At 37.4% G+C, this 144,179-nt stretch overlaps 1 protein-coding gene and 1 long non-coding RNA gene across 5 annotated transcripts; one reads left to right on the top strand and one right to left on the bottom strand.

Moving 5' to 3' along the window:
- Nucleotides 1–25,305: 25,305 nt before the first annotated feature.
- Nucleotides 25,306–51,242, bottom strand: LOC138825231 (uncharacterized). 2 transcript variants are annotated; one of them, XR_011371367.1, is made up of 3 exons: nucleotides 51,110–51,242; nucleotides 27,539–27,711; nucleotides 25,306–26,883 (listed from the first exon to the last, which is right to left on the bottom strand). It is a non-coding gene; the product is annotated as an uncharacterized lncRNA (long non-coding RNA). The 2 variants fall into 2 exon arrangements; XR_011371368.1 differs by lacking the exon at nucleotides 51,110–51,242 and adding an exon at nucleotides 48,061–48,170.
- A 6-nt stretch (nucleotides 51,243–51,248) lies between these two features.
- Nucleotides 51,249–99,599, top strand: Dnajc10 (DnaJ heat shock protein family (Hsp40) member C10). 3 transcript variants are annotated; one of them, XM_070019619.1, is made up of 23 exons: nucleotides 51,249–51,343; nucleotides 52,694–53,040; nucleotides 54,599–54,761; nucleotides 56,457–56,507; nucleotides 60,483–60,565; nucleotides 61,051–61,182; nucleotides 61,659–61,752; nucleotides 63,542–63,619; nucleotides 65,198–65,241; nucleotides 67,443–67,580; nucleotides 69,279–69,368; nucleotides 69,928–70,041; nucleotides 72,071–72,185; nucleotides 81,363–81,490; nucleotides 81,790–81,906; nucleotides 85,358–85,459; nucleotides 86,995–87,150; nucleotides 87,437–87,570; nucleotides 88,726–88,779; nucleotides 89,533–89,680; nucleotides 93,549–93,668; nucleotides 96,177–96,281; nucleotides 99,046–99,599. In XM_070019619.1, the coding sequence occupies exons 2-23, from the start codon at nucleotides 52,837–52,839 to the stop codon at nucleotides 99,055–99,057; spliced, it is 2,382 nt and encodes a 793-aa protein (XP_069875720.1). In that variant the 5' UTR covers nucleotides 51,249–51,343; nucleotides 52,694–52,836; the 3' UTR covers nucleotides 99,058–99,599. The 3 variants fall into 3 exon arrangements, with proteins under 3 accessions (XP_069875720.1, XP_069875712.1, XP_069875729.1); XM_070019611.1 differs by having other exon boundaries at nucleotides 51,249–51,497; XM_070019628.1 differs by lacking the exon at nucleotides 51,249–51,343 and adding an exon at nucleotides 51,934–52,064.
- Nucleotides 99,600–144,179: the final 44,580 nt, after the last annotated feature.

Below are 144,179 nucleotides of genomic sequence, written 5' to 3'. Positions count from 1 at the left end.
TTGGAAAAAATAATATTAAGTGAAGTAAGCCAGGCCCAAAGAAACATAGGTCCCATGGTTTGCAATAACTAGTATATGTCTGAGACAAGCAGAAATGGTCAAATAAGTTGATGCTAGGCAAAATGAACCCCAAGATGAGGACTCAAATGGTTTTTCTTTCTTGCAATTGTTTCTAACATATTTATAAGATGATTTTTTTTGTTGCTTTGTATGTCCCTCCCCCACAGTATAACCCCTGTTTTCACTGTATTTGATGTTGATATAATTTGTGGACGGGAAGAAAAAAAACCAATTGTTTAAATAGGAATATAGGTGGACCCATTGCAACAATGAAATGTACAAGACGTTATGTGGAAAAAGAACTTTACAACTTTGGTGAGGGCGGGGTCAAGATGGGAGAGAGGGATGTTAAGGGAAACAAAGGAGGAGGCAACAATGATAAGAAATGTACTCATTACATTGCCCATGTAATTGTAACTCCTCTGGACAGTATTTTCACACACACACACACACACACACAAACACACAAAAACTTATCAATAATAAATAAATAAATTGCTTTGTTTAAAAAAAAAGAGAGACCCGAAGACCAATGGAACAGACTAGAGGACCCAGAAATAAAGCTGCACATGGACAGTCAGTTGATATTTGACAAAGGAGCCAAAGACATACAGTGGAAGAATCATAACCTCTTCAATACTGGTGCTGGGAAAACTCAGTGGCCACATCAGAAAAATGAAAGTGGACCCTTGCCTATCACCATGCACTAACATCAACTGAAAATGGATTAAAGACCTTAACATCAGAGAAGTTTCTCTGTAAGTCTTTAGCCCACTTATTTACTGGGCAGTTGTTTTGTTGAGGATTTGTTGTTGGGGGACTTAATTTTTTGAGTTCCAGGTATATTTTACATATGAGACTCTTGTCTGTTGTATGGCTAGTGAAGATCTTCTCCCAATCCATGGGCTTTCTATTCATCTTGCTAGCTATGTCCTTTGCCATGCAAAAGCTCTGCAATTCATGCAATCCCATTTGTCCAACCTTTCTTTGATTTATTGTGTTTCTGGATCTCTTTTAAGAAAATTTCGGCCTGTGCCAGGGAGATCTAGGGTTTCTCCTATTCCATCCTGTAATGTTTTCAGGGTGTTTACTTTGACTCCGAGGTCTTTGATCCATTTGGAGTTGATTCTGGTGCAAGATGATAAATAAGTATCTAGCTTTAGTTTTCTACAAGTGATTAACCAATTTTGCCAGCACCATTTACTGAAGAGTCTGTCTTTCTTCCATTCTATTTTTTTTAGCTCCCTTATCGAAGATTAGGTGGCTATAGGTCTGTGGGTTCATTTCTGGATTTTCAATTCTATTCCATTGGTCCTGAAGTAGGTTCTTGTGCCAGTACCAAGCTGCTTTGATTACTATGGCTTTGTAGTAGAGTTTGAAATTTGGTATTGATATTCCTCCAGCACTGTCCTTTCTGTTAAGGATCGTTTTTGCTATTCGGGGTCTTTTATTATTCCATATGAATTTTTGAATTGCTTCTTCTATTTCTTTGAAGAATGAGGTTGGAATATTGATAGGTGTTGCACTGAATTGTAGATAGCCTTGGGAAGTATTGCCATTTTCATGATGTTGATCCTTCCAATCCAGGAGCATGGAAGGTTTTTCCTCTTTCTAAGTTCTGTTTTGATTTCTTTTTTCATGCTTTTAAAGTTTTCATCATAGAGGTCCTTCATTTCTTTGGTTAAGTTAATTCCTAGGTATTTTATTTTTTGTGGGGCTATTACGAATGGAGTTGCTTTCCTGATTTCAGCTGCACTCTTCTCATTGTTGGCATATAGAAAAACCATTGATTTTTGAGGGTTAATTTTATACCCTGCTACTTTGCCAAAGTTTTGAATGAGCTCGAGTAGAGAGAAACTTCTCTGAAGAGGAAAGAAGGATGGCCAATAGAATAGACACATCAATAAATGCTCAACCTACCTAGCCATAAAAGAAATGCAAATCAAAACAACACTGAAATACCACCTCACTCCAGTGAGAATGACTATAATCAGGAACTCTAATAACAACAGATGCTGGAGGGGATGTGGACAGAAGGGAACCCTACTGCTTTGTTGGTGGGAGTGTAAAGTTGTTCAACCACTTTGGAAAGTAATATGGAGGTTCCTCAAAAGACTCCACATAGAGCTCCCCTATTACCCAGCATTCCCACTTTTGGGCATTTACCCTAATGATCACAAACAAGACCATACTAAAGCTACCAGCATTTTTATTGCAGCATTATTTACCATGACTAAGATATGAAACCAACCCAGATGCCTCTTAGTAGATGAATGGATCAAGAAAATGTGGTATATCTACACAATGGAATTCTATGCCTCCATCAGAAAGAATGACATTGCCCCATTTGTTAGGAAATGGCAAGACTTGGAAAAAATATATATTACGTGAAGTAAGCCAGGGCCAAAGAAACATAGGTCCCATGCTTTTCCTTATTTGCAATAACTAGTAAATGTCTGAGACAAACAGAAACGGTCAAATAAGTTATGTTAGGTGAAATGAACCCCAAGATAAGGACTCAAATGTTTTTATCCTTTCTTGCAATTGTTTCTAACATATTTATAAGATGATTTTTTTTGTTGCTTTGTATGGCCTTCCCCCACGGTATAACCCTTGTTTTCACTGTGTTTGATGTTGATATAATTTGTGGAGGGGAAGGGAAAAAACAATTTAAAAATAGGGATACAGGTGGACCCATTGCAACAATGAGATGTACAAGACGTTATGTCAAAAAACAAACTTTATAAGTTTGGGGGGCAGGGGGGCAGGGAGATGGGAGGGCAGGGATGGTAAGGGGAAACAAAGGAGGAGGCAACAATGCTTGATAAGAAATGTACTCATGGGGCTGGGAAGGTGGCTCAGTGGTAGAGTGCTTGCCTTGCATGTATGAGGCCCTGGGTTCGATTCCTCAGCACCACAAAAGCAAAAAAGAAAAAAGCTGGAAGTGGCGCTGTGGCTCAAGGGGTAGAGCATTAGCCTTGAGCTGAAGAGCTGAGGGACAGCGCCCAGGCCCAGAGTTCAGGCCCCCATGACTGGACCCCCCCCCCCAAAAAAAAGAAAGAAAGGAATTTACTCATTACCTTGCTCATATAATTGTAGCCCCTCTGTGTGGTATTTTCACAATATAAAAAACTTATTAATTATTTTTAAAAGAAAAAAAAAAGACCTTAACATCAAACCTGATACTCTGAAACTACTGCAGGACAGAGTAGGAGAAACACTTGTACTTATAGGCACAGGCAGGAACTTCCTGAACAGAGTCCCAGGGTCACAACAAATTGGAGAGAGACTGGACAAATGGGACTACCTTAAAATAAAAAGTTTCTGCACAGACAAAGAAATAGCAACCAAACTAGAAAGACAGCCAATTAATTGGGAAAAATATTTACCAGCAAAATATCAGGCAAGGATTTAATATCCATTATATACAGGAGACTCAAGAAACTAACCCCTCACAAATCTAACAAACCAATCATGAAATGCACAAGGGAACTGAAGAGAGACTTCTCAGAAGAAGAGATAAAAATGTCAAAGAAACACATGAGGAAATGTTCACCATCCCTGGCTGTAAAGGAAATGCAAATAAAAACAACACTGAGATACCACCTTACCCTAGTCAGAATGGCCCACATCCTAAAGTCAGCCAATGACAAATACTGGAGGGGATGCTGGTGGGAATGTATACTAATACAATCACTTTGGAAAAAAGTCTGGAGATACCTTAGAAAGGTAAATATAAACCTCCCCTATGATCCAGCCATACCACTCTGAGCAACAGGAACCAGTATACAAAGACATGCACCTCCATGTTTATTGCATCACTGTTCACAATAGCCAAGATTTGGAAACAATCCAGATGCCCCACTACTGATGAGTGGATCCAAAAATTGTGGTACCTATACATAATGAAATATTATGCAGCCATTTGAAAGGACAAAATAATGGCATTTGCAGGGAAATGGATGGAAGTATAGCAGATTATTTTGAGTGAGTAAACCAAGAACAAAGAGACAAATGGGACATGGTCTCCCTGATATGTGGATGCTAAAGCCAAAATACAAGAAGATATGGCAAACAGGACTCAAGAAACAAAGGACAGCCACCCATTTTGTCATATCATTGCTAAATGACTCCATGTTCTGGACCATATATATGGTAGATATCTACAGAGGAACAGAATAAGTGGGAACAGCTCACACTAAGCAAAAGGAAAGAAACGTAAACATCACCTGATGTGGAAAAAATAACTTGTAATGCAAAGCTCATAGAATTCACAAACTATGTAGACCATGATAATGACAATTTGCCTTGTGAAAATTAAAATGTGTTTGTGACTCTAAGTCTCACTATTCCATAATACTGTGAAATATGTGAAATTTTATGTAATCACCTAATCTCAATTAAAGAAAAAAAGTAAAAGAAGGGATAGGTTAAGAGAGATGGGTGACAATGTTATCAGACACTTTGTACTCATATACTGTTTTGTAGAATGGGAACTTCTTTGTACAACTACTTAAAGATAATTAAAAAAAGAAAGAAAGAATTTAGTCATCAGGTTTTCTGGTAATAACATTATTTCCCAACTAGGTCTACATAGGAAAAAAGCAAATTTTGGCCATGATGATAGGATTCCAGTTCTGGTCACAGATTATTAGTAGCGTAAAAGATAAGCACTCTGATGTTATACACAATGTTTTCAGGTTTCATTTTGTTTTGTTTTCTAAATTGAGCCCACCTCTGGAAATGACTGGATTAGGATTTAGGATTTTAAGCCCGTGCATGGAAGATCAGCCCATCGTGTATGGCAAAGCCACTGGTGTGGTAGCACACCACGAGGTCTCTCTTCTGAGGATGCAGGAGCTATGCCCTCAGCTCTGCTCTCATGGCTCTATTAGGAAGATATACCCATAGACAGGAAACAGGATGGGGAAGAATCCTTGATTAATGGATCAGCAACTTTTCAGGTCAGAATTTATTTCTAATCTCTTTCCAGTAGAACATGATAAAATAGCATATTGTTTCTTTCCAAAATATCTTCTTTATTGACACAAATAAACATGCTTTTTTTATTTTTTCCCATGGATCTTTATGTGCTTTGTTTCTCTAATATGCCAAGGGCCTTGTGGAATTGAACTTGAGTTACTGAGATAGGTGGTTTCTTTTGCATGGTTAAAATTGAATCACTTAGAGAAAGACATGTCGCCTTCTTCTGAGAAGATTAGAAAATGATTTAACTCCAACAGCATCTGATTCCAAAACCTTTTCACTGCTGTGCAACTTTTAGAAGTATCTACAGCAAAGCCTAAAGCATCTTAGATGGGAAGAATTTCAGAATCATTTATTCCAGTTCAATGAAGGACAAAAATATCTGTAATTGGATGACCGTTTGCAATAATGACAATCACAAGACACTGTGTTGGAAATGAACTTTACAACTTTTGGGGAGGTGAGTGGGGGAGGTGGAGGCTGGAAAGGATGGTAGGAGAAAAACAAAGGAGGAGGTAACAATGCTGGACAAGAAATGGACTCATTACCTTATTCATGTAACAGTAACCTCTCTGTACAGCATCTTTACACTAAAATAAAATTTTAAAAGTATCTGTAGATCAAGTAGCCTTCAAAATCTAAATTATATCCAATGGTAGAATTTCTTTGACCATACAACTTAACAAAACGAATATAGGAGAAAAGGACATCTATGGGGAGAGAGCAAATAAAGAAAGAAAGAAGATTGGGTAAATACAGTCATAGTATTCAATGTGCTGATGTGAAAGTGGAACAAGGTAAATTGAGGGGATGGGTAGGGTTGGGACAAATGGAGAGAACAATGAAAATGATGACATTGATCAAGATGCATTGTACTCACAAACTGACATGTTGAATTGAAACCACTTTTTACAACTACTCAAAGATAATAATGTAAAATGTTTAAATTACGCAGTGAACTATTAAATTATGATGACATATTAAATTATTCTGTCATTTACAATAGAATCTGGGCAGAAGAAGAAGAAAAAGAAGGAGGAGGAGGAGAAAGGAGGAGAAGGAAGAGGAGGAGGAGGAAGAAGAAAAACAAGAAAGATGCCCAAATTCATCAACTGAGAAAAGAAGCACAGGAAATGAAAGAAGCATGGGCAAGTTAATTTCATACCCTTTATGAGGGATGCTACTCTAAGAATTGATTTCTGAATTTGCATGAGGAACTGTCTGCAGTAGGAGTTTAAAATAACCCAGACTTCAACCCAGACCTCCTCAACCACAGTGGATCTGTGCATATAGCAAGTACCCTAGATGATCATGGTCAGGAAAGTTTGGGATGTGCTGTTCTAAAAGAAGTATTAAGATGCTGTTGTGTACATGTTGTGACATTCTGAGTCCTGTGGAAAGTAGGTCTCATTCCTAATAAAGTAGTCCAGTTATTAGAGTTAGATTAGCAGCTCTGACTCAAAGGAACAAAACAAAAACATTGGGGCCACAAAGTGGGGCAAGCACTTAAGCAGATGCAGAAATAACAAGTTTGGACAAGGCAGTAAAAGCCTATTACTAATTGCAATTAAGCAGGGGAAAAGCATCCTGATGTCAATAATATGAAGTCTTGAATACAAATCAGGAGAATACAAATCATTTTTTCAGGAACATATCTATACAAATAAAGTGATTTACTCAACTTTTATAAATGGGTTTTTTCAGCACTGACATAAGTAGATCAAATAACAAGTTTTCAGTGCTACATAAACATAAATGATTATCACTACGATGTATACACAGTATGATGTAAGCATTGACAGCAGGAGTCAACAAGGAGTGCCCTAGCATGTGGATGAAAAAACACTGCTAAAGGACAGTGTGACTGAACAAGTTGAAGTTTATCTATCTATCTATCTATCTATCTATCTATCTATCTATCTATCTATCTATCTATCTATCTATTGTAAAAGTGATGCACAGAGGGCTTACAGTCACTTAAGTTGGGCAATCAGCACATTTTTTTGACGTGTCACCTCTTCTGTCCTTTTCTCCCAGTTTTTTCCCTCCTGACCCCCCTTACCCATAAGTTATATGCTCATTTTCAACACCATGTCTAGTATCGCTGCTGTATTTGTTGCTGCTTTTCCTTTGTCCTACCTTATTCTACCATGTCTGTGCTCCCCCTTGTGCTCCCTAAAACAGATAAACTTACATACAAGTCAAAAAGTACAAAAGTCAAGAACAGCAACAAAGGGGAAAAAACACAAAAAGTAAAATAACAAAAAAAAAATGAAACCTCTTATTTCCATTTCTTGGAGTTCATTTCGATAAACATCATTTTATATGATTACAACTGAAGACTTTTAAGGTGTGCATGTGGCAGCAGGTAGCACTGCACCCTCTGCTGGCCTGGAATTAAACTGTGACTACAGACTACTACATTAGACTTGCAGTCACTTGAGGATGTGGGTAGTTGAAGGATTCTTACCACAAGACCCAGAAACCCCACCCCACCCCCGGCCCAAAAAAAGGTACCTACTTTCTGATGATGGAGTATATGACTGATGCTTTGGGAAACATGAGTTATTACAGTGAAAGCAAAGTCAGAGCAGGAAAAGCAGCAACAAGTTTTTTTAAGACTTCAACTCTCCTTAGTCAGGTGTGAGAATCTGAGAAAGTTGAACCTACAAACAAGGATAAAACCTCAGATGAAAAGAGGAAATTGAGGCAGGAAGCTAAAGAGGTTTCTACATGGCAGGGGGGCAATAAACCAAAGTAATGAGACAATATTTATTGCTGTGAAACATGTTCAAGAAAGGCATCTGCTACCAAGAGAAGATCCTAGTTCTTTTTAGTTTTTAAATTTATTTTTACTGTGAAAATACCATACAGAGGGGTTACAATTACATGAGCAAGGTAATGAGTACATTTCTTATCAAGCATTGTTGCCTCTTCCTTTGTTTCCCCTTCCCATCCCCTCCCATCTCCCACTTCCGTACCTCCCTCCCCCATCCCACTCCCCCTCCTCCAGCACCAAAGTTGTAAAGTTCATTTTTTGACATAACATCTTGTACATCTCATTGTTGCAATGGGGCCACCTGTTTCCCTATTTAAGCAATTTGTTTTTTCCCTTCCCCTCCACAAATTATACCAACATCAAATACCGTGAAAACAGGGGTTATACTGTGCGGGAGGGACATACAAAGCAACAAAGAAATATCTTATAAATATGTTAGAAAGAATCACAAGAAAGAAAAACCATTTGAGTCCTTATCTTGGGGTTCATTTCGCCTAAAATCAACTTATCTGACCTTTTCTGCTTGTCTCAGACATACACTAGTTATTGCAAATAAGGGAAACCATGGGACCTATGTTTCTTTGGGCCTGTCTTACTTCACTTAATATTATTTTTTCCAAGTCTTGCCATTTCCTAACAAATGGGGCAATGTCATTCTTTCTGATGGAGGCATAGAATTCCATTGTATAGATATACCACATTTTCTTGATCCATTCATCTACTGAGGGGCATTTGGTTTGGTTCCATATCTTAGCTATGGTAAATAATGCTGCAATAAACAGAGTTGTGCTGGTAGCTTTAGTATCGTCTTGTTTGTGATCATTTGGGTAAATGCCCAAAAGTGGGATTGCTGGGTCATAAGGGAGCTCTATGTGAAGTCTATTGAGGAACCTCCATACTCTTTCCAAAGTGGTTGAACAAGTTTACACTCCCACCAACAATGCAGTAGGGTTCCCTTCTCTCCACATCTCCTCCAGCATCTGTTGTTATTAAAGTTCTTGATTATAGCCATTCTGGGGTGAGGTGGTATCTCAATGTTGTTTTGATTTGCATTTCTTTTATGGCTAGGGAGGTTGAGCATTTCTTCATGTGTGTATTGACCATCCTTCTTTCCTTTTCAGAGAAGTTTCTCTGTAAGTCTTTAGCCCACTTATTTATTGGGCAGTTGTTTCTTTGAGGATTTGTTGTTGGGGGATTTAATTTTTTGAGTTCTAGGTATAATTTACATATGAGACCCTTGTCCATTGCATAGCTAGTGAAGAGAGAAGATCCTAGTTTTATGCAAAGATTTTAAACACTTATAAGGCAGATAAACAAATATATAAAGCAACTAGGTATAAAACAAGAGAGAAATGTGAATACTATATAGAGTTTAAAGTCCAGTAACTGAAATGCCATCAAATTCAGATTTTTATTCTCACAAGCAAAACTGGGCTCTGAACTAAATCAAGGCCCAGGTAAACAGAGTTTCACCTCCCTCCACTTGAGGGAAGATACATGGGCAAATATTGTGATATGTGTGTTAACATTTAATTCTTTTACAGCAGAGCAACAGATGAACCACAGCAACATTGATACTCACTTGACACTATGTTGGATATGAACATTACAACTTGTGGGGGGAGAGAGAGAGGGGTGGATGGAAGATAAAGAGGGATGGGGTAACAATGATTAAAAACAAATGTACTTATTGCCTTACCTATGTAACTGTAACCCCCCAGCTCATCACCTTCTCAATTAAAAAATTTAAAAAACATTTAATTTTTTGAAAGCTTCCAAATATAAGTTCAGCCCTATAAGACATTCATTGAGCACACAATGTGACCCAGGAACGTTTTGGGCCTGCCATGTAGATTTAATATGTATAGACATGAGGAAGAACCTGACTACTTCGAACAAAACTGCCAATCAGATATGCCCTTCCACTCAAAAAAACAAAGCTCTCATTCAAGGCTAATAATGATGGCAGAATTAGTCATAGAAATTAGACATAATAATGAAGTAAAATGATATTAAATAAGGTATGGGAAACAATTACAAATCTACCTATTAGGAATTACACCTTTGCTGGGCACTGGTGGCTCATGCCTCTAATCCTAGCTACTCAGTAGGCTGAGATCTGAGGATCGTGGCTCAAATCCAGCCTGGGCAGAAAAAGCAGTGAAACTCTTATCTCTAATAAACCATCAGAAGTATCGCTGTGGCTCAAGTGGTAGAGTGCTGGCCTTGAGCTGAAGAGTTGAGGGACAGCGTTCAAGCCTAGAGTTCCAGCCCCACAACGACAAAAAAAAAAAAAAAAGAATTACACCTTTTGAAATGTACAAATATTTTCTTGTGAATTTTAACCTGGGCATGAGACTTAAACCATCCCAACTGGAAACATTTAATGTAGAATCAAAAAAAAATCCTAGTGGTCCATATTGATTTTTAGGTCTTCCATAAGAATTCAACCTTCTGCTCTGGAAAAACTAGGAATCCATGGAACATTCCTCAATACAATAAAGACTGTTTATGACAAACCTACAGCCAGCATTATACTTAATGGCAAAAAACTAAGCCATTTCCTCTAAACTCAGGAGCGAGACAAGGATGTCCATTCTTTCCATTTATCTTCAATTTAGTATTAGAATGCCTGGCTACAGCAATAAGACAAGATGCAAACATAAAGGGATCCAAACAGGGAAAGCTGAAGTAAAACTCTCCCTATTTGCAGATGATATGATCTTGTATTTAAACAATCTCACAGACTCCACTCCCAAATTACTTGAGCTGATTCGAAACTTTGGCAAAGTAGCAGGGTATAAAATTAACCCTCAAAAATCAATGGTTTTTCTGTATGCCAACAATGATAAAAGGACAGCTGAAATCAGGAAAGCAACTTCATTCGTAATAGCTCCACAAAAAATAAAATACCTAGGAATTAACTTAACCAAAGAAGTGAAAAACCTCTACAATGAAAACTTAAAAAAAAAAAAAAACCTGAAAAAGAAAATCAAAGCAAAGAAAGAGGAAAATTCTCCCATGCTCCGGGATTAGAAGGATCATCATCATGAAAATGGCAATACTTCCCAAGGCTATCTACAAATTCAATGTGATCCCTATCAATATTCCAACCTCATTCTTCAAGGAAATAGAAGAGCCAATCCAAAAATTCATAAGGAACAATAAAAGATCCCGATAGCAAAAATGATCCTTAATAGGAAGCATAGGGCTGGAGGAATATCAATACCAAATTTCAAACTCTACTACAAAGCCATAAAAATCAAAACAGCTTGATACTGGCACAAGAACAGACCTCAGGACCTATAGCCACCTAACCTTCAATAAGGGAACTAAAAAAAAAAAAAAATAGAATGGAAGAAAGACAGCTTCTTCAGTGAATTGTGCTGGCAAAATTGGTTAAATACCTGTAGAAAACTAAAGCTAGATCCTTATATATCACCTTGCACCAAAATCAACTCCAAATGGATGGAAGACCTTGGACTCAAAGCAGATACCCTGAAAACATTACAGGACAGAATGGGAGAAACCCTAGTGTAGAGAGCTGCGAGAGGCCGCACCTGGAAGATGGTGCCGGTTTCCACCCTCCGCCTTCCCGATGGCGAGTGCTCTCGTGGTAAACAACTCCTGATATGGCTAAGGCAAAGAATCTGGCTTGCTTCCGCGCACCTGAACCTATTGGTGGTTCCCACGTGGCGTATCAGGGTTGGCTACCCAGCGGGTACTTAAGGCTGTGGGGAATTCTCCCCAGGGTTGGGGTCACAAGATTACTAAAAGGTCCTGAATAAACTGCAGAGAGAAGAGTCCGGTGTCGCGTCGTCATTACCGGCCGAGGCGGGTAGCGACATGTGGTGGCCCGTACGGGGACTCAGCCATAACCCCAACGAGGACTCAGAACTCTCTGCGGTCAGGGTGGTGCACCGGTAAGTCCCCAGGTAAAAGGGGAATCCGCCATAAGAGCGGGGAGTAAGTTCCCAGGTAAAAGGGGAATCCGCCACAAGAGCGGGGAGTAAGTTCCCAGGTAAAAGGGGAATCCGCCACAAGAGCGGGGGGGGGGGGGGGGGGGGGATTTTTGCTCTTCCCGGTAGATAAAGAGAGAGTGAGAACCCGGGGCTAGTCAATAGAGTAGCCAAAAGTGAAAGTAAAAGTTTGTTTACCAGCTTTAAATGTTTAAAACATGGGCGCTTCTTTTTTGCACCCAATTTTTTTGGCTCTCAATGAGCTACTGCACTCAAAAAAGTTAAAAATAAAAAAGAGTACTTTAGAGAGATTTTTGAATGAATGTGACACCGTTGCCCCATGGTTCGCTGTCTCTGGAAGCCTCACGGTGGCCTCTTGGGAGAAACTAGGGAGGGACCTAGATTTTGCCTCTGAACAAGGAACGCTTAAGAGCGGAGTGAGACCAATATGGAAACTGATAAGAGGCTGTCTCGAGGACCAGCGTTGCAGTGAGGCGGTAGAGAATGGTCAGGCCGCCTTAGAAATGCTGCAGGAAGAAAGATCAGAAAGGGCAGACAGCGAAAAGGAGGAGAGCAGGGGGGGGTCATGCCCTGATTTTGCCGAACTAGAGACCTCTGAGTCTACAGACTCAGAGGAACTACAATCACTCATAGAACAAATAGAAAAAACAAAGATAAGAAAGAGGAGGAAAGGGAAGGAGAGAGAGGACCCAGATAAAGACGAATGCACGCCCTCCGTGCACCGCCCCACACCTTCGGCCCCTCCGCTCTATGCGGAGGACCCTGGAAGTGGCAGCCCCGGCTGTTCTTTCAGCCCAGGAGTGTGGAAAGCAGTCAGAACCGAGTTACATCTAGCCTGTCCAATATTTCAGGATCCACAGGGACAGCGGTATCATGAACCCTTAGATTTTAAGGTGATAAAATCTTTAGCTGAGTCTGTGCGGACATACGGAATTACGGCCTCCTTTACTGTAGCCCAGGTGGAGGCCCTAAACAGACACTGCATGACACCCGGTGATTGGAGTGGGCTCACACGAGCTTGTTTGAGCCCAGGTCAGTATTTAGATTGGAAGGCCTTTTTGATTGAATTTGCTAGTGAAGAGGCTGCGGCCAATCAGGCTGGGGGAAACCCAGCTTGGGACAGAGATATGCTGCTTGGACAGGGGAGATTCGCCAATCAGCAGATAGGCTACCCGGTCCAAGTTTATGAACAAATCAATAAAATTGGCATAAAGGCATGGAAGGCCTTACCAAATAAAGGCGAGGTGAGTGGCAATCTCACCAAAATCCTGCAGGGCTCTACGGAGCCGTTTTTGGACTTTGTTGCTCTTATGGTCGAGGCTGCTGGCAGAATTTTTGGTGACCCAGATGTAGCCATGCCATTAATTAAACACCTTGTTTACGAGCAGTGCACTAAGGAATGCAGAGCCGCCATAATCCCATATAAGAATAGGGGACTAGAAGCATGGATGAAAGTTTGCAGAGAGCTGGGCGGACCACTAACTAATGCTGGATTAGCTGCTGCTGTGGTGCAATTAACCCAGAAGAATGAGGGCTGGGAAGGTGGCTCAGTGGTAGAGCACATGCCTTGCATGCCAGAGGCCCTGGGTTCGATTCCTCAGCACCACATATTCAAAATGAAAAAAGCCGGAAGTGACGCTGTGACTCAAGTGGTAGAGCGCTGGCCTTGAGCTGAAGAGCTAAGGGACAGCGCCCAGGCCCAGAGTTCAGGCCCAGGAAAAAACCTATTCAAAAAATGCTGCAAATTTGTCTAAACAGTTGTCTAGTTCTTTTAGGTAATTGAACTGGGGAGTTCGACAGCCTGATGGAACAGTTCAGGGTTGCCATCGTCATGGTGAACTCGACCCAAGTGGATGCCGGATTGGCGGAGGGGTTATCTTCATGGATCTCCGCTGCTATGATTCATCTCAAGGAGGGGGCGGGTTTGGGAGCCCTGATAGGCCTCCTGGTGTTAGCCTCCTTGGTATGTCTGTGGTGCATTTGCCAAATTAGAGGTTCTCAGCGTCGCAATGCAGCCATGATTATCCAAGCCTTTACAGTCATTGGAGCAGGTCAGTCCCCCTAAGCGTGGCTTGCCACCCTAAAACAATGAACACAGATTGCAAAGCCAAAGTACTGCAGTCAAGAGGCATGAGTTTTGCCCTCGAGGAGAGCATGTTTGATTGCACACGGGTTCGATTCGCCTTTTCCCGTCCTTGTGAAAAACGAATCAATGGACAGGCTGAGTCATCCCTAGAGAAGGCGCCCTCTGGGAGAAGGCTTGTATGCAGTCCTTGCAATTGCACAACAGGGATCAGACCTCTGTTCTCATCTGTGTTCTTTAAACAAAAAAGGGGGAACTGTAGAGAGCTGCGAGAGGCCGCACCTGGAAGATGGTGCCGGCTTCCGCCCTCCGCCTTCCCGATGGCGGATGGCGAGTGCTCTCGTGGTAAACAACTCCTTATATGGCTAAGGCAAAGAATCTGGCTTGCTTCCGCGCACCTGAACCTATTGGTGGTTCCCACGTGGCGTATCAGGGTTGGCTACCCAGCGGGTACTTAAGGCTGTGGGGAATTCTCCCCGGGGTTGGGGTCACAAGATTATAAAAAAAGGCAGAGAGAAGAGTCCGGTGTCCTGTCTCCTTGCTGGTCGAGGCGGTAGCGACACCCTAGGTCTCCTTGGAACAGGCCGAAATTTTCTTAAAGGAGATCCAGAAACACAACAAATAAAAGAAAGGTTGGACAAATGGGATTGCATGAAATTGCAGAGCTTCTGCATGGGAAAGGACATAGCTCCCAAGATCAATAGAAAGCCCACAGATTGGGAGAAGATCTACACTAGCTATACAACAGGGTCTCATATGTAAAATATACCTGGAACTCAAAAAATTAAATCCCCCAACTGTAGCGACCGTCTACTCGACGAGCGAGAAAGAACGACCACCACACCAGGAGTCTTCTCAGATCACGCTTTATTGGAGAGCCTTTTAATTGTAGGAGAGCTTGGGCGCGAGAGCGCGTGCACCCGAAACATGGCCTTATATAGGGAATAGGAACACGGGTCTTTCTATTGTTGGTCGCCTGCCTTTCACCGTCACCAGGTGTCATGGGATTGGCTGGGGACTCTACCTGGCTCGCGCACGCGCACAGGCCAGGCGTCCCGCCAAGCACCGTCTGGGGTGGTTACCTCAAAGCTGCAAGGGAGTGGGCGGAGTCTCGCCTCGGCTCCCTACAGTTCCCCCTTCTTTGTTTTATGGCAACAGGTAAGAGTAGAGGTTGGGCCTCTGTCTAAAACATTAGGACCTTGCACTGGCCTTCGCCTGAGGGGCGCGCCTTCCCCAGTGATGACCAGGCCCGTCCGATGCCTTTTTTGCAGAGGTGGGATCTTGGGCATCAACCCACTTGCAACCCAGCATGCTCTTCTTGAGGAGATGAGAACCATCTCCTCAAGTGCAGTGCACTTGCCTTGCACCCTGTCCCAAATTGCAAATTGCATACCTGTCCCGGTGCAATGGGATCCCCTGATCCCTCGGGGTGCTAAGGCTATGCAGAATGGTAAGGCTTAACTGCCTCTTAGGGCCGACAGCCAAATCTGGGGTGAGGATCCACTCTCCAAAGCGGCTAATGCTTGCGAGATAACAACCTTGTCCCTTCTGGTTTGGGCTCGAAGGCGACAGACCAACCATAGGCAGACCACGCATCCTCCCAAGCAGCAGGCTAAAAACATTCCGACTCCCACCCGCTCTTTGGAAAAGGACACCGCAGAGGCAGTCCAGTCAGTAAATTGTAACAGCCCACAGCATCATCGGTTTAGCTATCACAGGGATTGCTATTAGCACTGTTGCTAACAGCAGGAAGATCAGCTGCATCTTCAAGAGGGGGTTCTGCTGCCGTCTCCACCGGCCTGGTCAGTCTCGTTGGCACCCAGTGAGGTACTTCTTGACTCTGTGGAAAAACACAAACAGCTCCCCTGGATCTCATTATTACCGGATCCGGTCCATACCATTTATTATTAATAACATCCTTCCACATAACCATGTCTTTAGTATCCATGGAGTCTCTTGTCATATGCCGATCTGCGGCAGACTGATAGTTGTCATTTAGAATTAAAAAATTAAGGGTAAAGAGCGCAAGAGAAAGTCTTTCCCTGGGGGACGCGGACTCAGCAATTCCCCCTTTTTGCTTTTGAAGCATTTCTTTTATGCTTCGATTAGCTCTTTCCACTATACCTTGTCCTTGAGGATTGTAGGGCAATCCGGTGGTGTGGGCAACCTGCATTTGTGCGCAAAAGGCGCAAAAACCATGGGAAGTATAAGCAGGGCCATTATCCGTCTTAAGTCTAAGGGGCTTTCCCCAAGCTGCCCAAGCTTCTAAGCAGTGTATTCTGACATGAGACACCTTTTCTCCTGCCAGAGGTGTGGTATGAATGACACCAGAAAAGGTGTCCACAGACACATGTAAATATTTCAACTTACCAAATTCCGTCAGATGAGTAACATCCATTTGCCATAGGGCGTTTGGTCTCAACCCCCTGGGGTTTACCCCCACATGGGGAGGATGAAGAAAGGTAACACAAGATTTACAGGCTTTAACAATATCTCTTGCCACATGCCTGGAGAAATTATATCTTTTCCTAAGGGTATTAGCAGGTATATGATACAATCTATGAAAGTCTTTTGCCAATTCTACAGGATCAGCAGCAACCAGAGCCATAGCCCGAGTTGCCTGGTCCACCAAATCATTACACTTTGCCATCGGGCCCGGCAACATAGAGTGGGCACGAATATGTCCAATATAAAAAGGATGTTTTCTGTTTAAGATAAGGGATTGAATCTGTAACAAAACATTAGAAATTGTACTGGCCTGCTTAACTGAAGCAGCAACTTCAAGAGAAGCAACGGCATTTACAACATATAATGAATCAGAAAATAAGTTAAAAGGTTGATCAAATCTTTTAAAAACTTCAAGCACAATTAAACATTCAACAGCCTGTGGGACATTCGGCCGAAAATTAAAGACTACTGGCTGTTTGTGTCCTTGAACAAAAAAGGCACCTTGTCCAGATTTTGATCCATCCGTAAAGATGGTTAGAGCATCAACCAAGGGCTCCTTTGAAGTGACAACAGGAAAATACACTAAATTTTTGTTAACTATGGCAAGCAGAGGATGCTTAGGATAATGGTTATCAATTACATTTGGAAATGAGCAAACAAGAATTGCCCACATATCCACTGTGGCTGCTAAAATTTCAACTTGCTCACGGGTGTACGGAATAATTAATTTATCTGGAATTTTTGCAAAGTGCATTAAACAATACTTTATACCCAAAATTGCCTTTTTTTTATTTTTTTTATTTTTATTTTTTTATTTTTATTTTTTTTTCTCAGATCAAAATTGCCTGTTTAGCCACTAATTCAGGAAAATATTGAACAGTTTTTGCTCCCACAGAATCATAGCATTAATAGTTAGCCTTTGAAGCAAGGCAGTGGTATAATTGGCCGTCACCCCATAAGTCCGGACTGCCTCAACTAAATCTTTTAACTGGGAGTAGGAAACCGGCTCAAAATTTCTTTCAGCAGTAATGGGATTCTCAAAGACTGGGAAAGCGGCTGCTAATCACGACCAGGTGCTTTCTTTTATAAAGTGACTCTTCCCTGCTGGCGGGCACGGCGGGGGGGGGGGGGGGGGCGACGGGTGAGGGGCAGCTCCGTTTCCTCTTCCTGGCTGCTGCGGTACTCCCACCCCTAGGGGGCGCCACTCCCCATATCTGTCTGCCTCGTGTTCCACCGCAGCCTCTTCTAAGTCTTCACTATCAGCTGGATCAAGCTGCTCTCCCTCCTCCTCTAACATTTCTTCCTCTGAGTCACTCACAAGATCACTGCGTTCTTGGTCCCGCCCTTCCACATGTAGGGCTGAGAACCGGTTTGCTTTTAAAGAAGGGCATGGGGGTCTCCTTGAGACCCCCTCCTCTCTAAAACCCTTCTCCTTTTGTGAGGGCTGCAGTCCCTCCTGCTTTAATTCTTTAGGATCCTTTTGTCTTTTTTCCCTTTTTCTTTTAGGCCTATTTTCCTCCCCCTTACTGGATGCTGACTCTGATAGACTATCCTGATGTTGCGTTAGTACTTTGCATCCTTCCTGGATTAAATCAAACCCTCCCTCCTCGAGGCAAGTGTGCACCATCAAAAAGACAAGCCACAAGGGAAGAAGCAATGCAAGCAACCAATAAATATCTAAATCTACAGTGAACAGCATACCGGGAGATATTTACCGACGTCCCCTCTCCGCGTGTTGAGTTCTGGCTCCGGTTCGGCCTTTCGCGCGGGTCCCATCCCTGGTTCGTTCCCGGGTTTCGGCACCACTTGTAGCGACCTTCTACTCGACCAGCGAGAAAGAACGACCACCACACCAGGAGTCTTCTCAGATCACGCTTTATTGGAGAGCCTTTTAATTGTAGGAGAGCTTGGGCGCGAGAGCGCGTGCACCCGAAACATGGCCACTTATATAGGGAATAGGAACACGGGTCTTTCTATTGTTGGTCGCCTGCCTTTCACCGTCACCAGGTGTCATGGGATTGGCTGGGGACTCTACCTGGCTCGGGCACGCGCACAGCCCAGGCGTCCCGCCAAGTACCATCTGGGGTGGTTACCTCAAAGCTGCAAGGGAGTGGGCGGAGTCTCGCCTCGGCTCCCTACACCCAACAACAAATCTTCAAAGAAACAACTGCCTGATAAATAAATGAGCTAAAGACTTAAAGAGAAACTTCTCTGAAGAGGAAATAAGAATGGCCAATAGACACATGAAGAAATGTTCAACCTAGCCATAAAAGGAATGCAAATCAAAACAACACTGAGATACTACCTCACTCTAGTGAGAATGGATATAATCAAGAACTCTAACAACAACAGATGCTGGAGGGTATGTGGAGAGAAGGGAACCCTTCTGCATTGTTGGGGAGTGTAAACTTGTTCAACCACTTGGAAAACAGTGTGGAGGTTCCTCAAAAGACTCCACATAGAGCTCCTCTTGAAAAAATTATATTAAGTGATGTAAGCCAGGCCCAAAGAAACATAGGTCCCATGGTTTCCCTTATTTGCAATAACTAGTATATGTCTGGGACAAGTAGAAAAGGTCAAAAGCTATGTACATATGACCATATAAGATCATGTTAAGCGAAATGAACCCTAAGATAGGTACACAAATGGTTTTTTTCTTTCTTGCTATTGTTCCTAACGTATTTATAATGTACCGTATGATTTTTTTTTGTTTCTTTGTATGTTCCTCCCCCAGTGTATAATCCCTCTTTTCACTGTATTTGATGTCGGTGCCCTTCATCTTCTATATACAGGTCTCTAATTTGGGAAGGGGAAGGGAAAAAACAAAATGCTTAAATAGGGACACATGTTAACCCACTGTAACAATGAGAAGCACAGACATTATGTTGAAAAACGAACTTTACAATTTACGTAGGGGGAGTGTAGTTGTGGAGGTGGCAGCGATGGGATGGTAGAGGAAAAACAAAGGAGGAGGCAACAATGCTTGATAGGAAATGTACTCATTACTTTGCTCATGTAATGGTAACCCCTCTGTACAGTATTTTTACAATAAAAAACATATAAAAAAAAGAATTCCAAACTTCTTAAACATATTGGCCATGATATTTGAGTATCTGCATTTGGCCTACAGTGAAGAATTCCCTCTCTCTTAAAACACAATGGGAGTAGAGTGCCCTCTAGAGTCTTATTTGTAATTTTAATGTCAAGTTAGAGGGAAATGCCATTTTGGACATTTCTGACTACTACTGAAATTTACAAGTGTGGTAAACTTAACTATTGTTGCAACAAACATGTGTGTCTCCACAAAATTTAGTATAGATGTTTCCTTGAGAGAAACATCTTATTTACATAATCAGAATTTTTTAAAAGCTTAAGATGTGTTTTCATCCTAGTCTCTTTTTCTGCCCTACAAACTTAACCAAAACAAATATAGTATGAATTTGTGTGAATGTTTTTACATGATGCATTCATTTCAGCTTGTAAATTCCAAAAAGGGGAAACCCTATTTGATAATGTAATACCTGAGGCCCTCTCTCTAACACTTAGTGCATGAAGGTGATAACAAATGCTTTTACAGGGGCTGGGAAGGTGGCTCAGTGATAGAGCACTTGCCTTGCATGCCTGAGGCCCTAGGTTCGATTCCTCAGCACCACATAAGCAAAAAGAAAAAAGCCGGAAGTGGCGCTGTGGCTCAAGTGGTAGAGTGCTTGCCTTGAGCTGAAGAGCTGAGGGACAGCACCCAGGCCCAGAGTTCAGGCCCCACGACTGGACCTAAAAAAAAAAAAAAATGCTTTTACAAATAGGTAAATTAATATAAACCAATTAAAGGCATAGCAAGAAAAGGTGCTACGCTGTAGATAAAACCCATACATCAACACAAGGCTATAATGATAGTCATTAAAAAATCAGGTAAATATAATGATAAATAATATGTAAGACTTAGAACTACAATCTGGAATCAGAAACTAAAATCAAAGCCAAAAGATGAAATAAGTTACTTTTAGCAATTTAACACATAGCTATGTATTCTAGGAATCATCTTAGGTTTTTATGTTCCAGTTTAAAATAAACTTAATTAGAAAACAATAAAAATGTCAAACCGTCAGGCATTGGTGGCTCACTCCTGTAATCCTAGCTACTCGGGAGGCTGAGAGCTAAGGACCACAGTTCAAAACTAGCCTAGGCAGGAAAGTCTATGAGACTCTTATCTCCAATTAACCACCAGAAAACTGTAAGTAGCACTATGGCTGAAAGTGGTAGAGCACTAGTCTTCAGCAAAAGAGCTTAGAGACAGTGCCCTGGACCTGAGTTCAAGCCCTGACAAAAAAAAAAAAAAACTGACAAAAAAAATCAAACTATGCAGTACGTATCAGAAAAAGCTAGGGATCCAACTTCCTGATCTCAAAAGTAGGGATAATAGTCATAGATGAACTTATAAAAGTATGTTGAGTGTGAAAAATTTGAAGTTTGTAATACTACAAACATTTAAGACAGTATTTCTCTTTCCTGTGCAAAATTGAAAGGGTTGTTAAGCTGGCTAAGTTTGGTCATTCTTGAATAAAAGCTCTAGGCATTCCTCTGGAATTCCTATTGACTACTTTTAAAGCTTCTTGGCCAAAATTTTCTCCTTATATCTAATCCTCAAACAAAAATGTTTAATTAGTCTTTAGAAATCTTCCTTGTGATTCAACTTTCCCCCAAACTTCTACTTAAGGTAACTCCTTCCTATGTCCTCAATACCTCTGAAGTCTGAAAATACTTAAATGTAATCTCTCAAAATCTACCTCCTAAAATCTATATGCCATAGCATCATAAGGGCTCTGCAGCTAAAAGTTACAACATAGATTTGAAGCAAGATACTAGTACAAAGTGAATCCAAACACACATGGGATTGCTCCTTCCTTGTTAGCCAAAGCTTCCATGTAGGTATGGCTGGGAGGCTGTGAAGTTGATATAGTGCATCTCTGATATGTACCACTCAGATCTAATTACTCCATCGCTGAGTATCCACATAGTGGCCTCTTCCAATGCTTGCTTCACAAGTTAGAAACATAACCTACATATGTGCAACTGCTACCTACACCATATTCCATACTTCACATTTACCACCTTGACCACCACCTCTCTCTCTTTTTTCTTCTCTCTACCAGGTTGTTCAGTCCCTCAGCTGATCCAAGTTGCTTAGGCAAGCAACCTGAATCTGCACTCATAGCTCCTTCATTGTTGTATGGACTGTGTATCCTTAAACATGACAACACAGGGGCAACTCTTGATTCCACTATCTACTAACAATTGTGGATCTTCAAGACCATCAGGTTCTTCATGGCCTGTTTGAGTTTAATAACTATTTTCTTAAAATAACCACAACTTCAGTTTCAGTGAACAGTTAACTATATTGCTAAGTAAAAGTATTCCCTCAATATGGCAACAATAAGACAAGGGAACTCTACAGGTGGACTTCAGGGAGTGATGGTGAGAAGGACCAATCCCGTGTCATGTCCTAGTTCCTGTATCTTAGTTCCTCTATGCTAGGTATGGCAGACGTCTCATTATGTATCCATAATGTTTCCAGAGTGTATGGCACATGGAAGATCCAGAGGACATAAGCCACATACTCACTTGTGCACGCTTTATGAAATGGGTTGTTCAATCTGAAACCACGCATGTGGCATTGCTTTCAAGAATCATGTATTCTGTGGGTGTTTAAATGTTAGTGTTACAGAAGCACTGTCACCATGGAAGAAAACATACCTAAAGAAGGTATCAGTTCAAGTAAGAAGAATCACTGTTGCCTTCAGCATATAGGTAGGGGTTGATATAATCAGCTGTCACCAAGTGACTGACTGGTTTTCTTGAAGCTCATCATTTACCTCTACTTTTGATAGGCCTCTCATGCAGTTACAACAGTGTCTAGATCAACCATGGTATGCGTGACTTCATGTTGTTGAGCTCTTATATTGTCTCCATCTCCATTACCATGACTAGTCTGTTTATTGGCCTGTGTAAATATTGAGTAGCTTTTTGTTACTTGTGTGCTAATATTGGGGCTTAAACTCAGGACCTAGGCACTATCCTTGAGCTTGTTGCTCAAGGCTGGTACTCTACCACTTGAGCCACAACTCACCTGCCTGCTTTTTGGTGGTTAATAAGAGTCTTATGATTTTTCTGTCTGGGCTGTCTTCAAATCTTCACTCTTACATCTCAATCCCCTGAGTAGATAAGATTACAGACATGAGCTGCACTTGGCTCTGAGTAGTTTGAGACATTTGGCTGGCACACTCTACTACTTGAGACACAACAATAGCTCTGCTTATTACGGTTATTTTGGAGATGGAGTCCAGTGTAATTTTCTGCCTGATTTGGCCTGGAACTGAGATCCTGCAGATCTCAGCCTCCTGAGAACTAAGATGATCAGATGTGAGCCACTGGCACCCAGAGTATGCTATCAATATTTCTCTAAATCTTCTTCAAAAGGACTTAAAGCCATATACCATACTTTACATTGGATAAACTCTCTTCAAGAGGTTTTGCATAAATTATATCAGCTGGTACTTAAAATAGGGGGCCAGAAATTCTATCATGAGCCCTAGTTACAGTGAAATTTTATAAGAGGAAGTGTTAAAGGGAATCCTGATCTAAATATTAAGTGAACTTGCAAACTAGGAGAGATTATAGGGATCTGTGCTACTAAAGAATGCAGAGTTATATCCAACACATTGCCTGGAATTCACCCATGTCATATGTATTTTGGTAGACTACCATCACTGTGAACTTAATCAAGTGGTGAGCCCAACAGTAGGTACGCCAGGCAATTGATCTCTTCTAGAATCAATCATTGTAGTTTATGTACTTGGTATCAGTTTAGCGAATGCACTCTTTTCAATCCCCATTAGTCAAGAGTTTCAAAACAAATTAACTTTTACATTAGAATGGCGAAGGTGTGCATTTACCATCACCCAAGGGCATGATTAACACTCTTGCTCTCTACCAAAATACAGCAGGCAGGAAACTCAATTATCTTAGAATTGCACAAGTTATTACCCTGGTCCATGACAGTGATGTTCTTGTGCTAACTGGATCTGATGTACAGATCTTAAAAGGTGTGAGAAAAACCTTACACAGTTTCAGGGGACTGCTTTGTTGTGAAGGTTTGTAGGGATTTATTATCTTCACTATACCAGGATATTGACTTTGCAGTCACTACAAGTAAAATTAAACACAGTGTTGCGGAGTGGGGGGTGTCTTGATTTTTAAGATAGCATACTTTAACAAACCTTCTTTGATCCATTTAGGTTTTGAGAAGGACACACCAAGAGGGGACTGTACAGTAGGTCCAGAATATTGTATGTCTTTCTGTATCTTTGCATATCCAGTTATGCAAGAGGTGGGTGGGGACTTCACATGGAGTATCTGGGATCTCCAGCAGCAAAGCTGTAACACAGGTTTAGAAGTAAGATTCTGTGAAAACCCAGAAATGAACCTACAGACCTATAGCCATCTAATTTTCGATAAGGAAGCTAAAACAATAGAATGGAAGAAAGACAGCCTCTTCAGTAAATGGTGCTGGCAAAATTGGTTAACTACATGTAGAAAACTAAAGCTAGATCCTTATATATCACCCTGCACCAGAATCAACTCCAAATGGATCAAAGACCTTGAAGTCAAAGCAGACACTCTGAAAACATTACAGGATGGAATAGGAGAAACCCTAGGTCTCCTTGGCTCAGGTCGAAATTTTCTGAATAGAGACCCGGAAGCACAACAAATCAAAGAAAGGTTGGACAAATGGGATTGCATAAGATTGCAGAGCTTCTGCAGGGCAAATGACATAGCTGGCAAGATCAATAGAAAGCCCACCGATTGGGAGAAGATCTTTACTAGCCATACAACGGACAAGGGTCTCATATCTAAAATATACTTGGAACTCAAAAAATTAAACCACCCAACAACAAATCCTCAAAGAAACAACTGCCCAATAAATAAGTGGGCGAAAGACTTAAAGAGAAGCTTCTCTGAAGAAGAAAGAAGGATGGCCAATAGACACATGAAGAAATGTTCAACATCCCTAGCCATAAAAGAAATGCAAATCAAAACAACATTGAGATATCACCTCACTCCAGTTAGAACAGCAAAAATCAAGAACTCTAACAACAACAGATGCTGGAGGGGATGTGGACAGAAAGGAACCTTACTTCATTGTTGGTGGGAATGTAAACTTGTTCAACCACTTTGGAAAGCAGTATGGAGGTTCCTCAAAAGACTTCACATAGATCTCCCCTATGACCCAGCAATCCCACTTTTGGGCATTTACCCAAATGTTTACAAACAAGACCACACTAAAGCTACCAGCACAACTATGTTTATTGCAGCATTATTTACCATAGCTAAGATATGGAACCAACCCAGATGCCCCTCAGTAGATGAATGGATCAAGAAAATGTGGTATATATACACAATGGAATTCTATGCCTCCATCAGAAAGAATGACATTTCCCCATTTGTTAGGAAATGGAAAGGTTTGGAAAAAATTATATTAAGTGAAGTAAGCCAGGCCCAAAGAAGCATAGGTCCCATGGTTTCCCTTATTTGCAATATATAGTATAGGTATGAGTCAAGCGGAAAAGGTCAGATAATGTGATGTTAGGAAAATGAACCCTTAAATATGTATTTTAATGTTTTCATTTCTTTCATGCATGTGTTTCTAACGCATTTATAAGATTATTTCTTTGTTGCTTTGTATGTCCCTCCCCCACAGTGTAACCCCCGCTTTCACTATATTTGATGTCAGTATAACATGTGGAGGAGATGGGGACAAACAAGTCGTTTAAGGATTCAGGTGGACCTGTTGCAACAATGAGAAGTACAAAATGTCATGTCAAAACCAGCTTTACAATGTCGGTGTGGGGGGGGGTTTAATTGGGTGGGGGGAGGGGGATAAAATTGGGTGGGGGGAGGGGGGAGGCGGGGAAGGGAAGTGAAGGGTAAACAAAGGAGGAGGCTGCAATGCTTGGTAAGAAATGTATGCATTATCCTGCCCATGTAATTGTAGCCCCTCTATACAGTATGTTCTCAAATAAAATAAAATACAATTAAAAAAAAAAAAGAAGTAAGATTCTGTTTTCCACTGGAAAGATATAACAGCATTCACAGTGTACTGCTGAAAACTAGTGAAGACTCAACACCTGCCTATCTGTGGCTCACTACACTCTGGGAGTCTATTTTAGGTTGTAAAGTTTTGATGAACCCAGTGGTGATTGTCAGTAAGATGATCCATTTATCAGTTTAAGAGGCAAAACTAAATTCTGTCAACAGATTTGTGTCACCTGCCTTTGATGCTCTAACGTTTCTATTCTTTTTTTTTTTTTTTTTTTGCTTTTTCTGAGTAGTTTGTTATGTTTCTATTCTAAGGGATCTATGAGATCCTTTCACAGATTGCTTCATTTCATTTGTGGAGCCAAATGTGGATTGCTATCACACAACAGAAAGGAGAAAGAGTCTCAGTGAGAAGAGATGCGTACAGCAGATGTGATCATTCATTTTTTATGAGGAATGGGGATGAGGTAAGGATATGTCTCCCAGAAGAGTGGTGAATTGCTTAGCTTGGTCAGAGGACTGGAATGGGCAACATTAGATAATTACTCAATCAGAATGTCTGAAGAAGAGCCTGGCATCTAGAAAAGTATGTGACTCTATGTATATTATGTTATTGTCTACTATAATGCATTTAACACAGAGGAACTAAATAACTAGGTGAACAGAATGACTACCTAACAGATGACAATACAACAGTATAACAAAGAGAGAGAGACAGAGACAGAGACAAAGACAGAGAAAAGAGTGAGGGAGGGAGGAAGGGATGGAGGGAGGGAAGCAGAGAGGGGAGAGAAGGAAGGAAGTTAGGAAGAAAGGGAGAAAGGAGAGAGAAGGAAGAGAGGGAGGTAGAGAGGGAGGGAGGGAGAAAGAAGGAAGGAAAAAAGGAAGGAAGGAAGGAAGGAAGGAAGGAAGAGAGGGAGGGAGTGAGGGAGGGAGGGATGGAGGGAGGGAGGGAGAGAGAAAAAACTGAGAGAATCTATGGCATATAAAATACTCATGAAGAATCCTGTCAGGGTCCTTTACTCAAGTGAACCCATCCTTCCCTTCAATAAGGGGGCTCTGGTTCTATGAACTCGGTTTTCCATTACTTTTGTCCCATTTGTCATCAATCTTCAGTACACAGCTTAGTTTTCCCATGAATTGATGTTAACAAGCAATAGGCTTGCTGGCATCTCTCTAGCAGCATGGCGCATGAGCCCTTACTTCACATCCCAGTGAGTCAGTGCCTGCTCCTTGCCAATTTGGCCTTGTTGCCCTTTAGTTGTGTCCAATTTGGCCTAAGATAGGCTGGAATCGTATCATTCCCATGTTCTCTAGGTAATTGCAAGTAGCAATCTTCAGCTGTCAACTGCAGCCTCCAGAGAATAGCTGCCACAGGACTTCTCAAGACAATCATGTCTGCGTCAAACGTGCATTCCTATTGCTTCTGTGAATCAAGGGTCATCAGGGTTTTCCTAGGAAGCAGAGGCAAGGGTGAGTTTTCCAGTTTCAACAGACTTATCTCCCAGAGCTCCTGACTCCATTCCTTGATACTCTGCCAAAACATTCTGGCTTCCACCAAGCCTTAAGGGGCCCAGGCCAGTGTAATATTGGTATAAGCTCTAAGTGTCCATGCTACAACATGAAATCCTGAATCGTGGAGCTATGAGCCCAGGTCAGTAACTTTCTACTTACCAGCCTATCTTCTGTACCAAGCCTTAGGCTAATCCCCTCAAAATCTTCATCTACACATGTCCCTCTCCTCAGCCCTTATGGGCACATCCTATCCAGATTTTGCAATTCTCTGAAAACCCCCAGATTCTAACACCTCAAGCTGTGCTTAAACTCGATGCTTATTTCTAACCTATGGCAATGACAGAATGAAGAGGTACATTGCAAAGGCAACATACATCAGGAGCAAGGCATTCTCCATATTGAAGATTTTCATTCATTTCCTGGAAAAGAGAGGTTTCTCTCTTCTAGTCACTAAGCAGTGGTTACTTCTGCTAATACAAGGCAACGATAGATTCAAAATTCTCTGTCCCATCCATCCAGTATCCTCATTCCTAATCTAGGGTTTCCACACCCAGGTTCCTGACTTTAATTAGGACTGAACAAGTAAGTACTCACTCTTCCTTTGCTCTTTGATCACCCTCACAACTAAGTTCCAGTTCCAGTCTCTGGCTGAAGGAGATAAGCATTTCCTTCAGTACTCCTGGAATGTCTTCTGGTTTGCATAGTGTCCTGAGTTGATGGTTGGCTGATCTGAGCCTGTGGCTCTTCTTTCTTCAAAGTTTCAGTAACTATTAACAAAGGCCAAGCAATTATACAGTCACTATTTCTCTACATTATTCAATTACTAGATAGAGCTACCCAGTATTTCACGTTCTACCTGGTGCATGTCCAGTCCACTACAGGGAAGGAAGGAAGGTTCTCAATACCTGACTTACCTCTGTACATCACCTTTACAATAAAAAACAAAACAAAACAAAATTACATGACCTGAATTTTTTAAAAGTTAGGTATAATAAAACTCGCAACTACATTTAGAATGTGAAATAGTTGCTTGAGCCAAGTGATGTGCAATACATGCATGATATTGTCCAATATTACTAAATATTTCAACCCAGACCTCATATTTAACATTAATACTAATATCTAATGAACACTAACAACAAAAAATGATTAAGGGCTAAAAATGCAGAAGAAATATTTTCAGCCAGGCAGAGTGACTTACACCTGTAAGTCTAGCTACTCAGGAGACTGAAACTTAGAACATCTAGGCTCAAAGCCAACCGTGGCAGAAAAATCCATGAGACTCCATCCTCAAAATAATCAGCAAAAAGCTGGTCTGAAGGTATGGTTCAAGTGGTAGAGCATTAGCAGAAAAAGCATGAGGCCTTGAGTTCACATCTCAGTACTAGGAAATAAAAGTAAAGAAAAGTTCTGCCAGATTATTTGTTTTTATTCCATTTTACTCTCCTACTCCATTCCATCTTTATCCATGTACCAATGTTCTTAACTCTATATCCTCTATATCATAAAAACTTCCCTGATATTATCATATAGTTTCATAGGAATATGTTATTTCTTCATATATATATGTATATATAAGTATATATATATCTTCATATATATATATATATATATATATATATATATATATATATATATATATATAGGTCAGTTGTAGGGCTTAAACTCTGAGCATGGACACTGTCTCTGAACTCTTCAGCTCATGACAAGTGCTCTACCACTTGAGCAACAGTGCCACTTCCAGTTTTCTAGTGGTTAATTGGAGATAAGAGTCTCTCGGACTTTCCTGCCTGGGCTAGCTATGAACATGGTCCTCAAATCTCAGCCTCCTTAGTAGCTAGAATTATAGGCATGAGCCACTGGCACCTGGCTTTCGAAATATTTTTATTGTAACAGTAAATACTAGTGATGAAAACAATTGGTAGAAAATGTAATTTTTTTCTTCATAAGGATCCTGAAATCAATTGTATGGACAGCCTTAGATGGCTAAGCCATTTCTAACTTTAACTGTCCCTTCTGAAGGGATATTAGTAATACAGTGGTCCATTGGCTTCCTTATCAAATAGAAATCATCTAATATGGTTGACTTCTGGCATCTGTAAAATGGGGACAATATCTACCCTACAAGGTTGTTGTGAGAGCAATAATGAGAACTTGCCTACATTTCACAGGGCCTAAGAAACCAGTAACATCTCAGGGATGAAAAAGTTTTCCTCCTGCCTTTTCTCTTCGTTTTGGAGGACTGCCATGATACCTGGATGACTTTAAATAACAGAAAATCTCTCATTTGTTGGAGGCTCAAAGTCCAAAGACAAGGTGTCAGTAAAGTTGGTTCCTTATGAGATTTTTCAGGAGAACCTATCTAAATGCTTCACTCTTAAATTTTAGAGGCTACTGGTAATTTTGGCACCCTTTGCTTTGCACTGAATCACTGGAATCTTTGTCTCTGCCACTACATGACCCTCTATCTGTATCTATTTGCATGTGGTCTTCTAATAAGGTCAATGGTCATTAGATGGAGATTCCCTCCCCCAAGCCATATAACCTCATCTTGACTTGATTGTATTTGTGAAGGTGCCACTTCCTAGTTAGGCTCCATTCACAAGCATCGGAGATATAAAATTCATCATATGTTTCCGAAGGATACAACTCAACTCACAATATCCCCTGATTCTGTAGTGACTTGTGTCTTCCATACCATAGTGTGAGACCAGCCCAAGTAACTACACTGAAGAAATGTTGCTCTACTAGCAAACTTAACAATAATGGGGTAGAAGCAGCTCAGTACGTGATGACGGTTTACCTTTTATGCTGAGTACAGCAAATATGTACAAATAGTGGTACTTTTTTGTCATTCAACCTTGTGTAAGTTCAAGGATGACCATCTTTTAGAAATGGAAAACCCAAAAACTTTCTTCCATGTGCATATTAATCTGTTTTACTCTTATTTTCCACCATGCTTAAATTATATTATATTTCTAAGCCCTAGAAAAATTTCTTTGTTATTTTGGGAAGTCACTAAGCCTCACCAAACTCTCAGTATAAGACATAAAAATTGTGCCAGAGACCAGGACATAAGATGAAGATTAAAAAAATCTCTTATAACACATTCTTTTGGGTCTATTCATGCCAATCTATATCAACTATTCAGATTATTTTATTTTAAGTTGTCCTGTATCTACCAATTTCCATCATCTTTTATCATAAAAGCTCAATACTTAGCAAAAGCTGCTGGCAGGACAGATTATCCTTATAAATCTGCCAACCTCATGAATATTTCTATTCTGGAGTATAGTTTCTTTTTTGTGTGAGAAGCTTTGCCTGAAGACAATTGAAATGTGATTAAGGAAAAGCATGAAAGTGAATGATGTGGTGGCTTAAATAAATCTGTCAGCTGACATGGTTTCTATTTCTTCCTTCTTGTAACTAAGAAGATATGCAGGCTCATATAAACATAAGGAGAACATGAAGCAGACAAGAAACATATGCCAAATTATAAGGGATAGAGCATAATAGAAAAATAACTACCAATTCAAAAAGAGCTGCACATAAATCTACAGAAAAAGATAGATGCATCTTTTGGAACCACTTCAGAGTAATACAAAGTAAGACCAGATGCCTCCAATTCTATAAAATGTTATCTGTATTATTTTATGCAAAATTATGTATATTTACAAACACTTTGTACTCATATAATAGCGAAGCACCTGTATAAAAGAGCTCTAGATTTGAAGTTCTATGCAGATTAACAAGTTCACCCAATTCTACTTGTATAATTTGTGCAGTCACCAACCTAGGAGCCCTTATGTTGCCTAAATAATGTTGCTAAGCATAATTACATATTGGCCTGATATGACACCTTGTGAACAGCAAAAGGCTATTAACATGGGGAGGTTACCAATAAATACCTCACTGTGGGTGTTTGTGTGTAAACATGTGGCTTTCAATATAGTTAAAATGTAGCAGCTTACAAACAGCAAACTCTGGGGGAGAATGATGGAAGAGGGAGTATAATCAAAAAGCACTGGACACCTACCAGGTGCCCCTAGCTTGCACCTGTAATCCTAGCTACATCGGAAGCTGAAATCAGAGGATCACCGTTTGAAGCCAGCCCAAGCAGGAAAGTGTGTGATGCTCTTATCTCCAATTAACCACCAAAAAGCCAGAAGTGCATCATTCCTATGGTAGACAAAGGCTCAATAGTTATGCACAGATGATCATATAAAAAATATGAAATGAACACCAAGAAAAAGAAACAAGAGACATTTTTTTTGTTGCCAGTGTTGCTATCTCTGTTTTCTTTTCCTTTTGCCTTGCTTTTTAGTTTGCTTGGGAGGGGAAAGAAGGGCACTTAAAGAGTGGGACAAAGATGAATAAATACAACAGGGATAATCACTAGGTACTATGTGGAAAATGAACTATATATCTCGTGGGTTGGGATGAGAGGGAAAAACCAGGAGAGAGTGAGGGAAGGGGAGACATGGTTCAAAAAGAAATGTAGTTATTACTTATTACCCGATTCATGTAACTGTAACCCCTCTGTCTACAAAAACACTAAAAAATAAATAAATAAAAATAAGTAAACAAATAATAGTTATCAACAAAAAGCCAGAGGTGGACCTGTGGCTCAGGTACTAACCTTGAGTACTAGAGTACTAGCCTTGAGCACAAAAGCCCAGAAACAGGGCCTAGGCACTAAGTTCAAGCCACAAAACCAACACACACACACACACACACACACACACACACACACACACACACACACACACACACACACACACACACACACACACAGAGTAGCACTGGAAATATAAATGGAAATGTTAACTTGAAACCCCCTTGTAGAACTACATGAATTTAAAGTTTTAAATAAAACAGTAAAACTCAAAAACTATTGGACTGTTGGATTAAAGCCCATAAACTACCAAATTTCTGACTTGTAAAGATGTTCTCTCAATTACCTAGGAAATGAAGTTAGAGCCAAACACTCAATTTAAGGCATATAGGATTTTTGAAAAAGAGAAAGGCTCATTAATATCTTCATAAAATGTAGCTATGAAACAAGAAAGAAATGTTCCTGTGAGAGTAGGGAAATAGCATTACACCTATACAAAATCATTAAGATAGCCAGAGTCCTAAAAAGTCCTGAGCTGACCATCATCCTTTATAATCTTCTTACCTTGTACTTTGGTAGAACCAGTGAATATGAGATTTTTATCCTAATGATTTTTTCATCAAATAGTAAGAAAAGGATTTTTTTCAGATATAATTAAGGTCCCAAATCAATTAAACAAAAAGAAGGCATCTGTTTGGCCTGGCCTATTTGGGTGACCCTTGCAAGCAAGAATGTTCTCTGATAGGCTTAGTCAAGAGAAGAAAATAGCCATGTTGTGAAATGTCTGCCTATAGATGATAGATAGTGGTAATCAGAACAGCTAACAAAAACACTAAGTCCTCGGCCCCAGAGCTCGGGGAATTGAATTCTGCCATCCACTCACAGAGTTTATAAAATGCCTCATATCTGCTGAGAGCCACAAGATAGTTGGCACTCTGTGAACTTGAGCAGAGAATATAATCTGTGCCCAGATTCCTGACCCATGAAAACTCTGAAAGATAAAACAGGGATTTGTTGTTGTTGCAGTTGTATTGTTCTGTTTAGAGACAAGATTTCAGTATGTAGAATGGGCTGGCCTTAAACCTGTTATCTTCCTGCCTCAGCTTCCCAAGGTGTATACTGCCATGTAGGATTGCTTTAAGCTGCTCATATGTATAATTAGTTATATTGCAAAAGAAAACCAACACAGCAGCATGACTGCAGAACTCAACTTCCTCTCTCAATGCCTAGTATCAGTTTGTAATGGGAGGCATAAAAACCTCTTCTGGAGAACATGTCTAACTACTGTTAGTGTTTATGATAGTGAAATGACATTAACAGATGCTTAAAAATAGCAATTTTATCATAAATCAATTCTCAGTCTCAGAGCAATTCCTTCACGACTATAATAGAAATAAAAAAACTGAAATATCCAAGTTGACATCACCTCTGGATAATTTAAACTGCTACTCCAGATTGCAAAACTCTAATCACTTTGCATTTAGGTATATACCTGGGAGGTTTTATGCCTGACAGAAATGCTTTCGCATGGGCTGGGAAGGTGGTTCAGTGGTAGAGTGCTTGCCTTGCATGCATGAGGCCCTGGGTTTGATTCCTCAGCACCACATAAGCAGAAAAAGCTGGAAGTGGCACTGTGGCTCAATTGGTAGAGCGCTAGCCTTGAGCTGAAGAGCTGAGGCCCAGAGTTCAGGCCCCACGACCAGCAAAAAAAAAAAAAAAAAAGAAATGCTCTCGCCTGATATATGTCCATGTACTAGAAAGAATATTTATTAATCAATCACCTGCTCTGAACAAGGTATTTGGCAGAGTTGAGAGCAAACACCGTTTTTCCATCATTGATTACAAGCAAAGATCAAGGCTCATAATGATTGGTAGAAAGATTGCAATTAAGATTGCAAGTATCTCATTTCATTATTTAATGTGGTACAAGAAGTCCTCAACATGAAGAAAAATAAGAAGCAATATAAAGATGGAAGCCAGGTGCTGGTGACTCACACCAGTAATCCTAGATACTCAGGAGTCTGAGACCTAAGGATTATGTTCAAAGCAAGCCCATACAGGAAAGTCTGTAAGACTCTTATCTCCAATTAACCAACAAAATGCCAAAAGTAGAGATGTGGCTCAAGTGATAGAGTGCCAGCCTTGAACAATAACAACAAAAAAAAAAAACACTGAGAGAACACCCTAGCCCTGAGTTCAAGCCCTAATCCTAGCACCAGAAAAAAGGAAAAAGAAATACAAATATGGAAATGTTAATGTTAGAAATGAAGACTGAAAAACTGACCTTATTTACAGATAATACAACTGTCTATTATAAAATCCTATAATAAACAAATGAATATGATTAAGTGGATATAATGTGCCAAATCTATTCTTATATGCTAACAATGTATAATTAGAACATATATTTTAAAAGATTTTTAAAACAGCAATAAAAATATAAGGCACCTAAAATAAATTTAACAAAGAATGTATGAAATGCTATAAGAAAAATACACAAAGAAGACTAAATAGTCTGTCCGATTAATTTATAAAACATGTAATTCCAGCCAAATGCAATTCTATGATTTTGACACATGGACTAAAATTGGTGTGAAAATTCAGAAGGTCATAAACTGCTAAAAACCATTTTTAAATTTTTATTTTAAAAAAAGTATGAAAAATACAATAGGGGGAGGGGAAGCTATGGAGACTTAACCAAGATTTAGCTACAGACATGTTTGCTCACACAGGCCTGTAATTCCAGTACTTCGCTGAGGTGAGAGAAAGATAAGTTTGAAATCAGCCTAGGCTACACAGCAAAATTGCTTCAAAAACGAAGAAGGGAAAAGATTGATTACATAACTTTAGATGATGTGATATGACCTCAGTCACCATAAATGACTTCATCTTTGGCAGCTAAATACCACTTTGTCTGCACTCTTCCATGATCCTGTCGTCCCTGTTCAAATCATAAATCCTAGGAAAGGAGAGCCATTACAGTGATTTTTCAGGGGGCAGACATGGGGGGATAGCCAAGTAGTAGAGCATTTGTCTAGCATGTGTGAGACACTAGGTTCAATCTCCAATACTAAAGAAAGAAAATGTTAAAAAAAAAAAAAAAACACATAAAAGCAGTAATGGGTGTAGCCCTCATTAAAGTATTTATCATTGGAGTGATTTGTAAAAGAGAGTCCCCTACCTCTTCTCAGAAGATTCAGTTAAGAGCAGAGAGATACAGGATCAACAGAACAAATTTGCTTTATCATTCCTGTCCCATTCCTGAACTTCATATCCCTCCTTTTACTTCCATAGCCAACAGATTTTGTTCAGATTTTAAGTATTTTAGGCATTGTAAGCAAAGACTAGAACTGGAGGAGATTCCATGACAAGGACTATTCAAAATGTTATAGCAGGAAAAGAAAGAATAATATCTGTGCTCAACTTCCCAAACTACATTTTGTGATTCAAGATGAAGGTTTGATAAATTCTCAAATATGCTCTATATGAAGGGCAAAGGCTCAGTGTCTGAAAGTAGATATATCTTTTACATATATGAACTGATTCAGTCCTAACCATGTTCTCTGAGGTAGGCATTCTCACTTCTGCTTTTCCCCAAAATGTGGGATCAGCTAAGATACTTGAACCTTCCATCCTTTCCCCAGTAGCTTCCCAGTTAGTAAGTTACAACGAACTTTTTGTCTTACAATTACGCCATCTCCAGGTGTTTCCTTTAGTCTCAGCAATATACTCCTTACTTCCAATTGTTTAGCAGAGTTAAGTGTGGACAACACAATTATACATTGGTGCTATGAAGTTATGTTTAATTTTAAATAAAAGAACTGCATAACAAATTTCTCATCTTGATTCTAGGAACTGATTTTACCCTCTTAATGTTTATCTGTTTTGAGCTTAAGTGAATCCTTATATGTTGTAAATATTATAGATGGATTAATCATTTGAAAAACTGTCAAACAGACCCTTCTGGTCAACAAGACATCTGAAATAGCCTCTCATTCTTTCCCCCATGAAAGCTAGACCTGTCCCTTAAGTCTGCAAAAAGTCTGCATTAAAATGCCAACATACAAGAAGACAGAACTCATGAGAGTAGAAGCACTGAGAAAAGAACTTGGGCCTTGGGGTCTGACACAACCATGTTTAAACGCAGCTTCAGACACTTGCACTTAGCTATGTGATTGTAGACAGTTGCTTAACATATCTGAGCCTTGGGTTCTGTCCTACCAATGTAATTCCAGTTGTCATAATATTCTTTCAAAGACTATTTGTGGTAATTTGGAGGAGTACAGGATCTGAGAACTGTTCCCTTCCTCATGTTTCCTTAAGGACAATTCTTTTTTCCCCTAGAGGAAGAATAGTGACAAATGAGCAATGGGATGGACAGAGAGGTAGCTGTCCAGGCCACGTTCACTAGAAAGGCAAGATGGTACACTACTAGGCAAAAAGGAGATTTATTTCTCTCTCTTGCCCTCTTTGGTCCTTCTGTTCCCTTATATAGTAGGCACTTAGGTTTTTAATTTTTATACAATAGGCTGACTAAGAGAGGGGCAGTTTTATACATCTGTCAGCAGGTAGATAAATCAGAAACATGAGGATCGAAGTTTAGGCTTGGAGCTGGGGATAGTGGCTCATGTCTGTAATCCTAGCTACTCAGGAGGCTAAGATCTGAGGATCATGGTTCAAAACCAGCCCAAGCAGAAAAGTCCATGAGACTCTTTTCTTCAATTAACCACAAAAAGCCAGAAGTGGAGTAGTAGTTCAAGTTCAAGTGGTAGAACACTAGCCTTAAACAAAAATCGAAGGGACAGCACTCACCCCAGTTGACTCTGATCTTGCTTCTTCCTTTACTAGATTGAAGAGGCAGTCAGCATAACTCAGGTAACAAACCTCATTATACAGCTCCAATGCTTAAAAATGTAAAATAATGATCACTGTGCCTGGAGCCAAATGCCAGCTGATCTCCTCCACTTTGAGGACTCCATCAAGCTGAAATCTCTTCTGTTTTCTGTTCAACTTCCCTCAGGTATCAGAAGAGCAACATTGAATAGTAGCATTTTCCCCTAATAGTTGTGATGCTTGGATGATTAATACCTATTCAAAATGAATCAAAGAACTCAATGTAAGGCCTGAAACCTTAAAACTACTACAGAAAGGAAAAGCATTATAGCTTATTGATATAGGCAGGAACTTTCTGAGTAGAGTTCCAAGGGCTCAGCAAATTGAAGAAAGAATTGGTGAATGAGAATGCATCAAGCTAAAAAGTTTCTTCACAGCAAAGAACACAGTTACAAATAGAAAGATCATTACCAGTTACATTTCTAACAAGAACCTAATGAAGATACAAGGAGCTCAAGAAATTAAAACCTCAAAGAATCAATAAATCAATTAACAAATAGGCAAAGGAGCTAAACAGAAACTTCTCAAAATAAGAAATATGGTTTTAAATAAAACAAAACAAAAATGTTTCAATATTTTTACAGATTGTAAGAACTAAATGGTGCATAGAAACATGCTAATACCAGTTATTCAATGTGGTGAATGTAAATGTATTTCCTTCTTTATTTTTTTCTATTATCTATTCCTATCATGGGATTTCTTCAAAGATTTTCTTTGAAGAAAATATTAGCATACAGTTAGCATATAATTTTCCTATCACTAAGACAGAGGAATAAAACTGACTGGTCATGACTTTATTCTCCCTTGAAGGCTGTCCTTGATATTCATTTCCAGTTGATTTCATCTCTAAATATACTCATGTGTGAACATGAGAACACAGTGTATTTCATTCTGAGACATCTCTAGTTCCCAAGGAATACAGACACTTGATAATACTTGGCAAACAACAGGAATCTCAGGCAATAACATATTTATTATTCTTCAGTATTCATGATTGCATGCCTTTCCCTGGCACAGTCCTTTATTACTAATAATAAATAATTTACTGATCCATCCCTTTGATTCAAATCTCTTCTGATTATAACTTCAGGGAGAAAGGTATAAGTAGCATATTCATGTCCCAGCCCTCCCGTAAAAGTCCATAAAGCAATTGTGCTCATCAAGACAAGCAAGACCTATAAAGAAAGTACCACACTAATAGCTTGATCATCCACAGTTAGGTGGAAGTCCATTCCAGTCCTTTACCCAGCAAAGAAATGGGTCTGATCATGTGATTGCTTCAGGATCACAAAGTGTCACATTTTGATAAGTGGAACAAATTACAAAAGTAAGTTTTTCTTTTTATTTGGTTTCTAAAAAAAATGATTCTATCAATTCACTGAAGGTTTAATAGAGTACTGAAAATTTTGATACAAATAATATACATCACAATAAAAATCAAGTATGTTAATGCATTATTTTCTACTGTAAGATATTTGTCATGTGAATTGAGTTAACCAGTTTTCAAATAAAAAAAAAAAATCAAGAGTCTAGGAGATTACTTTAAGTATGTAGAATTTTAGATGACAACTGCAAACATAAGAAATATTTTCCCAACCTAAAATAGCATAATGAAGTAACATTCTCTGCTGCAAGAATATTTTTGTACAAACAACAAGTTTCTTTTTCTTTTCTGCTATTCGATAAATGCTTCTTACATTCCATGCTGTTTGGGGGGTAGTCTTTCATAATTTTCAAAGGAATACTGTAACATAAAACTATAGTTATTTTACAGATAAAGTCCTAAGTTAAGATGGTATACTTGGAATTCAAACCCAGATCTGCCCCATTTTTCTATAATCCCTGCTCTTATCCTTAAGAGTCAACCTGCTGCCTACAAAATCATATTCTCCAGATTTCCCCTATCTATGAATAACTGTCTCATAAAGCAAACCACTTTCTCATTGTGTCACTCTTCTTAGATTAACATAATTAATTCTATAGTAAGCTGCATTTCCCCAAAATAAAAACTAGTGGTTTACTCACTGTTTGACTGAGTTGTAAAAACACCCAAGAGAAAATGCTCACCATCCTGGGCCATAACAGAAATGCAATGAAAACCATTTTGAGACTTCCATTTATCCTGGTTAGATTGGCCAACAAGAATATGAACAACAACATATGCTGGTGGGGATGTGGGTAAAAAGAAATGGTAGGAAGCAGAACTGGGGCTCAAAATTGTAGAACATTAGCCTTGAGTAAAAGAGCTTGGGTAGAGTGCCCAGGCCCAGAGTTCAAGTCCCATGACCAACAAAACAAAACAAAAGGAATGTTATTGCACTATTGGTGGGAATGTAAACTAGTAATACTCTGGATGACAATTTGGAGATTCTTCAAAAACCTAAACATAGAACTTTCCTGTAACCAGCCATACCTCTCTAGGGCATTTACCCAGAACATTAAAAGTCAGAATACAGTAAAAGACACTTGGGCCTCAATGTTCATTGTTGTACTAGTCACAATAGCCAAGTTACAGAAATAGCCCATATGCCCTACAATAGATAACTGATTTCCCTCCCAAAAAAATGTGGAATATACACACAATGGAATTTTTCATCCATTAGAAAGATTAACATTATGTTATTTGCAGGGAAATGGATGGACCTTGAACAAATCATGTTAAGTGAGGTAAGCCTAGCTCAGAGAGACAAATGGCACCTTTTCTTTCATATATGGAAGCTAAATCTAAATCAAAATTCGACATGATAACTTATACAGGACTGTAGACATTCACACACAATCAAACTAAAGGAAGATATTCTTAGGAAAAGAACCCAACCATGTAATGCCTCTGAACATTTAAAATACTATTTATTGAAACAAATTCCAGAAAATGGAAACAGGGATTTTGTTGTTGGTGGTGGTGGTGATGGTGGTGGTGGTAGTGATAGTGTTTGATTTTGCTGGAGGGAATTGGAGGGAGGGAGGATGAACATATGCAGTCATGGTATTCAATACACACCACGTGGAAAATGAACTACGCAACATTTGAGCTGGGATGGGAGGGGAAAGCTGGAGGAAGTAAAAGAAGGGGTGACATTGTCCAAAAAGAATTTCACCCACAGGGTTGGGAATGTGGTAGTGGTAGAGTGTTTGCCAGCATGCATGTAACCCTGGGTTCAATTCCTCAGTACCACATAAACAGAAAAAGCCAGAAGTGGTGCTGTGGCTCAAGTGGTGGAGTGCTAGCCTTGAACAAAGGGAGCTCAAGGACAGTGCCAGGCTCTGAGTTCAAGCCCCAGGACTGGCTAATAAATAAATAAATAAGAATAAAAGAATTGCACTCACTATCTGATTTATGAAATAGTAACCCCTCTGTACAATACCTTATAATAACAATAAAGTTATATTTTTTAAAGTACCTCATGTCCCCAAACTAAAACATATAGCAAATTACTTTTGAGAAATTTTCACATCAAAAAATCCAACCTAAAAATTAAGAAAAGTGAGGGAAGGGGTAGAGTGGGAGGAATAGTTGACAATGTTAAAAGGGGTAACATTGATCTTGAGGCACTGTATTCACAAACACCTCTGTTGAATGGCAAGTCCTCTGTACAACTACTTAAAGAAATAAAAACATATTTTTACAGAATTAATCCATGAAGCTGTATACCTTGGTTTGTTTTTAGTAAAGAAGATTTAGTGGTCTTCTGTTTAAATTTTATTATTTCATCCTAAATGTTAAGGTCTGTCTTTTATACCTGTGTCCAAATATCTAGAGTACTGGGTTTTTCCTAGACAAATCCCCCTTGTGATTCTGAGTAGTCTTCCAAGTCACGATAGAGTAGGTGTGATCTTCAGAGTTTATGACCAAACAACAGAGCTTTTATTCCAGCAAAATTAATTGACACAGACAAAGCTACAGAAAATTATCTGTTTCTGAATTTTCTGTTAACAATCATCTAAAGAAGACAAATAAATAAATAAAATCTAAATTTTGGTAGGTTCTAAATTCCTCTTAATGAAACCAGCATAGAATTAAAAACTTGTTATGATTTTTAAAAATCAGCATACATAATGAACAATTCATTTGTATACATAGCTATTTGACCCACATAAAAAGCATTGTGTTGTTTTCAGTGACAAGACAAAGATAAATGACAGGTTCCATACCAGTGAGGGAAAGAGTAATGTGTGTGTAACACAATGTGGTATGTGCTGGGGACATAACTCAGTGGTAGATCTTTGTCTATTATATGTGAAGCATAGGTAGGTTCAATGACCAATACAGAAAAAAATAGATGATATGTGATGTACATAAAATATGGTAATGAGTGAATATCAGGGGTCAGAGAAAACAAGGGCACTGTCTTATTTTTCATAATTATAAAAGCAATCAGAAAAATACTTCTGTGTAAGGTGGTATATAAACAATTACTATTAAATCAAAACAATATTTTGTGTGTGTGTGTAAGCGTGCTAGACCTGGGGCTTGCTCTCAGGGATTGGGGTCTGTCTCTGATCTTTACTTGCTCAATGCTAGAGCTCTACCACTTGAGCCTCACTCCACTTCTGTCTTGTTACTGGTTAATTTGGAGATACCCATCTCATGGACTTTCCTGCCCCAGCTGGCTCTGAACCACGATCCTCAGATCTTTCTTAGCCTCCTGAGTAGTTATAGAGGTATGAGCTAATGCTCCAGCTCAAATGGATGCTTTTAAAGCTAGTTTTCTAGTTTCTTAGAATTCTTTTAACTTACTATCATATGTTATCTTAATAAGTTTTGCTCTGAGTCAATGTAAACTCTTTATTAGGAAAATGGCTGATATTGTTCTCCCACCCCCTTGATGTAATTGAGTTAAAATTAAGTCCTTCCCTACTATAAATAAAGTTAATAAATTGGTGACAGTTTAAATATATTACTTTGAATTTGTGAAGATTATTCACTATCTTCCCTGTGATATTTCAGATAGATAAAGCATACAGAGAATACATTCTGAAAGAATAAATATTAATTTTAAGGCAAATAGAGATGAAAGGTAATGATGTGAATTTGTTCATGCACTTAAACTGATTAGTAAAGTGGAACTGAACCATCCAAATTAGTCTAGATAGTCTAAAAGCCAGACAGAATTTCTTTTATCTAGGGAGGAGAAAAAATTACATCAAGATGTACATTTTATGTTACATAAAATGGAATTATTCTTAATAACACATCATTACCTACTGACAATGTTTAAAGTTCCTGTTAGACTAATTTCAGTTTACATTGTAGAAGAAATAGGCCTATCTTTCTCATTACTTTTCTCACCTCTTGAATAAGTAGTGATTATGTTTGAAAAAAAGATCCCTGATGATAATATATGGCATATACTTCAGGGTGTGTAGAAGTGATTAGAAATCCTGATTCTGATCTGTGAGTTGAATAACAGTGAGAGAAAAGAGGAAATATCCCAAAACAGCTAAACAGAACCCAGCTCTGGATGGGTCAAATTTATGTTCCCATTCTTTAAAAAATGAATTTCTGTGCAAATCAAAACAACATTGAGATACCACCTTACCCCAGTTAGGATGGCAAAAATGAAGAACTCTAACAACAACAGATGCTGGAGGGGATGTGGACAGAAGGGAACCTTACTTCATTGTTGGTGGGAGTGTAAACTTGTTCAGCCACTTTGGAAAGCAGTATGGAGGTTCCTCAAAAGACTTCACATAGAGCTCCCCTATGACCCAGCAATCCCACTTTTGGGCATTTATCCAAATGTTTACAAACAAGACCACACTAAAGCTATCAGCACAACTATGTTTATTGCAGCATTATTTACCATAGCTAAGATATGGAACCAACCCAGATGCCCCTCAGTGGATGACTGAATCAAGAAAATGTGGTATATATACACAATGGAATTCTATGCCTCCATCAGAAAGAATGACATTTCCCCATTTGTTAGGAAATGGAAAGGCTTGGAAAAAATTTATATTAAGTGAAGTAAGCCAAGCCCAAAGAAACATAGGTCCCATGGTTTCCCTTATTTGCAATATCTAGTATATGTATGAGTCAAGCAGAAAAGGTCAGATAATGTGATGTTAGGAAAATGAACCCTTAGATATGTATTTAAATGTTTTTTTCTTTCATGCATTTGTTTCTAACGCATTTATAAGATTATTTCTTTGTTGCTTTGTATGTCCCTCCCCCACAGTATAACCCCTGCTTTCACTATATTTGATGTTGATATAATTTGTGGAGGAGATGGGGAAAAACAAGTCGTTTAAGGATACAGGTGGACCCGTGGCAACAATGAGAAGTACAAGTTGTCATATCGAAAACGAACTTTACAACTTTGGTGGGGGTGGGGGGGAGGAAGGATGGGTGGGGGGGCAGCTGGGAAGGGATGTGAAGGGTAAACAAAGGAGGAGGCTGCAATGCTTGATAAGAAATGTACTCATTATCTTGCCCATGTAATTGTAACCCCTCTGTACAGTATGTTCACAAAAAATAAAAATTAAAAAAAATGAATTTCTGAAGTGTATGTTATAATCTAGCCCTCTTAACACAAAATCTAAAGAATAAAATTTGCTACAAAAGAAACTCAAAGACATCTCCTATTCACATAGCCCAGAAACAAACCAAACCATTCTAGGAATCTCAAAACCATAGACTAGCTGTCTTGAGCAAATTCACTTCTCTCATCCTCCACTACCTCTACATTAACAATAGGTCAATTACCCATTTGAGAAGCTCAGGATTAAAAATAAAAGACAGGAAGCATAAAACAGATATCAAACTTAGATATAGTGATTGATAGTGATAGATCTAGTACTTATAAAATTCAGTTCTTGAAAGTTTATTGCTTATCTTCTTATTTTCTGAGAATTTTTCTCATCACCAAATTAATAACTTATTCAGGATTCAAACTCAGAATTCAAGTAATTCATCTGGCAGTGATTTTAAGGCCCAGGGAGAGAAGATGGAAGGAGTCATAGGATCCATGAATTGAAAATGGAATGAAGCAATTAGAATTATAAGGATGCTCACCATAATTCTTGCTGAGTAGACTTACTAGTTTCTTGGTAACCTTTGTACATGTGTACTTTGTACTTGTGTCGCCTCATATTTACTATATAAGAAATTTAAACAAGGAAACTAAAATGTTAACTCACTAAAAAGTAAAACCTCATTACATATTAGCCTATATTTTAATGAAAAAGTTTCTTCAGCCAGGCATTGGTGGCTCAGACCTATAATCCTAGCTTCTTAGGAGCTAAGTTAGATCTGAAGAGTGAGATTCAAAACCAGCCTGGGTAAGAAAGAGAGTGAAACTCTTCTTTCCAATTTACCACCAAAAAGCTGGAAGTAAAGCTGTGGCTCAGGAGGCAGAGCACTAGCCTTGGGCAAAAACGCTCAGAGATAGTACCTGGGCCCTAAAGGCAAGCCCCAGAACCAAAAGAAAATAAAGTTCTCCAAAATTAAGAAGTATGGTAATATTGGTAATAACTTTTTACATTTCTTTAAATCTTGTTACATCATGTGTGGCTCTATAGACAAAGATAAGATCTTCATATGTGTTTCTGTATGCAGTCTACACAACAGGTAGTCTCTGGAAAACTTCCTTAGACACTTGTTAAAGAACAAGGGTGGGCTGGGGATACAGCTCAGTGGTGGAGCTTAGCATGTTTACAGCTCTGAGTTAAATCATTGGCAAGAGAAAAATAGATAAAGGAAAAAATCTGATTCTTTAAAGACATGAATAAAAATGAGCATCTCATTATTATCTCAAAAATAGTTTTGTCCTTCCAAGTCTTGGAAAGAGACTGGAAATCCTCAAGAGCATTAGGCCATACTTTATGAGACACTGGTCATGTATACACTCTTTTGTTTCAATGATTATTTCAAGTCTTCAAAGAAAATGACATTTTTAATTCTTAGATTTTTCTTGGAGGCAATGGCAAACTACAACCCATAGGGGGAAGTTTGCATTTGCAAATATAAAATTGATAGAGAAATCCTCTGGAAGTCTTAGCGCTAAACTTTAATACACAAGATGGGAAAATCTTCAAGTGATTAGAGGTCCAACTATTGCATATGATCATTTTTTCAACAACATTTCTATGTGATATGAAGCCTTTCTCACTAGGAAGTCCTTTTTTCTCAATAGATTTCTGGCAGCTCTTGTTGCTTAATTAAAGTGGGAAGCACCTTTTGCTGGCTCAGAGGCATTTTTAAAAAGTGAACAAAAGCAATTACAGTAGCACCATAAAGAGAGGAACATAGTGACAATGTATTGTCTACCATCAATGTGAAAGCAATCGGTACTTTTAATGTTCAGTAATTTAAAAAAATTATTCACTAACATTGCTAATTAATAAAGAGAACATATTGAGGGTGGCATTTTTATGAGAAATACTTTTACAAGGAATATATTAATTCTTTGAAGTAGGAATTCATCTTTATAATGGTTATCTTTAAAGGAAAAATGCATTAGAGTAGAATTAAACAGTGATATTTAACTTCAGAATATTATTGATTATGTTATTATGTTGTAAAACTTTTTTATGAATGGATTAATTGCTTTAAAGAGCCCCCTGATAGTGAAAAGAAACAAACAGATTTTGTGGCCACTTAATGCCAACAGAAACAATGTGAGAAGCTGACTGCTAGGTAAGACAAATACAACAGATGCCATTATCAGGTCAGCCTTGTATCTAGACAGGAGCTGTGGTTCAGTGTTTGCAGGCTGAAAGAGTTTTCAATGTGTACTCCCTACCTGAAATCCTGTTCCCTCCATCAGTAACAGAAACTGCTTATCTTCTTTATCAAGCAGCTTCATTAACATTGAGTAGGACTCCCAACATAATAGTCTACCTTGAAATAGGAAGCTTTTTGTGTAATCTTACCTTTGATCATATTAATTACAGCAATAGCACATTCTGTTCTGTTTGACATTTTAAAATGTTGAAGAGAAAAAAAACTTCTCCTGAAAAATGAATTTTTTTTAAAAAATGCCTTTAGGGATAAAATAGATTCATTAAGAAGTATGTTAAACTCAAAAGTGGTTATATGATATATGAATAAATGATGCTATTCCAAGGTAGCTAAAGTAAACTCTGCTGATTAAATAGAAGACAATCATAGATGCAACAAATATGTTTTGGCTTGGTTTTAATATCCTACTTGCATGCTTTTTGTTTCTATTTTTGTGTTTTGGATACACAACAATGAAAGGCACAGGGCTGCTAAGGCAATCAGAAGTTGCAAAAGACAAACACTGGTTGTTTCTCATCTAAACTCTGTTGAAGCCAAGAAACAAATTAGCAATATGAGGAATACCTTGGCCATCAGACTATTCAGATTTCACACAGATAGAAACAAAGGAACAAGACAGAATAACTGATGATTTAAATATATCCCAATGTTTACAGTAATGGCAATCAATAGAAAATTGAGGTTTCTCTTTATATCAGAAGGGAGAAAACCAAAGGTAAATCAGACAATGAAAATAACTGCTGGAAGCATAGCAATTACTATGGCAGGAACTATTCTAAAGCATTTCATTTCTACAATACTCCAGTGTCTTTTGTTATAACATTCTTAGAGGGAGGTGCTGGTGTTTTCTTTATGACATCCAAAGAAGCATCCATGGGCCAAAAAAAGAATTACAAGAAAAATGAGAACAGATATTTCTTGAATAAAGACAAAACCATCGAGTATCAGAATGTATAGGACACTGCTAAAACATGGAAATTTGTAACTTTTGTTTTGTTTTGTTATTTTATGCCCATCCTGGGGTTTGAACTCAGGGCCTGGATGTGGTCCTTGAACATCTTTTGCTGAAGGCTAGCTCTCTACCACTTGAACTATAGCTCCACTTGACTTTGAGGGGAGGGTAGTTTATTGAAAATAAGAGTTCTATTGGGGGGAGTGTAGTCGTGGAGATGGGAGGGCAGGATTGGTAAGGGAAAAACAAAGGAGGAGGCAACAATGCTTGATAAGAAATATACTCATTACCTTACTCATATAATTGAAACCCTTCTGTACCATACTTTCACAATAAAAAACTTATTTAAAAATTTAAAAATAGTAAAATTTCTATAAAAAGAACTCCAAATGGATCAAAGACCTCGGAGTCAAAGCAGACACTCTGAAAACGTTACAGGATGGAATAGGAGAAACCCTAGGTTTCCTTGGCACAGGCCGAAATTTTCTTAATAGAGACCCAGAAACACAACAAATCAAAGAAAGGTTGGACAAATGGGATTGCATGAAATTTCAGAGCTTCTGCATGGCAAAGGACATAGCTCGCAAGATCAATAGAAAGCCCACAGATTGGGAGAAGATCTTCACTAGCCATACAACAGACAAAGGTCTCATATCTAAAATATACCTGAAACTTAAAAAATTAAATCCCCCAAAAACAAATCTTCAAAGAAACAACTGCCCAATAAATAAATGGGTGAAAGACTTAAAGAGAAACTTCTCTGAAGAGGAAAGAAGGATGGCCAATAGACACATGAAGAAATGCTCAACCTCTCTAGCCATAAAAGAAATACAAATCAAAACAGCATTGAGATACCACCTCACCCCAGTTAGAATGGCTATAATCAAGAACTCTAATAACAACAGATGCTGGAGGGGATGTGGACAGAAGGGAACCTTACTACATTGTTGGTGGGAGTGTAAACTTGTTCAACCACTTTGGAAAGCAGTATGGAGGTTCCTTAAAAGACTCCACATAGAGCTCCCTTATGACCCAGCAATCCCACTTTTGGACATTTACCCAAATGATCACAAACAAGACCATACTAAAGCTATCAGCACAACTATGTTTATTGCAGCATTATTTACCATAGCTAAGATATGGAACCAACCCAGATGCCCCTCAGTATATGAATGGATCAAGAAAATGTGGTATATATACACAATGGAATTCTATGCCTCCATCAGAAAGAATGACATTGCCCCATTTGTTAGGAAATGGAGAGACTTGGAAAAAAATATATTAAGTGAAGTAAGCCAGGCCCAAAGAAACATAGGTCCCATTGTTTCTCTTATTTACAATAACCAGTATATGTCTGAGTCAACCAGAACAGATCAGATAAGTTGATGTTAGGGGAATGAATCCCAAGATAAGTATTCAAATGTTTTTTTCCCTTCATGCAATTGTTTCTAACATATTTACAAGATGATTTTTATGTTGCTTTGTATGTCCCTCCCCCCACAACATAACCCATGCTTTCACTGTATTTGAAGTATAATTTGTGGAGGGGAAGGTTAAAAACAAATCGTTTAACTAGGGATACAGGTGGACCCATTGGAACAATGAGATGTACAAGTCGTTATGTCGAAAAACGAACTTTACAACTTTGGTGGTGGGAGGGAGGATCGCATTGTGGGGGGAGTATGAGAAGGGATGGGAAGGAGAAACAAAGAGGAGGCAACAATGCTTTATAAGAAATGTACTCATTATCTTGCCCATGTAATTGTAACTCCTCTGTATGGTATTCTCACAATAATAAATAAATAAATAAATACATACATAAATACATAAATAAATAAATAAATAAAATAGTAAGTTTTAAAAAAGCCTTTAGGGAAGAAAGTTTTTTAAAAAAATTTTATGGACTTTCCTACCTAGGCTGGTTTGGAACAATGATCCTCTGCTCTCTGTCTCCTAAATTGCTGGGATTACAGGCATGAGCCACCAATGCCTGTTGGAAAGTTATAGTTTTATATGTATGTGCTAGAGAAAAAAAGAAAGAAATACATCAAATCAATAACAAATTTTTATTTTAAGAAGTAAAAAAATAAACCATTTCTACCCAAGATAGGCAGAGTCCTGTCCTGTACTTGATCTGCTCTGCACACGTCCATGCTCCCAATTTCTTGAGTTGCTAAAAGATGGCTAAGTACAGATCCCTACAGAGATGCAGTTAAAGCAAGTGCAGCAAGAGGTAGGAAGTGCAGATGGTCTACTGATGGATGTCTACCTACAGACTGGCTTAATTTTGCTTCTTCAGAAATTATTCTAGCACATTATTGTCCACACGTTCTACTGATAGCAGAGTTCTTGTCTAGCAAATGCAAGGCACTGAGTTCAGCCTTTAGATTCCAGGCATCAAGGAACAGGAAACATGCCTTACATTCCCTTAACATTTGGATTACAGTATCTTTGGGAAAGTTACTAATGAATCTTCCTGGGCCTTTAGTTTTCTCTGGCTCTAAATTTCCAAATACTTTGAGGATTTTTTAGGGGCATCCATACTTTTCTCTAGTTCTTCTCTGAGTACTTCCCCCTAAAATCAAGTCCCTGTATAGGGTTTACATTATCATTTGATATTTACTTTCTGTGAATGTGTTCTTCACTCATCTCCACCAGGCCAGACAACAACTTTAGGAACAAAGGGCCATTCTTTCCTCTTTGTATTTAATAAATATTGATTTTCCATTCCAACCTAGTGAGTTTATTGTGTAGATGCCAAGTATGTTCTAGCCAGGCATTGAAGAAAGAGATAAAACTGGATTCTTGAGCTCAAAGAACTCAGTATAATAGACCACAAGGAAATGTAATTATAAGATGTTGTGATGAATGCAATAATAAAGAATAGAGTGATCAATTATGCTTAGTAGGCTTACAGAAAGTATTTTCAAAGGAAACTGATTTTGAAAGGTAAGTGGTTCCCCAGATATAACTAAAAAATGAAATGATCCCTTTATTACACTATATCTCATGTAAATATGATAAAGCTGAGAACTTTTGGTTTATTGTACTAAGGCTGGCCCTGATTTAGTCCCCCTGAGAGGACATCCTTAAGAGTAGATACTTCTTTCTCTTCCTTATTGTGAAAAATTTATTATGAAATTATCTATACCTCCTACTTTTTTCTTGTATTTAAAGAATTAGCAACTGTATATACTCTAGATATGCCATACTTTTGCTGTATGCATGCAAAATGTACATTATTATAATTAAATTAATTTACATGTCTATCACCACTCATAACTACTGTCATAGGAGAGGTAAGAACAAAAGGTATGTTTTCATCAAATTTCAAAGAGAAAAAACAGTGATGACAGCCATCATGCTGCACATTAAAATCCCAGAATATACTGATCTTATAAATGAAAGTCTATTTTCTTCTATTCCTTATACCCAAGTATTTCCTGAATCCCCTTTACCCATGCTCCTGGAAATCACTGTTGTACTCTTTACTTCTATTATTTCAATATTTTAAGATTAAACAGGTGAGATCATACAGTGTTGGGCCTTTTGTTGTCTGGATTATTTTACTAAGAATAAGGTCCTCCAGATTTATCTATATTGTTTCAAATAGCAGTTTCCTTCTTTTCTATAGTAATATAATGTTCCCATACATATATATGTATATGATAATATACATATATATACTGCATTTTCTTTTTGGATTCCTAAATGAGCTCTTATGAATAAATATTCCTTTATTTCTCTTCACCTGAACTAATGCCACTGAAGCCACTGTCTACCAGCTGGGTCGTTTCAGTTTTCTCTTATATCTACTCTTGATCTTTTCCAATATATTCTTAAAATGTAGTTAAAATGGAGATTTAATAATAGTCATGGCCCTTCCTTTTATACCAAAAAAAAAATCATTAGATGGACTTGTGCAGTGTCAGAGAATGACCAATATGAAGACAGTCAATATAAGGGGCAAAGAGTAAGTTGCTCCGCACAACTTGCAGTGAGGCAAGAAGGTATGAGAGGTCAGCTTGGCACAGACTGGAGCCTGAATGGAAAGAACAGTTCAGCAGAAGGTGTGGGAAACTAAAAGCAACTACATAGGGGATAGGCTAGCTTCAGCAATGAGAAACTGGTAACATGAGAAGAAAATTGGTAACATGAAGATATGAAGGATAATAGGATTTTTTTCATCAGAGAAAAGAGCTAAAGACGTGGAAAGGAAGAAAACAAGACAATAAATGTTGGTGTCTGTTGCATTGCACTGCAATTCGAAATATTGGTATAAACTCAGTCTTATATATGTATATATGGGTATGACTTTGGGCTATGTACGTTATGTATGCTATATGAACATGTTCCCACCTTTGTCTACAGAGAAGCAACAGCATAGATCACACACACTACATTTTGCCACCAAAATAGCATTCTTAAAAAGAAGCTGTGACAATCCCAGCACTCCGGGATGGGGGCTGGAAGATGGTAAATCTGAGGTCAGCCTGGGACACACAGGGAGAAGGGGGGAGGGGCGGAAAGGGGGAGAAGGAGAAAGAGGGGAAGAGAGGGAAAGAGGAGTACGGGGAGAAGAACGGCCGGGGCACGGGGAGAGGAGGAGGAAGGAGGAGGAAGAAAAGGGTTTTTTTCTTTTTCTGATACCGGGACTGAAGCAGGAAAAGTCCTTGAGGCACTTGGCATTGTGCAGAGTAAGTCTAACATGGTCACAATAAGTCTGGAAGAAGAGGGTTCCAGAACCCCAAGCTCCCCTTCCACGCGTGTGGACCACCAGAGGGTCTCAGCGTCCCGAAGGCTTCTAAGCGAGGCCCCCCGGGCGTCCAGCCAGGATTTCCCCGTCACCCAGGCAACGGGGCCAGGAAGGGGCGGGGCTTCTCCCTCCAGGCTTCCGCCCTCCCGCGGAGCCGGCTACTTTTATGGCCGAAACCGCACGGGCTGCGGGGGCGCCTTCCTCACCTACAGATTGGAGCCGGACCTGGAGCCGGATCTAGATCCGGAGCTGGAGCCTACACACAAAGCCACGTCCTCCTAACCACGCCGGGGACCCCACCCCGCTCCAGCGGGGCGCGCGTCCCAGGCCGCAGCCTCCACGCCTTTCCCACAATGCCCCGCGCCAGGCCCCGCCCCGCCCGGCTCTTCGGGGAGACCGGCGCGAGCGGTACCGGAGCCGGCCGCGGTCCTCACTGCCGGGTACGGCCGTCCTCCCCGACCCGAGCTCGGCCGCCCGGCGGCTGCAGACAGCGGCTGACGGCCTTCCTTCCGCGCACACAGGCTTGGCTTGGCAGGGCAGGGTCCGCCGCCGGGGACTGAGGATGGGGAAGTAGCCGCAGGACCCCGCACTGAGGTGGGCTGGGCGGGGGCTGGGGCGGCCTGGGCCCTCCGGGCGGGGCGGGAACCCCGGGCCACACCGGGCCTGGGCCCCCTCGGCCGGGCTGCGCCCCGAGCCGAGCCCCCCTTCCCTCCTCACTCACCTTCGGTCCTGGGACCCCGCCTTGGACGCGGCATCCTCCACACCCTCCCATCCCCAAGACACAGCTCTGCCCACCGGGCTCGGCTGCTTGAGCCTGAGTTTTTCAGGCTCTCGTCTCCGTCCGTCCAAGCTGGCACTTGGGACTCACACTTAACCGTCCCATGTCGTCCCCCCACCCGCCAGCCTGAGAACCACCACTTTATCTCGTGGTGGCGATTGAGATTTGTTCCTTTTTCTTTCCATCCATTCTTCCTTTCCTTCCCTCCTTCCCCCGCTCCCTCTTTCTCTCCCCCCCTCCTCTCCTCTCTCCTCCTGCCTCTCTCCTTTCTCTTCCCACTCCCTTTGCCCCCTCCCTCTCTCGGTGGTTCTCAACCTCAACGTGGATATTCTTCATCAGGGTATTTTAAAGGTCTATTTTTGTGGGATGAGGACCATTCACAGGTAAAGAGAAAATACTAATTACAAATTATTTGGGTTTATGAAACAAAACCGAAGATGATAGGAAAGTTAACTTTTCTTCCAAATATTATAGGACCATTAGAGAATTGAAATATACCATCTGTGAAATTACTACCCTTCAGAGATGAGCCTGTCTGTTTCCCTTGTCCTTTTCTGTTGTCATATTTTTATTTATACCAAATGTACACTTTAGCCGCAAACTTACACTAATTTGCGATTGTTCTTTTTTGATTTATAAAGTAATCTACTAAAATTCAGTGCAAATACCTTAGAAATCTTGGTGTGGTTGCCTAACAATCCATGTAAGCCATCTATTGTATCATATAATTGCAGACAATTTAAAGGTGACAGGAAAAATACAAACTCCTTGAAAGAACATGTTTCCTGCAGATGCTATCTAATCTTTTAAAAAGCGAACAACAATATGTGGTAAAGAAGTTTCTAAAAAGCAAGAAAAAATATAGTTTACTTGTGTTCTGATAAGTTATGTATGTTTGCAAGCTGGCTACCACTTCCACACCACCTTTTCTTGAGTGATTTCACAAATCTGTCTTTGTAATAGCTGTTCAACTTGCAATGTATTTTAACTGCCTGGTTTGCTCTCTATTTAGACATTTCTGGAAATCATTTTGGGATGCTTGATTCGCCCTTGAAGTTATGCGGACAGAAGTGCTCAATTTTTCAAATTATATCAGCTGGACCCAACAGTGTATATTAAAGTTCACTTAAATTGGAACTTGTAAAAGAAAAGAGAATGGGAGTCTGGTTAAATAAAGATGACTACACCAGAAACTTAAAAGGGATCAGTTTCTGCCTTCTAATAGTGTATATGGCTGTTTTAGTAGGTACTAATCAGGATTTTTACAGTTTACTTGGAGTATCCAAAACTGCAAGCAGTAGAGAAATAAGACAAGCTTTTAAGAAATTAGCATTGAAGTTACATCCTGATAAAAACCCGGTGGGTGAAATTTTGTTTGTGAAACATCCAATGACTGTCTTTTAGTATGTTTTAATGTGTATTTTAAATTATTTTATGTATGTTCAAAATGCTTAAGAACAGTTACTTGTAAAATTATAATTCAGGGACCAGAGAAATATATCAATGGTAGAAATCTTGCCTAGAATATTCAAGGACCTGGCTTCCATCTCTAACACAACAACAACAAAAATACTTTAAATTCAATTTGTATGCTAAAACTAGATTCAGCAGAATGATCTAGTCTGTAATAGTGCATAAATTTGGTCAGAGCCTCTTAACTTGTAAACTAATTTCCAGCAGACGTGTTAAAGATTAATCCTCATGTCATATTGTCTATTAAGTAAATGAAGCATTATTCATAGTAAAGAAGGTTAAGATCAGTGTTTTAAAGCATTGTCAGAAAATAGTTTGCTTTAGAACTCATAAGGTGTATTTTAGTAGCATGCTTTAAGTTTTACTATTTTTCTATGCACATGTCACAGACCAGTTAGCAAATTTTACAAATCAAAACATGAGAATAGTTAAAAAATTAAAAGCAAATGATAACAATTACTTAATAGAATTGAGAGCAGCTTGAGTATACCTTCAGTTATAAATAATTCATTTGTATCTAATTGTAATCTTTAAAATTTAAATTAATTTTATAATTTATTAAAATGACATTTAAACTCTAGTCATTAGTGAGGACAAGGACATGTGATTTTATTTCTAGTCAGGATTTCTAGGTTTGATAATGTCTTAGTTGATTATCTTTCCCAGAGATCTATTTTTTTAATGTGTTCAAAGTTTTGTTTTAAAATTTGAGAACACAACTTACAACTTTCCATATAAAAGCTGGGAGACCATCTTAATTTAAATGAAAGCATCCTTCAGAAAATTTCTGCAAAACAAAAGAAAAAATATTTCCAGTTCAGTTTTAAACAGCTTCCTTAGTATTATTCCTTATCTGATCAATTGGAGCACATATTTTATTTGTAAGTTTTTTTGTTCCAGCACTCTTAGCATTTTTGTTCAAGGCTTGTGCTCTGCCATTTTAGCCACACCTCCACTTCTGTTTTGGTGGCTAGAAGTATTTTTGCTGGTTAGTTGGAGGTAAGAGTTTCATGGGCTTTTCTGCCTGGACTAACTTCAAACCATATTCACAGATCTTAGCCTTCTAAGTAGCTGGGAATATCAGTACTATTCTTTTTAAATTAAGGGTTTAGAGGTATCGATTATGCAATTTTCTCAGCTACATTGCTTAAAGCAGAATTTATTAGTCCATATATATACATGATTAACATTTTTGGTCTATTTTATGTCATAATGAGAAAGTGTATTATTTGAATAGTTTTTATTTCCATTACTTCCTCTTTGAAGGTGACAGCTCCTTAGATAATACTTCCTTATCCCATCCTGTGATAACTCACATTGTCCCACCCTTTTATGTTGGTGTCTAGTTTCTTTGAAATCTCTGGGTTAATTATATCTATTTATTCTAAAGAAAAACAGATGGTATATCTGAAATAAAATCTACTATGTCTGATATTTTTAACAGAATAACCCAAATGCACATGGTGATTTTTTAAAAATAAATAGAGCATATGAAGTACTTAAAGATGAAGATCTACGGAAAAAGTATGACAAATATGGAGAGAAAGGACTCGAAGATAATCAGGGAGGCCAGTATGAAAGCTGGAACTATTATCGTTATGATTTTGGTAAGTTGTGATGATACTACTTAAGAGATTCGATTTTTTTAAATCTGAATTGAAAGTTCATTTTATCTCACTACTCATTTTTGGTATTTTATTTGTCAGTTTGATTAGCTCCTTTTAATTCATTCTAATGGGATTCAAAAGGAAAGTCAGCATATAGAAATTATCTATACAAATAGGAAAATACATTCATCACATAGTATCTAATGCTTATAAGGATTCCTGTGTATTTAATAAGGAATATGTATGTTTTCATTAGAAAATATTAAACATTGAGACCTTTATAAATTTTTAAGCCACATAATTTATGACAAAGACTAAACAACAACAGTGGTTTCTTCAGTAGAAATGCCTCCCTTGTCATGTAGAGCCTTACTGATGATTTAAGGTGTTGAGAGGAATAGAAAAGAAGGCCAGGAGCAAAAAAAGTAAGTTACTGGAACCAAGGGAGAGGAAAAGTAAATAAAGGTATCAAAGCAGCAGGGTGTGTTCAGGTAACCAAAGTTTCTGATTATCATTACTTGACCTCAAATGCAGTCCATGAATGAAAGAATGCTTTTATATGAATCTAACTATTTTCACTTACTTCTGAAGAGTTTGCTTCTTGAAACTGATTTTCTTTGCAAAATAGTGATTTCAAATACATTCCCACATCTTACTAGCTTGTATCAGGTATCGGCAAACAATTTCAGTGGCTAAATCTGACTTACCACTTATTTTTCTCATTTGTTATATATTACTGATGACTTATTGAAGGCAAAAATTGAGCATTTATGACAAAAATACACTTTGTACAAATTCCAAGGTATTTTTTTGTGGCTTCTACAGAAAATATTGGCTGTCCCTTGGTCTGTATTCATTATAAATATTATTTGGATATTTTCTTTATTATTGAGAAATTTTCTTACACTGATTTTAAATTATGGTAGATACTTTTTTTTTTGTCAGTCATGGGTCTTGAACTCAGGGTGTAGGTGCTGTCCCTGAGCCTCTCTATGCTCAAGGCTAGAGCTGTGCCAAAGCACCACTTCCAGTTTTTGAGTTGTTAGAGATAAGAGTCTCATGGGGACTTTTCTGCCCCGGACTGGCTTCGAACTGTGATCCCTCAGATCTCAGCCTTCTGAGTAGCTAAGATTACAGGCATGAGCCACCAGCGCCCAGCTAAAATTTGTATTTATGACTAAATGTTTGTCTCTGCCTCCGCAAATTTTGTAGTTTTAAGGTGTTTTAGCAAAAGAAAATATGTTAAAATGCTAATACTAATTAAGCCCCCTATAATCTGAAAATTAAATCAGTTCCATAGTCTAACAGTAATGTACTACTCAGTTTCCAAGTGTTGGTACTTTACCATGTCATCATCAGAAGTTAAGTGAAGAGTTACAAAAGGGCTATTATTTTTTAAATTTTTTTCTCTTTATAACTTTTTAAATAAAAATGAAAAATTATTTTAAAACAAAACATATTTTCTGTAATCATTAGAAACCTACCCCTCCTACGCAGACTTCTATTATAGGTCATGTCAAGAAACTAGTGTCTTTGAATTGTTCTTTAAATATGTCACGAATGGTTTTATTTACTTTATATTTTACTTTTAGTTTGTTGTATATTGGAAATGAGATGTAGTATAATCTGATTATAATCATTATGTGGTCATTTGTTTTTGTGTGGGAATTTATTCCTATATACTTTTTAAATTAGGTATTTATGATGATGATCCTGAAATCATAACACTGGAAAGAAGAGAATTTGGTAAGTTTGTGGGTATATGATTTTCTAAAACAAATAGAGGTCTTCCTTTACCTAAAAAAAAAGCTCTTAGGTCTGTAGGTATTCACATGTTAGAAGTTATTTAGATTTTTGAAAGTTAATGCAGTATAGAACTGTATTTTAAGCAGTGTTTCTAGAAGAATGTGGAATGGCTAAGCATTATAATAAAAACACTAGTATTTCTGCAGCAAAATGCATAGGTATATATACCAAATGAATAAAAACAGTTCTGAGGTATGATTCAAGTCAAAGTTCCAGTCCTAGGCAAAAAAAAGAAGCAAAGGTACTGGGCTCTGAGTTCAAGTTCCAGTGTAGGCAAACACACACATAAATATATAGCTTCATAAAATTCAGATCAAGTTTTGGTGTCAAATCAACTTGCTGCAAAGTTGCAAAAAGACTTCTAGTTTCAGAACTTCTTTATTCCAATGCTTTTGACAAATATATAGTTTTAATTGTATATAATTTTTGAGAAATGCATATAAGAATACAGTTTTGGGGCTGGGAAGGTGGCTCAATGGTAGAGCGCTTACCTTGCATGCTCGAGGCCCTGAGTTTGATTCCTCAGCACCACATCAGCAAAAAGAAAAAAGCCGGAAGTGGCGCTGTGGCTCAAGTGGTAGAGCACTAGCCTTGAGCTGAAGAGCTGAGGGACAGCGCCCAGGCCCAGAGTTCAGGCCCCACAACCGGACCCAAAAAAAAAAAAAAAAAAAAAGAATACAGTTCTGCCTGGAGCTGTTAGCTCATGTCTAAAAATGGTAGTTTGAAGCCAGCCAAGGCAGGAAAGCTCTTACCTCCAATTAATTAAAAAAGCCAAAGGCAGAGGTATGGCACCTGGGGTAGAGGGCTAGCCCTTAGAAACAAAAGCTCAGGGACAGCAACCAGGCTTGGAATTCAAAGCCCTAGTACTAGCACCAAAATTTTTTTATAAGAATTCAGTTCAGTTCTACTGTATTATCTCTCTCTCTTTCTCTCTTACATTTTAGAAAATTTTAATATTGGTTAAAGCCTTCCATTATAAAAATTTAATACTTCCTTTTTTACTTCAAAGCAGTAGATTTGTACCTTACATAAGATTCAAATATTATTTTGCTGTATTATAATCACATTTATTTAACAAACTAAAGTAACATTAAAGTTGCAAAACATGTAACATTTTTTGTTTTCATCATAAAACATGTATTACAGTCACTTGACTGTATAGTTTATTTCTTCTAAACAGAAGTTGCCTTTTCTAATTATTTTCATTTGTGAGCTTGTTCATAAAGAGTACTTATTCCATATATTATTGCTAATAATAAATTATGAATGAATAGAAAATATACATTCATTCTCTACAAAGGAAATGATAACATTTGATTCATTGGGATTATGGGCATATAAAACCAGTTCCGAGGTTGTGCCTTGGACTTTTAAGAAGACTGGTCACATATAAATTCATTTTTATTTTCAGAATCCTTCCTTAGATGTTTATGTCCTTTTAGTGCAATAAGTCACTCAAAATCTCTACTCAGCTATTTGCTTGTCAGCTATCTCTCCTCAAAAGTGCAAACATTGGCTCTTTAATTTCTACCTTTTCCCCCACAATGCTTTACTGGTAACTTCTATGGTGTTTTTCCAACAAAGATTCATATTGTCTACTTTTCCAGTTGTTGATAGTGAGAGAAATAACCCAAACTGCATAATTCAGTTTTATAAGTAAAGGAACCTCAGAATATTCAACTTTAGTGCCAAAAGAAAAATGTAGTTAATATACTTCACTTTCAAAGCTTTAAAAATGTTCTGATCCTTTGCATCAGACGTGAGCATATTATCTTTTTATGTTAATATAGTATTGTGTCAGGCATTATAATCAAGTTCTATATACTATTTGCAAAAGCAGAGAACATCTCACATATATACTCATTATTCTGAACAATACTACATAAGACAAACTTTTTTTGAAGAGAAGTCTTTCTAAAAACAGGAATTCAGAGTACTTCTGCTTTTTCTCACCACTTTTTTTGCTAGAAGAAATTATTTGTATAGAATTAATAGACAGTTATAATTGTATATAGTAAAGGCAAAAGCACATTTTAAAGTATTCTCATCTATTCTTGGTCACCGAATAATTGTAAAAGCATTGTATTATGCTATTGTACTATTGTGAAACATCTATAGCCAGGCACAGTGTCCCAAACCTATATTCCTAGCTATTTGAGAGATGGAAATCAAGGGATCATGGTTCGAGGCCAGCCTGGACATAAAAGTTCACCAGAGTCCATATCACTCCAAGGGTAGGTGCAGTGGCATGTACCTGTCATCCTCAGTAACATAACACAGGAAAGCAAGGACAGCGCCCCCTAAAAAAAGGGACAACGCCCCCCCCAAAAAAAACAACAAAAAAAAAACACAGGAAAGCATATTAAGAGGATCATAGCCCAGACATTCACCTAGACACCACCTTAAAAAATAACCAATGTAAAAAAGAAGCTGTACATGAAGCTCAGGTGGTCAAGCTCCTGCTTAGCAAACCTATGGTCCTGAATTCAATCCCCAGCAGACCTCCGCTCCCCCCCCCCCAACCACCTTTTAGCCCAACATTGTGGCTGTCAGCTCACACACACACACACACAAACACCTTTTAGCCCAACATTGTGGCTGTCAGCACTTAGGAGGCTGAAGCTAAAGGATTGTGAATTTGAGCCCAATCTGCTTAGCATAACAAATGCTGTCCCTAAGTTAAATAAATAAAATTAAAATACTTGTAACCTTACTCAACAATAAGAACTGAGCAGTTACATTAGAAGAGCTCTGTTAGAAGTGCCAAGATTAGCAGCTTTGTTAGAAATAGCAAGTTTATACATTTTCATAATAATCTCATTTTTATTTAAGACTTATGAACAAAAAATACTTTGTATGCTTTTTTATAGGTAAAAATTCATTACTTGTTCATAAGATAACCTCTTTTCTAATGAAATTTTCATTCTTTTAAGATGTTTACCTAAACTATTACCACTTGGTGGTCTAATCTAAATGGCCCTTATTTTGTACATTGAGTAGTCTATTTGTCAGACTTCAAATACCTGCTAAAGAACAATTGATAAAATTGATAAATTATGTATTTTGATTTTGCCAGATTGTTTTCTTTATATATGTTTTGGCATTGAACATTAGGCAGCCATTCATCCCTGCATGTTTCCAATTAACCTGAACAGTTGCACACATTTAGCGTAGTATATATGTCTTCATGATTATTATAATGTATGAAATTTTTGTTTTTAAATTATAGTAATTGATTGTTATATAATTATATAAAAACTTAACCAAAAGCAAATTGCCTGCACCTTGTTATCAAGAATATCAGAGCTCATCCTTACTTAAAATTTTAAAGTTAATCAGATTTGTTTAACTGTATCAAGCCATTTTACAGATTAAAAATACAATATGCTAGTCAGACATATGTTGTTTTCATATGTGCTATTTTAGCAAATGTATCAGTGTACTAAAATGATAAAATCTTTGGTATTTGTTAAGCAACATGATTTTCCAAGTAAGTGTCTTATTTAGGACATCCCTCATATTCTTTTTTTAGATCGTTGTGGATTTGAAGTAGCTATGACAATTGACCAGGCTTACCCTATGTGTCCACAGCCCAAAAAGCATCATTCCTAGTTACTCATACTCTTCCTTGTTCCTCCCAGCCACACAAGTCTTACATGAATATTAGTTTTAGCTCTTTGTGCTCCTTACCATATTTATCTTGTAGTTCAAGGCTACTTCTTACTCAAGTATGGGTTTAAGAGAGTTTTTTTAAAAATTAATGTTGGCTTGATATTTGAAATGCTTTAATTTTAAAAGAAAACAATTTGACAGTGATAAAGATTTTTACAACTATCTATTTTTATTCTGATTTCTCCAAAGAGTTATTTAACTAAAATGTGCACTGTTTAGTAAATCTGATTTTTATAATTTTAGATGCTGCTGTTAATTCTGGAGAACTGTGGTTTGTAAACTTTTACTCCCCAGGATGTTCACATTGCCATGATTTAGCTCCCACTGTACGTATTTTTTTTAACATCCTGGTTATTAAAGTTTTGTTTCTAACTGAGCTGAACTGTTATATGTTCCTTTTTTCCTTTAAAAAAAATGTTGGCTGGGCTGGGAAGGTGGCTCAGTGGTAGAGTGCTTGCCTCGCATGCATGAGGCCTGGTGTTTGATTCCTCAGCATCACATAAGCAGAAAAAAAACAGAAGTGGTGCTGTGGCTCTAGTGGTAGAGTGCTATCCTTGAGCTGAAGAGCTGAGGGACAGCGCCCAGGCCCAGAGTTCATGCCCCATGACAAGAAAAAAAAAAGTTGGCATTGTTTTAAAATTCTATCAAGTAATTATTCAGTGTTTTCACATATATATGTTTTCATTTGGTAAAATTTTCTCCTTCCAGCATCTTTACAATAAAATTTAAAAAAATATATTAACTTAAAGTGTTTTCAAGGGAAGTAAAATGACCTCATCAGAGAAGTACTTGTTATCTTTTTCTCTTATAGTGGAGAGAATTTGCTAAAGAAGTGGATGGATTACTTCGAATTGGAGCTGTTAACTGTGGAGATGATAGAATGCTTTGCCGAATGAAAGGAGTCAACAGTTATCCCAGCCTCTTCATTTTTAGGTCTGGAATGGTAAGAGATAAGTTAACATTTTGCACATTTGTGGAACTTTATGCAAACAAGTGAAATACTAGAGAAAACACAAATGTATGAATTTTTAGGATGTATTGAGTTTTAAATTTAATTTTAGGTAATAAAATCTAGTAATCATTTTGGATTATTTATGAATACTTTTAGATTATATATTATTCAGAATGCATATTTAGCTTTGTATTTTATATAAATTTTGTATATGTTAACTCAGTGAATATAAAGCTCTACTAGCCTTTTTTTCCCCAATTTCCAATGAAGAAAATATAGCTAAAATATTAAATAACAATATCTTCCATAGCATCTGTACTTTTCTGATTCTGTTTGGAAATTTAACATACTGTTGAGAGGCAGCTTTCTATATTTTTCAGGATAATGTAAAAACAACATATTTAGTATTGTTTAATGAGCTTTTAAATGAAAAATAAAAAGTGCTTTTTCTTAAAAAAAATCAATAGGCCGCAGAGAAATACCATGGAGACAGATCAAAGGAAAGTTTAATAAGCTTTGCAATGAAGCATGTTAGAAGCACAGTGACAGAACTATCAACAGGTAATTTTATTTTCTTAATTTGCTTTGACCTTCAGGAGTACTTTGGATCAGTATTTTGAATTTTACAATGGCAGCATTAAGAATTGGATCATAATATTGAAATTTGAATGTATGTTTTTCCTGCTACATTTTAGAAGAGAATTGTATCATAACCGATTTCTTCTGTATTTGTATAGAGCCTAAAGCAATTAAGATGGTACAAATGGATATGAAATTGGACTAGGTAAAAATGTACCTAATGTTCGGGCCTTTTATTTATTTTTTTCATAACAAATACATGCTAAAGTTCAAACACATTTCTAAACTTAGACTTTTAACTCATTCAGAGATTTTAGGCTGACTGTTTATTATCAACAATCTCTGAAGTATTTAATATTCCTGGCTAAAGGAATGCTTATTTCATTCATTGAGCACTGTTTATGTATGAGAACTGTGTTAACTACTAGAACTGCAGGAGCAATAAGGTATTCAGTCAGTCCTTGCTATCACCAATTCAGTATATCAGTGAGGAAGATACCAGCAACCCATTAAAATGCAATGTAGTAGCTATTACCGTAAAGGTAAGCTTAGAGAAGCATAAAGGATAAGAAAGTATAATCCTACCCAAGTAAGGAAAAGGGAAAGTTAGACAATACTTCTAGAAAAGGTCATACGCAATATCCCTTTCTAAAAGGAAGCCTTAGGGAGCACTATATATTTTAGAATTGCTTAACATGTCATGAAGAGATGACTTAATGGGGTTGTATAGGGAGAACTAAGATTAGACAAATAGGTAGACAAAAGTCAGATCACATGGAGCCATACCTTGCCAGTTTTAAATTTTCTTCATAATGAAATAGTAAATTTAGATTTTATGTGATAAAACAGAAAGCCAGTGAAGGAATTTAATGTGTTCAAGCAATTTATTTAGAAAGGTAACTTATAACATACATGGTAGATTTGATCACAAACAAGACCATACTAAAGATACAAGCACAAGTATGTTTATTGCAGCATTATTTACCATAGCTAAGATATGGAACCAACCCAGATGCCCCTCAGTAGATGAATGGATCAAGAAAATGTGGTATAGCTACACAATGGAATTCTTTGCCTCCATCAGAAGGAATGACATGGCTCCATTTGTTAGGAAATGGAAGACTTGGAAAAATTATATTAAGTGAAGTAAGCCAGGCCCAAAGAAACATAGGTCCCATGGTTTCCCTTATTTGCAATGACTAGTGTATGTCTGAGAAAAGCAGAAAAGGTCAGATAAGATGATGTTAGGTGAAATGAACCCCAAGATAAGGACACAAGTGTTTTTTTTTTCTTGTTATTGTTTCTAACATATTTATAAGGTACCACGTGATTTTTTTGTTGCTTTGTATGTCCCTCCCCAAGGTATAACCCCTGTTTTCACTGTATTTGATGTTGGTATAATTTGTGGAGAGGAAGGGAAAAAACAAATTGTTTAAATAGTGATACAGGTTGACCCATTACAACAATGAGATGTACAAGATGCTATGTCAAACTTTACAATTTAGGTGGGGGTGGGGAGGTGGGGAGGGGGGAACAAGGAGGGGTGTTGTGGAGATGGGAGGGTAGGTGAAAAACAAAGGAGGCAAAAAATGTTTGATAAGAAATGTACTCATTACCTTGCTCATGTAATTGTAAGCCCTCTGTAAAGTATTTTCACAATAAAAAAACTTATTAGAAAAGAAAAGGGTAAGATTAAAAAGAAAAAATAGTATTTGGAAAACTGCTTCCTATCATTGAATAATGATAATCATTCGGTTTCCTTTGTTTTAAGGAAATTTTGTTAACTCCATACAAACTGCTTTTGCTGCTGGTATTGGCTGGCTGATCACTTTTTGTTCCAAAGGAGGAGGTAAAGTTAACATTCTTTTAGAATAAAAGAACATAACATTTTAATTTTAGGTTCCAATTTTAAATGTACTATTATTATTAGAGGTTTTCAGTAAATCATTAATTGAAACTACTATTTATACTCAGATTTACATTTTTTATGAGTTATTATATACCCTACTGTCATTTTATACTTTGGAGGTTATCAAAATTACTACTTTATAAATGTCATTTATTAATCATATGTTATATTTGGTTTATAAGTATTTGAGCTTCATTGTACTCATGATAATTTGTGCCTGAGTTAGCCACAGACATATGTGGCAACTTGCAGAAGTAATTAGTTAACAAATAGAGTCTTCCCCAAACAATACTTTTTGAATAGGCTTACACATATTAAAAATTAGCCTTCTAAAATTGTTTATGTGAAAATGAAAATTCTTGCTTCTAGGATCTTTCATAAACTAAGTTGAAAATTCAGTATTAAACTGTAAAATGAAAACTGTATTTAATCACATGAATTAAAATTTAGCCCAATATGAAAAATTACCCTAATTTCTTAATACTTTCTCCTGTAATCCCACAAATTTGACTTCTTCTCTGCACTACTTTATTAAGACTGTGTTATCACTAGTTGTTAACTAGTCACTCATCTCTTCTTATAAAACCTTTGTTAATCTTTTGAGTAAAATCAGCCTTAACTGAATTCTTTCACCAAGGAGTTTTGTCTTATTCTGCCCTAATAACCAGATTTCAATCCACCCACACATGAGCAAAACTTTCTTTCATTCCATTGTGGGTTTTTTGGTTGGTTGGTTGGATTTTTTTTTAATTATTTTTGTTCAGTTGTGAGGCTTGAACTCAAGGCCTGAGCTCCACTTCCGGTATATTTCTGGTGATTAATTGGAGATCAGAGTTCCATGCACTTTCCTGCCCAGGCTGTCTTTGAACCATGATCCTCAGATCTCAGCCTAATGAATAGCAAGTATTACAGATGTGAGTCACTGGCAACCCATCAAGATTTCTTTTCTTGTTTTTTTTGGGGGGTGGGGAGTCCGGTCGTGGGGCCTGAACTCTGGGCCTGGGCGCTGTCTCTCAGCTCTTCAGCTCAGGGTCCGGTCGTGGGGCCTGAACTCTGGGCCTGGGCGCTGTCCCTCAGCTCTTCAGCTCATGGCTAGCGCTCTACCACTTGAGCCACAGCACCACTTCTGGCTTTTTTCTTTTTGCTTATGTGGTGTTGAAGAATCGAACCCAGGGCCTCAGGCATGCAAGGCAAACGCTCTACCACTGAGCCACCTTCCCAGCCCAAGATTTCTTTTCTTATAGCTAGAAATCATCCTACTGTGTGGCTTCTTTTCTATATAGCTAGAAATCTTGTGAAATTAAGGGACGACAATAAAAAACAAAAAGAGAAAGAGAGAGAATATGAAAATATAAATGAGACATTAGCCTCTGTATCTATCTACTAAAGGTTTCCATATTTACCAGTATATAACTCAGTTAATTGCCTTAAAATCCACATGGTAATTTGGGGGCAAGGCATGAGAATATAAGCTTAACAAATCTAAAATAGCCTCATAAAATTCTCTTTATCCCTCAGATTGTTTGACTTCACAAACACGACTCAGGCTTAGTGGCATGTTGGTAAGCAACTATCATTTTTACAAAACTGTAGCACCATTTAAAGAAGCACATTTAGAAAATGGCTCCAGATTTTTTTAATGGTGCCTTAAACATTTAATTTACTCTGTCTTCTTATTTTCTGATACACATGTTTATAGTTATAAGTTTATTTCTAAATACCTTTGTTCAGTAAGTTCTGACATAATTCTTTCATTGTCTTTAATAAGTGTTCTACTGTTTATTATGAATTTGCTAGTATTTTTGACATTTCTAAACTTTATTTTTGTTCTGTTTCTGTATTTCTTATTTACTTTGTTCATATCATATTATAGTTAGTGAATATGGTCTGTGTGATGTTGATTCTTTAGTGTTATTGAAATTTCCCTTGTGTGATCCAAGTTTGTCATAAATTGGGAAAGTACTACATGAGCCTCAAAACTAGTAAGTTTCTGTGTAAAGTATAATTTTATCTCTATTAAGTTAGTAGTCTAAATCATTTATTTTTATTCTATTGATCTATAATTTCTAAGTCATATAAAAATCTCCAACTGCAATAGTTGCTTTTATTCCTATTATTTATTTGCATATATAATCACATATCACTTAAGAGGAAATCCATTTTTTATTAGCATCATAGAATATATAAAGACAAAATGGGTAGATATGATCTGCTCTACATCTACCTTACATGGCATAGTAATACTCCTAGGGTACAGTGTTTTCCTATGCTGACAATTATAGACAGTTATCTGTGTACTAATCAGAGGAAAAAAATGTAGTGAATATAAATATAAAATAAAAATGTACACCTATATAGAGCATTTGCTGTGAATAGAACTTATAGAACTAGAAGTCACTCTTGGTGTGTCAAAATGATAAATGAATTTCAAATATTACTGAACACTACTGTAGACTTACAAATACAAGTAGGCTATACCAAGTTTATAAAAACAAAAGTTCTTTCTTCATTGATAAATTGACCTTAGTTTACTACAACTTGTAAATATGATTGTTAAAAACTAAATCACCGTCTTTTCTATTTGACATTTGTTTTCTGTTTCATTGATTTATACATTTTATTTCCTTCCTTCTGTTTTCTTTAGAGTTTAATTTGCTCTTTTAAAATTGTTGACGTGGATGTTTAGGTCATTAATAGTTCCTTTTGAAGATAAGAATTTAGACTACCAGTTATTGATTACAATATAGCACATATTTTGATAGGTAGAATTTAAATTATCAATTTGGAATTTCTCTAATGATTCTTTTTTATTTTCTTTTTTTAATTAAATTATTTTATTTATTACTGTATTACCAAACATAGAGGGTAACTAACATAACTAACATAAGTTAATGGCACAGGGGTTTTGTTGTAATAATTCCATAGATTACTGCAATTCACTTTGAACAAGTTTACCCCTAAAGTGAATTTTTCTAAAGATTTTGTTGTTTTGTTTTCTTTTATTAAATACTAACAATTATATCTTAATTTTATCATTAAGAGAGTTTCCGTTTTGATAGTTTCAGGTTTTTAAGATTATTGAGCCTTGCCTTATGGCCCACCATGGTATATTTTTTATAAATGTTAGTGTATATTTTTAAATTTCTATAGTTCATAGTTCTTTAAAAACCAATGGGGCTAAGTGGGTTAACGGTTCTGTTCAAATCTAGATCTTAATGTTATTGTCTGCCTTTCATCAGTAACTTAGAGAAGTATCTTTTTCCCACTCTTATTGTGAATGTTTCTGTTCCTACCTTTAGTTCTGTCAACTTTTTCTCTATATATTTTGAGCCTTTGTCACTATATGGAGACTAGTTTAAAATTATCTTCTCAAGTCTTCCTTAATATGAATTATGACAACTCCAACTTTTCTTCAGTTAATGTTGGCGTGATACAACTTTTTCTTCATTCTTTTTTCTTTTTTTAAGCAGGTACTAATTTTAAGTGTACATTGTAGACACACATAAAATATCTTAAAAACTAAATGATACATATTGAAAGTACAGTCATAGTAATAAATCATACACAAGTTGATTTTTTTAACCTAAGATTGTATAGTTTCAGTAGACTGATAGAAAAATGTTTTTAAATAGATGTGTATTATTGAGAGAATACTACATTTCAAATAATTATTGAGTATGTTTAAGGAGTTTGGGTTTTCAGCTGTGTTCAGCTGAATCTGTTTGACTTTTCCATTTACAACATGTTTTTGTTTCTATTTTAGGATGGTCTTGTTAATGTAGGATGGATGGACTGTGTAACCCAGGATAACCTTTGTAAAAGTTTAGATATTACAGCAAGTACTACTGCATATTTTCCTCCTGGAGCCACTTTAAATAACAAAGAAAAAAATAGTGTTTTGGTATGAATAACTTTAAGGAAATTTCTTTACATTACAAATATGTACATGCTCATACTTTCAAAAGTAATAATTTGTATACAGTAGGAAAGGAATCCATTTATATCATTTGGTTACAAAACATTTCATTACTTATCACAAGTATATAATCTTAGATGTTTTTATATCATGAGTTTTCATTGGTTTCCAATGAATTGGTTATTTTCCAATATTAAAAAGATAATAAGGGGCTGGGAAGATGACTCATTGGTAGAGTGTTTGCCTTGCATGCATGAGGCCCTGGGTTCAATTCCTCAGCACCACATAAGCAAAAAAACCTGAAGTAGCACTCTGGCTCAAGTGGTAGAGTACTAGCCTTGAGCTGAAGAGCTGAGGGACAGCACCCAGGTGCAAAGTTCAGGTCCCTGATCAACCAAAAAAATCATAAAGATATTAAGTAGATTAGTAAGTACAGTAATAGGGTCTCAAGCATGTAAAATTTTTCAGCACTCTATAAATTTCTGATATAAACTCAGTTTGGAAATATAATAAGATTCTCTTCTAGATCTATATTTAAAATAAACAACTGAGATTAAAGGTAATTGGCAACATGCTGAGATGAATAATAATATGCTTGGACAGACCCTTTGGGAATCTCAAAAGAATGTCAGGGACTGGGGGAAAAACTCTTTGTTTCCTGTGCTTTAATTTTTTAGCTGTAATGCATGCTCATTTAAGAAATTCAGTGTACAGTATGGTAATATAGAAAAAAAAATTTCCTAAATCCATTATTAAATAGTTATTAAATACTTTTTCGGAGACTAGTATATATGACTTTCAGTTTTAACTTCATATTACGTAGGTAGACACAGCTCACACCTATGTCCTCTACTCCAGAAGTATTATATATACCCAAATACATACACACACACTACTTTCTGTTCAACCTCTCTGGGATAGTAGTGTCTCAAATCTAAATGTCTATTAACTGTATTGCTAATGTTCCCACATAACTGCTTTGCCCAGTTTTAGTATCTCACTTGATCACAGTACTATCTTGTACTACCTTCTATTTCTCTCTGATTTGCTTATTAAATTTTAAGTTGTTCACTGATATATGCCAAATGCCTACAAGGATTCTGGTGTGGATGTATGTGTGTGTGTCTTACCAACTGTGAATATACTCTACATATACATATATTTGTACTACATATACACACCTGTACACATTAAATAGATGGATATATGCAGGATCTTATAGTAGATTCTATTTTATGATCTTTTCAACAAATAAATTTGTCTATTTTTTTCTACCCAAGGGTGTATATATGATTGTTTTAGTAATTACCTCACTGAGTAAATATAATGTCATTTCTGGGTGCTGTGTCTGAAGTCTACAATCCTAGCTACGTAGGAAGCAGAAGTGAACCTAGTGTATTTTCATAATGACTTAGAGGTCACTATGAATTAAGAGAATTACAACAACAACAAAATCCAGTTAAGAGAATAGTCTGCTTAATTGATTTTATATAATTATTTCTTTAAAAATCCAGTTACATAATATTTGAACTAATTGTAAAATGTTACTTTTAAAACAGAAAAGCATGTGTAATAGTTTTAAAAAATTCTGCAATTGTTTTCTTAAAAGTTCCTCTTTAGAAACACAAGAAATGGTAAGAAATTAATATTTCCACAAAAAATTATAATATTCTTTTATTCTAGTTTCTTAATTCATTGGATGCTAAGGAAATATATATGGAAATAATACACAATCTTCCAGATTTTGAGCAACTCTCAGCAAACACACTAGAGGTAATGTTTTTATAATAGTAATAAGTCTAACATTTTAAACTGAACATTTGTTTTATTCATTGCTAGAGAAATTGAATTGCTAGAGAGAATTCAATGGATTATATAGTAATAAAGTCTATGTTAAATTGCTGTTACTGAAATTCTGGTTAAATTTCAAATGATTCTGTGGTTTTGGAAAACCCAGAGTTTTATTTTACTGAAGGATCTTACTTTCCTTATGGATCCTAGACCATTCTAAGCTTGTGTCCCTACTAAATCCTTTGTTAAACTTGAAAAGATTACCTTTTCAAACTATCCCAAATTTATACCTATATATTATTAAAATACTTTTTTTCCTAGCAGTTATCTAACAATTTGTAGTTCTGTGGCATGCTCATCTATAATTGATTTATATGCCATTTCTCCTAATAAACAACAAGATAAGTGTAAAGATAAGTTCAATTTTTAGATAATATTTTGTAATAAAGAATAGGGTAGCTAAAACCAACTCAAGTAAAAGAAAAAAGATTAGAACTCTTATAATTTGCTGACTTTCACATTGTTCTTTCTTTATTGCAAGAATCGTTTAGCACATCATCGCTGGCTCTTATTTTTTGATTTTGGAAAAAGTGAAAATTCAAATGATCCCGAGTTGAAAAAACTGAAAACACTACTGAAAAATGATCACATTCAAGTAAGAAAAAAACATTTCATTTATTATATTTTAATTAACCTAACAGGGTTTATTGACATCCTAAGTTAAATGTACTTTTGGTTTGGGGTTTGTGATTTCTTCTTTTGTCTTTCCTTTTTTGTATTAAAAGTTGACATCTTCTAGGCACTGGTGGCTCATGCTTGTAATCCTAGTTTCTCAGGAGGCTGAAGTCTAGCAATTAAGGTTCAAAACCAGCCTGGTCAGAGAAGACTTAGCAACTCTTATCTCCAACTAACCACAAAAAATAAAAGCCAGAAATGGAGCTGTCTGGTTCCAGTGTTAAAGCGCCACAGCCATGAGCAAAAAAGCTAAAGAATGTAACAGTGCTTTTGAATTCAGGCCCCAGTACCAGCATACACTCATACACATACAAAAACTTACCATATCTGAAAGTGGCAAGTTTTTTTTTCTTTAGCACTAAGAAACTTAAACAATTTTTCTGGAATATAAACTCTAATTGGGCGCCTGTGGCTCACACCTGTAATCCTAACTACTCAGGAGGCTGAGATCTGAGGATTGCAATTCAAAGCCAGCCCATGCAGGAAAAGCCTTGAAACTCTTAGTCTCCAATGAACCACCAGAAAACCAGAAGTGACACTGTGGCTCAAGTGATAGAGGGCTAGCCTTGAGCTGAAGAGATCAGGGACAGCACCCAGGCCCAGAGTTCAAGTCTCATGTCCAACCAAAAAATATCTAGAAGATTATCCTCCTCTCCTAAAGTAGTAGTTTTGTTTAACCCAGTATATCCAAAAGGTCATTTCAATATGGTTTCATGTTTCTAACTTGATATATAATGTTTGTAAATACAAGATACAATAGTTCCATGCGCACACACACATATATATATAATATATATGTGTATGTATATATGAATTAGAGCAATTAGCATTTCTGCTATCTCAAGTATTTACCATTTCTCTGTGTTGAAACCCCTGCCTCTTCGGCTACTATTCATTTTGAAATATATCAATTGCTATAGACCATAGTTAGACACATAGTATATTGCTGAACTAAATAATATATTACTGTACTATATAATACAGTTGCCCGCTGCTCCTTTCTCCTTGGAGTGTCTAGTGACCACTCTCCCACCCTCTTCTGTGAAACCAACTATTTTAGCTTCCACAAATGAGTGGAAACATTCACTCTTTGTCTTTCTGTGCCTGTTTTATTTTACTTAAATCTGATGTCTTCTGGTTCTTTCCATGTTACTACAAGTGAAAGGATTTTATTCTTTTTGTAACTGAATTGTGTTTGTATACTACATCTAATTTACCATTCATTTGTTAATGAATACTAGATTACGTTCCCTACTTTTAGCTATATTTTAGTGAATAGTGTTGCAATAAACTTGGGAGTTGCAAATGTCCTTGTGATACAATGACTTGGTTCCTTTGGATATATACCTAGGACGTAGGGTAGTTTGCTTTTTATCTTTTTTTTTTTCAGTGTCTGTGTATTTTGTATATTTTCCATTTTTCTTAACTATTTTTTATTTGTTTGTGGTCTGAAAATATATGATTTTACTTTTTTAATTTTTTGAGTTATTTTGCAGCTTACATATTATATAGATAGAATTATGTCCTTTTGCTAAACTGATCTTTTCATTAATATAATGATCTTTCTTTTTATTTGTTTACTTGTTTTATTTTTCTTAGCTGTAATTGTGGTTTGAACTTAAGACCTCGCTTTAGTTTTTGACTTGGTCTGTTTTATGCAATATGTTGTTGGTTTTCTTCCATCTGTTTGTTTCCTTCTGTTTCTTTCTGCTTATATGGAATAACTTTTTCAAATTCTTAAATTTTAGTTTATATGTGTCTTGAACAATGAAATTTTTGATAAGCAATATTTAATTGGAACATATTTTTGAAAAAGAAATACACACATGTTTCTTGTAGAATTTTATCCATTTATATTAATAACTTTCAAATTATCATTCATTGGGGATTATAAATACTTAAAAAATTAGTACAATTTATATTTTTATTATATTTAATCTGCTTTCTAGGTTGGAAGGTTTGACTGTTCCTCTACACCAGACATCTGCAGTAATCTCTATGTTTTTCAGCCATGTCTAGCAGTATTTAAAGGACAAGGAACCAAAGAATATGAAATTCATCATGGTGAGCATAGGAAAAATTATAAATTTCATCTTTCAAATATTAATTTTCTAATTATACTTTTCTGTGCTTTCTGTGAACATGTTTATTATAAATAACTTTTGCTCTCATTTTGGATTATATATAATCATTTAATTCTGTTTGTGCCCTTTAAATCCCTTAACAATATTGATCACTTTCAGCCATATCTGATGGGAAGTGTCAATAAAATGAGGGGTTTGCATGCTGGTACAGTAAGGAGCATATGAAGCCTCCATTCTTAGGTGCTACATAGCATCACAATAGGTAGATTTCTAGACATTGTTTTGAGCTTTTCTTCTATTAGACTTCAAGCTTCTCCATTAACTGCTTTGTTAACTTTTGCATTTATAATTATGACTACATTTCAGTTTATTTGAAGCTTTGGTTTTATTGAAGATTGGTTTTACATTCATGTAGAATCTCATTTCTGAGAGTTGGTAGACATTGGAGTCAGAACGCATTGAATTAAAAATCTACCTTGCGATTTATGAACAAGAAAAAGCGCTTGTCCTAAAAGAGAACAAATGTTACAAAGGAGATTCACATATTTCTAATTATATTGCAGTTAAGTGAATCAGATACTAATGAAATGCATGTTAGGCAAGAGGATTAGCTATCAAGTTTAAAATCCGAGCTCTGCTCTCAGGAATTTCAGAATACAATTTAGTAGGAACAGAAGGGAAATCTATTCAAAATCATGAAATAATAGTGGCCATTATGCATAAAATAATCAAATATATTTCTTCATAGCATAAGCCAGCGGGTAACAATTGAATTGAGTAAAAAATGCTGTTTTCCAAGTAAATACAAAGGTACAAGAAGCGAATCCCTTGGGCTGGGAAGGTGGCTCAGTGGTAGAGCGCTTGCCTTACATGCATGAGGCCCTGGGTTCGATTCCTCAGCACCACATAAGCAAAAAGAAAAAAGCCGGAAGTGGCGCTGTGGCTCAAATGGTAGAGTGCTAGCCTTGAGCTGAAGAGCTGAGGGACAGCGCCCAGGCCCAGAGTTCAGGCCCATGACTGGACCCACAAAAACAAAAAACAAAAACAAAAACAAGAAGCGAATCCCTGTAGGTTGAAGGGACTGTGTGAACAAAAGCTTTGCAAATAACAGTAACTGCTGTTGACTCAGCACTTTCTTCACGTACTACATTTTGCTTAGGGTCTCGCCTGGATGATCCCTTTTCATATTCATAACAACCATTGGTGAAAAGTAAGATTCATTTCCTTTTTTTTTTTTTTGGGGGGGGGGGTCCAGTCATGGGGCCTGAACTCTGGGCCTGGGCACTGTCCCTCAGCTCTTCAGCTCAAGGCTAGTGCTCTACCACTTGAGCCACAGCGCCACTTCCGGCTTTTTTCTTTTTGCTTATGTGGTGCTGAGGAATCGAACCCAGGGCCTCATGCATGCAAGGCAAGCACTCTACCACTGAACCACCTTCCCAGCCCTGAAAAATAAGATTCAGAAATAGCCTCACAACACATAATGAAAGGTAGATTTTTTTTTAATCTAAATTTGTGACTCCAAAACCTAAGTTTAGCTTAACTAGTCAGACCCTGAAATTACTCGAAATGACTACATTTTAGTAATAGAGTTTTATTAGTTTTTTTAACCTGTGAAGTATATCCACACTTGCGTCTTTGTGTTGTTCATTTTGCTAGTTTCATCACCATTTTATTGTAATACATCTCTTATAGATCCACTCATTCCTCTTGGTTCCTTGTTTCATTTACAGTTAGTATCCACAATACTTTTTTCATGTCACCTTTCTGACTTTGACTCTCTTGATTTCTTTTAGAATAAAATTTAAATGAACTTCAGAATAACTAGAAGTTTAGTATTGGGAAAAGAGTTAAGTCATAAAAGCAACAAGAGTCCATATTATATATCTAATCTGCAGGTAAAGGAATTAGGACTATCCTGAGGGAAAGCAGAAAGGTGACATGAGTGGGCTTACATTTTAGTAAAGTGACTAGCAGCCTAGAGAACATGAGAGAACATTTGGAGTGAATGAGATTAAGCAGAAAGAGGTCTATGTAACCACATATGTAAGAACATGACTGTCTTACAGCAATGATAATGAAGAAAATGATGAATTAGATAGATAATTTAATTCCAAAGTACAATCTCAATTTAACTTGGTGATTGTTGGGGACAGGGGGATTGAGAGTCAAAGATAATACCCATGTTTCTGACTTAGTTCTGTCTTGTTTAATTGCTTTTGAATGATTCAGCCATTCAATGAGGAAGAGAATACTCGGTGAGGAATTGATGTCCAGTTCACAGTTGAGTTTAGGTTTGAGTGCCAAAAAATTAATTTGTACTACACACTGTAGGCTTAAAATTGTTGATAGTAATTAATACAGTACTTACAATTAAGGATGAGCTTGTCTAAGAGGAAACAGAAAAAAATAATGAATTAGAAATCAGAGTGACCTGTAAGGGATGGTTAGAGATAGTGAAATTTTTTTTTTAATTTTTTTTTATTGTAAAGATACTATACAGAGGGTTACAGTTACATGAGTGAGGTAATGAGTACACTTCCACTTCCTCTTGAACATTGTTACCCCCTCCATTGTTTTCCCCCTACCATCCCCTCCCTCCCTCCCTTCCCCAAGGTTCTTTTTTTTTTTTTTTTTTTTTGATTGTGATTAAGTGATTACTTAATTTCCGGAAATTCACAGTATTGTGGAATAATGATGCTCATTTAAAGTCACAAGTTCATTCTAACTTTCCTGGAGCAAATTGTCTATCACAGTCTGTAATATATAACGGTGCTCATATGTTATATACCATATATGTGATCAGCAGCATGGGGATATTTAGTAGTGGTTCAACCAGATGAATGGGAGTTCTTTGTTTCTTAAGTCCTGTTAGTTTTGTCATATCACCTAACATTTTGGATTCATCATCCACTTATCAGGGAGACCATGTACTGTTTGTCTCTTCGTTCTTGGCTTACCTCGCTCAACATGATTCCTTCTAGCTCCATCCATTTCCCTGCAAATGCCATTATTTTGTCATTTCTAATGGCTGCATAATATTCCATTGTGTATAGATACCACAATTTTTGGATCCATTCATCTGTGGTGGGGCATCTAGGTTGTTTCCATATCCTAGCTATTGCGAACAGTGCTGCAATAAACATGGAGGTGCACGTGTCCTTGTATATTGGTTCCTGTTGTTCAGGGTAGATGCCTAGAAGTGGTATGACTAGGTCGTAAGGGAGGTCAATCTTTAGCTTTCTAAGGACCCTCCAGACTGCTTTCCAAAGTGGTTGTATGAGTGTACATTCCCACCAGCAGTGTAATAGCGTTCCTCGTTCTCCACATCCCCTCCAGCATTTGTCTTTGGCTGATTTGTGGATGTGGGACATTCTGACTGGGGTAAGGTGGTATCTCAGGGTTGTCTTTATTTGCATTTCCTTCACCACCAGGGATGATGAACATTTCCTCATGTGTTTCTTTGCCATTTTTATTTCTTCATTTGAGAAGTCCCTCTTTAGTTCCCTTGCCCATTTAGTAATTGGTTATTTGGGTTTGGGAGGGATTAGTTTCTTGAGTTCCCTGTATATACAGGATGTTAACCCCTTGTCTGATATATTGCTGGTAAATATTTTTTCCCAATTAGTTGGTTGTCTTTCTAGCTTGGTTGCGATAGCTTTATCTGTGCAGAAGCTTTTTATTTTAAGGTAGTCCCATTTGTCAAGTCTCTCTCCAATTTGTTGTGACCCTGGGACTCTGTTCAGGAAGTTCCTTCCTGTGCCTATGTTCAAGTGTCTCTCCTACTCTGTCCTGCAGTAGTTTCAGAGATTCAGGTTTAATGTTAAGGTCTTTAATCCATTTTGAGTTGATGTTGGTGCATGGTGATAGGCTGGGGTCCACTTTTAGTTTTCTGCATGTGGCTGCCCAGTTTTCCCAGCACCAGCGGTTGAAGAGGCTGTGTTTCTTCCATTGTATGTCTTTGGCTCCTTTGTCGAATATCAGCTGGCTGTAGGCCTGTGGATTTATTTCTGGATCTTCTATTCTGTTCCATTGGTCTTCGGGTCTGTTTTTGTGCCTGTACCATGCTGTCTTTGTTATTATAGCTCTGTAGTAGAGTTTGAAGTTCGGCATGGATAGCCCTCCCATATTGTCTTTATCCCCTAGAATTGTTTTGGCTATTCTAAGTCTTTTGTTGTTCCATATGAATTTTTGGACTGTTTTCTGTATTTCAGTGATGTACGTCATTGGGATTTTAATAGGAATTGCGTTGAATTTGTATATTAGTTTTGGAAGTATTACCATCTTTACTATATTAAGTCGGCCTATCCAGGAGCATGGGAGGTCTTTCCATTTCCTAGTGTCTTCTGCAATTTCTTTCTTTAACTTTTTATAGTTCTCATTAAATAGTTCTTTTACATCTTTGGTTAGGTTAATTCCTAAATATTTTATGTTTCGGGAGGTTATTGTGAATGGGGTTGCTCCCTTTATTTCCCTCTCTTCCTGTACATTATCAGTGTATAGGAAGGCAACTGATTTTTGTGGGTTTATTTTGTATCCTGCTATTTTTCCGAAGTGATGTATGATTTCTAAGAGTTTGGGGATGGAGTTTTTGGGATCGTGGAGGTATAGTATCATGTCGTCTGCAAAAAGGGATAGTTTAACTTCTTCTTTCCCTATGCGGATCCCTTTAATGTCTTTTTCTTGCCTTATTGCCCTGGCTAAGGGTTCTAGGACTATATTGAAGAGGACTGGAGACAGTGGGCATCCTTGCCTTGTTCCTGATTTTAGGAGAATTGGTTGTAGCTTTTCCCCATTGAGTATAATATTGGCTATTGGTCTGTCATAAATGGCTTTTATTGTTTTTAGAAATGTTCCTTCTATTCCTATTTTCTCCAGAGCTTTTAGCATGAATGAATGTTGAATTTTGTCAAAGGCCTTTTCTGCATCTGTAGCAATAATCATGTGATTCTTGACCTTGGCTCTGTTGATATGTTGGATTACATTTATTGACTTACGTATGTTAAACCATCCCTGTGTCTCTGGGATGAAGCCTACCTGGTCATAGTGAATTATTTTTTTTATGTGTTTCTGGATTCTGTTAGCTAGAATCTTGTTAAGGATCTTTGCGTCTGTGTTCATCAAGGAGATTGGCCTGTAATTCTCCTTTTTGGTTGGGTCTTTGCCTGGTTTGGGGATGAGTGTGATATTGGCTTCGTAGAATGAGTTTGGGATAGCTCCTTCCTTCTCTGTTTCTCTGAAGAGCTTGAGGAGTATGGGTATTAGTTCTTGTTTAAAGAATTCTGCTGCGAATCCATCTGGTCCTGGGCTTTTTTTTGTTGGAAGACTTTTGATAGCTTCCTGTATCTCATTATAGGATATTGGCTTATTTAATTGGTTAACTTCTTCTTTGCTCAGTTTGGGCAACTTGTATTTCTCTAAAAATGCATCCATTTCTGCCCGATTTTCTTCCTTTAGAGAGTATAGCTTTTGAAAGTAGTCTGTTAGAATTGTTTGGATATCTTGGGTACGTGTAGTGATGTTTCCCGTGGCATCCCTAATCCTATTAATATGGGTTTCCTCTCTTCTTTTTTTAATTAATCTAGCCAATGGGCCATCAATTTTGTTTATTTTTTCAAAGAACCAGCTTTTTGTTTGGTTTATTTTGGTTATGGTTTTCTGATTTTCTAATTGATTAATCTCTGCTTTTAATTTGGTTATCTGGCTTCCTCTAGTAGCTTTAGGTCCCATTTTTTCCTGTTTTTCTAGCTGTTTTAATTGCAACATGAGATTATTTACTTGGTCTGTCTCCATTCTCTTGATGTGGGCACTGAGGGCAATAAATTTGCCCCTCAGGACTGCTTTTGCTGTGTCCCACAAGTTTCTTTGTGAGGTGTTTTCATTTTCATTGAGTTGTAGGAAATGCTTTATTTCTTCTCTGATCTCTTCTGTTATCCAGGCATTGTTAAGGAGTGTGCTGTTCAATTTCCATGTATTGGAGAAATTTCTGCGGTATGCTTTGTTATTGAGAGCTAGCTTGATTCCACTGTGGTCAGATAGGATACAGGGGATTATGTCGATCCCTTTGTATTTGCTTAAGTTCCTTGCATGAACTATGATATGGTCTATTTTGGAGAAAGTTCCGTGAGCTGCTGAGAAGAATGTGTACTGTGTTGTTTTAGGGTGAAATACTCGGTAGATGTCAGTTAATTCCGCTTGGAGTATGGCCTCTCTTAATTCGGTAGCTTCTTTGCCAATCCTCTGGTTGGTAGACCTGTCCTTTGGTGAGAGTGGTGTGTTAAAGTCTCCTAGTATTATCGTATTGGGATCTATTTTATTCTGTAAGTTTGAGAGCATTTGTTTGACATATCTGGGTGCATCAATATTTGGGGCATAAAAGTTGATGATGGTTATATCCTCCTCTTGGATTGTTCCCTTTATTAATATGTAGTGTCCGTCCTTGTCTTTCTGTACTGATTTTAATGAAAAGTTTATTTTGTCAGATATCAGGATAGCTACACCTGCTTTCTTACTGGGGGCGTTTGATTGGTAGATCCTTTTCCACCCCTTCACTCTGAGTTTGTTTGTATGTTTGGCTGAGAGGTGGGTCTCCTGAAGGCAACAGATGGATGGGTCTTGTTTTCTGATCCAGTCCTCAGTTCGTTTTCTTTTAATTGGCGAATTCAGCCCATTTATATTAAGAGAAAGTATAGAGAGATGCATTGTTGTCCCTGCCATTCCGTTTTCCTAAGTTTTTCTTTTTTCCTTTCCTCCTGTGCTTGCTCAGTTAGACTTTGAGTAACGCCTGTTTGGGGCAGGCCCCAGTTCCTGGCTGCTTTCTTCAGGTTGTGTCCCCCCTCTTAGAATTCTTTGTAATGCTGGCTTAATGTTTATGTATTCATTTAGTTTTTCTTTGCTATTAAAAGTTTTCAGTTCTCCATCAAATGTGAATGCTAGCTTTGCCGGGTAGATCAGTCTGGGTTGGCAGTTATTGGCTCTCAGGGCTCGTATGGTGCTTTCCCAGGCTTTTCTTGCATTCATTGTTTGTGTGGAGAGATCTGCAGTAATTCTTATTTTTTTCCCATTGTAGTATAGCTCCTTCTTCATTTTTGCTGCATGCAGGATTGTTTCCTTATTATTCAGATCTATCATTTTTACTATAATGTGTCTAGAAGTGTTTCTCCTGGGGTCTTGCTTGTTGGGTGTTCGATAAGCTTTTGTGATGTAGTTAAGATGGTCGTTTTTGAGGTGGGGAAAATTTTCATTGATTATATTGTTAAATAGGTGTTGCATTCCCTTGCTCTGGAATTCCTCACCTTCGTCCACTCCAATTATGCGAAGGTTAAATTTTTTAGCATTATCTGCTTGCTCTTGAATATCCCTTTGGTTTAATTTGAGTGATTTTTCCATATCTGTCACTTTTTGGTCCAGTTGGTGTATTCTGTCTTCTGTATCTGACACTCGACCTTCCATTTCATTCACTCTGTTGACAGTGGCTTCTATTGTGGTTTGCATGGAGGAAATGGATCCCTTTATGGATTCAATGTTGGTTCTCAGAGTACTGATCTCACCTCTCAATGAGGTATGCATTACCTCTAATTTGGCATTTATCTCACTTCTTACTGAGGTTTGTGCAGCTTCTATTTTTGCATGCATCTCTTGTTTGATACCCTGTATCTCTTTGGATAGTTCATCCTTGTGCTCTTTCAATTTCTGATCAATTTCTCGCTTTATTTCTTGAGTCATTGCCTCCAGCAATCCTTGGAAGTAGCCTTTGTCTTCCATTCCTGCTTTGCTCCCACTGGGGCTCTCCCCTGTGTGGCTGCTGGCTTTTGAGGTGAGCTTGCTGTCCTGGGTGGTAGTAAACCTTGTGATTTTGAGATAGTGAAATTTTTTAAGCTGTTCAGGAAACTACAGCTAGGCAAGTACCAGTAGTCATGCCTGTGATCCTAGCTTCCCAGGAGGCTGAGATCTGAGGATGACAATTTGAAGCCAGACCAGGCAGGAAAGTCACTGAGACTCTTACTTCCAATTAACTACTAAAAAGCTAGAAGTGGAGGTACAGCTCAAGTGGTAGAATCCTAACCTTAAGGAAAAGAAAAGCTCAGAGACAGCACTCAGGCCCAGAATTTAAGCTCCAAGATCAGCAAAAAAGGAAAAATAAAATAGAGAATGGAGAATTCTATAGCATTTATCACCCCATATTTAAACAGTTGTGGAAATATCTGTCTTCTGTTGCATTTTGAGTTCCTTAAGGAGAGTAAAAGTATCTTAACATTTCAAGTGGAGTTGACATATAACAAATTCTTAACTTAGTTTGGACAGCAGAGTGAATAAGTAAAGGGGTGCTAGGGAAAATAAACTCTGTTCTAACTGAGGAAAATCTGACTTGCCAAGCTAAGGAGTATATTCTTTAGGCAGTGGTAAATCATTAGAGGAATTTAAGCAAGGGGAAGACAATATGATGTTTTTTTTCTTTTAGGTTGACTATGGGAGTAGTGTAGATTACTGAGGAGGGCTGCAGGCAGAAATACCAGTGTGACTATTGCAGTTAGCTATATTGAATTCAAGTAGTAGCAGTGAAGTGGGAGATAGGGTAAAACATAGAATGGATAGAATTATGATACCAGCACAGAGAAAAAGCAAGGATCTCTCTGCAAGATATTCTTTAGTCATGTGCCTAATTGCCATGATCAAGACCAGAATGTGAGAAAAGGAGCAAATTTGGGGAGAAATTTTTCAATTTGGCTATATTATGTAAGTTAGGTCATAGTAATAACACAAAGAATTAAAAATACTATAAAGAAGTAATTATTTTTATCTCTGGCATTTCAGAGAGTTCTTTATATTTTAACTAGGTCAAGTGTGCATAGAAAGGATAGTGGGGGAGAGGGATGTTAGGGTAAAAACAAAGGAGGAGGCAAGAACGCTTGATAAGAAATGTACTCATTACCTTGCTCATGTAACTATAACCCCTCTGTACAGTATTTTCACAATAAAAAACTTAATAAAAGGGTACTTCCCATAGAGTAAAGCCATGCATAATATACAGAATTCTAATAATAAACATCACCAAATTGACCTGTTCATAAGATTTCCAGTTAATATTTTGAGAATAAAACTTTGTAATGTTTCTATGGTTATAAAAGAATACAGATTAATTTTTATCTTAATTTCAAAGGAAAGAAGATTCTATATGATATACTTGCTTTTGCCAAAGAAAGTGTGAATTCTCATGTTACTACACTTGGACCTCAGAATTTTCCTGCTAGTGACAAAGAGCCATGGCTTGTTGATTTTTTTGCCCCTGTAAGTTACTTTTACATGTCACGTATGATTATTGCCATATTTTGTCTTGTTCTGACTATAAGACATTTTCTGGATGAATAGAACCTTAGGTACTAGAACTGTTCAGTTTGGCCACTGTTGGCATATGGTACTTCTAAATGAGTACTATTGTAATTACCCTTCTAAGACTTAAGTACATAAACAGAAAATAGTCCACTATGTTTAGTTTATCTTAATAGGTATATTGCTTATTGCAACCATGATGGTATTTTGTTTGTTTCATTTGGCTTAGCACTTGTGAATACTTTTCTCTTGCCCAGTGGTGTCCACCATGTCGAGCTTTGCTACCAGAGTTACGAAAAGCATCAACACTTCTTTATGGTCAGCTTAAATTTGGTACGCTTGACTGTACCATTCATGAAGGACTCTGTAACATGGTAAGACAAAAGTATAAGACATTTTTTCTTATTAATGTGTTTTGTGAAATACTTTGACAGTCTAATAAAAACATTAATTTTTCCAAGTTCACAGCTATCTAAAATAGTAACAAGTTAGTTAATTTAAGTAAAATTTTAAATTATGGTTGGATTATGTCATATGTAGTCAAGGACTTACAAACTCAGGATAATACTTTACTTGATAAAATGTTGCCACAATTTCTCATTTATTTAACTTAATTTTTCCTTGCTTTTTTTTCTTAATTTAGTTAGCAAAAGTAAATAAAAACAGTGAACAAACTTTTTGAAATCTTTACTTACATAAAGATATTAGGTAAATTAATATTTACTTCCCAGTTCTCAGTTCAAGGAAGACACTATCTCATACTCATACCTCCTGATCAAAATACAGAGTGCACCCAAAAAAAAAAAAAAAAGCAGCAAAATACAGAGTGCCATCTGTAAAACAATCTCAGCAGAAAAATAAAATAATCCTCAAGCTGACCAAACATTCAGATTTATCACTGTAGAGGACATACTAAGTGGATACAAGTTAAATAACACTGTGGGCATTCGATGTACGATTCTCAGCATGTGGAGAACCTTATATAAGATACACAGATTGCTCATCAGATATATTGAAGGCATTGGGGATGGAAAAATGGAAGAAAAAAGGATATTTAAATCTGATGGCAGTGTTTAAGTCTTGCTTGAATTAAATGAACTGCAGTGAAAGAAGTCATTGGGAAAATTTGATAGCTGAGAAGATGATGATTTAAATTACCATTTTTAGATGTGAAAGTGATAATAGGTTATATTGGTGGGAAAATTCAGACAGTTTAAACACTGAAGTATTTCTAGATGAAATGAAAGTTCATCTGGAATGTGCTTTAAAATAATCTTGGTATAGCAGTAGACTACAGTGAAGGGATTAGATAAAATAAGAGTTGCTATAAGTGATTATCATAGCTTCATGAAACATAAAAGCCTATTTCATATCTGTTTTGGGAAATGTAACTCAAAAACTAAAATGTTGGGAAAGGAAAGATTGGAGAAGAGAGAAATGGAAACAAAAGAAAGGCTGTTTTTAATTTATTTAATTTTGGGGGGGGGTGTCCAGTCATGGGACCTGAACTCTGGGCCTGGGCGCTGTCTCTCTGCTCTTCAGCTCAAGGCTAGTGCTCTACCACTTGAGCCACAACACCACTTCTGGCTTTTTTCTTTTTGCTTATGTTGGTGCTGAGGAATCGAACCCAGGGCCTCATGCACGCAGGGCAAGCACTCTACCACTGAGTCACCTTCCCAGCCTGAAAGGCTGTTTTTAATCATAGTAGGAGACAGCCATTGGTATCTGTGTAAAGAATAATTTCTTATTTCACACTCATAAAAATATGAAGTGTAAGGATAAAATTGTCAGGGTAAAATGAGTATGACTACATTAAATGTTCAAACTACCACCAAAGAGACACTATAATACTAAGTCAACCCTGAAAAAAGACTGAAAAAGTGAGGTATTATGGATACTTGTATAATTGAAAAATCTAATAAATAAGAGAAAATGTTGGACTTTACTAGTCATAAGACAACACCATTTACAACAAAAGTCAGATACCCTCACTACCAATCAAATAGACAAAAATCTGACAATAGCAAGTACCTGAACAAATAGTTACGTTGTGCCAAGCTGCAAATATAGTTCAGTGGTAGAGCACTTGCCTACATGCTTAGTTCAGTCCCCAGCACTGAAACAAATTTTTATCAACATGACATAATAAAATGAGAAAAGCAGATAACAGCATGCCATAAAGTTAAATAAAATTATAGAAAATTTTTAAATATTTAAAACATTGTAATATATTGCTTAAGGTGTACATGTAACAAAAACACAAAAACATTAGTGAACTAGCTATACACTAATTTTAGGATTAGTATATCCTTGTGAGGAAAGGAAGGGATCAAGGAAGAGAATGTCAGTAGTTGGTCAGGTTAATCTTATTAATTACAGGGGTAGATTTGAAGGTATTTGTTAGATTATTCTTTTATTTTCAGTATGTTTGAGATTTTGTTGGTTTTTTTTTTTAATAAAATAAATATGGCCTTTGTTTTTAATGTCCTATATGTTGTGTCCTGGATGTGTGGTGATGCATGCTTGTCATCTCAACTACTTAAGAGACCATAAGTACCAGGATACTGGTCCCTGACGGCCCTGGACAAACAAGCAAGACCCTATCTAAAAAAATACTACTTATCTAACACAAAAAGGTCTAAAAGTATGGCTCAAGTGGTAGAACCTTGCCTACCAAGAGGACCAAATTCAAATCCCAATCCTACAAATATAATAATTTTTATCATCTTATTTGAACTCCTCCTGTTTTTCTACTTTGTAATCTTAAGCTGTTAAATAGTGTATGATTGACTATATTTTAAGGGTTTATATTATGGAATCAGATTAACTTGAAATAGAGTCCAGAATTCACTATTCACCTTCTAATTAGTTCACCTTAACCAGGCCACCTAGCTTCATCTATAGGAAGCTGTGTAATTCTGACTTCTGAATAGCATTGTGAAGAATAAATGAGATAAATTTACAAAACTCTGAACTCTCCAGCTACCTACCACCCCTGATGCTACTTAAAGTCCCTCTACCCTTGCACCCGACTATGCTTCATGTCACTTGAGTCTCTAAGGTCACCATGGTATTCCTCTTCAGCTTTCATTAAAGTTTGATCTAGTCTTTTGAATTGGAAAGGACTTGGTAAATTTTAGCTTTATTTTGTTATTATTTAAATTTGCATACAGTTTTTTCAAATAATTAATGTAGTTTTTCTAAAACTATTTGTGGATCTTACTCATTTTGCTAGTAAGGGCTATGGAAAATTCATACACAGGGATATTTGTGTAACTTTAAAAAGTGAAAATGGCAATATTGAGAGATGCTTCTTGGGCTTGTACCTCTATTCATTCTGAGAAGAAAATTAAGCATTTTGTATCAGAAAGACTATTTTGAATAAAGAATAAAAATGGCTGTATTTTTTGAAGCTGACTCAAAATTTTTTAACCTTATCTCTATTATTGTAGACACTGATTATGCATTTTTTACTTGGTCATCTACTTCTATAAAATAGAATACTTATTATTCAAAAAAAATATCTGGAGATAATAGATAACAACTACTCTTATAAGCTTCTTCCCATCTTGTTTTGGGAACGTAAAAAGAAGCCAAGTACATAATAACGCTTGCCCACTACAGTTTTTGTGGCTAATTAGAATAATAAGTTAGGATCAGAGATTTATTATACAAACTTAGATCCATTTCCTTTACTAAGTTAGGGTAAGCTAAATTTAATAACCAGAAATTTAGTTATTAGTTAAAGGCAAGCTGGTTATAAAGTTGAAACAAATGGTAAAATGTGTAACCTTCTCACTTAGTTCATATTGTCCTTCCTCACAGTATAACATCCAAGCTTATCCAACAACAGTGGTATTCAACCAGTCCAGTATTCATGAGTATGAAGGACATCACTCTGCTGAACAAATATTGGAATTCATAGAGGTATGTTAAATTCCAACCCAGGGCTAGAAATACTACTATTCATAGGTATACTCTGAATGCTTAATAAAGAGACTTAATTTGTTTCATGCCAAAACATTATAGTCTGACAAGACATTATTTTAATTTTGTTTCATTACTTACTTGTTTTTATTATTTATAGATTTATATTTATATATAATATGTTTTATTATTTAGAATTTGTTTTATAATTTATAATTTGTTTTATTACCTATATACAGTGTCTTATATCAGATCCAACTATTTATTGAATATATAAGATTGTACTGTAGCTTTGAGTCCATATTTTCTGTGAAAGCAGAAATGCTGTGCATGAAGTATGGGTGCCTATGCCATGCTGTTACATTATCAACATGAAAGCCCCTGTGTCTGTAACACCACCTTTGCTCTCAGCAGTTATTCTTACCATAACAATTATAGGGGATCCTAAAATGGAACAAGTCTAGTTTATAAAAATTGCCTATTTAATAACTATTCCGCTTTGCTCATCTCTTCCTTCAGGATAATGTGTTATGTTATTTTGTTTTGGATGAAGATAGCATCTCTGATTAATTTAAGCTGAGACCTAGTTAAAACAGCATTTGGAGCCAGGTGCAGTTGGCTAGGGCCTATAATCCTAACTTCTCAGGACACTGAGGTTTGAGGATCATAGTTTTAAACTAGCCAGTGCAAGAAAGTCTATGAGACTCTTACCTCCAATTAACCTTCAAATAGCCTGAAGTGGAGCTGTGACTCAAGTGATAAAGCACTAGCCTTGAGTACAAAAGCTCAGGGACAGTGTCCAGGCTCTGAGCTCAAGCTCCAGGACTGGCACATGTATGCATACACACACACAAATGCACACAAATTAAAAAACAGCATTTGGGTTATGTGATCTCTAGAAGGAAATCATGCAATATTCCAGTAAATAGTTGACATAAAAGTTATTTCCAAACCAATCATTCTTGGTTCTAGAACAGATGTATATAGTCTGTTGCTATCAGGGCAGCTTTTGTAACATTATCCATTCCCAGTCTACAGTGGTTTTAGATATAGATGGGGGTGGGGGGGAGGGAAATACCTTGATCTAAGAAAACTAATGGACAAATACCAAATTTAAAATAAATTTATTAACATTTTCATTTTTAGGGCAATGTACTGTAGATTTCCTTTATACATTCTTAAACATCTTTAAAGTTTCTCTGAAACAAGAACCTTTTAAATGACATATGCCAGTCAGGTGTCGGTGATGCATGCTTATAATACTAGCTACTCAGGAGGCTGAGATCAGAGGATCATGGTTCAACGCCAGCCCAGGCAGGAAAGTCCAAGAAATTCTTTATCTCCAATAAACCACCAGAAAACTGGAAGTGGTGCTGTGGCTTAAGTGGTAGAGCACTTGCCTTGAGCTGAAGAGCTGAGGGACAGTGCCCTGGCCCAGAGTTCAAGCCCCACAACTGACAAAAAAAAAATTACATATACCAATAATTTGCCAAGAATACATGAGCAACTATTCTAATAATCTGTGTTTTCTTTAGGATCTTAGAAACCCTTCAGTGATCTCTCTTACACCCACTACTTTCAATGAACTAGTTAAACACAGAAAGCATGATGAAGTCTGGATGGTTGATTTCTATTCTCCATGGTGTCATCCCTGTCAAGTCTTAATGCCAGAGTGGAAAAGAATGGCCCGGGTATAGTAAAATCATTTATTTTAACTATTGCTACTTAGAATGTTATTTTGAAACTGAGATCAATGACTATAATTAATAGCCCTGATCAGACCATTAAGATCCCATCTCTGTTTATTATATGGATTGTTATGTTGTTATTTGGTGACAATCACTGATAAATAATATATCAGCCATTTCACTGTGACTATTTAACATATATATGTATATATGTGTGTGTGTGTATGTATAATGGTATATGGATAATTTTAGTTACTGATACATATTTACCACCTTTTTTCTTCCATAGACATTAACTGGACTGATCAATGTGGGCAGTATGGACTGCCAACAGTATCAATCTTTTTGTGCCCAAGAAAATGTTCAAAGATACCCTGAGATAAGATTTTTTCCCCAAAAATCAAATAAAGCTTATCAGTATCAGTAAGTATTTTTCAAATTTTCAAATTTAAAGACATGTATAACCACATGTATAACCAATTACAGTTAAGATTTAAGTTAGTATAATAAATACATGTGAGAAGATATTATATTAAGAAAGTATGTTAATGTGCGCTTCTGAAGATTAAGAAAATATTAAACAGGACTGTTCATGAACTTTAAATATACAAGTCAAGAAAATGAGGAATGGAAGGGCTAACATTATTTCCATGAGTAACATCATTTTGTCCTAACTCTCATATATACCTTGTGAAAGGAAATTAACTATTCTTCCTGTTGTTTCTGAAAAGCTGTGATTCTCAGCATTTAGAAAACTTTTCAAGCTACATACCTGCCATGGTTTGAAACTGGGGTTTGAACCCAGGATTGTTCTAGTAGTCACACACCACAAAGTATTTTAGGTCAGACATTCAAATGTAAGGTGTAATATGATGAATGTGCTGAAATAAGGATACAGGTTGACCCATTGTAACAATGAAATATACAAGACACTATGTTGAAAACTTCGGGGGTGGGGGTAGGGAAGAAATGGGGAGGAAAAACAAAGGAGGAGGTAACAATGTTCCATAGGAAATGTACTCATTACCTTAGTCATGTAACTGTAACTCTGTACAGTATTTTTACAATAAAAAGTATATTAAAAAAATAAGAGACTCAAAAAAATAATATGGTGAATGTCACTTAAAGAAGTAAAACTGAACAATCATTTCGAAAGAAGAAAGGATCACAGTTGTGGGAGGAAGTCAAGAGAAGGGACTATGGAGAAAACTTTCCAGCAAGAAGTTTTAAAGATGAAAGTTTAACACTGAAGATTCAGATACTAAAGTTCTAGACCTTTTGAATTTTTTGTATTTCTATAGGTCTATAGATGTCCAAAAGATAGGTAAATACTCTATTCTGGATTATCTTGACAAAAAGATAACAAAGCTAGGGCTAGTGGGAGATAACTCAGTTGTAGAATGCATGCTTAGCATGCTTAGCTTACCTACTCACAATTGTGGGTTCAGTCCCAGCACCTCCTAAAAAAAAAAAAAAAAAGACTCCAAAGAGAAAAATTTGGGAGAGTCATATAAGTTAAAGAACTAAATTTATTTTTTTAATTACTACTATTACTACTATTGTTTTTTTCTTCTTCAGTAGTTACAGTGGTTGGAATAGAGATGCATACTCCCTAAGAATCTGGGGTCTGGGGTAAGTAAAATATATACACTCTATGAAATAGATTTGAAGCTATTTAATTTTTTTGTCTATAAATTTTCTGTGAGTTAAGCTACTAACAGTTTCAATTATTTAGTGAAGAGTATTTGTAAAGATAGAGCTGAAGCCGGGTACCAGTTTTTCACACCTGTAATCCTAGCTACTGAGGAGTCTGAGATCTGTGGATCACGGTTCAAAGCCAGCCTAGACAGGAAAGTCTGTGAGACTCTTATCTCCAATAAACCACCAGAAAACCGGAATTGGTGTTGTGGCTCAAGTGGTAGAGCTCTCGCTTTGAGCTGATGAGCTGAGGGGAAGCGCCCAGGCCCAGAGTTCAAACCCCATGAGGGACAAAAAATAAAAATAAATAAGTAAATAAAAAGAGCTGAGCTTCAGAATTATTACATTGCTATTCTTTTTTTCATTTATTTTTTGTCGGGTCCTGGGGCTTGAGCTCTGGGCCTGAACACTGCCCCTCAGCTCTTCAGCTCAAGGCAGGCACTCTACCACTTGAGCCACTGTACCACTTACTGTTTTCTGAGTAGTTTATTGGAGCTAAGAGTCTCATAGACTTTCCTGCCCTGGCTAGTTTTGAACCAGTCCTCAGATCTCAGCCCTCCTGAGTAGCCTGAGCCTCAGGGGTTCGGCTTACATTGCTATTCTTTGAAATAATTTTTAACTTGGAAAATATCGCAATATTATTACTTTTTGCCTTTGTTTTAATTTTACTTTATTTCTTTGCCACAGATTTTTACCTCAAGTGTCCATAGATTTAACACCCCAGACTTTTACTGAAAAAGTTTTACATGGGAAGAATCATTGGGTGATTGATTTCTATGCTCCTTGGTGTGGACCTTGCCAAAATTTTGCTCCAGAATTTGAGCTCTTAGCTAGGGTAAGTTGTATTCCCACTTAAATGAGGTGTAATGAGGTGTAAATGGGGTGTTTAAAACATTTTAAGAATAATTCTTAATTATGCAAATTTTTCTGATAATTCTTTTAAAAGCTGTATTTCTTTTCCTTTTTTTTTTTTTTTTTGTCAATCGTGGGGCTTGAACTCTAGGTTTGTGCACTGTCCCTGCGCTCTTCAGCTCAAGACAAGCACTCTACCAAGCACTCTACTGCTTGAGCCACAGCCCCACTTCCGGTTTTCTAGTGGTTTATTGGAGATAAGAGTCTTACGGACTTTCCTACTTGGACTTTTCTACCCTGTCTGGCTTTGAACCGCGATCCTCAGATCTCAGCCTCCTGAGTAGCTAGGATTACAGGCGTGAGCCACCAGTGCCTGGCTAAAAAGCTGTATTTCATTGCAATGACTATTAGTAATTTCCTTCTTAATTTAAGTGTTTAGCTAACATTATCTCTATCTTGGTTGACAATCTTATCTCCCTAGCCCTAAAAATGATAAACATTTCATGTCCCTCTTGTCTTCTATTTTATTTTCCCACTAGTGATACTCTGGTGTCCGTCAGCCAACCAATAAATCGATCCTGTCAGTGATATCTGGTATCTTTTCATATCACTGCTATCTCTTTATTATAGGCTTCATGATATCTCTCTACAGTTTCCATATTGTCAGTCTCCTGTCTTCAATGCTGCCCTGGTGATCTTTCTAAAATACTTCTTTCCTTTGTTACTAACCAGATTTCTTCATGTGAGTTTATTAACTTCAGATCTCTGATCTGACTCTTCCTCCTTTTTCATCTTTTTCTCACCTCACACCTTACCCTTTAGTGACAACAAAATAATCCCGGTTCTCTAACATGTATCCTTATATATATAGCTGCTTCCTGTCTCTAAACTATTCTGCCTTAACCTTTGTCATTTGGATTTTTTTTTTTTTTTTTGTCAGTCATGGGGCTTTATCTCTGGGTCTGGGCACTATCCCTGACTATTCAGCTCAAGGCAAGAGCTCTAACACTTGAGCCACAGCACCACTTCCAGTTTTCTGGTGGTTTATTGGAGATAAGATTCTCATGAACGTTTCCTGCTCAGGTTGGCTTTGAACTGTGATCTTCAGATCTCAGCCTCCTGAGTAGCTAGGATTACAGGCATGAGCCACCAGTGCCTGGCTTTGTCATCTGGATTTTTTTTCTCCTTATCCAACACTGCTTCTTTGCCCTGTGCCCTTCTCATTTAGTCATTTAGCCAGTGTCACCTTGATATTCTATGAAATGTACCTTATTCTTATACATATGTCTTTTCCATAAGACAGATTCTTGAGGGCTAAAGGCCATGCCTTCCTATTCCTAGTATTCCTAGTTCCTAAATCAGCAAATGTTTACATAGTTGAACTAAATATCCTCACTCCATGAGTTTCATAGTTTGCTTCTGTTGAACAATCCTTCTAATAATCTAACCCACATTTATAGCTTTCTTTTCTGTGGACCTCAGGGACTCTTGCCGTTGGTATATGCAACACATAGAATAAGAATGTAAGCACCAGTCCAAAGTAAAAACTTAGTATCCTAAACCAGAGAAATATTTTTCAGCAGGATTTTTTTAAGCTGTACAAGCTATAAAAGATTATTTTTAGTTACTGACTGGTCCTTCAAATAGGAGGTTTTTTTTCATGCTTCCTTTTTATCAAATAATTCTAAAAAATATATTTTACTCCCTTATCCATCACGTACTATAAACTAAGTTATAAACTTTATAATGCAGCTATATCTGGAATATAGCAGAAAAATATTAAATATGAGAAGAACCATTCATTTTGTTAATCCAGGCAAAAGGTATTATTCTAGAAACTGGGACTACAAAGTTTAAAGGCAGAATATTTGCGTTTTTAAAACTAGTAAAAAGATATATTGCAAATAAAAACACAATATAACAAGATAGTTGCTAGAATTAAATCAGAACAAAGCCAGAACATAAGGAGACGAATGGAAGACTCATAGTAAGAGGAAACAAAAAGTTCCACAAGAAACTTAAGTCTGTAATTACAACATAGTTAGGAGTACTCTTCAGAATGAGTCTACTGATATTAGGGAAGCACTGTTTATATGGCAAGGCTCCTTCGCATTTTCTGAAAGATCACAATAATAGACTGACAAGAAGCAAAAAGAACATAGTCCCAAAAACAATTTATAATTAAAATCAGAATGAACTTTATCAACATTTTGTAAATGACACAGAAACTTACTAAAAATCACATTTCTTGATTTTTCTAACCGTCATTGTGTCCATCTGCATCTATGCTTATTCCTATGGCTTTGAGAGTGCCCTATGATAGATTAATCAGCTTGCTATATACCATAGTGAATCCAACTGGAGTCATTTTAATTGTCCTGACATTAGGGAGGATAACTTGAACCAGGATTAGGCAGTGCATGTAGAAATAAAGGGATAAATACAAGAGAGATAAAAGAATAAATGGGATTTGATGTTTGTCTATGATGAGCAACAGATTGAAACTAAAATAACCCTAGTTGCTGGCTTGAGCTGCTGGTATACTATAATAGTGTGTTAAGGGGCCAGGGTTAGTTTTAGACAGGTTATGTGTTAGATGCTTATGAAGGATTCACAAAAGGCAAGCCAATGCATGGTATGAAATCAAGGGGAGAAATTGAATGGTAAATATAATGTCACTGATAGACTGTTCACTTGAGAAGATTATTGCCCAAAGATGGGACTCTGATTGGATATTGTAACTTGAAAGTAAAGAACGGGGTCCCCTGCCAGGAGCTGGTGTAATCCTAGCTACTCAGAAGGTTGAGATCTGAGGTTCGAGGTTCACAGCCAGCCCAGGCAGGCAAATCCGTGACACTCTTATCTCCAATAAACCACTCAGAAAACTGGAAGTGGTGTTGCAGCTCAAATGGTAGAGTGCTAACCTTGAGCTGAAGAGCTGAGGGACAGTGCCCAGGCCCAGAGTTCAACCCCCACAACTAACAAGAAGAAGGAAGAGGAGGGGGAGGAGGAGGAGGAAGAAGAAAAAGGAAAAAAAAGTGGGTCCCCATGTTGCATCTCCATGCTAGAAAACAGTAAGAGGGAATAAGAGAGAGACAGGCATGGACAGCAGCAGTATCAGGTGCCAAGAAAACCAAAAAATGTCCATTCACTTTTGTCAACTAGAGATCACTAATGAACTTAGAACAGTTAGAACAGAAACCAGACAAAAATGTCACATAGGTAGATGATGACAAAATCTTCTAAGACTGTCTTAGAACACCATGGGAAGGGGAAACAGAGGAGGCTACAATGCTTGATAAGAAATGTACTCATTATCTTGCCCATGTAATTGTAACCCCTCTGTACAGTATTTTCACAATAAAAAAGAAAAAAAAATCTTAAAAAAAAAAAAAAAGAACAACATGAGGAATGAGACTGCATTGTGTGCATACTGGTAGTTAAAGGAATCATTAAGAGAGTGATCAGTCTGGCACTAGACAAAGAATACTGCCTCAATACATGAGACTCAAGACAGGAAAAGGGCGAGGGAGGGAAGGAAGGAAAAGGAATAAAGGCAGAAACAGATGGGAGCTGAAGGGAGAAGGCAAGATAGTTCCGGGTCAGGCAGGTTTCTTAGTTTTCTTGATAAGGAAAAGGAAACTTTGTTTGCTGTTAGAGAAGTGGCAGTGGGAAACTTCAAGGATCATGGGGGTAGGCACAGATTTGCAGTTACTTTTCTTGAATGGAAAGTATTAAAACTGCAAAAATACAAGTCCTGAAATAAAAATTTTAAAGTATTTTGTATTAATTTTTTACAGTTGTCAAATTTATACCAAAAAGAAAATGGCAAAACATTTTTCTTTTTTCAGATGACTAAAGGAAAAGTGAAAGCTGGGAAAGTAGACTGTCAGGCTTATGCCCAAACATGCCAGAAAGCTGGCATCAGAGCTTATCCAACAGTTAAGCTTTATCAGTATGACAGAACAAAGGTATGTACGTGTTTTTTCTCCATTCTTTCCTTTAGCCAGTCAAACCCAGGAAATTTGTTTCCAGTCTCTTGCTAGTTTCATCTCTTTTTGTTCTTTTCTTGTATTGCTGAACATTATGGAAGCAAACTATTTGTGTATATACTAAGTGATCTTCAAAAGGTTTTCTGGCTAGAGGCATGGCTCAGTGGTAGAACCACCCACCTGGCAAACACAGGCTCCAGTTGTGCCAAAAAAAAAGTTTTGTGTCTCATGGTTGAGATTTCAGTTGCTTTCATGTTTGGACTCTTGAATAGAAAGAGGCATAACAAAATATTCGTAGGCAGGCAATTATCGTGTAGTAGAATCCAAGGTAATAGTATTCTGTTTAGTTTATATTTCCTACTTTTTATAGAATGAATATATATTATGTTTTAAATACCCCTTTCCCATAAAGGAAAATTTTAAGAAAATATTTTTATAATGCTTTTGAAATAGTCTCAGTAAATTAGCATTTATCTTAAATAATTTTTACTAGGGTTTTAAGGTTACAAAATAAAAGTTAAGAGTCACTTGGTATAATGGAGACTTTACCAAAGAGAAAATCTACCAATCGTCTTCACAAAATGCTAGTAACAACCTCAGATATTTGATACAAAAGCTATCTCTTAGCATATATAATTAGTACCTGAAAAAAACTTACGACTTTTGCTGGCTTCTCAAGCAAAAGAATTAAAATGTTTTAACAAAATATAGCATCAATTCAAGAATTTTGAGACAGGATCAAAGCTCAATTTCTTAAAATTTGTTTGTAAGAAGTAAATGAATGAGGATATAGCTCAGTGGTAGAATATTTGCCTAGCCAAGAAGGCATAATTCAATAGTCTTCTTAAACAAATGGTACTATTTTTCCTGGACTGAGGCTAATGACATATTTACCTCTTAAATCATATTTACCTCTTAAATTGCCAGTTGAACTATGTATATGAACAGAACACCAGGTACCTGTAGCTTATACCTGAAATCCTAGCTATTCAGGAGGCTGAGATCTGAGGATCTTAGTTCAAAGCCTGCCCAACCTGCCCAGGCAGATAATATAATCCAAAACACTCTTACTTCCAGTTAACCTGCAGAAAGCCAGAAATGAAAGTGTAGCTCAAGTGTTAGAGCACCAGCTTTGAGTGGAAAAGCCAAGCAAGACACAAGGCCCTGAGTTCAAGCCACAGTATCAACACACACACACTAAGAACAATAGAAAATTGTTAGGATACTAAGAATACCTTCTAATAATATGCTGGAATCTAGAGTAATATTGCCTTTGAGCATTTTTATTCAGAACTCTGCTACTGAAAAAGATAAGCTTGTTTCTTTAAGGGAACACCTGTGATAAGCTAACAAGTAATTGTCATATGTTCACACTTTATGGTAAAATATTGAAAGTAATTCTGAACTTTTTTCCTTCTTGAGGGAAAGTATCAGGCCTTAACCTGATATTTATTGGTAGCTCTAATACATTTTGATATAGCTAAAGAAATTAAGTGATGAATTTCAAAACTCTAGAATTTTTCTAGGTTTTTCAGTGAAGGTTTCTGATTTGTCCATAAGTTATCTCTGTCTTAACAGTCTGAAGCTTACAGAACAGTGTGAAGTTCATCTTCAGTCCCTTGGATTTACTACAGCTCTATTTTACTGGTCAAAATGACACATGCCTGTAATCCCTGCACTTGGGAGGCTGAGGCAGCCATTGATTGTCAGATACACAGCAAAGATCCTGTGTTTAACAAAAAAAAGGAGGGGAGCTGTTTTCAGTTTTCAAAATAACTGAGAAATGGCTAACATTCATGTGAAATGAAAATCTGAAAGTATCAATATAATGAGCCTTCACAAAGTTAATCAGTCCATACATGGAACCTTTTAAAAAGATTACATTATTGTTTCCAGAGGGGTCTATAGGACAGAGTCTGCCCTAGTTGGAAGACAAGTGATCCAGAAGTCCATGCCAGACAGGCTGGCCAAAGCAAAATGAAGGTTAAAATAAACAGAAGTGCAAATAAAGTGGGTTATTGCACACAAGAACAAAATCCTTGCACACAACCTAAACTTTGGGGTTCATAAAAGGAAAGGGAACCAGTAGCTCCATTTAGAAGATCAGCAAAACTAGACACATTGACCTGCTTCTGCTTTTTTGCCTTCTGCTGTGAGCAGATGAACACTGGAAAATTGCATTGCTTTCCATCTGTGGCTGAGTGAGATTCTGTCAGTGCTTATGGTTGTATTAGATTAGAATGATTATTTCAGACATCTCTTCATGTACAATTTATAAATTTTTCTCAAAAATTATTTTCTGTTCTCATAACACTCTTAAAGAGTATTTGCTTCAGATACTGGTTAACAGTGCTTCTGTAGAATTTTTTCCTTGAAAAAAAAAGTAGATTTCAAATACTTAGAATTTTGAAACAGAAGTTTAACCAGTTTTATGGAAGTGTCATGTCCTAATTGAGTACTTTAAAAAAAAACATTGTTTCCATCTAGAAAAGTATTAGAGAAGAGCAGATAAATGCCAGAGATGCAAAAACAATTGCTTCCTTCATTGATGGAAAATTGGAATCTCTCCAGAGTCAAGGAAAGAGAAATAAGGTGAGAGTTAAACCTAGAAATACTTTTGTCAAAAGTTAACAAAATTCTTAGCGTGTGTCCATGCATGTAAAATGAAGATTCAGAAAATAGTAAGAGAAATTTCTTCTATGGAAAATGACAGGATATGGCCTCTAGACAAAAAATGCTGAGAAATTTGCACAAGTAAAATCATTTAGCAAATAGTAATGATAAGGTACCTACAAAAACTGATATACAAGGGGCTGGGAAGGTGGCTCAGTGGTAGAGCGCTTGTCTTGCATACCTGAGGCCCTGGGTTCAATTCCTCAGCAACACATAAGCAAGAAGAAAAAAGCCAGAAGTGGCACTGTGGCTCAAGTGGTAGGGCACTAGCCTTGAGCTGAAGAGCGAGGGACAGTGCCTAGGCCCAGAGTTCAAGCCCCACGACCAGACCCAAAAAAAAAAAACCCTGATATACAAATATCCATAATGGTATAATTTAATAGTAAAAAGTCAAAACGCAATGTCCTCCAATCACTAGATGAATAAACAAAATGTGATATAGCAATACACTGGCATATTTTCCAGCCCCCCAAAGAGGATTAATATGCTAGGTCGTGATGAGCCTTGGAAACTTACTCTGAGTAAATGAAGCCACTCACAAATTGCCACATATTTGAGTGTTTATTTGTGTGGAATATTCTGAATAGACTAATCCATAGAGACAGAAAATTTAGAGTGGTTCCCTTGGGTAAGGTGGAAAAGAGGAGAAATATGAATGTTTTGCTGTTAGGAAAAAAAAGAATTCTTTGGAACATGGGGGAAAAAAAGTTTTGATGATAGCTATACAACTCTACCAAATCCCACTATCTAATTATGGAGATTTTTTGTAGCATGTGAAATATATAATAAAGCTATTTAAAGTGGTGATTTATGGCCATTAACTATTAAAATGTTCAGATGTATATAGAACATTGAATTAATACAAATAGCTATTCTAGAACTTAAGCCTGTGCAGTCAAAATCTTTCTTTTGTTCTTGATATAGTCAGAACCCATAATTAAATCCATAATCATTTGGAGCCTCCTTGAAATTTTACATCTATTAAGCAATAATTCAGCCTCTTGTTACTCTTCAACAAGCAATTCTTTTTTTTTTTCTCTATTAAATCAGTGTCACTCTAGGACATGCTTAAAAATAGTCAAAAGAAGCTGGGCACTGGTGGCTCACGCCTGTAATCCTAGCTACTAAAGAGGCTGAGATCTGAGGATCACGGTTCAAAGCCTGTCCAGGCAGGAAAGTCCATGAGACTCTTATCTCCAGCAAACCACTAGAAAACCAGAAGTGGCGCTGTGGCTAAAGCAGTAGAGCGCTTGCCTTGAGCAGCTGAAGCCCAGAGTTCAAGCCCCATGACCAACAAAAAAGTCAAAAGAGTCCATGAGGGCTGGGAAGGTGGCTCACTGGTAGAGCGCTTGCCTTGCATGCATGAGACCCTGGGTTCAATTCCTCAGTACCACATAAGCAAAAAGGAAAAGCTGGAAGTGGCGCTGTGGCTCAAGTGGTAGAGCGCTAGCCTTGAGCTGAAGAGCTGAGGGGCAGCGCCAGGACTCAGAGTGCAGGCCCCATGACCGGACCCAAAAAAAAAAAGAGTCCATGAAAGTTAGAGTGCTTATTGAATGGAATTTGATGGAATCTTGGCTTCTTTCCTGCTAAGGCAAAGGAAGAAAAGAACATGACAACCTATGGGGAGTTGGCTGGAGAAATCTGACTTGATAGAATCACTTTAGAATACAAGTTCTGCTATAATCCAGTTCAGAACTGCACACCCAATAGAGAAAGCCCTACAGACTGCTTCTTGAATATTTTAACTAAATCTAAAAGATAAGAAATATTATGAGTTGTATTTCTTGATTTACTAAACAAACATGTTTTTCTAGTATTAAATATGTGATATTTCTCTCAAGATAAATATTTGAGCTGATTGCTGGTGGTTCACACCTGTAATCCTAGCTACTTAGGAGGATGAGATCTGAAGATTGCAGTTCAAAGCCACCCTGGGCAGGAACATCTGTGAGATTCTGGTGCTGTGGCTCAAAAGGGGTAGAGCACTAGTCTTGAGAAAAAATAACTCAGGGACAGCACCTAGACCCTGAATTCAAGCCCCACAACTGACAAAATAAATAAATATGTATATGTATTTGTGTATATATAGTATACATATATTTATAGATAGATATATAGAGATATATATATTTGAAATTAACCAGGTGCCCACCATGGCTCATGCCTGTAATCCTGGCTACTCAGGAGGCTGAGATCTGAGATCATGGTTCAAAAGCCAGCCTGCCTGGGCAGGAAAGTCCATGAGACTCTTATCTCCAATTAACCATCAGAAAACCAGATGTGGGGCTGTGGCTCAGAGTAGTAGCGTGCTAGCCTTGAGTAAATAAAGCTCAGAGACAATCAATGCCCTGGCCCTGACTTCAAGCCTCATGACCACAAATATATAGAAATATATATATAATTTTTAAATAGGCATAGCCCATATTGAATTAAGTATGTGCAAATGTGATTTAGAAAACATGTAAACCTATAATTCATAGTATCTTCTGTGGGCAGAGTTTTTTCATTCTTTCCCATTGTTACAATGAGCCAAGGTGTGTTTTATGTCCTAGTCCATTAAATTAAGAACATTGAGTATTTTGAAATGATAAAACATTGTGTAGTTTATGTTTTATTCCATTTTTAATCAATGTAAAGTCATCTTTCTTTTTTTCTTTCAATTACCTTTATATTACAAATATAGGATGAACTTTGATCGCATTGAAGAAGAAAAAATTGGAAAGAAAAAAGTCCAAACAGTAACATCAGAAAAGATACCTTTTGAGAATGTTAAGTACATTTGTGGTGAAAATAAATGATATTTTGGATTGTAATTGCACTGTTCAAACTACTCCATACAATATTGGTATAAATGAAGAATCAGCAAATGTATTGTGTGAAGACAAGATCTCGAATATTTTTTAGGCTTTAGTTGTTTTTAATGTTAATAAAATCATTACAAGCATTCTTAGCTCAGGGCCATCAAAAGTGTTCCACAGGCCAGATTCAGTAGATGAGCCTACATTGCTGAGCCCTGGAATGAGTGTCTGTGTGTCTAGCCCTACAAAAAAAATTTGGTCTGCTCTGCTGTTCTTTTTTTTTTTTTTTTTTTAACTTCTAGTTTTGTGACTGACCTGGTTCAGCCACCTATTGGCATAAGAATTCTATCTTTGACCCCCTACCTTATTGAAATACACTCACAATGTGGCAAAACTCTGTTTTCATACTATAACATAGTAAAGAGATTCTTCATTATTATTGTTGGTGTGTGTGTGTGTGTTGTCTGTGTGTGTTTGCAGTACTGAGGCTTGGGCATTATCACTTAGCTTTTTGCTCAAGACTGGTGCTCTACCACTTGAGCATTTGAGCCACAGTTCCACTTCCAGATTTTGCCTGGGGTCTCCAGTTTGTCTACCCTGGCAACCTTTGAACCACAATCCTCAGATCTCAGCTTCCTGAGTAACTAGGCTTACAGGCATGAGCCACCAGTGCCTGACGAATATTCATTTTCTTTTAAAAGTTGAAGAGATGACCTTAATTTTTCAAGAATTTTTTTTAACAGTAAGTGTAAAATTTCTATAGACTACTATATCATCCAGGGAAAGCCTTTAAAGCAGTTAAGTTAGCATTGAGTAGTATCTCTCTTCTGTTAAGTGTGTTAAAAATATGTGTTCTTTTCTTTTTGTAGTGATGGTTGATTTCCTTTCTGTTACTTACATAATTGTCTTCTGAGTTTTCTCTTTTATTTGAATCATTTATTTACATTGAATTGTATGGTTTATCAATCCTGTGCAATCTATTCATTATTCAAGTAAGAAAAATATTTTAGATTCATTTTAATGTTGCTGAAAATGATACTGTTAATTATTCCAGTTATTGGTTTACTTTCAAAGACTGCCTTTTTCAGATAAATGTTGACACATAATTAAAGTTATTTTTATAAGAAAAGTATATAAATATAGAATGGGACCTTTTAGTTTCTGATTTCTGATTCAAGAAATCATAAATTTTTCCTTTCATTTTAAGAAAACTGAGTAGCTTGGAGTTCAGTTATAATTCAGAGTGATAAAATTGCAGTTGATCAAATGAGGTAAATGAATAAAAAAAACTCAATTTTTTCAAAAATCTAAGATCATGGTTTATTGTTTCTGGAAGAGTTTTGCTTATCACTTAACCTGCTCCCTCATATTTCCTCACAAAGTATTTATAGCTATAATCTATACAAAAAATAATAGACTTCTCATTTTCAGCTCTAGCTGTAGAAATTCCTTCCCATATTTTTCTATAAACCTTTAACTCCCTTATCTACTTTATATATATATATATGTATATGTATATGTATATGTATATATATGGAGTAGTCACATCTTCTAAACCTTAATGTAACCAATTGCTTGAATTATGATTCATGACAAGAACTTTTTATTTATTAAAATTTTAAAGTCTAAGAATAAGCCTAGAATTTCTTTATAATTGGCTTGTGTATACAAAAAACCCCAAATGGAATGCCTAAAGAAGTCTTGTTGAGTAACCGTGCACTGAGTTAATATACTGATAACATGTACACCACAGTACTGTACACTGAGACATGCATAGGAATCTAAGGCATGGCCTCCATTGCTCAAATATCTGTCATTCATGGCTCTATCACTGAACTCAAAAGTACAGGTACTTGTACTACCTATAAAGTTTGTTCCTATGCTAGCTGAGAAACATTTTAGGCAGTAAGTAAAAGTAACATCTTAAAACAGCTTGACTTAGGCATCTGCAGAATCAACCATGAAGCTACCTTGGAATCAGGTTAGGTGACTGTATCGTAAAATTACATCAAGGTCTTTCTAAAGTGGCTAGCAGCTTGAGACTTTTACTGGCTGTGTTGGTTCAGTTTAGCTCCTCTAAGAAGCACCAGGGTTAAAGTCTGGTTCACTAATACCATGTTACACAAGCTGATCTAACATGGCACCAGTCCTAATAAAGTCTATGAGGCCATCAGCCTTGAAATACTGGTAGATTTAAAGTGTATAGTTACACAAAACCATTTGGAGCTTGTGTTTTGAGTAATGATGTTTAACTTTCCATATCTTTTAACTTTTCATATCTTTTTATTGGTTTAAAAATATCAGGGTAGCTCACACTTGTAATCCTAGCTTCTCAAGAGGCTGAGATCTGAGGGTTACAGTTTGAAGTCGGTCTAGATAGGAAAGTCCATGAGATTCTCATCTCCTCCTAACCACTCAAGTGGTACAGTGCTAGCCTTGAACAAAAGAAACGGTCAATAACAGTGCCAAGGCCCTGACCTGAGTTCAGGCCTTAGTACCCACACCAAAAAAAAAAAAGTTTTAAGTATGAGGTTAAGAAAAATGAAATTATTGTCATGTAATAATTTTCATATTCTGTAGTTCTGGAATTACTAGCCAGAACAGGCAAGTAAAGGATATAAAAGGGTTTCACATAAGGGAAGAAGTAATACTATTCCTATGTGCAGGTGACATCTTATACCTAACAGGCCCAAAAGCCTCCAGGCCGAAGCTCCTAGAGGTGATTGACCACTTTGGCAAAGTAGGAGGATACAAAATTAACCCACAAAAATCAGTAGCCTTTCTGTACTCCAGCAACAAGCAGAAAGGGAAATCATGAAAATAACTCCATTTGCAATACCCTCAGGGAAAAAAAATAGAAATAATCCTACCCAAAAACATAGGAAGATCTTTACAGTGAAAACTATAAAAATCTGAAGAAAGAAAAAGGACACCAGGAAATAGGCCTTTCATGTTCATGGGTAGGTAGAATGTGAAAATGACCATACTGCAAAAAAAAAATTTTTTTTTTAAATGAATAGACAACTTCAATGCAATCCCTATCAAAACCCCAGTGATATTCTTTACCAAGATACAGGATCAAAAAATCTGTGTAGAACAACAAAAGACCTAGAATAGCCAAAGCAATTCTAGGCAACAAAAAAATAATAATACCAGATCTCAAACTCTACTACAGAGCTATATGTAAATAGCACAAACAGCTTGGTATTGGCACAAAAATAGACCCAAAGATCCATGGAACAGAAAACTCAGAAATAAAATCATACATTTACAGATAACTGACATTTGACAAGGGAGCCAAAGACATAACGGCGGGGGGAAAAATAGCTGCTTCAATAGTTGGTGGTGGAAAAACAGCATCCATATGCAGACAACTGAAAGTGAATTTCCACTTGTCAGCAGGCACTAACATTAATTCAAAGTGGATCAAAGACTTCAACGTCAGACTCGAGACTTTGGAATTACTGCAAGAGTAGGAGAAACATTAGAACTTATAGGTAGAAACTTGAAAAAAGCCCCAGAGGCACACCAGTTAGGAGAGAGGTTTGACAAGAGGAACTGTCAAAATAAGTTTCTGCACAACGAACGACATAGTTATTAAACTAGAAAGACAACAGACTGGGAGAAGTAATTCATCAGTCAAAGGCCTATTATCCAGTATATACAAGAAGCTCAAGAAACCCTTCTCAAAGCTAACCAATTACTAAATGGGCAAAAGCTAAGGAGAGAGGTCTCTTAAGAAGAGGTAAAAATGACAAACATGAGGAAATGCAAATCAAAATAACCCTGAGATTCCATCTCACCCCTTTTCGATTGGTCAACATTGTGAACTCCAACAACAAATGTCGGTGGGGACATGTGGGGAAAGGAACCCCACTGCACTGTTGGTGGGAAAGTAGTACAACTACCCTGGACAGCAGTCTGGAGGTTCCTCAGAAAACTAAGCATAGGCCTTCCCTATGACCCAGCCATACCGTTGCTGAGCATCTACCCTGAATATTATGAGGTTATGATAAAGTCACATGCAAATCCATGTTCATTGCCGCACTATTCCCAATAGCCAAGATACAGAAACAACCCAAATGCCCCACAATAGATGAGTGGATCCAAAAAGTCATACCTATACAGAGCCATTAAAAAGAATAAAATAGTGTCGTTGCAGGGAGATGGATGAAACTAAAACAAATCATAAGTGTCTTACACCAAGCTCAGAAAGACAAATGGCATGTTCTCTCTGATACATGGAAATTAGATCTAAAAGACACTGGATATTATAAATTATACAGGATTCTAGATATATACAGTGAAATCAAAAGAGCATACTCTTAGGAGAGACACAATGGTGCAGTGTGTATGTGCCTCTTCATATTTAAATTATATATATATATACATATATATATGTATATATATATAGAAACAAACTCCAAGATATGAAAACTCCTTAAAAGGATGATTCTGTCTTCTTATGGTGTATTCAAGTGTGTACAGGAGGATGGGAGAGGTACGGAACTCAAGGGGAGGGGCTGGGAAGGTGGCTCAGTGGTAGAGCGCTTGCCTTGCATGCATGAGGCCCTGGGTTCGATTCCTCAGCACCACATAAGCAAAAAGAAAAAAGCCGCAAGTGGCACTGTGGCTCAAGTGGTAGAGAGCTGCTAGCCTTGAGCTGAAGAGCTGAGGGACAGTGCTAAGGCCCAGAGTTCAGGCCCCACAACTGGACGAAAGAAAGGAAGAAAGGAAACAAAGGAAGAAAGGAAAGAAAGAAAGGAAGAAAGAAAGAAAGAAAGAAAGAAAGAAAGAAAGAAAGAAAGAAAGAAAGAAAGAAAGAAAGAAAGAGAAAGAAAGAAAAAGGAAAGAAAGAAGAGAACGAACTCAAGGAGAGAAGGAACAGTGGAACTCACTGGACACAGAAGCAAGTGAACTATGCAACTCATGGGTGGAGACCGGAGGGAGGGACTAGGAGAGAGTGAGGGAAGGGAAGACACTGTACAAAAGGAAATGTACTCATTACCTGACTCATGTAATTGTAATACCTCTGTGCATCACCTTTATAATAAAGTAAATTAATTAAAAATAATTTCACCAGGCACCAGTAGCTCACACCTCTAACCTCTAATCCTGAGAGGCTGAGATCTGAGGATCATGGTTCAAAGCCAGCCCGGGCAGGAAAGTTCGTGAGACTCTTGTCACCAGTAAACCACTAGAAAACCAACAGTGCCGCTGTGGCTCAAGCGGTAAAGCGCTCACCTTGAGCTGAAGAGCTGAGGGACAGCGCCCAAGCCCGGAGTGAAGCCCCATGACTGACAAAAATAATAACAGTAATAATGTTCATATTCTAAATAGTTCTTATTGCTCAAAGTGAGAACTTTCTTAGAAGTAGTTTCCAAAAATGCCCTATGTTGTTTCACACTGAGAGGACAGCAGTTTTAAACCAAATGTTTTAACAAATTTTTGTATAACATTTAGTTTAATCTTTTAAATCTGCCAACAAAACCAAACAGATAAGGGTACTCATTCCATCATGACAATACAAGGATTAACTAAATGAATCTAAAATGATACCTATAAATGTTAAAATTCTGAAGATAAATAGAATGTCTAATGGACATTCTGTACACCTAAACTGAAAATTCTTAAACACAGCCAAGTAAATACGCTTAGGTTTAGTAAGCCTAGTAAAATTTAGGCTACTAGTGCTTGCTTCAGCAGCACATATACTAAAAATTGGAACAAAAATTTAGGATACTGCTGTTGATCATAAAAATTATTCGTACTCAGGACTGTATTTGCCCTTAGATTCTTTTGTATTACCAGTCCCCTTATGTATAGCTGGTTATATTTTGTGAGAGACAACTTACCAGAACTGTGTCCAAATGCTGGCAGTGAGCTGCCCCACATCAGTGCTGAATTCAGGAAATCTGTGTTGCAGCCCATTCATTGCACGAACTAGTCATGTGTGTGCATTGCCAAGTAGCCCATGATCCTGAAAGTCAAAAAGGTGCTTGCTAACCTTTACACACAACTAGTTAATTAACCATTAATACAGAACTCTTCATTAAACAGCAGCTATTCTGAATATTTCATTGGGAGGTTAAAATAACTTTTTTAAAGAATTGCAGGTGTTGATTTGAGGGAGGAATGAGCTTAGAAAACATTTATTCTATTTTTTAAAAAACATGATTTGTATAATAAAAAAAGGAAAATAAAAAGAGGAAATAAAAAACTTAAAAAATGTAAATTTAGTGCTACATTACCAAATGATTAAAATACTGAAGCCGGGGGCTGGGAAGGTGGCTCTGTAGTAGAGTGCTTGCCTTGCATGCACGAGGCCCTGGGTTTGATTCCTCAGCACCACATAAGCAAAAAGAAAAAAGCCGGAAATGGCACTGTGGCTCAAGTGGTAGAGCGCTAGCCTTGAGCTGAAGAGCTGGGGGACAGTGCCCAGGCCCAGATTTTAGGACCCACGACCTGACCCAAAAAATAAAAATAAATAAAATAAATAAATAAATAAATACAATACTAAAGCCAATTGGCCAGCAAAGATCCCTATCTATCTCAGTGTCTGTTTCAAATTATTAGAAAAACCATACCATGCCAAGGCAATAAGTAATCGTGTATACATTGATGCATACGTACATCTACTCCAGGAGCCACTGAAAATAGACAGTGGTAAAACAACTCATTGATTATTTAAAGTGTTTAGGAAGAAAGTTAATTTATAAAATATCTTCCCTTCTTTAGTTGTGAAAATTATGAGGGTAAAGTAAAATTGGTGCCATTTTCTTCTTTTGAGGACCCAGCTTCCTATTGTTTAACTTTTCCTCTATTTTCTTATGGGAGTGGAAGTTGTTTTTAATAATTTATAAAGGTGAATTTATGTTTTACAGCAATATATTATTTTGTTTACTGTAGAAACTGAGAACAGTATTTGATGAGTTCTGGTGTGATTTTTTAAATATCTTCATAAATCATTCTATCAACTCATCAAAGTACTCAAAACTCAGTAACTTGGTATAGCAACAGACCTATCATATAAGACACCGCATTAGGACTTTGTAAAGTTAATTTAGTCTGGATCAACTTAAATGCAACATATAAGAAAGAAATACTATTTTACTAGAAAGATTAAGTAAATGTCAGAATTCATAGTATTGGTATGTTCTACATAAATTAGAAATGTAATATTTGAACTTATCTTTGAGGCAAGAGCCCCACTGTGTTCAAAACTTAGCACATGGTTAAGAGCATGTGAATTACCCAGAAGAACATTTAAATTTTAGATTATTCAAATAATTTGCTTTTAATATATCTATAGTAACAATTATTGAACAGCAATTCTAACTTCCTTATTTTATGCCTTAAAATTGTGTAGCTGTCTTATCAAAGTACTAATACATTTTTCACAGAAATAGGAAAAAAACAGTCCAGAATATCCCAAGTGACATGAGATGAGGATGGGAGGGGAGCTAGAAGAATCACAATACTTGATTGTGAAATAAACTGCAAATAACAAAATGCTGAAATAAGGATACAGGATGACCCATTGTAACAATGAGATGTACAAGACACTGTGTTGAAAATGAACTTTACAACTTTGTGGGAGGAGAGGAGAGGAAGGAGTTGGGGAGGAGAGGGGTGATAGGGGAAAAACAAAGGAGGTAACAATGCTCAATAGGAAATGGACTCATTACCTTGCTCATGTAACTGTAACCCCTCTATACAGTATCTTTACAATATAAAATATATATTTAAAAAAGAAATAAGCTATAAGATTTAATAATTTAAATATTATAGTACTAAACCCAACGCATAGATTGACAGAATAGAAGAAAAAACATTGCAATCAATCCATACCCACACAGCCACTTGAAAGGTGCCATGAACATAGAAAACAGTCTCATTAATAAGCAGTGCTAGCAAGATTATGTACGCACATGCAAAAGACATCAGTCACTTCCTCTCACCATACACAAAAGCTATCTAAAAATGCATTAAAACCTACATGCAAAACTTGACTATGACATTGCCAAAAGCAAAATAATTCAAGATACTGATAAAGGCAACGACTTCAAGACCTGAAAGATACATGTGATAATAATAATAATAATAATATAGGCACATAGTACTATATTAAAGAAGCTTTCACAGCAAAGGAGAAAACATACAGGAGTAATATTTGCAAGCTTCACTTTATAGACATCCATATCCAGAATATAAAGAAACCAAAATTCTATTAAACAATGGGTTGGAGATCACAATAGACCCTCCTTAAATCATATAGATGGCCAACTAGTGTACAAAAAATGTAAGATCTTCCATCTCACTAATAAGGACATGTAAATCAAAGCTACAGTGTAATATACATCCCAGTTAGAATATCATCTCAAAGACAGGAAGTAACAAATACTGTCAAGTATTTCCACTTGGAATTAAATTAGAGCAGGCATGTTGGGAAATGAGAGATTGCTCAAAAAAAATCTTTAAAAATTTACCTGCAATTCCACTACTGGAAAATTTCATTCAAGGATGATGAAATCATAATGGGTATTTGTATTCCCATATTGTAACATACTTCACAACAGCTAACCATTAACCCAGTGAATAAATAAAGAAAATTTGGTGTGTACAAGGGAATATTTTTTTGACTGTAGAAAGGAATGGAATCGTCATTTATAGCAACATGCTTGGAATTGGAGTTCATTATGTTGAGATAGGCCAGACACAGAAACACAAATAACACATCTTTTCACTCATTTGTAGAAACTTAGTAAGGCGGTCCCACAGAAGGGAGTGAAGTATGATCACCAGAGCAAGGAAGAAGAAAGATGGAAAGAAAGATAAGAGGTAGCAAAAAAGAGGGTGAGGGGTCAATTTTGGCTCTTCCTTAGCACAGTAGGGTAACAACAGTCTACTAAATATTTGAAAATAACTGAAAGAGCAGAAATACCCAACACATAAAATACAGGTTTACTTATTTCCATAATTATTGCACATTAAACATTGAATTACCATAGTGTGGCCCATAAGACTAGTAACAAAAATATCAGCTGATGATCTGTGAGTTTAATTAGCAGCCTTTGAAATGTTCATGTATTGTAACGGATATTATAGTTAACATTTCAGGATGTTATTTCTATTGTAAAACTCAATCTTTCTGCCTTCCAAGATAACCGCATTTTTCAAAAGGGACTTACTTGAAGCTTCCATAGCTTCAGATTTTTTTCCCCTTCTATTAGTTGTTTTTTTCTGAAAAGCTTGTCTCGGTTTTTAATTCTAAATATTAGTCACCAGTAGGTGGCAGTGAAAAATAAGCAGACATTTCATTTCCACTGGAAATTGCCCTTTCTACCTCACTACTTACTGCCCAAGAATCAGAGGGCCTGATTTGCCTTTGTTTTTGCACTAAAATAATCCTGAATAGTAATCACTGAAAAATTATGAAGAAATCACAGCTACTTTGTGTCTCCAAAATTTGCAATTTTGCAAATTTGCAAAATAGCATAGATAGCGAATAATAATACTAGGGTACTGAAATTAAATACAGTGACAACAGGGTATATGCCATAGGGGGAAAAACACACGAAATAACAAATCACATGGTACATTAAAAACAATGAAGAAAAACCTCTTGTGTCCATATCTTGGAGTTCATTTCACTTAACATCATCTTATATGGTCATATGTACATAGCTATTAAGCTGCTCGGCTCATCTGCTAGGACTATCCTAGACATATACTATGTTTCTTTGGGTCTGGCTTACTTCACTTAATATGATTTTTTTCCAAGTTTTTCCATATCCTTACAAATGGGACAGTGTCATTCTTTCTGATGGAAGCATAGAATTGTGTGTGTGTGTGTGTGTGTATACCACATTTTCTTGATCCATTCATCTACTCAAGCACATCTGGACTGATTCCATATCTTAGCTATTGTGAATAATGTTGCAATAAACATAGTAGTGCTGGTAACTTTAGTATGGCCTTTTTATGGCTGGTAACTGTTAGTATGGTCATTTGGATAAATGCTCAGAAATGGGATTGCTGGGTCATAGGGGAGCTCTATGTTTAGTCTTTTGAGGAACCTCCATACTGCTTTCCAGAATATTTGAACAAGTTTATCTTCCCACCAACAGTGTAGTAGCGTTCCCTTTTGGCCACATCCCCTCCAGTATCTGTTGTTAATAGATTTATTTTATTTTATTTTTGTCGGTGGTGGGGTTTGAACTCTGGGCCTAGGCGCTGTCCCTCAGCTCTTCAGCTAAAGGCTAGCGCTCTACCAATTGAGCCATTGTGCCACTTCCGGTTTTCTGGTGGTTTTAATGGAGATGAGAGTCTCACGGACTTTCCTGCCCCGGCTGGCTGTGGACCTTGATCCTCAGATCTCAGGCTCCTGAATAGCTAGGATTACAGGTGAAAGCCACCAGTGCCCGACATTATTAGATTTCTTGATTATAGCCATTCTAACTGGGGTGAGGTGGTATCTCAATATTGTTTTGAATTGCATTTCTTTTATGGCCAAAGATGTTGAACATTTCTTCATGTGTCTATTGGCCACTCTTATTTCCTCTTCAGAGAAATTTCCCTTTAAGTCTTTAGCCCACTTATTAATAGGACAGTTGTTTCTTTGAGGATTTGTTTTTGAGGAATTAATTTTTTGAGTTCCAAGTATATTTTAGATATGAAACCCTTGTCTGTTGTATGGTTAGTGAAAATCTTCTCCCAATCTGTGGGGGCTTTCTATTGATCTTGCTAGCTATGTCCTTTGCCATGCAGAATTTGGGGTTGCATGATTTTTTTTTTTTTTGCTTATATGGTGCTGACTAATTGAACCCAGGGCTTCATGCATGAGAGGCAAGTGCTCTACCACTGAGCCAACTTCCCAGCCCTACCATGCAGAATTTGGTACCCTGGTATTGTATATATGTTTATCTGAATTAGGGAAGGAAAGGTGAACAACAGAATGGTGAGACAAAGGACAAGAGGAAACCAATGCAACAGAGATATTCACAAAGACAGTATGTTGGAAATGATCTGTACAACGTGTGGGGGGGGATGAGGAGAGCAGGAGAAAAATGAGGGAAGGGGCTTGACAAGAAATGTACTTATCCACGATCAAACAGGATTCATTTCAGGGATGCAAAGCTGGTTCAATATACACAAATCAATGCTTATCTCAATAGATGCAGAAAAAGCATTCGACAAGATCCAACACCCCTTTATGATGAAGGTTTTGGAAAAATTAGGAATCCATGGAACATTCCTCAATACAATAAAGGCTGTATATGACAAACCTATAGCCAGCATTATACTCAATGGTGAAAAACTAAAGCCATTTCCTCTTAACTCAGGAACAAGACAAGGATGTCCACTCTCTCCACTTCTCTTCAATCTAGTATTAGAATGCCTAGCTACAGGAATAAGACAAGATGCAGTCATAAAGGGGATCCAAAAAGGGAAAGAAGAAATAAAACTCTCCTTCTTTGCAGATGACATGATCTTGTATTTAAAGAATCCCATAGACTCCACTCCCAAATTACTTAAGCTGATTCAAAACTTTGACAAAGTAGCAGAGTAAAAATCAATGGCTTTTCTGTATGCCAACAATGAGAAAAGTGTGGCTGAAATTAGGAAAGCAACTCCATTTGTAATAGCCCCCCAAAAAATAAAATACCTAGGAATTAACTTAACTAAAGAAGTGAAGGATCTCTATGATGAAAACTTTAAAAACTTGAAAAAGGAAATCAAAACAGAACTTAGAAAATGGCAAAAACTCCCATGCTCCTGGATTGGCAAGATTAACATCGTGAAAATGGCAATACTTCCCAAGGCTATCTACAAATTTAATGCGATACCTATCAAATTTCCAACTTCATTCTTCAAGGAAATAGAAGAGGCAATCCAAAAATTCATATGGAACAATAAAGGACCCCGAATAGCAAAAACGCTCCTCAACGGAAAGAACACTGCTGGAGGAATATCAATACCAAATTTCAAACTCTACTATAAAGCCATAGTAATCAAAACAGCTTGGTATTGGCACAAAAACAGACCTCAGGATCAATGGAATAGAATTGAAAACCCAGAAATGAACCTACAAACCTAGAGCCATCTAATCTTCGATAAGGGAGCTAAAAAAATAGAATGGAAGAAAGACAGCTTCTTCAGTAAATGGTGCTGGCAAAATTGGTTAACTACTTGTAGAAAACTAAAGCTAGATCCTTATATATCACCCTGCACCAGAATCAACTCCAAATGGATCAAAGACCTCGGAGTCAAAGCAGACACTCTGAAAACATTACAGGATGGAATAGGAGAAACCCTAGGTCTCCTTGGAGCAGGCCGAAATTTTCTTAATAGAGACCCAGAAACACAACAAATCAAAGAAAGGTTGGACAAATGGGATTGCATGAAGTTGCAGAGCTTCTGCATGGCAAAGGACATAGCTAGCAAGATCAATAGAAAGCCTACGGATTGGGAGAAGGTCTTCACTAGCCATACAACAGACAAGGATCTCATATCTAAAATATACTTGGAACTCAAAAAATTAAATCCCCCAACAACAAATCCTCAAAGAAACAACTGCCCAATAAATAAGTGGGCTAAAGACTTAAAGAGAAACTTCTCTGAAGCAGAAAGAAGGATGGCCAATAGACACATGAAGAAATGCTCAACCTGCCTAGCCATAAAAGAAATGCAAATCAAAACATTGAGATACCACCTCGCCCCAGTTAGAATGGCTATAATCAAGAACTCTAATAACAACAGATGCTGGAGGGGATGTGGACAGAAGGGAACCTTACTTCATTGTTGGTGGGAGTAAGGAGTACTTTGGAAAGTAGTATGGAGGTTCCTCAAAAGACTCCACATAGAGCTCCCCTATGACCCAGCAATCCCACTTTTGGGCATTTACTCAAATGTTTACAAACAAGATCACACTAAAGCTACCAGCACAACTCTGTTTATTGCAGCATTATTTACTATAGCTAGGATATGGAACCAACCCAGATGCCCCTCAGTATATGAATGGATCAAGAAAATGTGGTATATATACACAATGGAATTCTATGCCTCCATCAGAGAGAATGACATTGCCCATTTGTTCGGAAATGGAAAGACTTGGAAAAAATTATATTAAGTGAAGTAAGCCAGGCCCAAAGAAACATAGGTCTCATGGTTTCCCTTATGTGCAATATCTAGTATATGTATGAGTCAAGCAGAAAAGGTCAGATAAGGTGATGTTAGGAAAATGAACCCTAAAATATGTATGTAAATGTTTTTTTCTTTCATAAATTTGTTTCTAATGCATTTATAAGATTATTTCTTTGTTGCTTTGTATGTCCCTCCCCCACAGTATAACCCCTGCTTTCACTGTATTTGATGTCAATATAATTTGTGGAGGGGAAGGGGAAAAACAACTCGTTTAAATAAGGATACAGGTGGACCCGTTGCAACAATGAGAAGTACAAGTTGTCATGTCGAAAACGAACTTTACAACTTTGGTGGGGGAAGGGGGAGGATTGGGGGGGGGGCGAGGGGAGGCTGGGAAGGGATGGGAAGGGGAAACAAAGGAGGAGGCTACAATGCTTGATAAGAAATGTATTCATTATCTTTCCCATGTAATTGTAACCCCTCTGTACAGTATTTTCACAATAAAAAAGAAAAAAAAAAAGAAATGTACTTATTACCTTACTTATGTAACTGTAAACCCTCCCTCGGTACATCACCTTGACAACAAAAAATAAATTATAAAAAAGAATAACAAGGAGAAGGGAAATAACAAAATGGTGAAATAAGGATACAGGATGACCCATTGTAACAATGAGATGTATAAGACACCATGTTGAAAACGAACTTTACAACTTTGCAGGGGGAAGGGGGAGGGAGGAGTTGGGGAGGTGGGGAGGAAAGGGATGGTAGGGGAAAATCAAAGGAGGGAGTAACAATACTCAATAGGAAATGGACTCATTACCTTGCTCATGTAACTGTAACCCCTCTGTTCAGTATCTTTAAAATAAAAAATATATTAAAAAAAAAAAAGAAAACCACAGAGGCACATAGAGTTCTTTAGACTTGTAAAGAAAGCAGTCTGATCAGATATCTTGAAAAATATTACAGGAAGGGATAGGGGAAATACTAGGGCTCCTAGGCAGGGATCAAAACTTCCTAAGTAAAGATCCAGAATCACAGCAAATCAAAAAAGACTGGCTAAATGGGATTGCATCAAACTGAAGAGTTGCTGCATGGCAAAGGACATAGCTAAAAAGATAAATAGAAAACCCACCAAATGGGAGAAGATCTTTACTAACTATGCATCAGACAAGGGCCTCATATCTTAAAAAAGTAATAATAATAATATTAATTAATTAATTAAAACAAAAAACTTAGAGCTCAAAAAAATTAAATCCCCCAAAAATAAAGCCTCAAAGAAAAAACAACCCCATTAATAAATGTCTAAAGACTTAAAAAGAGACTTCTCTGAAAAAGTAAGAATGACCACTAGACACATGAAATAATGGTCAATCTCTGGCCATAAAAGAAATGCAAATCAAAACAACATTGAGATTCTACCTCATCCCAGTTAGAATGTCCATTATCAAGAAAACTAACAATAGCAGATGCTGGCAGGAATGTGGCCAAATGGGGATACTACTACACGGTTGTTGGGAATGTAAACTTGTTCACCCACTCTGGAAAGCAGTATGGAGGTTCCTCAAAAGACTAAGCACAGAGCTTCCCTATGACTCAATAATTCCATTTGCAGACACTTATCCAATAGACCAAGAACAAGGCCACACTAAAGCCACCAGCACAACCGTGTTCATTGCAACATTGTTTACCATAGCCAAGATATGAAATCAAGCAAGAAGCCCCTCAGTGGACAAATGGATCAAAAAGATGTGGTGTATATATACATGATGGAATTCTACACTTCCATCAGAAAGAATGACATTGCACAATTCATAAGGAAATAAAAGACTGGGAAAATTTGTAACTAGTGAAGTAAGCCAGACCCAAAGAAACATAATAGGTTACATGACTTCCATCATTTGTTCAAACTTGATTTCCCTATAAATCTACAGATAAACACACTGGATGGTAAAAGACAAAAGTTATGCTTGTACATAATAAATTATACAAGACTCTGAACATTCACACAGTGAGATCAAAGGAGGATGTTCTTAGGAGAGGATCACAAAGGCTCAATAGCTATATGCATATGATCATAAAAAATCAAAGGAACTCCAAGAAATGGAAATGAGTTTTTTCTTATTTTCCTTTTTTTTCTTTCTCTCCTTTGTCCCAGTTTTTGATTTCTATACCTTTTGTCTTACATATAAATTTATCTGATTTGGGAGAGTAAGAGGGAGCACAGAAATGGTGGGACAAATGGTGAACACATGCAGTAGTGATACTCACTAGACACCATGTTGAAAATGAACTATACAACTGTGGGAGGAAGGGCCAGGAGGGGACAATGGAGAAAATGAGAGTAGAGGTGACACTGTTCAAAAAGAAACATTGCATTAACTTATGTATCTGTAATCCTTCTGTATATCACCTTTACAATAAATAAAAAGAAGAAAGAAGCCTGATGGGTACATTGGGGCTCAGTAGAGTTCCTGTTCATGAGGAACTGTGCCTTCATAAATTAGTTTATGTGGATTAAGAAATTAAACATTTAGCCGGGCACGGGTGGCTCACACCTGTAATCCTAGCTACTCAGGAAGCTGAGATCTGAGGATTACAGTTCAAAATCAGCCTGGGGAAGGAAAGTCCATGAGACTCTTATTTCCAATTACTCACCAGAGAATGGGGAAGTGGTGCTGTGGCTCAAGTGGTAGAGCACTGACCTTGAGCTGAAGAGCTCAGAGACAGCACTCAGGCCCAGAGTTCAAGCCCTAGGACTGACAAAAAAAAAATATATATATATATATGTATATATATACATATATACATATATATATAGTACTGTTAAATTGCTTATTCTCAGAATTGTCTGTTACATTTAGTGTTGCATTAATTTATAAGATAAGACTCCGGTCTTTGTGTAAAAAAAAAAAGTATAAAAAATTAGGTTTTCTGTTCTAGTCCCATGACCCAACTACTTCCTGAATTCAGGGAAAAAAATCCTTACTTCCTTGCTCTGTGCCATAGTTGATTAATGTGTTAAGTGGGGGGGGGGGGGGAATGTCTTTTCTACCTACTTTTCCAGATAGTCATGTAGATTCATTACATAAATAATTGGGGGAATGTTACAGAACACCAAGGGGAAAGAAGGTAACCTATAGATTAGAAAAGAAATTAATGAAAAATAATACTGTGTCCTATCAGCCAAATGTGGTCTCTGGATTTTGATTTGATCAAACGAAAGAATTAGAAACTAACACTGGATATTAACCAAGTATTGGGGGGGAGGGGAGAATCTGTTTTTAAATGTGCCAATGAAATTGTTTTAATAATAACAATATCTGGGATTTGCTTGTAAATAATCCAGTGACCAGAATATGGAGAAAGGGAAGAGGGCAGGGTGGACCAAGTCCAGGAGCAGGCAGTGTTGTGAGTAAAGCTCTGGCAGATCAACTACTGAAGCTGAGAAACGCCGGCCTGGGGATTCACAACACTGTTCTGTTTGGAGTGTCACATAATAAAGTTGTTCTAGTAACCTTTAGTTTAAAAAATCAAAATAACTTTCTAATAAGATAATACTAACATTTATACACAATCCCAAGTGAAAAGTTGATTATCATCTGTTTTCCCATAAACTAGGTTACTGAGAGGTAGGAACGTTACAGGATGGAGATGGAGCTGTCTGGCACTAGGAAGAAAGCCAGAATAATTCATTTTCCTGTCATTGCTTCCACTAACCTTGGAATCTAAGAGCCAAGTCACTTCTCAAGCCTGGAAAACAATGTAAATTAGAGTCCTGTTCCTGCAGGAAATCATGACTGAATTCTCAAGCAGAAAGAATTGACTACAGACCATCAAAGTCAAACTAAACTGTTTCACTGTCTTCAGCAGGGGAGATCAACTGAATCTTCCTGAGGATCAGGGAACAGCGCCTTCCTAAGACCACCTCTGCTGTTCCTAAGAAAGTGGCCTTAAGTAACCAGTTGTCCCCGCTTTGTGAGGAGGATGTGAGAGGAATCTTTTCTGTACTAAACATATGCTCTCCCTCTCTGGCTCAAGATCTCAGTGTTATTCACTTAGTAATATTTCTGCATAAAAACTTATAGAAACTAGACCGTATCCTCCCACAAAAGCTCTTTAAGGGTATTTTATACATTATTCAACATGTAAGGTAATTTTTAGAATTTTGAATACTGCTTATTGAGCAAACATTCATGGTCTACATAGCATGAATGTCACTCTAAGACACAACAGTAAATAATCATATAATTAATATGATTGATCCACATGGATTCTAGTCTACACCCCCATGCCCACCCACACACACTTTTATTTTTTGTCAGTCATGGGGCTTCAACTCTGGGCCTGGGCCTGTCCCTGAGCTCTTCAGCTCAAAGTGAGCACTCTACCACTTGAGCCACAGCACCACTTCCGGTTTTCTGGTGGTTTATTGGAGATAAGAGTCTCACGGATTTTCCTACCCAGGCTGGCTTTGAATCGCGATCCTCAAATCTCAGCCTCAAGGCATGAGCGACCAGTGCCTGGCAACACATACCAATTCTTTTGAGTCCTAAGCCACTGCCCAGAATTTCACTTAACTTCCATACTCTTTATTGTGTAGTCTTTTTTTACCCTGACGCTGTATTATGTGGTAGAATCCAGTATTGCTTTTGTTTGTTTGTTTGTTTGTTTTTGCTTTTTGCAGTGGGGTCTCTGTGTGGCTGGCCTGGAACTTGAGTTCCTTTTGTCTCACCTTCCTTGTAGCTGAGATTATGGGTCCATCATTCCTGGCTTCCATCACTCCTCTTAATGTTTTCTCTTGGGTGTTATGTATGTAGGGAACTTAGAAATAACTCAAAATTCTTGTCATGCCCCAGATATAAGGTATAAAGATTTAGAAAAAGATGTAGAAAGATTTATATAAAGATTTATAAACATTATATAGAAAAATCCTTAGATAAGCCATTAATGCTCCAAGTTAGAGGTACAAAACAAAGAACTGGAGTGTAGTTGGAATACATGGTACGGTCCAATTATTGGTAAGGGGATGTTTATGTTTTAAAAAATTGAATTTTTCTGGTCTCACACATTCCTCTTCCCCAGTTTTTAAGTTCTAAGTCCACACATGAACGCAGACTACTTGTAAAATTCAGACAGAAGCTCCAAAGTAAAACCTGAGAATCTCTCTCGATTCTCACTACAAATATAGAAATGAATCCTTACATATGCAACTATCAATATTAATAGCCTTGAAATCATGCTACATAAATATATTATTTTGTAAATTCAATTTAATCTAACAAGATAGCTTAGAGATTTTAGAGATTAGTGGCTTAGAAACAACTGTACAAATAGATTTTAACTGCTTTGTAATATTCTAGTAATATTTTGTAATATGAGGCTACTATGATTTGTCAAAATATGTATTACTGGACATTTACCTTCTCTTTTATTTTCCATTACAGAGTTTTTATGAATATCTGGTAAACACACATTTCTCAAATGCATATGGTGGCTAATTACATAAAAGTAGAATCTAAGCCAGGTGCTGATGACTCATGCCTGAAATCCTAGCTACACAGGACCTTAAGACTTGAGGGTCATGGTTCCAAGCCAGCCTAGGCAGAAAAGTCCATGAGATGCTATGTCTGATTAACTACCAACAAGCTTGAAGTGGAGCCATGGCTCAAGTGATAGAGCACTAGCCTTGAGCACAAAAGCTCAGGGAGTGTGCCCAGGTCCTGAGTTCAATCCTCAGACACACACACACACACACACACACACACACACACATAGAGTAGAACCTCATATTGTCAAATCTCTGATGTTGAACTACCATGTGGGAGCCACACCTGTTTCTTCAGTTGGTGTTGTACACCATGTCCATGTAGTCATGTTTGCCAATATACTGCTCAGAGAACATCTCATTGTTCTTTAATTTGCCCATCTGGTTTTTTTTATTGATCTTTTCTATTCCTTTCACTGTGAGGAACATACTTACATCCTTCCCCCATTTTGGATTATCTTTACGTAGGTACACAGAGGGGTTTCATTTCAGCATGTCAGTTTATGAGTACATGCTTCTTGATCAGTGTCACCCCTTGTATCATTCTCCCCATCTCGTTAAACTCTACCTGTCCCCTCAATTTTCCTAGTTTCATTTTCACATTTATACATTGATTCTTATGGCTGTATTTTCTCACCCTTCCTCTCTCCACTCATTTACCCCTCTCTTATCACCCCCTTGACACCCCAACTTCCAGCTTGTTTGTATTCATTTTGTTAAACTGTAAGATAGTTGTTCAAAGGAGCTGCACCATTAGAATCCTCCCCTCCATGTGCCATACTTCAGGTACTATGGTTATGTACATATGCATATGACCCTATATGGGTTTACATATAATTTAGATCTAATTTTCACATCTAAGAGAAACCATGCATCCTTTGCCCCTCTTAGCCTGACTTATCTCACTTAACACCATCCTCTTCTTCCCTCTTCCCCTCTCTCCCCTCCCCTATATCTGTTTCCCTGAAATATTAGGCACAGTGGATTATATATGTTACCATAGCAAATTAATCCTAAAATCCTAATAGTTTAACAAAATAAAACTTTGTTTCTGGTTCACACTACATGTCAACTGTGTCATTAGGATGTTATATGTCATATATGTCACATGTCATTAGGATGCTGTTAAGCCAAATCACAGTCTCCTGTGCAGGGGAAGATTGACCAGAGAAACACATGTGGTATCTCCTTAACCAGGAAACAGCTATCTCCCTTCCATTCCCATTTCTCTAGACAGAGGGACTTACATGTTCACTTTGACTGAATGGGGGTGAGAAATGTAAGTTTTCTTATGGAATATTTGGTAAACACCATGCCACAATTTGCAATCACTGTCATTTTATTGACAAATATTGATATTGCACAGACACAGCTTTCACCCAACATATGTTGAACTACCAACATATGTATGCATGGGATATGTAAATTGAACTTTACACATATGGTACAAACAAAAGTATCCTGAAAAACCTTTCATCTACTGAAAGAAATACTCTCTTGAATCGGCTAAGAACCAGATTCACCTAAGCCCCAATCCTCACCCAACCTCCTGTGTTTCTTTCCACTCCAAGTCTTACATCCAGACCAGTAGCAGCTGCCTTGCTGGTCATGTGAAGTCAAGAGATGATCCACAGACATGATGTCACCCCTTCTTTTAGATACTACTCTGGCTGGACAAACTCTTTGCATTCCATCAGGCTCAAGTTAGGTTCACACGCTTCACACTTTTTTTTTAATCATGGGGCTTGAACTCAGGGCCTGGGTGCTGTCTCTAAGCTTTTTCCACTCAAGGCTAGTACTCTACCATTTTGAGCCATAGCACCACTTCCAGTTCTAGTGGTTAATTGGAGATAAGAGTCTCATGGACTTTCTTGCCTAGGCTGCCTTTGAACATGATCCTCAGTGAGGCATGAACCACGGTACCCAGCTACACAATTCTTAACATCCTGGAAATTGTAGAAAAACAAGTGCAGGCCTAATTTCTTTCTCTATTTACCTGGTGATTTGATCCTAAAGAGTTTGAAAGGTGTGCTCTTCAAGAAGCATAACCTCTGGTCTCCTACCTATCTAGACTGAAAATGTGCCTGCCAAAGCACTGATTCTAGGTTTAGGTCTTTTTGTGCCATACCACTACTGACAGCTCCCATGGTCTGTGGTCTCAACTTCAAAGCAACTGAGTGGATCAAAGAGATCTATTGTAGTCAAAAGAGGAATAGGAATGAAGACATATTTGAGTTAAGTGCCTCTATATTGAAGTGATCATTTTAGGGGGGAAAAAAACAAAAAAAACAAAGGAGGAGGTAACAATGCTCGATAGGAAATGTACTCATTACCTTATTCATATGACTGTAATCCCTCTGTACAGTATTTTTTACAATAAAAAGCATATTAAAAATTTAAAAAACAAGCAAACAAAGACTAAGACCAAGATGAGCATGGTGGTACCTATCTGAAATCCCTGTACTGGGAGAGTTGAAGCAAGAGGATTACAAGGTTGAGGATAGCTTGTGCTACATAGAAAGAGGTTGTTTTAAAAAAAATAAAATAAAATTTAAAACTTTCTCTTTTACTCTGATCTCAGTGATAGGTATAACTAAATTTGAAGAAATGTTATTTAAAATAAGAAAATTCAAATCCAAACAGCGTAAGAGTCAATGATTTAATCACGGTGGCCTGCCTCCTCTGCACCTGTTTCCTAGGTGAAGATGTTTTTGTGGTTCTCCATCACGCCTGAGGCAGCGTCTGTGACTAGAGCAGCAAGTCAAACCGCATATTCACTGCCACGCAGTATCAGAAAGGGATCCACCTTTGGTAAAGACCAGCCTATCATTCTGTGTCATTGGCTATCACTCCCAAGATAAGAGTTCCTCAATATTGTCCTAACGGAATTGCAAGACCATGCCTGTCCCCTCCAGAAAGATATCCTCATGGTGAATAAAAGAGTTACCATTGAAGACAGGATGTTATTGTTTTGGGTCCATGTTAAGAAGAGAATTATGGGGGTGGGAGGGAACATTTACTGAAAGCAAATATGAGAGAGTTTTTTTTTATTGCAATGACTGTTTATTGTTTTTTTGAAATTGGATTACAATCAACTCTCAAGACTACACAAGCAATAAAAAACAGCCAGCTATGTTTTACACCATGGTTTCACACAAAGCAGATAAAGAAATAACAGAATGTCTTATTTGCTATTTTTTAAAAAAATCACTAAGGGCATATGGCAGAAGAATGCTGAAAAAAATATGAAAAGGAAGATGCCAAGAAATCAAGTAATACCATCATTCTGGGTGAGTCAGCAAATACCAACCACCTGTCAACCTCCAGGTCAGCTCCATCCACCTCAAGAACTACAGTAGCTTGACTCTCACGGATCACAATGGAGCTACATCTCAAATTGCCTTTACTTTGAGTGCTCTGCTGTCATCACGTATCAGAAGCTATATCCTGTGCAACATCTGAGCTAAAAGCCATCTCTGACCACATCAGAGATACCTGAATGGGAACCTACAGGAGAAATTTGTATATTTGGACATTATCTCTGATGGCAACTCCTGTGGTATTCCTGAGGAGTTTCTCTACTCATTCTGTTATAATCAAAGGACTAATGTGAAAAGACTTTCCTGAAAAAAAAAATTGACAGAAGAAAAAAACTGCTCTTGAAAATCTGTCCTCTCATGATTAGGCCATTATTTTACTATTCAGATGAAAAATCCAAATGCCCTTGACTCCAATAATAGTATCAATAACAACAATAATAATTATCATTATTATTAATGCTATACTTAAGTCTCCCATGGAAAACAACCCATTTTAAAGATTATGAACTTCTTGGTGTAGATTTGAGAGTGAAAGTCTATGACTCTAGCACTGTATGCTAAATGAACACATAAAGTCAAAGAATACCAAAAGTAGCAATAAAAAGTAATAAAATTTGAAGAATGTCTAGGAAGGAAGGATAAAGAATTGAAATACATCTCTCCAAAGGAGAGACTCACGTCAGCACTGGGTAATAAGTCCTTCAGTATCTGGTGGTCATGCTTGTGTTCTTAGTTCCAGAAAACAAAGGAAAGGGGCTTTTCCCACATCACAAGCAGCTTCTGTTTATTTCAGAGGAAAGTCAGCAAATTCCAAGGACCTGGTGGCCTTCAAGTTTCTTCATAAGACAATGGAAAGACAGAATATTTTGACATCTTTGAAAATGGACAATTTCTAAGACACTGAGACCACTTAACAATTATTCTTCCCATTGAACACAGACTTGACTACTATCAACCATTTGAGACTTCGAATCTGTCTGCCTGCCTCCAATCCCCAGAGATGTCTCATTTCGCAAAATAAAATGTGTATCCATTAAACAACTGCCTTCTCTCTGCTTCCAGCCCCTAGCAAGCGGCATCCTATTTTCTAAGATTTTGATTACTCTAGAGATGTCATAGAAATGAAATCATAAAGGATTTGTCTCTTTGTCCCTGGCTTATTTCTCAGTATATTATCTCTAAGGCTCATCCACACTGTAGCTTATATCTGAGTTTCCTTTCTTCCACATTTGGTTTATTGATTCATCTGTTGATGGGTAATGTGGGTACCTAGATGGCTTTCATCTTTTGGACATTAGAAATAATAATGCTAGGAATAGAAGATTACAAATTCCTCTTGAGGCCCTGCTTACAACTCTTTTAGCTAGATATTGGGAAGTAGAATAGTTACAACATAGTGTAATGATTTTTTTGTTGGTCTTGGGGCTTGACTCTGGGCCTGGTTGCTGTCGCTGAGCTCTTTTTGCTCAAAAATAGCTTTCTACCACTTTGAGCCTCAGCTCCCACTTCTGATATTTGATTAGTTAATTGGAGTTAAAAGTCTCACAGGGATTTTTCTGCCTGGGCTAGCTTTAAACTGAGATCCTCAAATCTCAGCCTCCTAAGTAGCTAGGATTACAAGCATGAGTTACCAGTGGCCAGCTATAATGCTCTTTTTATTGCTATTTTCCACAGTAACTGCACTATTTCAGATTCCTAATAACAGTGTTCAAATTTTTCCAAAGCCAGGCACTGGTGGCTCACACCTGTAATCTTAGCTACTCAGGAGGCTAAGATCTGATATCGTGGTTCAAAGCCAGCCCAGGCAGAAAAGTCCATAAGACTTATCCCCAATTAACCACCAGAAAACTAGAAGTGGTGTTGTGGCTCAGGTGGTAGAGTACTAGCTTTGAGTTGAAGAGCTCAGAGACATCACCCAGTCCCAGAGTTCAATCCCCATGACTGAAAATTTTTTTTCCAATTTTTTTACTTTCTCACATTTGTGAGTTTGAGGTTTTTGGTAGTAGTTATCCCTCTGAGTGTGAAGCAATATCTTCTTTTTTGCATTTTTTAAGTCTTTAACTTCAGCCTTATGACTTGAATAATACTTAGATATTGCTAAAAACTTCCATGTACAATATCAGAATTAAAAGCTATGATCTAATAAAGCATCTTGTCTCTTTTCTTAAAAAATATGCTAGCAAATAATCAAGAACTCTAACAACAACAGATGCTGGAGGGGATGTGGACAGAAAGGAACCTTACTTCATTGTTGGTGGGAATGTAAACTTGTTCAACCACTTTGGAAAGCAGTATGGAGGTTCCTCAAAAGACTTCACATAGATCTCCCCTATGATCCAGCAATCCCACTTTTGGGCATTTACCCAAATGTTTACAAACAAGACCACACTAAAGCTACCAGCACAACTATGTTTATTGCAGCATTATTTACCATAGCTAAGATATGGAACCAACCCAGATGCCCCTCAGTAGATGAATGGATCAAGAAAATGTGGTATATATACACAATGGAATTCTATGCCTCCATCAGAAAGAATGACATTTCCCCATTTGTTAGGAAATGGAAAGGCTTGGAAAAAATTATATTAAGTGAAGTAAGCCAGGCCCAAAGAAGCATAGGTCCCATGGTTTCCCTTATTTGCAATATCTAGTATAGGTATGAGTCAAGCAGAAAAGGTCAGATAATGTGATGTTAGGAAAATGAACCCTTAAATATGTATTTTAATGTTTTCGTTTCTTTCATGCATATGTTTCTAACGCATTTATAAGATTATTTCTTTGTTGCTTTGTATGTCCCTCCCCCACAGTGTAACCCCCACTTTCACTATATTTGATGTCAGTATAACATGTGGAGGAGATGGGGGCAAACAAGTCGTTTAAGGATTCAGGTGGACCTGTTGCAACAATGAGAAGTACAAAATGTCATGACAAAACCAGCTTTACAATGTCGGTGGGGGGGGGGGGTATAATTGGGTGGGGGGAGGGGGGAGGCTGGGAAGGGAGGTGAAGGGTAAACAAAGGAGGAGGCTGCAATGCTTGGTAAGAAATGTATGCATTATCCTGCCCATGTAATTGTAGCCCCTCTGTACAGTATGTTCTCAAATAAAATAAAATAATATTAAAAAAAAATATGCTAGCATTACACCAAGCCTTCTAATACCAAATCAAATGACTTGAATGACTACTTCTCAGTTATGCTACCTGCTAAGCTGACTTGTTTTCTGACATTTCTTTTGCTTTATCCTTCCTTATTTTTTCTAAGTAACCACACTCCCTTCCTGTTCAACTATTTCTAATCTTTCTCCCTTGTTCACTAGTCTAATATTTAAACTCTCAAGTAAATATTTTAAGAAGTCTTCATTTGGGATAAAACATACTCTACATAAACTCAGTGGATAAATGCCCCACACAGATCTATCCTACCTGAAATATATTCCCTAAGAAGTAGAGCAATTCATCTACTATGGGGTTGAGCCATAAAATTTGGATCCAAGCAGTAAGTCTCCAAGTAAAGAAATTCTAGAGTCTAGTTTTTCAGTTCTCCTGAATCATAACTACTTGGCAACAAAAGCTATCCTGCCATGGTGTGAATAAGCCTTAACATAAAAATTCCTCACTCGGTCTCAAGAGTTAGAAACTAAAAGAGAAATGTATTCAGGTAGTCATTTATACACAGAATTTTTTTCATACCATTTTGGCCAAATTAGTATCAAGTAAGTTACTGTAAAGTGAAATTTGGAAGAAAAAAAACCACATAAACATCTTGAACATTAACAACTCAGTCCAGCCTGCAGTCACTGTGTGATCTGACTCTAGGCTGGGGAGATTAGATGCATCCATGATGGTTACACTGCTGTTAGAGAAACACTGGCTAAACCCTCTGAGATTTCATTTCAAGATATTCTTCCAACTGTTCTTCTCTATGCACATTTTTGACCAGTGAAAAACAATTCCAGCAATGACTATTCTGCCTCTCACATGTTTGAAACAATCTAGCATTCAGGCGTACAATTTAACAAACAATCTTTTCAATACACTAAAAAGTAATGCGGATGAGACATCTCAAAAACAAGAGCTTAAAAATGAATATCAGCATGCTGAAACATGTCTTATCTGAGGAGAGGTTTAAGTCAAGAGAGGTCCCAAATGAATGGAGTGATGAATTGTTGGTAAAAATAGTCATAACACCCAATGGTTATGTGAAAATTGAACTAGGAAAGGAGGGAATGGGTGGAGCTGGAATAGGTGAGGTGAGACTAGGTGGGAGATAATGATATTGATTAAAATGAATTGTACTAATAGGGGGACGAGGGGTGAACACATGAGGCAATGGTGCTAACTGTACACTATATTAAAATGAACTATACAACTGTGAGTGGGATGGGAGGGAAAACTAGGAAAGGGAAAGGGAAGGGGTGGCATTGTCCAAAAAGAAATATACTCTTTACCTGACTTATGTAATGTAACCCCTCTGTACATCACCTTTATAATAACAATTAAAATTTTTAAGATGTACTTATAAAGTGGTATGTTGAGTTGAAACCTCTTTAGACAACTAATTAAAGATAATTTTTAAATATAAATTTAAAAATGAGAGTTTAATGATCTCTAACATGAATTAAGATTTCTTGTTAACAGGCCACACTAAAGTCACTAGCACAACCGTGTTCATTTGCAGCATTGTTTACCATAGCCAAGATATAGAGTCAGCCCAGATGCCCCTCAGTGGCTGAATTACTCAAGAAAATGTTGTATATATACTATGGAATTCTATTCTTCCATCAGAAAAAAATGACATTGTCTCATTCATAAGGAAATAGAAAACATGGGGAAAATTATATTAAGCCAGATCCAAAGAAACATAGGTTGCATGGTTTCCCTCCTTTGTAATAATTAGAATGAATTTGAATGTGCCTATAAATCTATAAGTAAACCCAATGGATAGTAAAAGACAGAAAATTGCACTTGAACATAATAAATTAAACAGGACTCTAAACATTCACACAGTAAGACCAAAGGAAGATATTCTTAGAAGAGGATCACAAAGGCTCAATAGCTATGTGCATATGACCATATAAAATAATGTTTATTGGAATGAACGCCAAGAAATGGAAACAAGAGGTTTTATATTTTACTTTTTATGGTTTTTTTTTTTACTGTATTTTCCTCTTTTGATGTTCTTTATTTGTGTACCTTCTGTCTTGTATATAAGTTTATCTGATTTAGGGAAGGGAAGAGGAAGTACAGAAATGGTGGAGCAAGGTGAACAAATACAGCAGTGGTACTCACTAGACACTATGTTGATGAACTATACAACTTGTGGGGGAGAGAAGTGGGAGGGACAAAACTGGGAGAAAATGAGGGAAGAGGTGACACTGTTGAAAAAGAAATGTATTCGCTACTGGACACATGTCCCTGTAACCCCTCTGTACATGATCTTTACAATAAAAATAAAATTACAAGATTTCTTGTTAAAATTAGTAGTTACGTTTTTTTAAAAAAAAAAGAACAGCAACTTTATCTTCAAATTGCATAGTGAAAACTGCATGTCAACAATGGATGTTTAAAATGTTTGTAAATTATGTTTTAGAGAGTATACTAGTTCTAGGGCTTGAACTCAGGGCCTGAGTCCCTAAGCTTTTATATTCAAAGCTAGCACTCTGCCACTTGAGCCACAGCTCCACTTCCAGCTTTTCTATAGTTAATTGCAGATAAAAGTCATGGACTGGGGCTGGGATATGGCTCATTGGTTGAGTCTTGCCTAGCATGTATGAAGCCCTGGGTTCAATTCCTCAGTACCATATAAACAGGAAAAACCAGAAGTGGCATTGTGGCTCAAGTGGTAGAGTGCTAGCCTTGAGCAAAAGAAACTCAGGCCCTGAGTTTAAGCCCCGGGTCATGAACTTTCTTGCCTGGACTGGCTACAAACTTCAATCCTCAGATCTCAGCCTTCTGAGTAGGAAGTATTACAGGCATGAGCCACCAGCACTCACTATGTTTTATATATATATATATATATATATATTTTTTTTTTTTTTTTTTTTTTTTTTTTAGTCGGTCGTGGGGCTTGAACTCTGGGCCTGGGTGCTGTCCCTCAGCTCTTCAACTCAAGGCGAGCGCTCTACCACTTGAGCTACAGCGCCACTTCCGGTTTTCTGGTGGTTTACTGGAGATAGGAGTCTCACAGTCTCTCCTGCCCGGGCTGGCTTTGAACCGCAATCCTCAGATCTCAGCCTCCTGAGTAGCTAGGATTATAGGCGTGAGCCACCAGCGCCCGGATATGTTTTATATTTTAAAAAGTGTTAAAGATAAAAATTTTAACTTGAACTCTAAAATGATAACATTTGAGAGAATCAGAAAATTAGATTCTAAAATTCACCTTCTAAGTTCAGGCCTATTTACTCATCTGTTTTTCTGTCCTAGGCTGCAAAAACTTTGAGAGCTGGGATACTCCCCTTGGGTCACTCATTAGACTATGGTCCCAGTGCTTCAAATATATGCCAGGTACAAAGCCAGGCACTGTTGGCTCGTACCTGTAACCCTAAATAGTCAGGAGGCTAAGCTCTGAGGATTTTGGTTCAAAGCCAGTTTGGACAGAAAAGGCCATCTCCAATTAACCACCAAAAAGCTGGAAGCAGAAATGTGGCTCAAGTGGTGGATCATCATTCTAGACTAAAAAGATTCAAATGAGATCATAAAGTCCTGAGTTCAAGCCTTAGTCCCATCACAATTTTTTTTTTAAGTACACAAGTCAACTCATTATTAATCTCCAGAAATGCATGTAAACTATCAATGAACAATTGCTCTTTTACCTATAGGTTATTAACTTTTATTACTTTATTTTTTTAATTAAATGTGTTCACTGAGGTATGCTTTATTTAATTAATTATGATTATCACTCTGAGGAATTCTGGAGTATGTAGAATAGGAAGATATTTTGAATTCCAAGAACAATGTAAAAGATATATTTAAATGAAGCTCTACATTATTTTAGGAGTACTGATTCATTTCATTTTCAATTTCCTCCTTTGTATCTTATGTTAATGTCCAAAAAATAATTACTGTTGACAGATTTATTGTTTTCTATTCACAAATTACAAACCTAATGGCCTAAAATATATGCTAGCTGCTTAATCAATTTTAAGGCTGTAATGTCTAGTTCACCTACAAGAGAAATGGATAGATAGGTTGGACTCAACCCTTCCACTAGTGGAAAATGTTTATCTTCTTTCTAATTTTTCCTTTGGCTTCCCAAATAGAAATAATTTATGACCTGGCTACATGAGCTCAACTCAAACATCACATCATTGAGTAAATATTTGTTGAGCATTACAACGCATTAGGCTTCATTTTAAGCATTTAAGATAATAAATTCCACACATTTCTTGACCTCATCAGCATTTGAGTCCAGCCAGGGAAGAGAGAGACAATAAATAATTAGCATCAGCAAATGTTATAACATGTTAAAAGGAACACTAAGTAATGAAGGAAAAAGTAAAACAGGATGAGAGGGATTGTGAATGTGAGTGCAGTAATATCAAATAGTGTGAACAGAGGAGGGCCACTGGAGAAAGTCATTAGAGATGGAAATCATGGCCACAGGGTTATTGTAAGGTAGAACTCATGGATGGACAGGCTCCAAGCCAGGTTGTCTTATATGACTGGACCACTAAGTGAAAGTCAAAGGGGTGAAAGCAATATACAGAGAGAAACTGGTAGGCAGACAGTTAGGGCTTTGGGGGTCACTTTACGGACTTTAACTTTTATTCAAAGTGAAATTCCAGGATTCCAGACCCTAATAGACAAAACAAATTTAACACAGTTTATTTAACAAACAACAATTCATAAATCAGGCATCAGTGGGAACCAGAGAAATTCAGAGAGCCCCCCCTTTGCAATGAAGTCAGGCAAAATTTACAGACAGAGAGCCAAAAACAGATAGCTTCATTGATTACAACCAGACATTGTCTTACTTGGATATAATCTGTTTGTGATGGCTGAAATCAAGCTATCCCTTACAAAAACATACTAAGTTAGCTTGTTTATGTACTAAGTTCGGAGGCAGTTTGTTACGTAGGAACTCAAAATTCAGAGTCAATCTCAGGCCAATGACCTGATTACTGAATTTAGCAATCCTAAAACTTTCCAGAGAAACTCATACCCACACCCACATGTTGCCTACAAAGGAGTACGAATCAAATCATAATTGGAATTTTAGATCTACCAGAAGACTATGGAGGAAAGCCTTCTACATCTCTACCTTTCCAGGCTGACAAGCACCAGGCAAATAACATACTCTTCTTCAGTGGTTAGCTGATGAAATGCCTCTGCTAAATGAAGTCATAAACAAAACTGCCTGGGATCCAAGAAGCGATGGTTCCAACCAAGAAGACAAGTCACCAGGCAATAGACCAGTAGGTCTAAAGATGACTGGAGCCAGAGAGCAGACAGGTGAGAAACTACTAAGTACCTGATAAGGAAGAAAGACCTGGTAGATGAGATCTGTATCTGTGACTTAGAGAAAATTTGACGATGAAACAACTGGGAGTATACAATAATGAAGAATCTGTTTGGATTCTGTTCTTTGAGTAACCATAGCATTAAACCTATAGAAGAAGAAAATTATTTGCTGTTGATAGGATTTGAAGTGTGTTGTGACTTTTTTTTAGAAAATTAGAAGTGAAATGTAATTCTGTGTGTGTGTGTGTAAGAGAGAGAGCAGAAAGACAGAGACAGAGAAAGAGAGAGAAAGGGAGAGATCAGGGTAGACTTTACTATTTAGTACTTTCCCCTTTCATTGTCATCCTGGATTTGAATTGAAGATATTCCTTGAAGTTTGCCTTGCATGTCTTTAGGACATGCCTTTAACATTTTTTTAAAGCACATTTTTACTTTTTATTACAAACTGTGCTACCTTCCCATCTGTACCTTTCCTGCAGCTGCATTGAAAGTAGTCATTTTTCCAGGTAGAGAATGGAAATTAGAAGCTAAGACCTGGACATTAAGGTGCTTATTATTACTGAGATGAACTGCATTCCAAGCTCTTAGGCCTTTTACACAGTTAGACCTAAGAAACTTATCATCTCAATAGTAAGATGAAAATGTTTACCGGGAAGCATTTGGTGATGAAGAACAGATTCACTGTCTTAATTTTGCTGATTGTGTCACAGATTTATACACACTTAAAACTTATAAAATGATACAATTACATATAGATTATTATATGGAAATTTTATCTCAATAAATCTTGATTTTGCCAGGTGCCAATGGCTCACACCTGTAATTCTAGCTATTTAGGAGTCTAAGATCTGAGGATTAGGGTTCAAAGCAAGCCCGGGAATCAAATTCATGAGACTCTTATCTCCAATTAACCACACAAAAAAGCCAGAGATGTGGTGCAATAGTAAAGTATTAGCCTTGATTTTAAAGGTAAAAATAAAGCATGGGTCATAGGTCAAATAGTGCCTAGCAGGCACTATGAATTCATTCCCCATAATGCTAAATGAAAAAAAAAAAGTACTAGCATTGTGAAAGATAAAAGGCTAGAAAGTTATCCAGAACAAAGGATATTAAAAAGAGCAACAATTAAATGTACTATTTGAAAGATACTGAACTGGATCTTCCACTAAACCCAGACTCCCTGAATATGGGGGCATGGGGTGGTGTTCCACCCAAACTCTGGGGAAAAAAATGTAAACAGGAAAGTGCCAGCAACCCTCATTGTAACAACAGACCCGCATTCCTAACTGCAGGAGAATTCCACAGTCCTCAAATGCTTTAAATACAATTTGAGAACAGGCTACTGCTTTGCTTCAAGGAAGGAACTCATATTTGAGTGGCCTACAATCTACTCTGCTAGACCTCATCTAACTTAAAGACTAGAAGCTAGCTTCCTGATGCTGCCAGAAGCCTTCGGTCAAGGCACAATTCACAAGGGTGGAGAACTACTCTCTTTACATCCTACAGCTTCAGGACCAGCCGTTGCTATGGTCATAGCAAGTTAAAGTCCTTGGAGAAGAAAGAAAAAGAAGTCATGTCTTGTAGAAGAAAGAGAACATTTCCTCTCAAGCCCAGAGCCTTGCGACTGTTGTTCCTGGTGCAAAAACACCAGCTTACCCTTCTCTTACAAGCAGGTGAATGTTCTAGATGCTTACTACCATCCTTGGAACACATCTACCTTCCCACAAACTGGGGATGCCAGATACAGGTACAAAGTCCAGAGACTTATCTCCAATTATGCACCAAAAAACCAAGAGAACTAGACTTGAGCAAAAAGGTCGAAGACAGCTCCAAGGCCCTGAGTTCAAGCCCCAGCACAAAAAAAGAAATAGAATTACAAGTCAAGAACAAAAGATACAACAAAAATGAAAAGTATAGAACTGTAACTCTAATGAATATAGATGTAACAATTCTCAATAAAATATTAGCAAACCAAATTCAACAGCATTTCAAAATGATCAAACACCATGATCAAGTGGGATTGAACCCATGCATGCAAATACAATTTACACATGCAACCACTAAGTGTGACACAGGCCAGGAGCTGGTGGCTCATACCCGAAATCCTAGCTATTCAGGTGGCTGAGACCTGAATGATCTTGGCTTGAAAATAGCCCAGACAGAAAAGTCTATGAAACTCTAATTCAAATTAACTAGAAAAAATGCCAGACTGGAGGCATAGCTCAAATGTTAGAGTGCCAGCCATGAGCAAGAAAGCAGATCTTAAGGCCCTGAGTTGTAGCCTGGTACTGTTCTAGGCCTGGTACTGGAAATAAATAAATCAAAATAAGAGTGACACAAAATTTCAAAATAATGAAGGGCAAAAACTTTATAATCATCTCAATCATCTCAATAGATGCTGAAAAATTGTTTGATAAGACTTAATACTTTCATGATTAAAAGCTCTTAATAAATCAGATATAGAAAGAAAATCCTGAAAAATTCTAAGGAGGATTGTGTGTGTGTGTGTGTGTGCCTGTAGTTGCTTTTGTAAAGCACAGTAAGGTTAAAATAATCTATACTATCTTTCAAAATGAATACATTCATTTTGAGAATATGATTCACAACACATAAAGATTCACCTTTAACAAGATGGGAATATTTTTACCCTGCTTTGATTAATATCCATTGTATATATGTGTTAAATTATCATAAGATACTCCATAAAGAGCTGGACACCAGTAGTTCATGCCTGTAATCCAAACAACTCGGGAGGATGAGTTCTGAAGATCCTTGTTCAAAGCCAGCCCAGGCATAAAAGCCTGTGAGACTCTTACCTCCAATTAACCATCAAAAAGCCAGAAGAGCACTAGCCTGGAGCAAACAAGCTCAGGGACAGTATCCAGGCCCCGAGTGGAAGCCCAGGACTGCACAGAAAAAATACTCTGTACAGATATACAAATAATATTTCTCAATTAAAAAAATAAATGAATCTAAGAGCTGGTGGTTTATGACTGTAATCCTTACTACTCAGGAAACATATCTGAGGATCACAGCTTAAAGCCAGCCCAGGCAGGAAAGTCTATAAGACTTAATCTCCAATAAACTACCAAAGAAGCCAGAAGTGGAACTGTGGCTTGTGTTAGAGCTCTGTCCTTGAGCAGAAGAAGAAGCTCAAGGACAGTGCCTAGGCCCTGAGTTCAAGCCCCAGGACAGGTACAAAACAAAAATTAAAAAAAAAAAAAAAGGAAAGAAGGAAATTAGCCATTTTTCCATCTCAGATGTTACAACTATTAAAACTAAAGCTTCATTCTTAACATAGGGGAGCCTCCCTCCAAATAATCTCTGCAAGCAACCTCAGATTTACCAGAATTTCTATTTTTACAATAACACACTTAAGAGGGAAATTTATGGATTGTGCCTTTTGGATCTACAGTTCATTGTTTCTTCTAAATAACCTGAAATATTTTCTTAAATTAAGCTAGCCCTGCAAAGATCCACAGACCTGGCCACATCTTCTGAAATCTCCATCCTTACTGAGTCACTTTTTTACTGACTTTGGCTTTGAGGTTCATTATACATCATGACACAGTGTGGGATGTCATAAGAAATGGTCTTATGAAAACCTTACTGGAGAATAGAGTCTTCTTTATCACATAATGACTTCTTTATGAGAATTTACAAGAGAAATTTCTTCCTGGCCTCCCAACCACAAATAATTATGCTCCTCTGGAGCAAATAGTTTGTTTTTTATCTCCTAAACACTATGAATCATGTCACTGATCACTTTTCCTTCTCAGTTTTGTTTGCCAAAATCTTAGAGGCAAATCTGTGGTCAGTCTCTAGCAGGACCATAGGACCCTACAATTTCCATCTTGTGTATTAGCCTCATATCCAGCTTCATTGTTAAGTCAGTGAAGAGCCATAGAGACTTGAGTTTTAGGCCCCAGTGCGCTAATTTGAAATTTGTACATGCTTCCTCATTCATCCATGCAGCAATCTTTTTTTTCCTAATATACACTAGGATGCTTATTTTAAGCTGACTTAAATGGATTAGACCTGTTCTCAGGAAAATCTGATCTGCATTCTAAAGGTTCAATTGTATTATGTGAATATCTATTATGGTTCAGTCTAATCTATTGGAGCCTAGCTCAACTTAATGCACAACAATGTCCTCCCCTGTTTTAACACAACCAGACAAGGCAGGCCTGACCACACTTAGATGACAGGTGGGGCTTTCCTTCCTCAGTCCATATTCAGTTCATTTTGGGAGCAAGGATAATTGTATTCCCGAACTAGAGCTCACACTCTTCATTACACGTAATGCTGTCAGCATGGAGCCTTCTGCTATTGCCTGCCCCCAGCATCAGAGCCTCTGCTCCTCACTGGTGCCCTTTGCTTGTCCACAGTGATGCACAGAAGCCCAAATGTTAAGACTTCCATCAATTACAGAATCTGATTGTGAAGTGACTGTATCTCTATGCCTGGCCCTGCTATACAAAAATCAAATTCATCCTTACAATCACTCTGAACATATGAGGCGTTTAGACCAATTGGGAGAATTTGCTTTGCCCAAAATTGTAGGCCTATGCAGTCTGCCTGCTTGCTTTTAGTAAGTAGCCAGGAGCTAAAGCCCTGCAGTCTCCCACCATCCTTCTATAGTTTACCTAATTTTGCACAGTTCCCTGGTCCTTCACGAGGACATGATCCCAGCTGCAGTTCATTGCCTCACTAGTGGGCATTTTAACCGTGGTGGAGGTGGGGTTGACTCTGCTCTGAAAACTGCCTGCTCTTTCTGCAGACAGATGCCAGCCAGTGTCAGGACCTTGTTGCTTTCATAAGAAGGACAACCCTCAAGTGGCGCCTCAAGTGGCAGGTGGCTCAGGGATGCTTGAGCATGTGTGCCAGAGCTGTAGTTTGCCCCTGGCACCATGCATATGTGGACATTTTAGATGCTTTCTGGATCAAGGCTGAGCAGAACCAAAAAGCAAATGAGTGTCCAGCCAACGGCAAAATGTGTACACAGTAATAATCAACCAAGATAAAAATAGTTCTATAAGACTATACTTACACAATAGCTCTAATATGGGTTATCATCAAGGTAGACCTTACTATAGTATTTATGGTTTTCTGAAACTATTAGATGTCTGAACAAGCCCTGATTTGCTTCTAGTTACAATTTGTGCTAATGATGAATTGTGTGAGAAAAGCACTTTACACCCTGTGACCATTCAGAGGGTATTACCAGAAGATCACATGAAAGTTTTCACCAGTACAAGATATGATCTCTTTTTTGCAATTTTTTATTGTGATTAAGTGATTACATAAATTTCATAAATTTCACAGTATTGTAGGATAGTGATACTCAGTTAAAGTCACAAACACATTCTAACCTTCGTGGGGCAAATTGTCTCTATCATGGTCTATACAGTTTATGAGTTCTGTGAGCTTTGACAATACAGTTATTGAAGGTCTTAACACAAGCATTTATCTCCTTTATATTGATTTTCTGATCAATATAAAGGGCTTCTCTGATCAATATAAAGAGGCTCTCGAGAAACTTCCCTCTGGTTACTTGGCTCCTTTGTTGTGTGCATGGAATCCATAAAGGATATCCAACATAAAGATATGAAACAGAAAAGGATGTGAAAAGCACTGAGTATATACTTTGGTTAACATAAAACCTTGTGTTTTAACTTCATGACTTAAACATCGCAGATGCTGTCTCACTTCCTGACTCTGGTGATAGATAGCTGTAGAAAGAGCTAGACCTCATTTTAGGTCAGAGATAAAAGTAATACGTGCTCTAAATAGTAATTGCTATTTATTCCTTGAGTGTTACCTACAAAAATTTTTTATTAAAATAAAAATAATAATCCTCAGAGGATATCTTCGATTAAGCTTTCTCAACTTTTGAAACATCTGTGGGATTCCTAACAAAAATATTTGAATAGAAGAAGGGATTTTTGTCAAGAAATAGGTATATAGCACCTACTAGGTGCTCAATAGTCACACGACAATATAATTTTCACTGGTAGAGAATCCTAATGGAAGGAGACCAGGAAAAATCAATGCATCAAGTCATGAGGGGAATAAAGGAATCATGAGCATGGTGTGGTGGCACATGCCTGTAATCTAAGCACAAGGAAAGCTGAGGCAGGAAGATTGTGAATCTGAACCTATCTTGGACTACATAGCAAGATCATATCACCCCCCTGCCTCCCCCCCCCCCCCGCCACCTCTACACCCAGCAAATAAACACAAAACAAATCCTAAACTTATAAAAGGGGAAAGAGGGATGGTGAGGGGCATAGGGATGGAGCAAGAAGGTCTCTGCTTAGCCATGATGGTCAGAGAAGCTCTCACTAATGAGAGAAAGGATATCACCCGGGAGCATAGCGAGGGAATGGGTTGCATAGAGAAGGAAAACCACCCAGGGAAGGTTCTGAAGTTCATTTTGCTGGCTGCTGAACAAGAGTCAAATTCTGAGTCCTAATCTTGGCTCTGACAGCAACCTTCCCTGCTTGACCTCATCTTTCAAATGAAGGTAACAATGCCTGCCCTGTCTGTATTTTGGAGCTACTGAAGTTGGAGTTTATGTTTAGAGAGTATTTTGAGTCCTAAAGGCAAAGAATATTAGGAAAGCACAAGGTACAATTAAGTTATTTTCCCCATATTTTTCTACTGTCCCTTTTAATTTTGGCTGTTAGTTTATTAAAAAAACAAAAACAAAAACAAACAGAGTTGGTGGCCTATGCCTCCCTCTCAGTAAGCTAACCTCATCTGTCAGTGTAAATATACTCAATCATCAAGGGCAGTCCTGATATCATCCTCTCCAATGAAGGCTCAAGACCAACATAAGACTAACAGGAAAAGTTCTACCATTAAGGCACACTATCTCAGTCATTGCTGTATGTGGTGGATAAAGGTTAACCCTTACCAGAAAGATCCTCTATAAAATTTATTCTCTGAAAAGCAGATGAATGCAGGATGTTACTGAGTCTTCTAGGCAGAAAAAGAGAGTTGTGTAGATAACGCTCTGGCAGAGAGGTAAACAAAGTCATGACTTAGGTTTTCTAATGGCCTTTTCAATAGCCATTACTTACATTTTTATTCTAACCACCCAAGGGTTGGAAGCACTGCTCAAGTAGAAGAGTTCATATCCAACAAGCTCAAGATGCCAAGCCGTAATATTGCTAGGAAGAAAGAAAAATAAAAAAAGGAATGCACTAACTCACTTCCATTTTCTTTTACATAAAATGGTTCATGGTAGTAAATCTGGAGAAAATAGAATTATTGAAGACAAGAATAACTCGGAAGCTTTTTTAAGTATTTTTTTTTTTTTGCATTCTTCATTTTCTTTTTTTTTTTTTTTTTTTTTTCTTTAAATTGTATTTTATTTTATTTGAGAACATACTGTACAAAGGGGCTACAATTACATGGGCAGGATAATGGATACATTTCTTACCAAGCATTGCAGCCTCCTCCTTTGTTTACCCTTCACTTCCCTTCCCGGCCTCCCCCCTCCCCCCACGCTTTTTTAAGTATTGAAATTGATGCAGAACAGCAAAAATTTTGGTTTGAAGTTAAAGTTAGTGAAATTTTAAAAAGACAAATCTATCATGGAAAATGCCAAGTCTAACATTTAGAGTAAATGGGGCAGACAGTGCAAGAGATCAAACTCAGGACCTTAACACATTTTCTTCCATTGAACTCTACCTATGTCCCCTCAGAAAAAAAGGTGATAAAACCCAAATATTCATCATTCAACTTTTAACAACTCTCAGTTCATTACCACTTGGCTTCATCTGTGTCTGAACCCAATTTCCTTGGTTTATGTTGACGCAAACCCCAGCTATCATAGCACTTCATCACTAAGTACAGCTGATTTTTGATCATCTTGATTGTTACACTCTGGAAAGTCATCACAAACATTGAACCAGCAAGTACTAAATCACTGCTCCTAGGGAAAACACAAGGTTGGGTCCCTGTAAATCTCTGGTTACATTTTTGTCCACCAGTCAGTATGGACTGTTAGTTTATGTAGGTTGCTCTTTAATGACACCCACTCTATCATTTTCTGATCAATTGGTTCAATATTATGATTATATAAAATAGCTAATATTTACAACTAATTTTATATTGTTATTATATTCTCAACAACCTATTTGTAATTGTTCTAGATGAATTTTTACTTATAAAAACTTTCTCTTTGTGCTATAAAGAGCATAAGCTCTGAAGATGAAATAGAAATAAAACAAAAAATGAATAACAAACATAATGTTCACATAGACAATATCTGAATCTCCCATTAAAAAAAGTTGTGTAACTGTAACTGTACAGTATTTTTTACAATAATATATATATAATAAAAAGGAGAAAACTATACCAAGAATATTCACAAAAATGACCTTACATGTGTATTGTGCCTAAATTGCTGCTGCATCACTAAATGGGCAGCTTGCCAGATTATTGTCAGAATTGAGCCGTATTTCCTATAGTTCTTAAACCATGGGAATTAAATTAGTCCTGTTGATATTAGTCTGTTGATTTCAATGTTTTCCTCTCATTATTTCTCAGAATAAAGGAGAAAATGTGAGAATTAGGGTTGTAATTATACATGTGGGGAGAATAGAAATGGAATTCCTAAAAATAAAAGCATGGAAATGTTTTTAAAAATTTAACTTTCTGCCCCCTGACTGAAGATTCATTTTCTATGCTTGTATGCTGTGCACAAGCATGTCATGTCTCAATAAACTTTGTCCATACCCGCTCCCCCACCAAAAAGTTGTTTGACCTTGCTAGTACCAAACCCAATAATAAAGGTTGACAGAAGAAAAAAAAAAAAAAAAACAGAAAATCAAGGTCTAAAGATTCCAGTGTAACTTTCATCTATTTTAATCTATGTCCTTTGAGGAATGTAAACATCTCCTTTCCTCCCCCCCAAAAAAAAGGAATAAAACTGAATAGTTTCTAAACTCCATTGCTCAGTTGCCAAATTTTTGTTTACTGAAATTGAATGCTATGACAATAACATTCATCCCATATATTCCTAGCTTGAGGATATGTCTATAACTGATTTCTTTGTGACCTTTTAAAGTCTTCTTTTGGCCTCAACCCCAAACAAAAAAATAACTCCAAGTTTTGCTAAATTGAATTTTAGTTAAAGACAGTTTTATGCTTCAAAATTAGGTTCCTAAGTAGGACTAAACTTCACATTCTTTATCTGTTTCATGGAGTATTTGTCAGATCTAACAATAGAGACAATTCTTTTGGAAGAGGACTGTAATACTCAGGAAGTCAGAATGGCTGCATTGTGATGCTGCTAATGATAAAGGTAGCGCTAGACTTCAGTTCTAGGGCAGCACCGTTCCCACTATCAATTGGGGTACCTTTTCAAAATGTTAGCAAATATTATACAGAATGAAAAACTTAATTGTTCAGTCAAGAAATGATACATGGTACTTGATTCTTCTAAACAAATTTGGGTACTGTTTGATTTCTGTCTCATTGATACCCACATTCACCAATTCATAAGATACCTATCTTCAGCTGGGCACTGGTGGTTCACACCTATAATCCTGACTACTCAGGAGGCTGAGATCTGAAGATCTTGGTTTTAAGCCAGGTTGGGCAGAAAAGTCCCCCATGAGACTCTTATTTCAATTAACCACTTAGAAACTGGAAGCAGCATTGTGGCTCAAGTAGTAAAGAAGTAGTCTTGAGCAAATAGAAGCTCAGGGACAGTGCCCAGGCCCTGAGTTCAAGCCCCACATCCCACAACAACAACAACAACAAGGTACTTATCTTCATAACTGAAACCCTTATTTCCAATTTACTTTGAGTGTTTTTACATTCACTTAATGTCTCCTCCCATAAGGGTGGGCATTACACAAGGGGCACTTGTTTATGTCTATTCACCTAACTTGCAGAGCAAGTGAGCATTACAATGGTAATCACAGAGAACTTCAAAACAAATGGCTTATGTAGGATCTTGTGCACATTTTTCTTTTTTGGCATGGGAAGACAGAACTGGGGTTTGAATTCAGGGTGCTAGGGTGGTATAATATCACTAAGTCTCTGATCTTGTTTTTCATTGGTAATTTTTAGGCTAGGAGATCACTCCTGACCCAACTCAAACCTGAGCTTTGAGTTACCCATTTTAAGATTGGTTGGAGTCACAAGCTTACACCACTGTATACAGATTCCCTCAATGGAATTGTAATCTCATAGATCTTTTTGCCCAGGCTGACCTCCAACAGTAATTCTCCCATTCTCAGACTTCTAAGTAGCTAGCATGATATTTTGTTTGGCTGGGTAGATTTCTATCACATGAGCAACTATCTATAGTCCATTGTGTTGGCTACCCCTCCAGAATCCATTCACTTTATTCCCAGGCTGAATAGCTCAGCTCTCTGTACAATGTCAAGACCTCTCGCCCAAATCATATCTTGTCTCAGCACTATGTGGTCATTATCAGCTCCACAGAGTCAGCAGAGCCCTAACATGAGGTACAGGGGGAGAAGGGGGTGTCTTGCACTGTACAATTTCTTTTGACCAACAAGACATGGAAGCTATTGGGTAATTTTTTTCATGTTTTGTGTCACCCCTGACAAAGCACTTCACATTATTTCCAATACTTTTTTTCCCTTAAGCTTCAAATTTTCAGTCTTTCAAATCTTTCCAACCTCATTCTTTCTAACTCTTGTTTCTTTAGGGATTTTGTTCAAGTTAGGTTGTTGAGGAAAGAAAAAGGAGAAAAGAAAAGAAAAGAAATAGGGACTGTGATGCTTTAAAGTGAATTAATATATATGGTTCAGTCTAGACAGGCATATCGCTGAAGGGTGACACAACTCAAACTACACTTTATTCATTGGCACAAGGAGAGAGATACAGATACCTAACAATCCTTCTCTATAATTTCCTCTATTCTCTCCTATCCTCAGGATCCTCTCTTCACTAGGAAAACTGCCCAGTCTGTACTTCTGAAATCCAAAACTTTCAGCCAGATGTGGTAGGGAATATCTGTAATAATATTTTGTGACTAAGGATAATCTAAGATTAGCTTGGGCAACATAGTGAGACTCTGTGTCAAAAAATTTTTTCCAACTTCATTTTCTTCTTCAAGTTTTATAAAATTCTCAATCTTTTCCCCCCAAAAACCTTTCTAAAGTTGGAGAATATTATGATAATCTTTGCCACATAGTTCTTGTCCAATCCTCTTGCACATCAGAATCACTGTGGAAGGCTTGGTGTTATTTAGCCATATGGATTCTGGGGATCTATCCCCAAAGATTCAGGGTCAGGTGAACTGTTGGGGACAGTGGTGATCCCAGAGTTTCTATGCCAGGGTGCTACAAGGTTGCACCTTCCCCAAATAAGAACTACCTGAAAAAATAATTTTTCTATGGGGTAACATTGGTAGAGAAGGGGTAGGGGGCAGATGTTACAATTTTCTGGTTTGATTGAAGCATTTAGATACCTTTGCTATGGAACTCCACATTAGTGTTAACACGTATGGAGCAGGATTGCCTGGCTAGGTTTTCAAACTTCCCTTCATAAAAATATAGAATCTCAGAGTAGCGCATGCGGTAGAACTGCTTAAAATAAACAGACCTATTCCCAGCATCACAGCCACCTGGACTGGCGAGAGTCCTCATGGTTCACTGATAGCTGGCTGGGTGCCTTTCCCTTTCACAAATTTGGCAACGCTTTGGGTTGGTGCCCTGGACAACAGGCCTTCTCACACCCTCTTCTCCACCCCCAATCCTTTGGAACTCAGCTACAATTCTGCTAATGTCTTCAGACAAAGGCATCATTTTATTCAGCCTTTATTAATAGCAGCAAGTGTTAGAAACTTTGTAGACTGAATTCTGTGGGGAAAAAAGTTAGAGACTGGGTGTGGATTTAAGCATTACCATCACCTCATCAGTTCATGCCTCTGTTTTCTTTTCCTTAGAACCAAAATAGACAAAGGGAAAGAACATGAATTAGTTTTCCAACTGGAAAAGAAACATTGCTTTGGGGGTTTACTAGTGAGGTTTATGTTTAAATAGAATAACATAAACAATCAATCTATATCTTTTGTGGCTTGCTCTGCCTCCCTTTCACTGCCAGTTCCTTTGATTTAAAGATTTTTCTTTCAACCTATATACAGCATCTAGTTAATAAAGAATAAGACTTCCTTCTTTCAAGAAAATCAATGAGTTCACCAATGTATGCAAGTTCCAGAATTTTTATCTTGTTTGTATGAATTACCTTGATTTTCTCCTAAGAAGAAACAGCCCTGGATCTAGAAAATTATCTGGTCCCAGAAACAATTGTCATGCAACAGCTGAAGGAAAATTAGCAGCTGGTCTCCATGTCAAGCAACAACGAACTGTTTCTAATATCTGTTCTGTGCTGGCAGTATAGTGAATACAAAGAAAAAGATCTTTTTTTAAATTGTTTTTTATTGTAAAAATACTGTACAGAGGGGTTACAGTTACATGAGTAAGATAATGAGTACATTTCCTATCAAGCATTCTTGCTTCCTCCTTTGTTTTTCCCCTACCATCTCTTCCTTCCCCACCTCCCCAGTTACCACCTCTCACCCCCCGCCGAAGTTGTAAAGTTCATTTTCAACATAGTGTCTTGTACATCTCATTTTAACAATGGGTTAACCTGTATCCCTATTGAAGCATTTTGTTTTTTCCCCTCCCCTCCCCAAATTAGAAAAGCGTATATACAAGATGCAGGGCACCAGAATCCAATACAGTAAAAATGAGTTAAACCATGGAGGAGGAACATACAAAAGAAACAAAAAATCACATTATAAGTACATCAAGAAGAACAGCAACAAAGATAAAACCTCTTGTGTCTCTATCTTGGGGTTCAATTCACTGAACATAGCTTTTGACCTTTTCTGCATGACCTACACATATACTAATTATTACAATTAAGGGAAACCATGGGACTTATGTTACAAAGAAAAAATTCTAAGCCAGGCACTGGTGGCTCACACCTCTAATCTTAGTTACTCAGGAGGCTGAGATCTGAGGATTGTAGTTTGAAGCCAGCCTGGGCAGGAATGTACATGAGACTCTTATCCCAATAAACTACAAAAAAAAAGCTGGAAGGGGAGCTGTGGCTCAAGTGGAAGAATGCTACCCAATACTGGCACCTACACATACAAAAGAAAAAATCTAAAAGCCACTGTAGTACTCCTAGTGAAAGCACAGCTGCTCTTTTGCTCAGGATATTCTGGAAACAGAAACCCCTTACAAAAACTACCTGCTGAGAATGCCATACAATCATGAATCTGACCTTAGATGTTACTTGCAAAAACAAGAGAAAACAAAAACTAAAGGCAACACAGAACTGGTTCAAGTGAGACACATGGTGCTATATATATCCATTGTAATTCCCTACAATGTAGCGATCCCTAGGTTGTCAGTGTTATTCAATGTGTGTGTAGTAGAGTACTGAAGAGAGGTAGAATTTGAACTCCTCTCATCTACACACAAACTATTGGTGACAGAATACAGAACCTGAAGTTAGCTAGGGAATTAGGAGCAAATGCATGAAGAGCATCCTTCCTTTCTGACCTTCTAAGTAGCTGAGTTCCCAAGAATATGGCCAAAAGCAAGGTAGCAGGAAAGGGCAATGCTCCTGAAACAAAAACCACACAGTGGAGGAAGAGAAACTAAACAAAGAGCATGGCCTATGTAACCATCCTCCCTCGCCCCAACTCAACAAAGAGAGACAGAGCTTCAGGGCCCCTGTGGTGGCCTTGTCCTAACCCAGAGATGGGAGGTTTATGAGAAGCCTTGTTGGTTGAGGTGCACCAAAATGGAGAGTCTTAGCTCTCCCACAAGGAAGAACCAGGAAGAGCTAGGGCAAGGATTTCTATCAGACCCGATCAGCCCCACCACAGCTGGTCCCTTAGCCCTAGCCCTTCTGAGGCACAACCAACTGGCCTGCAAATTTGTAAAGTTACCACTCTAACTTCCAAGGAGCTTCCATCTCTGTCATGAGAGTGTAGAGGACGATGGTGGCAACTCCACATACACCCTACCCATGTGTTAGGTCCGGAGCAACCTTTGCTGCCCCTTCAGACTGGAGTAAATACTCTGGGTGGGCAAAGAGGGGGTACATACACCTTTGAGAGACAACTCAGAGCTTGATCTACTTGAGTGGATATTAAAAGCAATACATTTTGTGTAGTTTTTCCACATGGCCCAAAGAAACAGAAAACTGAAAGATTTAGTGTCCTTCTTTTCCCCTTCCGGGGCACTATTACAAATAAAATTACAACTCTGAGGAACAAGCACACAATAAACATGAGTGTTAAAATATAACAGATTACTTGTCGATCATTGTTACCCTTTTCATTCCTTCTTGTTGTCCAACTGGTTGGTCAGCTAGCTATATGAAGACAAAGTTACAACAGCTTAAAAATTATGCTTAACAATTACCTGAATGTTCAGTAGAACAAAATGATTGGGTCAATGTTGGTGGCAATCAAGTGGAAATAGCCGAATTCGGAGGAGACAATGCAGAATCTTGAAAGATGTGTGTAAACTTATTA

The sequence above is a fragment of the Dipodomys merriami genome, unplaced genomic scaffold (assembly GCF_024711535.1).
Source record: "Dipodomys merriami isolate MVZ:Mamm:240054 unplaced genomic scaffold, mDipMer1.0.p SCAF_1, whole genome shotgun sequence".
Lineage (NCBI taxonomy): Eukaryota > Metazoa > Chordata > Mammalia > Rodentia > Heteromyidae > Dipodomys > Dipodomys merriami.
The sequence above is the reverse complement of the archived record's forward strand: the minus strand, read 5'-3'. Positions and strand labels throughout refer to the sequence as shown.

Bases quoted from the DNA above. Each gene is read 5' to 3' on its own strand.
- Dnajc10 (XM_070019619.1), top strand. From the start codon at position 52,837: ATGGGAGTCTGGTTAAATAAAGATGACTACACCAGAAACTTAAAAGGG. The intron at 81,907-85,357 runs GTAAGACAAAAG...CCTTCCTCACAG, and splicing joins ATGAAGGACTCTGTAACATG to TATAACATCCAAGCTTATCC. The intron at 85,460-86,994 runs GTATGTTAAATT...TGTTTTCTTTAG, and splicing joins AAATATTGGAATTCATAGAG to GATCTTAGAAACCCTTCAGT.